At 35.7% G+C, this 144,179-nt stretch overlaps 2 protein-coding genes across 4 annotated transcripts; one reads left to right on the top strand and one right to left on the bottom strand.

Moving 5' to 3' along the window:
- Positions 1-54,881: 54,881 nt before the first annotated feature.
- LOC123552083 (peptidyl-prolyl cis-trans isomerase-like 4) lies at positions 54,882-81,176 on the bottom strand. 2 transcript variants are annotated; one of them, XM_053541632.1, is made up of 13 exons: positions 81,103-81,176; positions 69,314-69,381; positions 65,163-65,227; positions 64,660-64,777; positions 64,058-64,200; positions 62,769-62,865; positions 61,762-61,878; positions 60,084-60,208; positions 59,714-59,780; positions 58,164-58,275; positions 57,735-57,822; positions 56,356-56,470; positions 54,882-55,574 (listed from the first exon to the last, which is right to left on the bottom strand). In XM_053541632.1, exons 1-13 carry the CDS (start codon positions 81,143-81,145, stop codon positions 55,314-55,316), a joined length of 1,419 nt encoding a protein of 472 aa, XP_053397607.1. In that variant the 5' UTR covers positions 81,146-81,176; the 3' UTR covers positions 54,882-55,313. The 2 variants fall into 2 exon arrangements, with proteins under 2 accessions (XP_053397607.1, XP_053397606.1); XM_053541631.1 differs by lacking the exon at positions 81,103-81,176 and adding an exon at positions 79,277-79,428.
- Positions 81,177-83,684: 2,508 nt separating this feature from the next.
- Positions 83,685-107,849, top strand: LOC123552059 (baculoviral IAP repeat-containing protein 3-like). Of its 2 annotated transcripts, XM_053541629.1 has the most exons (12): positions 84,243-84,390; positions 85,073-85,292; positions 88,367-89,328; positions 89,509-89,611; positions 90,109-90,420; positions 91,270-91,335; positions 97,436-97,545; positions 97,827-97,875; positions 101,824-101,919; positions 102,250-102,327; positions 102,602-102,697; positions 103,299-107,849. In XM_053541629.1, the coding sequence occupies exons 3-12, from the start codon at positions 88,426-88,428 to the stop codon at positions 103,496-103,498; spliced, it is 2,013 nt and encodes a 670-aa protein (XP_053397604.1). In that variant the 5' UTR covers positions 84,243-84,390; positions 85,073-85,292; positions 88,367-88,425; the 3' UTR covers positions 103,499-107,849. The 2 variants fall into 2 exon arrangements, with proteins under 2 accessions (XP_053397605.1, XP_053397604.1); XM_053541630.1 differs by lacking the exons at positions 84,243-84,390; positions 85,073-85,292 and adding an exon at positions 83,685-83,790.
- Positions 107,850-144,179: the final 36,330 nt, after the last annotated feature.

The following is a 144,179-nucleotide window of genomic DNA, read 5'->3' on the forward strand; positions in this document are numbered from 1 at the left end:
CCTGGTTAAGTTTTAATGTTTAAGTCAGCTTTTCTCCTAAACTATCAAAGATATTGCTTTGAAACTTGGAACACTTGTTCACCATCAATAGCTGACCCTGTACAGCAAGAAACATAACTCCATCCTGCTTTTTGCAAGAATTATGGCCCCTTTTGGACTTAGAAAATCAGTTTTCTTGGTTGAGTAATGTGTTTATGTCAGCTTTTCTCATAAACTATTAAAGCTTTTGCTTTAAAACCTAGCAACAGTTTTTCACCATCATAAGCGGACGCTGTACATCAAGAAACATAACTCTGTCCTGCTTTTTGTAAGAATTATGGCCCCTTTTTAGCCTTATAAAATAATGGGTAGGACAATATTTCTATTATACAATAAAAATCAGATGAGCGTCAGCACCCACAAGGCAGTGCTCTTGTCTATGGATATGATTATCATTTACCTGCATACTTCCTATATGAAGTTCAAGGTCTTTTTGTATCGGCCTTATATAGCATAGGGCTTGACCCAAGTTACTTTCGTTTGCCAAATAAATCGAAGTAAATCCTGTGGAAGGCATTTTTAGCTCATCTGATTTTTTGAAAAAAAATGATGAGTTATTGTCATCACTTGATCGGTGTCGGCGTCGGTGTCGGCGTTGCCTGGTTAAGTTTTAATGTTTAAGTCAGCTTTTCTCCTAAACTATCAAAGATATTGCTTTGAAACTTGGAACACTTGTTCACCATCAATAGCTGACCCTGTACAGCAAGAAACATAACTCCATCCTGCTTTTTGCAAGAATTATGGCCCCTTTTGGACTTAGAAAATCAGTTTTCTTGGTTGAGTGTTGTGTTTATGTCAGCTTTTCTCATAAACTATTAAAGCTTTTGCTTTAAAACCTAGCAACAGTTTTTCACCATCATAAGCGGACGCTGTACATCAAGAAACATAACTCTGTCCTGCTTTTTGCAAGAATGATGGCCCTTTATAGCCTTATAAAATAATGGGTAGGACAATATTTCTATTATACAATAAAAATCAGATGAGCGTCAGCACCCACAAGGCGGTGCTCTTGTCTATGGATATGATTATCATTTACCTGCATACTTCCTATATGAAGTTCAAGGTCTTTTTGTATCGGCCTTATATAGCATAGGGCTTGACCCAAGTTACTTTCATTTGCCAAATAAATCGAAGTAAATCCTGTGGAAGGCATTTTTAGCTCATCTGATTTTTTGAAAAAAAATGACGAGTTATTGTCATCACTTGATCGTTGTCGGCGTCGGTGTCGGCGTTGCCTGGTTAAGTTTTATGTTTAAGTCAGTTTTACTCCTAAACTATCAAAGCTATTGCTTTGAAACTTGGAACACTTGTTCACCATCAATAGCTGACCCTGTACAGCAAGAAACATAACTCCATCCTGCTTTTTGCAAGAATTATGGCCCCTTTTGGACTTAGAAAATATCAGATTTCTTGGTTAAGTTTTATGTTTAGGTCAACTTTTCTCCTAAACTATCAAAGGTATTGCTTTGAAACTTGCAACACTTGTTAACCATCATAAGCTGACCCTGTACATCAAGAAACATAACTCCATCCTGCTTTTTGCAAGAATTATTGCCCCTTTTGGACTTAGAAAATCAGTTTTCTTGGTTGAGTAATATGTTTATGTCAGCTTTTCTCATAAACTATCAAAGCTATTGCTTTAAAACTTGCAACACTTGTTCACCATCATAAGCTGACCCTGTACAGCAAGAAACATAACTCCATCTTGCTTTTTGCAAGATTTATGGCCCCTTTTGGACTTAGAAAATATCAGATTTCTTAGTTAAGTTTTATGTTTAGGTCAACATTTTCTCTTAAACTATCAAAGCTATTGCTTTGAAACTTGCAACACTTGCTCACCATCATAAGCTGACTCAGTGCATCAAGGAACATAACTCCATCTTGCTTTTTAGCTCACATGTCACAAAGTGACAGTGTGAGCTTTTGTGATCGTGCAGCGTCCGTCGTCCGTGCGTGCGTCCGTGCGTAAACTTTTGCTTGTGACCACTCTAGAGGTCACATTTTTCATGGGATCTTTATGAAAGTTGGTCAGAATGTTCATCTTGATGATATCTAGGTCAAGTTCGAAACTGGGTCAACTGCGGTCAAAAACTAGGTCAGTAGGTCTAAAAATAGAAAAACCTTGTGACCTCTCTAGAGGCCATATTTTTCAAAAGATCTTCATGAAAGTTGGTCAGAATGTTCACCTTGATGATATCTAGGTCAAGTTTGAAACTGGGTCACATGCATTGAAAAACTAGGTCAGTAGGTCAAATAATAGAAAAACTTTGTGACCTCTCTAGAGGCCATATTTTTCATGGGATCTGTATGAAAGTTGGTCTGAATGTTCATCTTGATGATATCTAGGTCAAGTTCGAAACTGGGTCAGCTGCGGTTAAAAACTAGGTCAGTAGGTCTAAAAATAGAAAAACCTTGTGACCTCTCTAGAGGCCATACTTTTGAATGGATCTTCATGAAAATTAGTCTGAATGTTCACCTTGATGATATCTAGGTCAAGTACGAAACTGGGTCACGTGCCATCAAAAACTAGGTCAGTAGGTCAAATAATAGAAAAACCTTCTGACCTCTCTAGAGGCCATATTTTTCATGGGATCTGTATGAAAGTTGGTCTGAATGTTCATCTTGATGATATCTAGGTCATGTTCGAAACTTGGTTAGCTGCGGTCAAAAACTAGGTCATTAGGTCTAAAAATAGAAAAACCTTGTGACCTCTCTGGAGGCTATACTTTTGAATGGATCTTCATGAAAATTGGTCAGAATGTTCATCTTGATGATATCTAGGTCAGGTTTGAAACTGGGTCACGTGCCATCAATAACTAGGTCAGTAGGTCAAATAATGAAAAAACCTTGTGACCTCTCTAGAGACCATATTTTTCATGGGATCTGTATGAAAGTTGGTCAGAATGTTCATCTTGATGATATCTAGGTCAGATTCAAAACTGGGTCACATGAGATCAAAAACTGGGTCACTATGTCAAATAATAGAAAAAAATGACGTCATACTCAGTTCAAAACTGGGTCATGTTGGGACAGGTGAGCGATTCAGGACCATCATGGTCCTCTTGTTTCAAGAATTATTGCCCCTTTTGGACTTAGAAAATCAGTTTTCTTGGTTGAGTAATATGTTTAAGTCAGCTTTTCTCATAAACTATCAAAGCTATTGCTTTAAAACTTCCAACACTTGTTCACCATCATAAGTTGACCATGTACAGCAAGAAACATAACTCTGTCCTGCTTTTTGCAAGACTTATGGCCCCTTTTGGACTTAGAAAATACCAGATTTATTGGTTAAGTTTTATGTTTAGGTTGGCTTTTGTCCTAAACTATTAAAGCTATTGCTTTGAAACTTGCAACACTTGTTCACCATCATAAGCTGACTATGTACATCAAGAAACATAACTCCATCCTGCTTTTTGCAAGAATTATGGCCCTTTTTGGACTTAGAAAATCATGGGTAGGACAATTTTTCTATTATACAAAATAAATCAGATGAGCGTCAGCACCCGCAAGGCAGTGCTCTTGTTTCATAGCTGTATCCTGATTTTAAAATGGTCACGTGTAAGAACCTATGATTTGAATGGTCATGTACAAACAGTAGTTCAGGTTTATCAAAGTGACGGGTTAACTAACACTTATTGCATGGTGCGGCAACTTTCCTATGATCTTTCTGTTATGATAAATCCAGTAATTTACAGTTGAATGTCAACCTGTTGTGATAAGTGTGGCGGTATATATCACAACAGTTGTAAGTGTGGCGATATATATCACCACAGTTTTCAACCTCTAATAGATTTAAAGGAAGTGGTAGCCATGGTAACATGTGTAGTTCACTTTATTTTGGGGAAATCAGCTCGACCCAAAGCTTAATTGGCATTCTCGAATCCTAGAGGCAGAACTGCATGTAACTAGCATGGCAGGTTCTCAGTCCAGAGCTAAATGGGCAACAATCATTCCTACTCTGTAACGACTGGCATACAATCTTTGCAATGAATTCGACCTTAAAATCAAGATATTTTTGCGAGACTGAAATTTTGAAAATTTGAAATTTCCCGTTGATTGGCAATGATAAATCTTTGCTAAAATCATGTAATCCACAGTAAAATATATATGTATAAAGATCTAAGTTTGCGAGGATAAAATTAAACATACCTAGCAAAAATTTCTGATTTTACCGTGAAGCATTGGCAAAGTATCAGCTAGTTAAAATCCGGACGAAATACCAGAAACTTGGACTGTGTACAGTTAACACTTCTATTAATAATTAAGAAACAAGGTGGAAGTTAAATGTATTTAATGTGGCATATTGTGCCAGACTGCAAGTGTAGACATTTCCATGAACTATGAAGTAATTAATCAAATATTACCAGTTCAATTTAAACAGCAAATTTTGGATTTTGTGTAAACTTTTAAAAGATTCAGTCTCTTTAAATTATTGAATCTTACAAACAAGATTTAAATGTATAATAATGAAACAGTTCTCATATTTCAGTGTATAATTAAACAGTTATTCAAAGTGCAGTAAGCAACATTAAACAGCATATATACATTAACTGGTCTCTATACCGTCTCAATACTCAGTAAATGAACAAGTGTCCAAACAATGGATTTGATAAACAACCTTTTCTTAGAAATTGAATGTACACCTGCTGAATGAATTATTTCCAGCAAGCAGTTTCTTGATTGCTGACAAGTTAGACTGAACTTTAGCTTCAGTAGTCTTAATTTCCTTGTCCTCATTGTTAACACTGCACGACAGAGTGGACTGAGCTGGGGTGTTGGTCTTCTCAAGCTTTCGGTCTTCACTTTTGACGCTGCTTGGGGGATTTAGCTTATTGGATATATCTTTCAGCATTTGTCCTGATGGTTTCTGATATTTTCTTACTCCTGCTATTGAACGGTGTCCCATTCTTTTCATTATTTCTTCTTCTGGTACACCTTTTTGGTTTAGCGTTGTAGCACAAGGTTTTTTGCCACTGTGGTTCCGACTGGTTCGTATATCGGCCTTCTAAACCAGTGTATAATATATAACAATTACAGCTGACAAAAAATGGCATTATCCGTGAATCTGTGACAAATAAAAATTTTCAAGATTATGTATGTGTAGGTACCATTAATTGCTTAAATTTCAACTGTAAATTGTAGAGAAATAAATCTAGCTGCCATGAAAATATACGTATTTTAACAGCCTGCTAGCTAGCATTCAGCTCTGCAACCACTGCAGCTCGAATGTTGTTTTACAACTTTGTTGACCTCTGTACGAGAGATGGACCTTATCACTACTTAGAACCTCTGTCAAAGCCTCGTCCAACCAGGAACCTTTGGGTACCAGTACCCAGTAATGCACTCACTGGTCACAGGGCACAATTCTTGATCCTAGATGCCAGAAGAGCATTTGTTTTGTAAACTCATTAAACCAAGGAATGTCCACAACATGACAACAATGTTGTCTGTTCACCGTCTGTATAATATTGGGAACACGATGACTGAATGTACAGACTGCATGACAATAACTTTCTTAATGTTGGCATATTTCCATTTAGGCTTTCTCCTCCACATCCAGATAACAACTATAATGATTACGAGGATAACAAAAATTGCACAGATTGTTCCATCCAAAATGAGAGTCTGTTGTAGAACCTCATCATACTGGTAGTGGTCTATTGCCAATGTGACATTAGAGTTTCTACAAAGGCTTGGTATTCTGTTGCGTTTATTACAGAGTGTCATGCACTCTTGTAGTTCCTGCCAATGGTGTTATGACCAAGCAATACCATCTTCGACATTTATATCTTTTATAAAAAGTTGTTGTGTGAAATCAGCTGTACCGTTTATCTCAGAATTCTGGAGTGTCTCCTAGTAAGGTTGTCGTTTTTATCCCCAGCCAAAGGCAGAGAGATATAGTTTTGGCGTCGTCGGTCCGGAGCTATATCTAGGAAGTGGTATGGAATATTTATATAAAATTTCATAATTATTATACATGTTCACCACTATTATAGTGAAATGTGGCCCGTCAAGTTTCAGTCAGAATGCCCAAGTAACACCAGAGTTATGGTGGCCCTTAGTAGTTTTTAGTGTTAACTATATAGAGCACAATAGATATGGCAATTTCTGTTTCATAACTTGTGACATATTTGACCAAGAAAATATGAAACTTTAGTTGAATTTAGATCACCATAGTTTGGTAGTGCACATTCAATTTCGTCAGGATTTCTTTAGTAAATTAATGCACCAACTCTCTGCATTCCCTTGACACAATTTAATGAAACTTCACACAAGTGATCAGTAACAACAGTAGTTGTGCATGGGGCATATTAGGTTTTTTCAGAAAAAAATGCTGCAGAGTTATGCCACTTTGTTTTTTGTTACTATACTATGTACATAGACACAATCTTGTGCACACCATCTCTCCTCATCCCCTTGACACATTTTAATGAAACTTCACACAAGTGACCAGTAACAACAGTAGTTGTGCATGGGCATGTTAGGTTCTTTCAGAAAGAAAAATTGCAGAGTTACGGGACTTTGTTTTTTGTTACTGTACTATATACATAGACACAATCTTGTGCACACCATCTCTCCTCATCCCCTTGACACTGTTTAATGAAACTTCACACAACTGAACAGTAACAACAGTAGTTGTGCATGGGGCATGTTAGGTTCTTTCAGGGATAAAAAAAGTTGTGGGTCAAGGTCAAGGTCACAGAGGTGTGAGCCTTCCATTTTGTGTCCACTCTGTATCTCCTAAACCCCTTGAAGGATTTTCGTTAAACTTGGGTCAAATGATCACCACATCAAGAACTCATGATTCAGCTATGTCAACTCAAGGTCAAGGTCACAACTCAAGGTCAAAGGTTTGAGCTCTGTATCTCCTAAACCCCTTGAAGGATTTTCATGAAACTTGGGTCAAATGATCACCTCATCAAGATGATGTGCAGAATTCATGAGTCAGTCATGTCAGTTCAAGGACAAGGTCACAGCTCAAGGTCAAAAGTTTACCCTTTCACTATCCATAACAGTGACATGGGATTTAGCTGTCTTTCAGACTGCCTTGTCTCCTTTAATACTCCAATGAAGTTGAAACTGGGTCATGTGATTTCAAAAACAGGGTCGCTAGGTCAAACATGTTTACACTGTTATGGTGTGTTACTCTGGTGAGGAACTTGTATAAAATAATGATGTAGGAAAGTGATAAATTAAACAGTTTGATAAATAATTAGTATCCATTACTTATTTACAAAACTTGATTATCAAGAATTTAGAATTAGCACCCACAATGTAACTTAGATTGAAGTCTCTTTCAGCACTGTAACCTTTACCCTCATGTAAATGTTACAAACATGGAGACTGCACTTTAACATAAACATTAATCACTTATAATGATAATAATAATAAAGACTTTATTTATAGAGGCGACACAGTTAGGTCTAGCCCAATCTTCCCTGTGAGCCTCAGTAAATGTCTGTTATTCCAAGTCGATAATTTCTGATGATCCAGCATGCAGTTTTATTACTTTATCTTTAAATTCATTGTCCATGGCTGTTTTCAACCTAGTTAGTAGACCTAGAATAAAAGAAATAGAAATATATCATTGATTTCTATGTAAAAAATGTTAAATGTTAAAATTTAAAAAAAAGAAATCTCTCTATTTTGCTCTCCCATGTAAACATGTTGAAAGGTAGATGCAAAATACTGAAAAAGTGCCATCATTAATTGAAATGAAATATTCAGTCATATAGTTAAAAAGAGAAATCAAACATTCAAAATACTTATACTCTGACCTGTACTGTTATATAAAGCAACTTAATACACTTTTAATACAAAAAAATATGTATCGAGGGTTCAACGCAATAAGGGCGTAACTACATTTTTGAAAACTTTACAAGAGAAGAAAAAAACTGTATTGTTTTCTTCTGTGTTCAGTCACATACAAATTTACCAAAGTTTTTCATTTAAAATTAGACATGTTATATGAAACAGTAAACAACATGAATGAAATTTGACAAAGTAACAGTATATTTTAAAACATTTGACTTAAGCCCTTATTGCATGATTTTTCATGTAAATCTGGAGTAATTTTATATGCAAGATGGGCGTAAGTGGACTTACGCCTTTATTGCAGGAAATTTTCTGTTGAAGTTGGTAAAATTGTGTCATGCAACAAGGTAGTATGTACAAAAAAGTAAATACAACTAAAGCATACTAGCACTTTTATACTCATTTTAAATGAAACATGTAAGAACATAATTGAAATTGAAGAATGTAATAGCCTATTTTGAAGTATCAGACTTACAGCAAGATTTTTTCTTGTAAATCCAGAGAGATTGTATTTGCAAAATGGGCAAAAGCGTTCTTTTGCAGTAAAATTTCAATTAAGTTTCTGATGAATTTAATATTTTTTCACGTAAAATGGTATTATTATACAACAGAATACAACTATAAATAACTAATTTATGTCTGCATTTTCTTTAATTAAACTGAATATTACACATTTCAATTTTTTTCCTCCAGACTTGAATAAATATCTTTTTATTTGACACAGTATAATAATGGGAAAACAACAAAAAAAAAAGACTTTAAAATTGCAAAATGGTATATAGGGATCGAGTCTATATCAAATAGGACAAATGAAATCTGTCAGTCACTCTGTTTCTTAAATTTCAGTCTTACAAGCTTTATCAAGGACAAATGACATTAATTGTATATCTGTACAAAATGAAAACACCACAAAATACAGGACAAAACACAGTACAGGAGATGGCATCAGTTACCGCATCTTTGCTACATGTTATAACATGGCAATTCTCTTTGCCTATTTAATTAATAAACTGAAACGGGGAGCGGTGGTCTAGTGGATAAGGTGTCGGCTGCTCAATCATGGGGTCGTGGGTTTGAGCCCCACTGGGGTCACAGCCATGACCTCTCATATGACACCAGTATTGGATTTTCCAGAAGCAGACGTAAGAGTGGTTCCAATAAGCTTGAAGCTTTCATCACAATCGAGCTAAAACAAATTAGTATAAAAACTAATAAACTGAAAACTAGATGTGTGTATATAGGACGCAGGTGCCCCCACCTCCTGTCACTGTACATCATGGTTTCATGACTCTGGGTGAAATGTCTTGGATACATGCAATACAATTTAATGTTTCATCATTTCAATGTGTATTTTTCTCTAAGTCAAAGACCATAACTCCTGACTGGCTGAATGAAATCTCAAACAGAACACCCAAATGTACAAGTTCACATGCTATAACAATACCCTGAAGTTTTCTGACTCTATTTCAAATACTTCTTGAGATACAGGCAACGCAAACTTGTTCGCCCTTTATGCAATTTTTTGACAAGGCCCATAACACTAGTATGATCAAAAGAAATCCTGAATGAAACCTTAGGTGCACAAATTTACATGCTGAATAATATTCCTATTATGTTTCATCCTCTTTGACTCGTGGTCATACATTTTAAGATAACTGTAACACAAACTTTTATATTCATTTTATGCATATTTTTTATTAAGTGAAGAGCCATAACTCTGGTCTGGCTGAATAAAATCACAAACAAACTACCAGGCACAGAACTTCAAGTGCTGAATAATAATCCTGTAATGTTTCATAATCTCTAAGGTCAAATACTTTATGAGTTACTGTGACGTGACACAGACTTAAAATAAATTGTTGGTCGGCTGTGAGAGATCCAAATTAAAATACAAGCTAGGTGCACAATTTCACTTAATGGAGCTTGATGACACTTTGTGAAATACTTTCTTTTAGATATGCACAACATAAATTTGGACGAAAATACAAGGGCAACTCAAAGTGCCCCCACCCCACCCTTGCTGGCGAAATTTTGGATGGCTCAAAAATCTGAACACAGTGACTGCAGCAATGTTAATACCAAAAAAATCTGTATAGTTGCAGATTTAGCATGCCTATCATTTGACATATTCCACCTGAGCGCAATGCAAAAACCACAAATTGGTTTATAAGTAAATATAAGAAGATAAAAACGCCCAGAAATGGCATAGAAAATATGTGGTAAGTACCGGTATGCAAAACAAGAGCACAGCCTTGCGGGTGCGGACGCTCATCTGATTTTATTGTCTCTGTATAGTAGAAATATTGTCTACCCATGATTTTCTAAGTCCAAAAGGGGCCATAATTCTTGCAAAAACAATTTAATATTATGGTACTTGCTGTGCAGAGTCTGAGCTTTAATAGCGAATGCCTTCACCAAGATTTAAAGCAATAGCTTTGACCTTTAAGGAGAAAAGTTGACCTAAATGCAAAATTTAACTAAAAAATCTGATATTTTCCTATTCCAAAAGGGGTCATAATTCTTGCAAAAAGAAGGATGGAGTTATGTTTCTTGATGTACATACCGGTACTGATGTTGAACAAGTGTTGCAAGTTTTAAAGCAATAGTTTTGATAGTTGACTTAAACATAAAACTTAACCAGGCAATGCAGACACCGACGCAGACGTTGACGCCTATCAAGTGATGACAATAATTTTTTTCTTCAAAAAAATCAGATAAGCTAAAAAGCTTCGAATATTACCAAACTGGCTTCATGTATTTATTATGTTACTGAATAATACAGTCATACTTACATTTTCCAAGACTGTATGCTGTATGTCTTAGGCTGTGGCTGTTCACTGTAAACTATAGCCTGATGTCACACTGGCTTTTGATGTATGACACCTTTTTTATTTTCATTTTATTATTAAAGAAACTAAATTTGAAATTAAATTGCACATTTCTACCTCATTTTGAATGTTTTGTTTCTTTTGGTGCCATACAACATTAAAATTTTTGTACAGATTACTGAGGAGTTTTTCCTAGGCCAGACACCTTTCATGTATTATCACATTTCATTGCTGGACTTCCATTTTTAAGTATATGGAGTTTCACCTACAGTTTTCGTGGACTATAATCCTTTTGCAATACTGTACCGAGTTAGCAGGCACAAGTGTAAAAATCTTCAAGTAATTGGTACCACAATTTATTTGTTTTCAAGAAAATAATTTTTTTAACTCCCTTACATTTTTCAAGGGCATAAAACTATTCTTAAACCATGATACATCTTAAAAAGCCTGCAAGGATAATATAGAACATGGACTTACTTTAACCATGGAACGACTTCACAAAATTCAAAGAAATACAAATATTTCCTACCATGATACATCTTTAAATATCTTTAAGAATACAGAATATAGACTTACTGGTACTTCAATCATGATACACCCTCTGAAGTCTTCAAGACTACAGAATATAGCCTTTTTATAACCTTGTCCAATTAATATTTTGAAACTGTTAATTTTGGATAAAATGTTAATATATTCATTTTATTTTACGAGTATAAAAATCTTTCTATTTGGCAATAATTATTGTGGGGCAAGTATGGCTTTCACTTTGAAGTATTTGGCTATTAGTACATTAAGTAGCAGTAAGATGAATGGGGGTCTATCATTTAACTGTAGCCAAATTTGATATTAACATATCCATGCACACAGGATGAATAGTACCATTTGTAAGTACTGACTCTAGCTCATAAGCATAAAAAAAGCTTTTCTTGACTTCAATGTCATAAAATGTGACAATACTACATTTACTTTAAGGGTCCTGCATCAGGATAATGCCCTTGATATTTTATGATGTCATCATTATGACATCACAGAAATTATCTGTTTACACAAGCCTGTATTGCAGGCTAGATATTATGACTACTGGATACTTTTTTGCATGCAATAAGGTCGTAAGTCAACTTACTTCCATATTGCGCATAAAAATTAATGCAATCTGAGATACGCCCTTATTGCAATATCAAAATAATGATATAAATAACTGAAACATCTTGTTTAAATTTTCACAGTATATAAATTAGGTCAAAATAAAGTGAAAAATCACAAAAAGTGATTTTTGGTAAAATATGTAGATACGCCCCTATTGCGTTGAACCCTCGGTATATCATTTCAAAATGGAATTCCTGAAATATTCAAGCTTTTTACGACATAATTGAGCCGCGCCATGTGAAAACCAACATAGCGGCTTTGCGACCAGCATGGATCCAGACCAGCCTGCGCATCAGCGCAGTCTGGTCAGGATCCATGCTGTTCGCTTTCAAAGCCTATTGCAATTAGAGAAACTGTTAGCGAACAGCATGGATCCTGACCAGACTGCATGGATGCGCAGGCTGGTCTGGATCCATGCTGGTCGCAAAGCCAATATGTTGGTTTTCTCATGGCGCAGCTCATATATTGAAATCTGTCTTTGCTTTTGTTAACAGACAAAAATGCAAATACAATTTACTTATCCCATTAATCCTAATATACACCAGTTTAAACCGTATTAGATTAATTTCTTAATTCTGTGCTTTGTCCATACACTGCAGATCCAAAATGGCTACTGATGCAATCACGCTATCAGTGCCCAATTACGCTCCTATTACTAATTAAGCAATGTTAAGCTCATGACTCATACTAGTCATGAGGGTAGACTGAATTGTTTGACCGTCCAACAGGTCAACCAAACCACTTTTTCTTCAAAGAAAATACCATAATTATTATAGCAGTATGAACAAGAATAGCTTTTATTAGCCCACCATCATCAGATGGTGGGCTATTCAAATCACTCTGCGTCCGTGGTCCGTCGTCCTTCCGTCCGTCCGTCCGTCATTCCGTCCGTCCGTCCTTCCGTTAACAATTTCTCGTTATCGCATCTCCTCAGAAACTACTAGGGGGATTTTGACCAAACTTTGTCAGAATGATGTATTGGTACCCTAGTTGTGTCCCCCTGAAAATCAGACTGGTTCAACAATTTTTGAATGAGTTGTGGCCCTTTGTTTATTTCTATAATTTACATAGATTTATATAGGGAAAAACTTTGAAAATCTTCTTGTCCAAAACCACAGAGCCTAGGGCTTTGATATTTGATATGAAGCATCATCTAGTGGTCCTCTACTAAGATGATTCAAATTATTTCCCTGGGGTCTAATATGGCCCCGCCCCGAGGGTCACATGGTTTATATAGACTTGTAGAGGGAAAAACTTTGAAAAACCTCTTGTTCAAAACCACAGGGCCTAGGGCTTTGATATTTTGTATGTGACATCATCTAGTGGTAAATAAATTGTAGAGAAATAAATCTAGCTGCCATGAAAATATACGTATTTTAACAGCCTGCTAGCTAGCATTCAGCTCTGCAACCACTGCAGCTCGAATGTTGTTTTACAACTTTGTTGACCTCTGTACGAGAGATGGACCTTATCACTACTTAGAACCTCTGTCAAAGCCTCGTCCAACCAGGAACCTTTGGGTACCAGTACCCAGTAATGCACTCACTGGTCACAGGGCACAATTCTTGATCCTAGATGCCAGAAGAGCATTTGTTTTGTAAACTCATTAAACCAAGGAATGTCCACAACATGACAACAATGTTGTCTGTTCACCGTCTGTATAATATTGGGAACACGATGACTGAATGTACAGACTGCATGACAATAACTTTCTTAATGTTGGCATATTTCCATTTAGGCTTTCTCCTCCACATCCAGATAACAACTATAATGATTACGAGGATAACAAAAATTGCACAGATTGTTCCATCCAAAATGAGAGTCTGTTGTAGAACCTCATCATACTGGTAGTGGTCTATTGCCAATGTGACATTAGAGTTTCTACAAAGGCTTGGTATTCTGTTGCGTTTATTACAGAGTGTCATGCACTCTTGTAGTTCCTGCCAATGGTGTTACTGACCAAGCAATACCATCTTCGACATTTATATCTTTTATAAAAAGTTGTTGTGTGAAATCAGCTGTACCGTTTATCTCAGAATTCTGGAGTGTCTCCTAGTAAGGTTGTCGTTTTTATCCCCAGCCAAAGGCAGAGAGATATAGTTTTGGCGTCGTCGGTCCGGAGCTATATCTAGGAAGTGGTATGGAATATTTATATAAAATTTCATAATTATTATACATGTTCACCACTATTATAGTGAAATGTGGCCCGTCAAGTTTCAGTCAGAATGCCCAAGTAACACCAGAGTTATGGTGGCCCTTAGTAGTTTTTAGTGTTAACTATATAGAGCACAATAGATATGGCAATTTCTGTTTCATAACTTGTGACATATTTGACCAAGAACTATGAAACTTTAGTTGAATTTAGATCACCATAGTTTGGTAGTGCACATTCAATTTCGTCAGGATTTCTTTAGTAAATTAATGCACCAACTCTCTGCATTCCCTTGACACAATTTAATGAAACTTCACACAAGTGATCAGTAACAACAGTAGTTGTGCATGGGGCATATTAGGTTTTTTCAGAAAAAAATGCTGCAGAGTTATGCCACTTTGTTTTTTGTTACTATACTATGTACATAGACACAATCTTGTGCACACCATCTCTCCTCATCCCCTTGACACATTTTAATGAAACTTCACACAAGTGACCAGTAACAACAGTAGTTGTGCATGGGCATGTTAGGTTCTTTCAGAAAGAAAAATTGCAGAGTTACGGGACTTTGTTTTTTGTTACTGTACTATATACATAGACACAATCTTGTGCACACCATCTCTCCTCATCCCCTTGACACTGTTTAATGAAACTTCACACAACTGAACAGTAACAACAGTAGTTGTGCATGGGGCATGTTAGGTTCTTTCAGGGATAAAAAAAGTTGTGGGTCAAGGTCAAGGTCACAAAGGTGTGAGCCTTCCATTTTGTGTCCACTCTGTATCTCCTAAACCCCTTGAAGGATTTTCGTTAAACTTGGGTCAAATGATCACCACATCAAGAACTCATGATTCAGCTATGTCAACTCAAGGTCAAGGTCACAACTCAAGGTCAAAGGTTTGAGCTCTGTATCTCCTAAACCCCTTGAAGGATTTTCATGAAACTTGGGTCAAATGATCACCTCATCAAGATGATGTGCAGAATTCATGAGTCAGTCATGTCAGTTCAAGGACAAGGTCACAGCTCAAGGTCAAAGTTTACCCTTTCACTATCCATAACAGTGACATGGGATTTAGCTGTCTTTCAGACTGCCTTGTCTCCTTTAATACTCCAATGAAGTTGAAACTGGGTCATGTGATTTCAAAAACAGGGTCGCTAGGTCAAACATGTTTACACTGTTATGGTGTGTTACTCTGGTGAGGAACTTGTATAAAATAATGATGTAGGAAAGTGATAAATTAAACAGTTTGATAAATAATTAGTATCCATTACTTATTTACAAAACTTGATTATCAAGAATTTAGAATTAGCACCCACAATGTAACTTAGATTGAAGTCTCTTTCAGCACTGTAACCTTTACCCTCATGTAAATGTTACAAACATGGAGACTGCACTTTAACATAAACATTAATCACTTATAATGATAATAATAATAAAGACTTTATTTATAGAGGCGACACAGTTAGGTCTAGCCCAATCTTCCCTGTGAGCCTCAGTAAATGTCTGTTATTCCAAGTCGATAATTTCTGATGATCCAGCATGCAGTTTTATTACTTTATCTTTAAATTCATTGTCCATGGCTGTTTTCAACCTAGTTAGTAGACCTAGAATAAAAGAAATAGAAATATATCATTGATTTCTATGTAAAAAATGTTAAATGTTAAAATTTAAAAAAAAGAAATCTCTCTATTTTGCTCTCCCATGTAAACATGTTGAAAGGTAGATGCAAAATACTGAAAAAGTGCCATCATTAATTGAAATGAAATATTCAGTCATATAGTTAAAAAGAGAAATCAAACATTCAAAATACTTATACTCTGACCTGTACTGTTATATAAAGCAACTTAATACACTTTTAATACAAAAAAATATGTATATCATTTCAAAATGGAATTCCTGAAATATTCAAGCTTTTTACGACATAATTGAGCCGCGCCATGTGAAAACCAACATAGCGGCTTTGCGACCAGCATGGATCCAGACCAGCCTGCGCATCAGCGCAGTCTGGTCAGGATCCATGCTGTTCGCTTTCAAAGCCTATTGCAATTAGAGAAACTGTTAGCGAACAGCATGGATCCTGACCAGACTGCATGGATGCGCAGGCTGGTCTGGATCCATGCTGGTCGCAAAGCCAATATGTTGGTTTTCTCATGGCGCAGCTCATATATTGAAATCTGTCTTTGCTTTTGTTAACAGACAAAAATGCAAATACAATTTACTTATCCCATTAATCCTAATATACACCAGTTTAAACCGTATTAGATTAATTTCTTAATTCTGTGCTTTGTCCATACACTGCAGATCCAAAATGGCTACTGATGCAATCACGCTATCAGTGCCCAATTACGCTCCTATTACTAATTAAGCAATGTTAAGCTCATGACTCATACTAGTCATGAGGGTAGACTGAATTGTTTGACCGTCCAACAGGTCAACCAAACCACTTTTTCTTCAAAGAAAATACCATAATTATTATAGCAGTATGAACAAGAATAGCTTTTATTAGCCCACCATCATCAGATGGTGGGCTATTCAAATCACTCTGCGTCCGTGGTCCGTCGTCCTTCCGTCCGTCCGTCCGTCATTCCGTCCGTCCGTCCTTCCGTTAACAATTTCTCGTTATCGCATCTCCTCAGAAACTACTAGGGGGATTTTGACCAAACTTTGTCAGAATGATGTATTGGTACCCTAGTTGTGTCCCCCTGAAAATCAGACTGGTTCAACAATTTTTGAATGAGTTGTGGCCCTTTGTTTATTTCTATAATTTACATAGATTTATATAGGGAAAAACTTTGAAAATCTTCTTGTCCAAAACCACAGAGCCTAGGGCTTTGATATTTGATATGAAGCATCATCTAGTGGTCCTCTACTAAGATGATTCAAATTATTTCCCTGGGGTCTAATATGGCCCCGCCCCGAGGGTCACATGGTTTATATAGACTTGTATAGGGAAAAACTTTGAAAAACCTCTTGTTCAAAACCACAGGGCCTAGGGCTTTGATATTTTGTATGTGACATCATCTAGTGGTCTTCTACTAAGATTGTTCAAATTATCCCCCTAGGGTCAAATATGGCACCGCCCCGGGGGTCACATGGCTTACATAGACTTATATAGGGAAAAAACTTTGAAAATCTTCTTGTCAATAACCTACAACATTCAGATTTGGACCACATGTATGGTTTTGAGTGGCAAGATGAACCTTGACATGAGTTGACCTTGATTTTGACTTAGTGACCTACTTCCACATTTATGTAGCTACAGCCTTCAAATTTGGACCACATGCATAGTTTTGTGCACTGAAAAAACTTTGACCTTGACATTGACCTAGTGACCTACTTTCACATTTTTGAAGGTACAGGCTTCAAATTTGGACCACATGCATAGTTTTGTGTTCTGAAATGAAATTTGACCTTGATTTTGACCTAGTGACCTACTTTCACATTTTTGAAGGTACAGGCTTCAAATTTGGACCACATGCATAGTTCTGTGTTCCGAAATAAAATTTGACCTTGATTTTGAACTACTTTCACATTTCTCGAGCTACAGCCTTCAAATTTGGACCACTTGCATAGTTTTGTGTACCGAAATGAACTTTGACCTTAAGATTGACCTAATAACCCACTTTCACATTTCTTTAGCTACGGGCTTCAAATTTAGACCACATGCATAGGATTGTGTACCGAAACAAACTTTGACCTTGACATTGACCTAGTGACCTAATTTCACATATTTGAAGGTACAAGCTTTAAATTTGGACCACATGCATAGATTTGTGTTCTGAAGTGTAATTTGACCTTGATTTTGACCTAGTGACCTACTTTCACATTTCTCAAGCTACAGCCTTCAAATTTGGACCACTTGCATAGTTTTGTGTACCGAAATAAACTTTGACCTTAAGATTGACCTAGTGACCTACTTTCAAATTTCTCAAACTACAGCCTTCAAACTTGATGCACATGCATAGTTTTGTGTACAAAGAACTTTGTCCTTGAAATTGATCTAGTGACCTACTTTCACTTTTCTCAAGCTACAGCTTGCGAATTTGGACCACATGCACAGTGTTTTGTACGGAAATGAAATTTGACCTTGAGCTAGTCATTAAGTCTTGAAATTTGAACACTCAAAAATGGCACATTGGTGGGCGCCAAGATCGCTCTGTGATCTCTTGTTTACATTATTTACATCTAATTACCAACAGTCTAAATAAACTGGCTTGGCATAAATCATGTATACTGTCCAGTGGTGCCAGGGCACTTGCCTTTGATTCGCCAAACACAACAGCTCGGAAAAAGCCTCAGTACCAAGTCTTCCAAATTGACATATATTTCTGTAGCCAGCTGGTCATCTAGTCTCTTGTTGTCCCATCCAAGCATTTCCTTGTAGTAGGGCTGGCCAAGCACCAAAAGCTCAGGGTCAAGGACTAAACGCTCCTGATGTTGAAAAAAAAAAATCAAATTAAGGCATTTAATTTGGGTTGCCTGACAAAAACTTGTAAATCACTTGTAATGTTCTATTTCTGTAATGTTAAGGTTTCATAAAGATTTCATAGAAAATGACTCCATTTGAGAACCCTTTGTCATTTGGGTATAATTGTGTTTACCTGAACCACAGAATGCATTAAAATGCATAGTGACAGGTAAAACATGGCCATACATTTTTCAGAAGTGCCAGTAGAACTTTTTTTCTTCCTTTTTCATAAAGTTGATAATGCCATGTCGGATATGGTGGTATTTACTAACTGGTATCGTTGAAAACAAAGTCAGTAAAGTTTTGCTATTGTTATAGTACTATTAAGATCACTTTCATTATTATACTACTACTTTCAGTACACACTGGCATTTGAATGTACATGTACTGAATTATTAGACCAAGTTCATATGTTGGTCAGTACATTCACAATTTAAATAGATACGTATGTTGCTGATCTATGCATGCATAATTTTGTGAAAAACAAAGGTGTTTAAATTTTTTTTGTTTTTAGCTCCACTTTTCCAAGAATAGGGGAGCTATCCTACTCGCCCCGGCGTCAGTGTGAGCGTGTGCGTGAGCGTGAGCGTCACACAAATGTTAAAATTTGCGAACCACCTGAAATATTTTCAAAGTCCATTGAGATATTGCTTTGATATTTTGCATACTTGTTAACCATCATGATCCCAGTCTGTAAAAAGGAAGAGGCAACTCTATCAAGCATTTTGACTGAATTATGGCCCCTTTCGACTTTGAAAAAGTTTGCTTACCACCCCAAATATTTTCAAACTCCATTGAGATATTGCTTTGATATTTTGCATACTTGTTTACCATCATGACCCCGGTCTGTACAAAAGAGGAGGCAACTCTATCAAGCATTTTGACTGAATTATGGCCCCTTTTTGACTTAGAATATGCTTACTGTAATGTTATAGTTTTACTTATAGCTTATATTATACTTTCAAGCACTGAGAATAGTCGAGCGCGCTGTCCACTGACAGCTTTTGTTTAGCTCACATGAGCATGAAGTGCTCAAGTAGAGCTATTGTGATCACCCTCTGTCCATTTTCCCTTGTCCATCTTTGTGCGTTGTGACAGGATGGACGTACCGGGGACAATAACTACCAGAACAAATTAACACCCATTACAATATTTACAAGTTTATTTACAGAAAATGATTATTTACACCGAATAAATGAAAGTGGAAAAAATCTTATTATAAGAAAGAATAAACTGGAAAAAATATATCTGAGCTCAGTATCTCTTTCTAACAGATATCAAGTCCTATAACTAACAGTTCCTTTCTAACGTGACGTAACACAGGTGTTTCCGTTAACTTCGAATTTTAAGTAGCACAAAAATAAACAACATATCTTCAAGTAAAGTCCCTCTAAACTATGAAAACGTTGACTCCTTTTTAGCTCCCTATGATGGTAGGTGTTTGCATCCCTGAGCTGTCTCAGTGGTCTACAAAAATCATCAGCTTTGCGGTTAAGGCACAACCATGGGACGAAAGCTCTGCACTGGGAAATCACATCCAGGCGAGTGAAGATATATTAACCTCGGGTATTGTACTTCCGGGTCGTGACATCATCACCAGGTAAAAGTCGTCTGGTGGAAGAAGCTTGATCGAGCAAAATTTCTACTAAGAAAAATCAAAATGACATAATGCCATCTAATGTCGAAAATGGTGTGCCTAGGCATATCTAGTCCAGTCTATTTGTAGGGTTATGTCCTGCCAAATGTTGGATTTCACGGAACTCACGGCTTATGTGTGAACTCAGACTTTTTACATTTTCATGGGAATCATGATATAGCCGGGAAATCTGACTACTTTGGAGCGGAATTGAATTGGACAATTTAAGGCCTTGTATAGTGGTTTTTGGGATAAAAACATAAATTACTGAAGTTTGAAAAATATCAACTTTCTTATTTCTGAACCAAATTTAATAAAATTTACATGGAAATTTAAGTTATGAAATACAGAAAAACATGAGAGGTATTTTATGCGTAAAATCTTAAATTTACCTCAATAACTCAAAAATTTACAAAAAGATGCAATACCTGCATTTAAACTACAAATACATTGAGGCCTGTATGTCAGTTTGTGACATGTGATGTCAACAATTTGACTGTTCACACTCTAAAAGTCGCAATTTTGGCTCAATCTTATTGATACTTGGTCAGAATATTACCTTAAATAAAATCTTGGAAATGCTTTTTACTGGGGCATCTAGGGTCCAAAAACTAGGTTACTGTGTCAGTTAATAGCAAAAACTTGATAACACTGGAAACCACATTTTCTACCTAGTCTTATTAAACTTTGTCAAAATGTTTGTCTCTATGAAATCTAGGTCAGGTCTGAAACCGCATTACCTGTGGTCTTAAACTAGGTCACTAGGTCAAATAATTAGAAAAAGAACAGTACACATTTTCTATTTGATTATCATAAATATTTGTCAGAATGTTTGTCTGGATGAAATATGGGACAAGTACAAAATGTGAATACCTGAGGTCAAAAACTAGGCCACTGTGTCAGATCATAGAAATACCTTGTTAACACTGTAGAAGCCATATTTTATCTTCCTATAAAATTGTCAGAATGTTTGTCTTTGTGAAATCTAGATAACAGTTTAAAACTGGATTACCTGAGGTCATAAACTAGGTCACTAGGTCAAATAATAGAAAATCATAATGGCTGTATAGAGGCCACATTTTTTACTTCATCATCATAAATCTTTGTTAGAGTATTTGTCTCTGTGAAGTTTTGGTTAAGTTTAAAACTAGGTTATCTGATGTCTTTAAGTCATCTAAGGTCCAGTCATAGAAAAATCTTGTTTGCACTCTAGAGGTCCCATTTTCTTTTCAATCATCAGAAATATTTGTCAGATTGTTTGTCTCTATGAAATCTTTTAACAGGGTATTATTTAATTCTAGACTTATTATTTATTCTGGACTTCATTTCATTTTTAAACACTTTAGAGGCAACATTTTCTTCTTGAACTTCTTGATACTTGGTCAAAATATTTGTCTGTTTAAAATCTAGGATTAATTTGTAGCTTTGTCTCTTGGGTACAAAACTATGTTATTAGGTCAAATCATTGGGAAAAAAACTTGGTTACTGATCTGCCTTATTTACATAAAATATGGTCATGTTTGTCTCAATGAAATCTACTGTAAACAGTATCATAGAATTGTTTCTTTTGTTAGCCATATCAAGTTTGTTCAGATTATTCCAGTTTGTTGAAAACAAGGCCACCAGAGGTGGTAGACACTTTTTATATGTATTTTGTGAACACCCGTGGCAGTGGGCGGTCGGCGTCCAAAGCATTGTCCACTCTCTTAAGTCGAACAGTTTTCATCCGATCTGAACCAAACTTGCTGACAATATTTGTGGGCATAATATCTCGACCAAGTTCGATAACCACCCAATCGCCCCAGGCACTCTTGGATTATTAGGTCAAGTTGGATATTTTGTGACAGTCTGGCACTCTTGTTCATATATGCTCATAGACCCTAAGTGTAAGTACATAAAATTTACACATGTATTCACAATATAACTAGAAGTGCTTTTCTTGATGCCAAAACATACCTGTAGAGTCTTTTCAAACAGCCCTACTCTAAGCCAACATAGCACAAGAAAAAACTGATCTCTGGGTGACATAGTAGTAGTATTACATCACTTACGACCACCAGACTTTCCAGTTGTGTGCAACCCCATCACTTTGTTTCATTATAATGTTTTCTCCATTCCACCCAAGATTAACATTTCCAACACAATGTTAGAACACTTTTAATTGGGGAAACCCTGTGTAGTATTGCACATCCTCTTCAGACAAAATTGTCAACACAAAACTTCATGCTCTCACTTTGATCTCTCATTGAATGCAATTGTTCTTCCTTAAAACTTAACATTTGTTCAAGTTCATTAATTTGCGTGTGCAACACTAGCGATTCAAGCTGGATACGTGCATATGTCAACATTAATTCAGTGTTTTGTTCCTTTAAAACTGCTGGTGAATCACAGCCTGATGACAGATCACTTTTGTACAGCACTGTGGACTGTAATGAAAAGTTACTTGGAGAACCGACACTCGGTGTAGCAGAATCGTCAGTGTTACACAGAACAATTGTTGAAGTTGCTGTATACTTAATACTGTTTTCTTCCCTAACATTGGTCTTTTTAACAGCCGCTCTCTGCATTTTCTGTAGGTTTTTGTCTGCCTTGTTTTCGACTTTGGTTTTAGATGAGGAATGTCATCCCAACAATGAAACAGACTTGGAACAGAACCTGTTTTCAGCTTTGGTCTGTAGTACCCTGTTCTGATGTAGTCTTCTGATTTGAAATGAAGCGAGCACACTTCCCATCTGTCAACTGCAAATGTTAAAGACTATTGTTAAAACCCTGACTCATACATCATGACAGGATCCCCACATTCAGAAACTTGTTGCAGAATCATCACACCTTTTAGCTTTATGTTGTTACTTGACACTACTTAGGTAGTATGTTCAGATCAAATTTTTTAGAGATTGATTTTATTACATTATTTAGTTTCTTCATTTGTCTTTTTTTCTATCTGTTTTAATCTAAGAAACAACTTGAATGTCAAGTTGCATAACCACAAAAGAAATTATTGTATGTCCATCTAAAACAGATTTATCAGTAACAAGCAAGGGACTGTCTGGATAAGGGAAAGGAATCCAGTCTCTAATGTCCCTCCATTTATAAAGCAGGTTTGCAGCAGACTCCTGTACTTGATGGTATGTGGGAAAGACTGTTTGTCTATATGTATAAAAGCTGAGATCTGAAATAACACACTCTAACCATACTTGGTTGTGCTAGCGTCAGTTTATAGGAGGAAAGTTTTAACAAAATGAAGATATAACGTGTTTGCCAGTACATGTGACACAGATACTGTCGATGTGTATTTGAGAACAGAAGTATGATTGCAGCTGAATTAACATCACTGGAGCCAGCAAATGAAACAGAGTGTTTTGTTGTTGTGTGTTGTCTTGTTGATGTATTTAAGCTAGCATACGTCTTTGCTTACAATTTTAACAACAGAAACAGTTGCAACATTTTGGACTTTCCTTAGATTCACCTAAACACCCGAAAATATAGGCGAAGATTAGTGAGTGCCAGGTCAGTTCTTACGGACAATACCTGTACAAAAACATACATGTGACTGCAGCTGAATTAACATTGCTGGAGCCAGCAAATGAAACGGAGTGTTTGTTGTATGTTGTCTTGTTAATGTATTTAAGCTAGCATACGTCTTTGCTTACAATTTTAACAACAAAAACAGTTGCAAAATTTTGGACTTTCCTTAGATTCACCTAAACACCCCAAAATATTGGCGAAGATAGTGAGTGCCAGGTCAGTTCTTACGGACAATACCTGTACAAAAACATACATGTATTCAACTATGTGGATATGTAGCTGCACCTACTTTGAATTATACCTCTCATTGAATGGACAAAGAATGTAAAAAAAATACACTGACAATATTCTGTTATGAAGAAAAGTAGCTGCAACTATTTAAAGGTATACTGTACCTTTCATAAAGTGAACACTACATGCAATATCTTAACATCTCAGAAAATATTCTTAAATTAAACTTTAAAAGATACCATTAAATACGTAACATTTTAATGATATCATAAATTATTTATCAATATTAAAAAATAAAATTAAGACATCACAAGAGTGAAAGAAATGGTTAAAAGACCCAAATTTTGGCCATGCAGTTATTTCAGAGAGTCTTGCTAGCATATAAAACTTCTGTCAAGTGAAGGTAAAGTTTCTTGTTTAACGTGGGTAGTCGGCGAATGTCCCCACCTGGAATGGATGGTACAACTTATTTCCAGCCGAGCCTACCTCCCCAGCGCATACAACTGTGGCATTCGTAATTGGGCCTACTAAATTCAGGGGCATTTGTCACCAATAGTGACAGCTCTTGTTTTCATCTGTTTAAATCTAAGAAACAATTTGAATGTCAAGTTGCATAACCACAAAAGAAATGTATGTCCATCTAAAACAGATTTATCAGTAACAAGCAAAGGACTGTCTGGATAATGGAAAGGAATCCAGTCTCTAATGTCCCTCCATTTATAAAGCAGGTTTGCAGCAGACTCCTGTACTTGATGGTATGTGGGAAAGACTGTTTGTCTATATGTATAAAAGCTGAGATCCGAAATAACACACTCTAACCATACTTGGTTGTGCTAGCGTCAGTTTATAGGAGAAAAATTTTAACAAAATGAAGATATAACGTGTTTGCCAGTACATGTGACACAGATACTGTTGATGTGTATTTTAGAACAGAAGTATCTGCAGCTGAATTAACATCACTGGAGCCAGCATATGAAACAGAGTGTTTTGTTGTTGTGTGTTGTCTTGTTGATGTATTTAAGCTAGCATACGTTGTTGCTTACAATTTTAACAACAGAAACAGTTGCAACATTTTGGACTTTCCTTACATTCACCTAAACACCCGAAAATATTGGCAAAGATTAGTGAGTGCCAGGTCAGTCCTTACGGACAATACCTGTACAAAAACATACATGTATTCAACTATGCGGATAACTAGCTGCACCTACTTTGAATATGTACCTCTCATTGAATGCACAAAGAATGTAATAAAATACACTGACAATATTCTCTTATGAAGAAAAGTAGCTGCAACTATTTAAAGGTATACTGTACCTTTCATAAAGTGAACACTACATGCAGTATCTTAACATCTCAGAAAATACATCTTAAATTCTAATTGATGATACCATTAAATACGTAACATTTTAATGATATCATAAATTATTTATTAGACTAGCCACTAGACTGATAATAACTATATTTCTATATTTTTCCCTTTTTTGACGAATTCAATTTCATAGAGACAAAAGCCAGTCTATTTTAGAGATTTTCACACAGGACTGATGTTGAAATTATCAATGATATTGGACATAGGATATAGACTGGCTCAGTTCACTACATTCAATCATAAAAAATTTAAAAAGACATATCATAGTCTAGGAGCTAGTCTAATTATTTATCAATATTAAAAAATGGAATTAAGACATCACAAGAGTGAAAGAAATGGTAAAAAGACCCAAATTTTGGCCATGCAGTAATTTCAGAGAATCTTGCTAGCATGTAAAACTTCTGTCAAGTGAAGGTAAAGGTAAAGTTTCTTGTTTATTGTGGGTAGTCGGCGGAAGTCCCCACCTGGAATGGATGGTACAACTAATTTCCAGCTGAGCCTACCTCCCCAGCGCATACAACTGTGGCATTCTTGGGCCTACTTCAGGGGCATTTGTCACCAATAGTGACAGCTCTTGTTTTCATCTGTTTAAATCTAAGAAACAACTTGAATGTCAAGTTGCATAACCACAAAAGAAATGTATGTCCATCTAAAACAGATTTATCAGTAACAAGCAAAGGACTGTCTGGATAAGGGAAAGGAATCCAGTCTCTAATGTCCCTCCATTTATAAAGCAGGTTTGCAGCAGACTCCTGTACTTGATGGTATGTGGGAAAGACTGTTTGTCTATATGTATAAAAGCTGAGATCCGAAATAACACACTCTAACCATACTTGGTTGTGCTAGCGTCAGTTTATAGGAGGAAAGTTTTAACAAAATGAAGATATAACGTGTTTGCCAGTACATGTGACACAATTACTGTCGATGTGTATTTGAGAACAGAAGTATCTGCAGCTGAATTAACATTTCTGGAGCCAGCAAATGAAACAGAGTGTTTTGTTGTTGTGTGTTGTCTTGTTGATGTATTTAAGCTAGCATACGTCTTTGCTTACAATTTTAACAACAGAAACAGTTGCAACATTTTGGACTTTCCTTAGATTCACCTAAACACCCGAAAATATTGGTGAAGATTCGTGAGTGCCAGGTCAGTTCTTACGGACAATACCTGTACAAAAACATACATGTGATTGCAGCTGAATTAACATTTCTGGAGCCAGCAAATGAAACAGAGTGTTTTGTTGTTGTGTGTTGTCTTGTTGATGTATTTAAGCTAGCATATGTCTTTGCTTACAATTTTAACAACTGAAACAGTTGCAACATTTTGGACTTTCCTTAGATTCACCTAAACACCCGAAAATATTGGTGAAGATTCGTGAGTGCCAGGTCAGTTCTTACGGACAATACCTGTACAAAAACATACATGTGATTGCAGCTGAATTAACATTTCTGGAGCCAGCAAATGAAACAAAGTGTTTTGTTGTTGTGTGTTGTCTTGTTGATGTATTTAAGCTAGCATACGTCTTTGCTTACAATTTTAACAACTGAAACAGTTGCAACATTTTGGACTTTCCTTAGATTCACCTAAACACCCCAAAATATTGGCGAAGATAGTGAGTGCCAGGTCAATTCTTATGGACAATACCTGTACAAAAACATACATGTATTCAACTATGTGGATAAGTAGCTGCACCTACTTTGAATATATACATGTACCACTCATTGAATGGACAAAGAATGTAAAAAAATATACAGACAATATTCTGTTTTGAAGTAAAGCTAGTAGCTGCAACTATTTAAAGGTATACTGTACCTTTCATAAAGTGAACACTACATGCAATATCTTAACATCTCAGGAAATATATCTTAAATTCTAATTGATGATACCATTAAATACGTAACATTTTAATGATCTCATAAATTATTTATCAATATTAAGAAATGAAATTAAGACATCACAAGAGTGAAAGAAATGGTAAAAAGACCCAAATTTTGGCCATGCAGTTATTTCAGGGAATCTTGCTAGCATGTAAAACTTCTGTCAAGTGAAGGTAAAGGTAAAGTTTCTTGTTTATTGTGGGTAGTCAGCAAAGTCGCCACCTGGAATGGATGGTACAACTTATTTCCAGCCGAGCCTACCTCCCCAGCATACAGTCTAGGCTGATACTGCTGGAAACAGTACCAATTTAAGTAAATCACTCAGCACTGAACACTTGTCGGGATATCAGCCGCGACAGAGAATTGAACCACCCAGGCATTGCAGTCCAACCTGCTAACCACTGCGCCACTAATTCCCTTTCAGAGTCAAGCACTGAGAATAGTCGAGTCTGCTGTCTAAGACGGACAGCTCATGTTAAAATTGGACCACTATTGAAAAAAATATAACAGTTTGAAATTTAAGAAAATGGCTGATCATGGAGGCAGCCATTTAAGTGTGTTTATGACGTCATTTACACACTGCTGAAATTCTTTATTTAGCAAGTATTGTTTTAATTAAATAGATTAATTTCATGTTTCTTGAGTGTATGTAAAAAATGTTAATTTATTCTATTGTAGTTGGAAAAAGTAGTGAAATTATTTTACAGAAATAAGTAAATAATATAGTTCAAATATGTATCTAGAAATTTAATAAATCCGCCATGTTTTTTGTTGCCAGCTAGGAAACAAAATGGCCACCATTTTGATTAAATATCTAAAGGCTAATAGCTTTCTCATCTTAAAGCCGACTGAAAATTTATTCATTCCTTTAAAATTATTTAAGAAATCCTACCAGACACAATTAACATAAGAACATTTACATTGCCCTTCCCTTTAATGAAAAAGAAACATTGGAACAATTCCACTAAAATAATCTATCGGTTGAGATCATGCCACTAAAGCATCAGAAATCAAACATAAAATATATGTACAGCAGCACCAAAAATCAGTCAAATGTTTACTTGATGGCCAAAACTTATGCAAAAAAATGAAGTGTAAGGGCCATATCTCACTAACATTGTGGGTATATCTTGATCTGCAATAAACTCGAATTACAAACACACTGTAAATCAAGTTATCAGATAGGTATAATTTGGCAAGCAATACAAAACATGCATATACATATTATATATGAATATTTACACTTAACAATCTTTTTTTAATACCACATCTAGTGTTCTTATTTTCTACCAGGTAACCTCTTACAGATATCAATTGAAAGAAATGAAAATTTGACACACATTTTAATGACTAAGGTAAACTTATTGTGAGTTGGACACATGATTGAGTCTCGGCTCGTTCTTGTGATACCTGTTGAAGCCATGCTCCCGCGCATATTGCTGGTACCCTTTACAGTGTCTCCCCATAAGATACAGTCCAATAAGGTCAAACTTAGCATGCAAAGAATCAAAACTAATAAAATTATCACTAAAATCTGAAAGACTTGACTATCCATCTTTTTTCAAGATGGCTGCCACAAGCATTTTTGTAAAGTTGCTTCTGTGACTCAATATATTGAGTTATTGTACATAAATTTATTTTTACTGTCAAATCGCCGAATAGTGAAGCGCGCTGTTAAGCCATAATGTTAATAGAGACACACAGTAATACAGATTTTTCTTAACAATACACTTACTTCAGCATATAGTTTGTAATACCATTCGAAATACCTGGGCATCAAGAAGCGCCATAGAGAGGTTTGTCATAACGAACCACGACCCACCGAGACATGTATGTCAATGTTTGACAGAAGTTACATAATGTGTGGAGTTAGAAAGTTGTTGAGTATATATACTTTATAATATGAAGGTATCAAAAATATTAATACAGTAATTATTTACAATGGATACATAATAACATGTTCTATGATAACAAGACAAAACCTGGTAATACCGTTTAAAAAACACATTGAAGGTACTCATCACATTTACGCAACATTTTAGTAGTCAATTTCACATCTTGTCAATGCTTACAACATCACTGCCTTGGTGTGTGAGCTTTAATGCTATTGATCCATCAGCAGTACAGCATTCTACAGGGTTCCCACACTTTTTCGTCAATGAAATTTAAGGACTTTCCAGGACCTTGTTGCAATTTTCAAGGACCTCTGTACAACATATCGGGTTGTATGTTCCGGTCAATTTTTCTAGATTCAGTGTAAAAATATAAGAAAAGAGGGCCATGATGGCCCGATATTGCTTAAAATTTGCTTAATAAATACAGGCTCTGCAAATTTTCTTTTTATGCCCCCGAAGGGAGGCATATAGTTTTTGAACCGTCTGTCAGTCTGTCTGTCCGCAATTTTCGTGTCCGGACAATAGCTTTGTCATCGATGGATGGATTTTCAAATAACTTGGCGTGAATGTGTAGCACAGTAAGATGGCGTGTCACGCGCAAGACCCAGGTCCGTAGCTCAAAGGTCAAGGTCACACTTAGACGTTAAAGGATAGTGCATTGGTGGCGTATACGGTCCATATCTTTGTCATCGATAGATATATTTTCAAATCACTTGGCATGAATGTGTACCACAGTGTTTTTAAATTGTGATGGTTAAACTGTAACTACAATGCCTGCAAATGTCAGAAATTTAAATTAAAAGGCAGCCACTCCGGCGCCATAAGTTTGCCCAGGTAGACAATGTGAAATACCAGAATGCAAAATCTGTCTACCCGAGACGTCATTTATATGAACACTACTGTGCAGTGACAATAATACTGATCCATATATCATGTAAATCACACATAAACTAACTTACTCTGGCACATTCCCTCTTTCTGAATGCACTCCTCAACACAGGCGCTTTCTGTTTATAATTGTCTATGTTTTGTCCAAATAAAGTTGGAATGGCGGTGACCTCGAGTTTAGCCTTGTAACTCAAACCTTCCTTCCAATGCAATCGCGTGGTAAGTGTGAAACACTCAGTTTCAAAGTGTTTGCTACAAACAAGCTGTGCGTTGTCCGATTTTGATTTCGGTCCACTCCATCCAGCCCGCAAGAAGCAAGTTCCCGTAGCTTGTAGAGCCTTTATCCATTGTTCTCGAATTGAAGAGTCTTTTGGAAATTGGTGCAAGCTAATGTTATTACCACGTTTATTCGTGCACCCAACTACACAACACTGCACCTGGCATCGCGAAAAATATCCGATATTTGTTACAATTTATAGTTATTTGTGAATGTAAACAAGCTTTCTAAATGGTGAAGACGCGGCCGGGAATCGAACTGGGATACGATGCATTTGCTACATTTTCTGGATTTTTCTCTTTTCTGCGCCAAGTATTCCATTCACATGGTTTAGAAGTACATGTAGCTGGTTCCAGTCTGTACTTATGTATATAATCCTGTAGTGCGTATAATAGACCAGTTACATGTGAACACCTGTTCGATGCACTTGTCTTGCAGTCACATGAGGCATCCTTCACAAAACCACTCTCTCTACTGATCTGTGCCATCTGTTTCAACCATTTCTGAACCGAATTCCACATCATATGCCTGCATTACTGCCTGCTGTCTCTCAATCACTAGCTTAGCTTCTGCGTTTTTAACTCTAAATCAGCCTGCCCACTTAGCTCAGTAGGTAAAGCGTTGGTCTACGAATCGCGGGGTCATGAGTTCGATCCTCAGGGGGTGGGTAGGGGGCGTATGATCTTCGTGAGTATTTGATAAACGACATTGTGTCTGAAATCATTAGTCCTCCACCTCTGATTCATGTGGGGAGTTACTTGGTGAGAACAGGCTTGTACTGGTACAGAATTCAGGAACACTGGTTAGTTTAACTGCCCACCGTTATATGACTGAAATTCTGTTGAAAAACAGCATTAAACCCAAAACAAACAAACAAACAAAACTCTAAATCGTGTGTCTACAGGCAAAAATGCTGCTGTACTTAGTTTTGTTGTGTACAAGTGGGCAGTCTCATTACTGTCATCACATTATATATGTTGTGACTACAGTGTAAGATGCCACCACTTCTGCTTTAATAAAATATAACACATTTTTAAAGCAGTCTTTCATGTCCAAGATATGGCTACTGGTAAAATAATTCATGCCCCATAGCAATGGCTTAGCTGTACTGGAATCATTTATATGAGCTTGGCTGTGTTCACTCACAACATTCTGACTGTCCTGCAAATTGCACAGACTCAACAATATGATGATGAATATGGCCACAATTAAAGTGTTTAGGTAATGTCACTGAAGGGAAGTGGGCCCATCTGGTAAAAGTGACAGTGCTGCCTTAGGAATGTCATCTGTCTGTTTTTTTCTCATGCACGAGCTGGATGTCGTACCATTTGCCATTGTCAGTAGAGACTGGAATATGTTTATTGTTGCCCGAGTCAATGCAAGTGTCCTTGTATGTACCTGTCTCTGTTTAGTTCAGATGGTTCCTCTTACAAGAGCTAAAATTTAAAAAAAAATCTTTAAACAACTTTTCATTAAATGCTTGAAAGATCTTCACTAAACTTGTTCTCATTATTGGATGAACCTTTCTCAGTTTTATTTAATTTTTTGCTTGACTGCAGGTTGGGTCTGCCAGAGCTGAAAACTTCTTTTCATTCACTTTATGGACCAAACTTGATATTTTGCACTCTTGGTTTGTCCTCTTTCAAGTTTTGCTCTGATGGTCACATGTTAGCAAAACTAGAAAAAGCATCAAATAGCTAGATGCTTAAAGGATGTTCACCAAAATCTGTCAGAAACAAAGTGAGAAGAATAAAATCCTCTTTTGGTGAAAGATGTAAAAGATTTTAGCTTCTTGTTTCAGTTTCAGCATCGACACCAATGACAATAGAAAGTGCCAGTGCACCAAGGCCATGACATCATTACCCTCCGGTCTTAATTTCATGTCCCTGGGAACCAACACCCCCAAAGTCACACCTAAATCAACCATTGCCTGCACTGTGGAGGCATCTGGCTGCTCAACCGAGGATAGTGGACTCAGCGATTCAAGATAGACCAGCAAATCACTGAGCTCCTGATGTGCTCCTAAAAGCAACCTGCAGCACAGCTTCAGGACGCTTAATCTGCCTTGAGATATTTCTACTCCTGAAGGAGCAAGATTAAACACACCGGGTAAATGACAGAGAAGCGCTTGTTTGCAACTAACACCTGCCCCACATCCTCCTACCGGACACCTAGGGCCATACCCTGGTTGCCCTGTTTCTCCCAAAGACAGCTTTGGCTTCTTTGCAAGGGATTTTCGGCTCAGTGGATGCTGAACCGAATGGCCTTTGACATGGGACCCTTTCCCCGGACCAGCAGCTGCTTCCCCTTACCCGGCACAGTAATGACTAGCTGAGGCTTGCCTTGTCCAACAGAAGGTCTTGGTGCCCTCTCTGCCAGACTGAGCGTTCTAGAAACAGGGCCTTGAGGAACCTGCCCTGTTCCAGAAGCACTGTGCTGGGTCTTACTCTCGTCTCTCGGATGAGGCTTAACCGGACTAACCGGCTTCCCACTGCCTGAGGGTTGTGTTGGGCTGTTACCTCCCAACAACTTTTTGGCAGTTCCAGAGGAAACCGATTCTGACTCGCTGTCGACCTCTCCCCCAACAAGCAATTATTGCTGTACCGAAGGAACCAACTCGAGATGTTCACCAGTCCGTTCAATAGCCTGATCTGTCCCTAATCGGTTGTCCCTACTCTTTCCATGTGGGGCATCCTGCCACTTGGATTTACGAATGGGCCCCAAACGGCTCACATTCTGGGAAATCCACTCACGGGAGTGACACTGTAGAACGTCTAACTCCCTGGCCAGATCTCTTAACCAGCTATACCTATGCCTGCTTTTGGCTTCACGGACCTGGTACAACAAGACTTCAAACCTGTTCGGTCGCCTACTAGAGGTGATTTTTGCTGCCAATTTTTTTGGGTTTGCTAGGTTGCCCATCTTTAGCACCATAATCACACCCTGCCCAGACTGTCTTTGTACTCTTCAGCCATATTCTGAAAACATACCCAAAAAATGATCAATTTTGAGTCCTCACTCTTCTTTAACAGTCCGGACACTTACACTGATTTATGTCTAGTGCATCAGAAGCGGACCCATGGAACCACTCCATATTTTTCAGTGGATCTTCATGAAAATTGGTCAGAATTTTAATCTCGATGATATCTAGGTCAAGTTCAAAACTGAGTCACATGAGCTCAAAAACTAGGTCACTATGTCAAATAATAGAAAAAACGACGTCATACTCAGTTCAAAACTGGGTCATGTGGGGACAGGTGAGCGATTCAGGACCATCATGGTCCTCTTGTTTTGGACGGTGTCTGGTGTCAGCTTCCAGCATTTGTATTGTGGATGATTGCTGAAGCATGTCTTGCATTTGTGTTGGTAGATGCAGCCTGTGCATCTTTCTCCTCGATTGAATCTATTACACGTTCTTCTAGATTGGCTGGTTTGTTGGCCATTTGACCAAAAGGGCTGTTTTTGACTGAGGGCTTTGATATACAGCTCTTGATGAATGGAGTCCCAAGAAAATGGGTGGCTCTGATGAGGCTGTCTGCATTGCACATCATAAGAATGCCAGTTACCCCTAGCTTTGGCAATGGCCCGCACTGTGTGTGTTACTGTGTTGGGCTTGCTGTTCAGCAGTGTATGGATATTTTTGCCTATATACAGGTGCAAGGACTGCAAATATATATCGTCCATTGCTCAATTGTAATAAATTTCCGTGGATGTGAAGGCGAAAATGAGGAAAAGCCTGTTGTGACTTACGGAAGGAAGTAGAAAAATCTATAAATTCATCGGCCCAGATTTTTTCTTTTATTTTGAAATTTACTGATGCATGAAGTGGAATGGATGGGGAGGATTGTAATGAAGCCGAAGTAAGACAACCAGACTTACCAGTAACTTGACTTTGTGCCTTGACATCCAGTGATTCTGTGTTGTTGTTGTAGCTGCTGTGTTTCTGGAGTCTGTATCTATTGTGGGTCTGCAGCACTTGTCCACCTTGTCCCAAAACTTGATGGATTTTATTTTCAACTATGGACACTAGTTTATTGGTTAAAGTGTCAATATGCTGTGTTTGTATGGAAACACTTTCCACAGCAGAAACTGGTGTTGGTACAGAGTGCTTCGTTCTTCTTGAGTTTCTGTACCTAGTGTGCCCACTATGTGCAATAATGGCCTCGTCATTTGTGGCCGATGTGCTAGTGACTGTGTGTCAGGCTGCCCTTTTTTTTCTTGGCCCCTTCATTCTTGCTTAAGTAACACTCCTCTTTCCAGAAGGCATTTCGCTGGTTATCAATGTAATAATCCCAGTTCTTCTTGTATTGTTATTTGTAATAGAAACGATATTTGTATACTTTTCCAGTGAAAACTGTTTAAAAAAGTAATAAAATCTGTAAAATTTGCTGAGTAAACTCAGAACATTCCTTTGTTTGTGCAACCAACAACTTAAGATAACTGGGTTAAACCGGTTTCTGGATTGTATAATTTTTTTGATGCAGTACCTCCCACTGCCCGTCAGAAATTTTGCTGATGCTACGTGACCATAGCTTGTATTAAATCTAAATTTTTAGCTCCACTATTTGGAGAATAGGGGTGCTATTTTACTCGCCCCGGCGTCGGCGTGTCACTCAATTTCTTGGTTAAAGTTTTTCGGCAACCTTTCTTTTTCTGTCATATCTTTGTTAGCTGGTGGCATCTGATGATGGTGGGCTATTCAAATCACTCTGCGTCCGTGGTCCGTCATCTGCCCGTCCGTCCATTAACAATATCCCGTTATTGCATCTCCTCAGAAACTACTGGGGGGAATTTGACCAAACATTGTCAGAATGATGTATTGGTACCCTAGTTGTGTCCTCCTGAAAATCAGACTGGTTCAACAATTTTTGAGTGAGTTATGGCGCTTTGTTTATTTTCATAATTTACATAGATTGATATAGGGAAAAACTTTGAAACACTTATTGTTCAAAACCACAGGGCCTAGTGGTCCTCTATTAGGATTGTTCAAATTATTCCCCTAGGGTCAAATATGACCCCGCCCTGGGGGTCACATGATTTACATAGACTTATATAGGGAAAAAGTTTGAAAAACCTCCTGTCCAAACCACAAAGCCTAGAGCTTTGATATTTGTAATGTAGCATCATCTAGTGGTTCTCTACCAAGTTTGTTCAAATCATCCCCCTAGGGTCAAATATGGCCCCACTCCGGGGGTCACATGGTTCATATAGACTTATATAGGGAAAAACTTTTAAAATCTTCTTATCCATAACCTACAACATTCAAGTTTGGACCACATGTATAGTTTTGAGTGGTAAGATGAACCTTGACATGAGTTGACCTAATCTTGACCTAGTGACCTACTTCCACATTTCAGTAGCTACAGCCTTCAAATTTTGATCACTTGCATAGTTTTGTGTACCGAAATGAACTTTGACCTTGACATTGACCTAGTGACCTACTTTCACATTTCTGAAGCTACATGATTCAATTTGGACCACTTGGATAGTTTTGTGTTCTGAATTGAAATTTGACCTTTATTTTTACCTAGTACCTACTTTCACATTCCCAAGCTACAGTCTTCAAATTTGAAGCACTTGCATAGTCTTGTGTACCAAAATGAACTTTGACCTTGACATTGATCTAGTGACCTGCTTTCACTTTTCTCAAGCTACAGCTTTCAAATTTGGACCACATGCACAGTTTTGTGTACTGAAATGAACTTGGCCTTGATTTTGACCTTGAACTAGTCTTGAAATTTGGAACATTCAAAAATGGCTCAGTGGTGGGCGCCAAGATCACTCTGTGATCTCTTGTTACTATTGCTTAAATAAACTTAACATACACATACAAGCATACAAATAAAGTAAGTGCAGGGGCTGGGCCCATTACACCCAAGGTCAAGGTCACCAAGGTGTTATTACTTAGGTTATTTTTAAGGTTAAAGTTTTTCGGCAAACCTTTGTTTTTCCATCAGTTCTTTGTTACTATTGCTTATATCTTACTTTAGCTTCACATAAACATTGTCCAGCATACAAACAAAGTATGTGCAGGGGCTGGGCCCATTATACCCAAGGTCAAGGTCACCAAGTTGTTATACTTGGAATTGTTTTCATGTTAATTGTTTTTGAAAGCTTCGTTTATAGACATATCTTTGGTACTTTAAAAGATAATGACTTGAAATTAAAATTATTTCTTTATAATCATCATTTGCATGTGTGGTTACAATCCCCATAACTCTAATTGTATTTTTGACAGAATATGCCCCTTTCATACTTAAAGTTTTTTGGCAATCTTCACTTTCTGGATATAACTTTAGTACAGTATAAGATAATAACTTGAAACTTAAAATGTATGTTTATCATCATCTGCATGTGTGGTAGCAATCCCCATAACTCTGATTTGTATTTTTGACCAAATTATGTCCCTTTCATACTTATTTTTTTTTTTTTTTTTATTGAGACATAAATTCATTTTACTTTCATATCGCCAAAATAGTGGAGCACGCTGTCTTTCGGACAGCTCTTGTTCTCTTTTAAATTAATTTGAGCAAAATTCAAAGCTCTGGGAAAAGAAACACATTTAACCTATTATGCAACATTTTGCTGAAAATAGTACACGCAGCATTTGATTCCATGTGTATTGTGATTACCATATTTTGGTGTGTATTGGTCGCGGTAATGTATAGTACGCACCTAATTTCTGCTCTGGAAATGGTCAGAGAATTTAAGTTCCAGCGTATAAGTCACTGTTAAATTTCGGATTTTTCCGAGCAATATTTAATTTTACCGGCAATTATGGCGGCGGCCATGTTGATGCATATTTTGCGGAATTTCATCCACAAGACGGATTAAGTTCATTGCAGAACATGCCGCTCGACTAAGTAAATTCGTTTGGTCTTTGCCTGCAAGAGCAAATACTCTAAGGAGAAATTTTCTATTATTTCTAAATGTTTCGGCAATGAAGTAGCCTTTGACATTAACTTTGCCACCCGGGGATCTCAATACAGATTTTGGTTTCTTTAAAATTGGAAGAGGATTTAGCTTTACAAATGAAGCTTCGGACATGGTTGTGACGTCAACCCCTGTATCAATTTTAAATTGAATATTTGACTTACAGATGTTCACATTAATCATCCATGGTGATTCACTTTTATTTTCACAATTGACAGAATCAATAATTCCACAGTTTTCATGGTTGTTACTATCACTATTTTGTGTGTCATTCAATTCTTGCACGGATTTTGTTTTACAACATGTTGCAAAGTGATTTATTTTTCCGCAATTTCTATAGGTCTTTCCGTAGGCAGGACAGCTCGCTTACCCGTGGTTCCAGTTACATCTAGTACATCTTGTTTCCTGTTTTTTCGGTTTCTGATCAAAGTGTTTCCTAGGGTTTCTTGTGTCTCTCTGTGATTGACGCCCAAACGGTTGTGAATTTCTTCGAGGTGTTTTAACTTCTTCGATATTTTCAGGACTTTTTGATTGTTCTTTGATTTGATTTTTCACCATTTCAGTTTGTCGAACTAATGCCATGGCCTCATCTAGGTTCAAGACATCTTTCATCTGCAATTTTTGTAATAATTCTTTGTCTAAAATTCCAATAACGATTGCATCTCTTATTTGGTCTTGTTTATTTTTTAGCTCACCTGTCACGAAGTGACAAGGTGAGCTATTGTGTCAGCTTGGTGTCCGTTGTGCGTAGTGCGTCGTCCGTCGTCCATCAACAATTTCTAAAAAAATCTTCATCTTGAAAACCACTGGGCAGAATTACATCAAACTTCACAGGAATGATCCTTGGGTGATTCCCTTTCAAAATTTTTCAAAGAATTGAATTCCATGCAGAACTGTGGTTGCCATGGCAACCGAAAGGAAAAACTTTAAAAATCTTCTTCTCAAAAACCAGAAGCCCTAGAGCTTAGATATTTGGTGTGAAGCATTGCCTAGTGGACCTCTACCAATTTTTTTCAAATCATGACCCCGGGGTCAAAATTGACCCCGCCCCAGGGGTCACTTGATTTTACATAGGAAAATTTTAAAACATCTTCTTCTCAAAAACCCGAAGCCCTAGTGCTTAGATATTTGACTTGTAGCATTGCCTAGTGGACCTCTACTAAAGTTGTTGAAGTCATGACCCCGGGGTCAAAATTGACCCCGCCCCAAGGGTCACTTGATTTTACATAGGAAAATCTTCAAAAAAAATCTAAAAATAAACCAGAAGGCCTAGAGCTTAGATATTTCACATGAAGCATTGCCTAGTGGACCTCTACAAAATTTGTTCAAATCATGACCCCGCCCCAGGGGGTCACTTGATTTTACATAGAAAAATCTTCAAAAATTTTCTAAAAATGAACCAGAAGGGCTAGATCTTAGATATTTGACGTGTAGCATTTCCTAATAGACTTTTACAAAATTTGTTCAAATCATGACCCCGGGGTCAAATTGACCCGCCCCACGGGGTCACTTGATTGTACATAGGGAAATCTTCATAAATTTCCTGAAAATAAACCAGAAGGCCTAGATCTTAGATAATTGATCTGTAACATTGCCTAGTAGACTTCTACAAACTTTGTTCAAATCATGACCCTCGGGGTAAAATTGGCCCTGCCCCAGGGGTTACTTGATTGTACATCGGAAAATCTTCCAAAAAATTTCTAAAAATCATCAGTTTGACATTTGAAACATGTAGCTCATATTACTCAGGTGAGCGATCCAGGGTCATAATGACCCTCTTGTTTTAAAGTCTCATCCTTCCGCAATTTTGTGTAAACTTCTGGTGAATTGTTCTGCTTGCTCTCCCATTCGTTGTTTTCTTTGATGGAATTTTGCTCTTTCATGTATAATGTTTCTTTTTGGCACAAAATATTCATTAAATTTGTCTAAAGTTGTATCAAATTTTTTTTAATCTGCATCACTTAGATTGAATGACTTGAAGATATTTTCTGCTTCGATTCCCATGGTGTATATTAAGCTGGAAACTTGAACTTCGCCCTGTTCCTTTGTTAATTTGGAGGCTAAACGGAATCTAAGGAATCTGTCCCGCCAGTCCTCCCACTTATGTGAAGCACAAAAGTCAGACTCTGTCGGCGGCGAAAATTTTGATGCCATTTTTTTTTTTATTTAGCGCAGTTTTTTATTTCTTAAGTCCACAGATCGTCCTGAAATTCCTTTGAATTTCTATATCACTGATTTCCTTTGAAATTCCAGTATTTGTGTACAGTTATTATTATTTCCTTTGAAATAATTCCATTTTATATTATCCTTTGATAATTCTCTTTATTATATAAATTCCTTTTCTTCTGACACCATGTTTTATTATGGGTCAAAGGTCTGAACATGGGCATCTTTTATATATTTCTTTACAGCATATCTCGGCTGTAAAAATTCCATGTAAAAATGTCCGTGGAGTATTCGGACAGATTTTCCGCATTTTGCACGGAAACCAAGGGGAAAAAAAGACAGCTTTCCAGGGTACAGAATTCACGGAAAGCCCAGAAAATTTTCCAGCATAGGCTGAAAACCCTGGAACTTTCATCATGGAAAATTTTCCGGCATTTCCTGGAAACTCTGGAATATTTTTCCAGTTTTCCGGGCTAGGCTGGAAGTTTTTCTAGAGAAAAGTTTCCAGTGTAACCTGGAATATTTTCTAGTATTGGCTGGAAAGAAATTTAGAAAGTGTACCCGAAACACACCAAATATGGAGATGACTCTATGATGACTTTCTAATCTTTTATTTGCCTTCTCTTAACATTAAACCGAGGTTACATATCAGTGGGTTTGACTGACCCAGCATGTCTGCATGGCTTCAAGACTTCTCTTAACTTGTCATGGACCTGCACTGGCTCCATGTTATATTTTTCCTTCATGATTTCTGCAACAACAAAAATATATGGATAATAAAGAAACAAGATGGATGTATTTTTAAATCTTCTTAAGGCAGTCTTTTTTTAGTTTTTAGAATGTTTAAGTAAATGTCAATGTATTCATAGAAAGGCATACTGAAACCAGAGCTGCTTTTTTGAAAAGCACATGTCTCCCACAACTTTCTAATAATCTAAATAGCAAGACAGTCTTTATATACTATTTACTTACTACAAATATATCTTTGAAGAGTAAAAAGGCTGATTTTGGGTAATTCAAGGGCCATTATTCTGAAGTGCCTCAGCCAATTTGGCTAGTTATCAAACTTGTCCGAAGAGTAATGGTAAAGAAGATTTGGTTCAAGTTTGGTAAAGATCAGATAAGAAATGTTCAAGAGTAAAAAGGCCAGTTTTCAGTAATTCAAGGGCCATAATTCCAAAGTACCTATTTGGCTAATTATCGAACTGGCCGAGGACTCTTATGGTCAGTCACATTTTTTTAAAGTTTGGTGACAGTAGGATGAGAAATGTTCCGCTTAGACAGCAGACAAGAGTAAAAAGGCCAATTTTCGGTAATTCAAGGGCCTTAACTTTGAAGTGTCTGGACCAATTTGACTAGTTGTCGAACTTGGCCGAGGTCTTATGGTCAAACATTTTGTTCAAGTTTTGTGAAAATTGGATGAGAAATGATTTACTTAAAATGCGGACAAGACTTGTGACAGACAGACACACAGAGACTGGAGTCAATCAATATGTCTCCCACACCACTGTGTGTAGGGAGACAAAATTATGTATGGGGCTTTGTAGAATTGTGTATAAATTCAAAAGCAGAACTAAATGAAAATTCAGTCTACCCTACAACCTTATGCGTGTACAAATAGTATGCTACTGATCTACCAGCATTCCTGTGAGATTTCATTTATATCACAATTGCTAATGTAGATGTAATCCTGACGCAATAAATTCTTGTCAGACATCTTCACCATTTGCACACCTAAACTAAACAACCACTATTCCTGTGAGGTTTCATTTAAATCCTGCAAGCTATTTGGGATATAAAGTCAACGAAGACATTCAGACTATCTGTTATTCATGCCCTAATATGCATATCATGGTCAGCTTGCTTTGCTCTTCCAGTTCATATAGTGAAAAAGAACTCTCATAACATCTCAACATTACCTACCATAAATCACTTTAAGCTTGGAAGGGTCTTCCAGCTGGGGTCTTTCTTTGTAAAGTTTTGTTAGCCCGAGCTCCAGTGAGAGTCCTACCCCTGTACTCCTCCTCTCTGTACAGTCTCTGAAAAAGTTTCTTAGCGGCCTTCGAATAATCCTTAATACCTTCAATGTCTGATGTCAGCTGCTCCTAAAAATATATCAAACACAAACATTCTCAGACCTTTTAGGATTTAATCATTTCTAACCCCTTTTGCTTTCCACTGGCATTTTACCAATACTACTGTACTTTACATAAAAACTTAGAAGTCAAGTAATGGATATATCAATGTATGTACATTATTTCAATGAAAGTAATAAAACCTCTGCAGAAAAAAAAATTAGTAAGTGTACATGTTATAAAATACCTTGGTGAATCCACCGAACATTTCAATGTTAGCAGCGCCAAGTATTGGTGAAGGACTAGCCACTGGTGTGGTTGATGTTGAACTTATTGGGGTGCTAGTTATATTCCGGGCAGGTTGAGCATCCTGAAAATTATAAAGTTCCATACAATAATATTATCAGTCAATATTTTCATCAAGAATTTAAAGTATCTATAAACTGCATCATAAAATAAGTTATGTGCATATATAGGTGTTACTTATTTTGTCCTGTATGTTACAATAATATGTATAGGAGTCATTGTGGCTGTGTGATTATGGTCTCTGACTACAAATAATTTGCTCCTCAGCAATGTTAGTTCAAGTCTGGCTCAGCCTTGAATTCTTTATGTGAGGAAGCCATTTAGCTAGCTTATGGAAGGTCGGTGGTTCTAGCATGATGCCCACATTTGATGAAATAATGCACGGAGGGGCACCTTGGGTCTTCCTCTTCCATAAAAAGCTAGAAAGTCGCAATATTACCTATAATTGTGTTGGTATAAGGTTAAACCAAACAATAAAAACATAAAGTGTAAAAGAAGACAAAATTGTGTCATTAAAAAAGTACACCTGCAGAATCCAGAAATTAATGAAAATAATTGGTTGGACCAAATGTCTGGCTCAGTTTTTCCCAAACATTCCGGAAGTCTGACATTGTCAAATGTTGAATATTCCCCTTAAAATAAAATCTGTAAGATCTTTTAGTTAGATTCTTGCCTTTAACCAACCTTACTCACATTTTGATTTAACAAAGCTGTACCCTTACAGAAGAAAAAGGCCTGCTGCGTACTCTTGCTGTGTACATACAGCGTATATGATGCGTACATGATGTGTACTGAAATCAATAGTACGCAGGATATACACCGCACATACACCGATAGTACGTTTGTAGTACACTTTTGACATGCAAATGAGCTCTGCCGCGTACTACTTGCTGCGTACATGCTGTGGACTACATAGTACACAGGATGTACGCTGGAGGAATTTAGTATGCGAGAAATAGTACGCAGCATGTACGCGGCACATACACTTTTCACATGCAAATGAGCCTGCGGTGTACTACCCCTGCGGCATACATGCTGTGTACTCCTGCGGCGTACATGCTGTGTACTCCTGGCCCGAGTCCTGCGGCGTACATGCTGTGTACTTCTGCTGCATACATGCTGTGTACTCTTGTGGCGAAACTGCTGTGATAATGTAAATTCCTTACCCCACCAACTTTCGTATGCAAATGCTGATCATTTGGACAGAAAAAAACAGAACAAAGATAAGTGACATGCATCAATAAGTATTTACCCTTACCAAAATAATGTAGATTGATGTTATCAAATAAATTAGTATGCTTTTCTCCATCCACTTATCAATGAAATAAATCAATTTTTGTAGCATGTAATTTGGTAAACATTTGAAGAAAATGGCGTAACTGCATCAAGGGGAAACAACTTTAATGCAACTAAATATAAGTGTTATGATTAATTATAGACGATGTGTGCGTAGTATGTATTTATTTTGATTAAAATCCATCTGAGAACAATCTAGGACTGGAATTATATAAGCATTTATACACTTTTACGTTCGTAAAAAGTAGCGCACCAATAAATTTTGGATTGATTTTTTCCAATGGGGCAAGCGCAATTAGCCAAAAACGTTCTGAAAATATACGAGCGGCAAATCCGATGAACAACTTTTTAATTTGGTGAGGCCTTAATGAGTTAACATAATGAGCATTAAAGCCTTTATAAAACATGATAGAGTGGTGTTTTGCTTAAGAGTATTCAAATAACAGTGAGAGCTATTAATTCTTCTCATTCGGGCGCTGTTGAGGCATTATTTTGGTAATTATTTCATGTATTACAAAATGTAATGCAACGAAGTTCAAATAAGGCTTTTCAATTATCCAAGTTAGAAAGCTCCAGGATTAATTCAAAATGAAAAAGAATATATTTTTACACTGCATGCAAGGTGCAGCTCAGAAATCACTAAGATGTAAGCTTCACAAATGAACATTGCAAATAGGTTGGCAAATTTTTATTGTTCAGAATACCGGTTATCTGAACTATTCTATGCTATTAAGATAAAAGTTACTCGGAAATCAAGTTCTTGCTTCCAAAAAAAAAAAAATGTACAAATCCTTCCTGCATGAAGTCCCTCCCGCGTATATGAAGTTTACTTCAGACTTTAACTTATAAAAAAAAAACTAAGTATAAATTCCAAAAGAAATTGTACAAGTCTTTCCCGCGTATATGAAGTGTACTGCACAAATTTCAAAGTATCTGCGGTGTACATGCAGTGTACTATTTTCTTGTACAAGTCCCTCCTGCGTACATGCAGTGTACTCCTTAAATTTTCAGAGTCTGTGCTGCGTACTTGAAGTGTACTAGTGACCTCCTGCGTACATGCTGTGTACTCGTCGAAATAGTACGCAGCATGTACGCGGCATGCGGTGTATGTAAAATGTACTCCTCTGGCGTACTACTGTGTTCGCGGCATATACACAGCAAATACGCAGCATGTACGCCACAGAGGCTTGCTTCTGTAAGGATAAAACTCTCATTATGCTGAGGAACACTATTGCTCTGCTGCCTTCAATGGTTCAGCTGTAAATATGATTAAGAACAACCAGTATATATATGCTGCTTACACATCCACAAAAATTACACAATATCACCAAATTATTTACAATTTCTGTCTACTGATAGGGCACAACTGAATATGATACATGGTATTTCAATGGACATTATCAATGGTAGGTGAGTTTGATGACACATCACTATGTAACTTACCATATAAGTAACAAGAGGGTCATTGACCCTAAAGCACTCACCTGTATACAAGGTTTCTAGTGTGTTTGAATAAGTACAGAGTTAGATTTCTTCTATGTTGAAGCCTATATTATATACATGTCACACACACTTTTGATCCTAGGGCAATAATTTGAACAATTATGGTAGAAATTACAAACTTTACATCACAACCCAAATATCAAGACTCAAGCTATTATTGATTCAGAGAAGTAAAGTGACCATGCCCTCTGGCGACCATGTTTTTTTGACGATTCAAAATAATTTGCACAATCTTGGTAGAGGGTCACACAAGGACTATTTGTGTAAAATTATTCTAAAATTGGGCAAGCAGTTTCATACAAGAAGATTCAACTATATACATAGAGGGAAAAGTGACCACACCCTCCAGCTGCCATGTTTTTTGATGAATTGGTATAATTTGAACAATCTTAGTAGAGGGCGACACAAGGACCATTTGTGTGAAATTATATCGAAATTGGACTATCTGTTTAGGAGCACATGTCGTTTGAAGTTTTTTCTCTTTTTAGCTCTGGCAGCCCCTGCGTGCAACCAAGCGGAACCATCTGACCAACTTTGGTAGACGACCACCTAAGGAACATCATGCCCAAGTTTTATCAAAATCCATTTATTGGTTTTGGAGGAGATGTTGTTTAAACACAAATGTTGACGCAGACAGACAACTTGATGGACGACTGACACAGCTTGATCACAATAGCTACCTGTACTATATTATTTAGAGGAGATATTTACTGTTAAGTATTCGAAAGTGACAACTTTTTATCACCATCATCTTCAGATGGTATTTCTTAAATACTCCTTGACATATTTTGAAACACAACATTATCTTAAAATGTTCAGTGCTTACCAAATTAATCCACGCCCACAAAGATCTAAATTCTCCAGCCATATTGTAATACGAATTCCTCAAAGATTCATTTTCTTTCTGCAGTGCTTCCACAGCTTCCTGGCATCCACACTTCTTCCCTAAATGAAAATTATCTCTAACACTGTGCAAATGAGGTAACAATATTATTGTTATATGGTGACTTGATTTGAAGTTTTATGTTTCCTATATGTAACATTTTGATTCAATTATTCAACTTCTTCTTTTGAAATTCCTCCTTTTTCAGGCATTAAATCAATTATAGTTTTCAAACAACTTTTAAATGTCTTATGTCTGACTGGATCAGGATGCACATAATTTTTAACATATAACAGGCTTCATGCTTAAGGAAAGTATCCCCATTGTTAAACAAATGTTACACTCAAATGAAATCCTGTTTTGAGATACAAACTGAGTTGCATGTAAACCGTATGTTGTACCTCTTATTGGTGACATCTCATGGTCTGTAATGTCGACAGTTGTCTGGTCTAGTGCCAGAAGACCTCCCCGTACCACTGATCCAACGCAATTCCTAAAACTGTCATAAATAATGCAATACAGTGTAACTTCCGAAAACCGGACCTTCTGAAAACCGGAAACCTTTGAAAATCGCACGAAACTCAAGGTCCTGATTTTTCTGTTCTTATTTCTATATACTTTTAACTTCTGAAAACCGGAACATCCGAATTCTGAAAACCGGACGATTTTTGAAGCACCGTTTATATTTTAACACTAAAATTAACTTCCGAAAACTGAACAGCAAAATATTTGCTGGATTGAAAGTGTCACCTGATAATCCGAAAACGCTGTGAATATGTTCTTTTGTTTACTATTAGCGGCGCGCATTTATTTTGACACGCTATATAATCACAATGATCATTTGATGCAAAAGTAAGAAAGTAATTAGCGACTATTTTCATTAGTATTCAATTTATGAAAACGTGTTGAATTAAATATCTTACGTGTTAAAAGCTTTCTTAATGCTTGAACGAAGAAAAATAGATGTTTTAAACGATTTAGTTACATTGACTATGCATCATCAACATAAATTAAAATTTAATGTTGACGAACTCGGGACTCCAAAGAGGGTATGATGTAAGTAGAAAATGTTTGCGTTAATGCTGTTATTAAAGTTATGTTGTTTCTTTTCATATTTGTTATTTATGTATTTATTATCCTTAATGTTTGTAATTAATTTATTTATTAATTTCTTTATATGTAATTGTAGAATTAAAAAGGATAATAATCTCCTTCATCCTATGTGAAAGAAAATATAATTCTTGTGCACCACGTCCACTTTGCCTACAAACTTTCAAACTTCTGAATTCCGGAATCTTCCAAAAACCGAACTTTTACGCTGGTCCGGAGGTCGTTCGGTTTTCGGAAGTTACACTGTACTTGAAATATTACTCTAAAAAAAACCAACAACAATTTTCTGCATAGCCAAAATACCTATAGATATTAGAGCTCATTGCTCTTTACGTTATGAATTTTTAAGTTTGAACAGGCTGAATGTATGAATGCTCTATAAGATATTCAAACTTGTCACTGTTATGGTGATAGTAAAAATGACAAGAGGTCAGGATGACCCTATACTACTCACCTGTTAAACTTGGCCTTGGAATCATCAAGATAAACATTCTGACCAAGTTTCATGGAGAAAGGGGCATAAATGTGGTATCTAGGGTCTTAATAAACTGATAACTGATTTGACTGTTGACCTAGTTTTTGGTCCCAGTTTCGAACTTAGCCTACATGTCATGAAGATAACATTCTGTGCAAGTTTGTATCAAATCAAAGTATAAATGAAACCTCTATATCGACTGAAAAGGCCAAAATAGAAAATTTTGTCAATTTCAGGGACTGAAACTCTAGAACCCATAATGGAATCTAGCTGTTTTTCGAAAGGAAGCAATATCTTTTCACTATTTGACAGATAAGTAATAAAGCTAACTTACCTTTTTATACGCCCGTTTGAAAATCGGGACGTATTATGGGAAGATTTACTTCCCTTTGTTGTTACTATAAATAACTTATAATGTAACTTTTTGCAGTCATTTTTTATTTGGCATAAATGTTTGCCTCAATGACACAGGGTGTCTTGTGCAACTCCTAGTCCTTTTGACAGCTGGCAGGCTTGACATGTTGCCCGTTGGCATCTAGTTTTATACAAAAAGCTGATTTTCAGCAGCCTAAATATAACAGTTACTGAACTTAACTGAAGCGATATTTGATACTTTTTTTTATAATGTGTGCAGAAGCGAAATGGTCAAGAACCTTCCCTGGAAAGGCAACAGAACACACTTGAAAACTTCAGAAACTTTGGTGGCTTTAAATTCTCTGGTAAGACCAGAAACTACAAAAATCCTAAGGTCAGATGAAGGTAAGGGAACGTCAAAAAAGTTTGAAGCTTCTCCAAATTCCTCATATATTAGGAGTTTTTTCTTCGTCAGTGTTTTCACACAGTATGTTTCTTATAAGACCAACTTTATCTCCAACTAATATACAGTTGTCACCAGTTTTTACAGAAAAGAAAACAATTTTTAACTGCAGTTCTTTGTACTGCTTTTGAAGCCTTAACTGTGGTAAGACTGGTCCATTTGTGTGATTTTATTTTACTACACCAGATGATTGAATATTATAACTTTTATCTAGCAGCTGATGATTATTTTTAGACAGCCTTCGTATTACTTGTTGTAGAGATAACTTGGTTTTCTAACAAGCCATTTCAACTTCCCTAGAAAACTTCCAAATATGAAAGCTGAGAAGTTGTGCACAAACAAGCGTAGAAGGTCATTAGAATCAGTATGTTTTGCAAGATTTCAGCCTGCAGCCTATCATGTAAAGCTTCTGTATCATCACCTCCGCAGTCCCATCTGAAATGGTGTCAGATTCAAAACTCTCACTACAATCATTTGGGTTATTTTCATTTTCTTCACTGTAAACAAAATCCATATGCTCTCTAACATTGGACCTTATTTCTCGGTAAACTCTCCAGTATGACATAATTTATTTTGTGAACAAACTTCAAAGAGGCCTTCAAAGATGGATGTGTCAATCAATCAGTCTGTGAAACTCTAATTGGTTTATCTGAACTCTGTAAAATAAAAAAAATGAACAAAACAAATTTTTCTAAATAAAAATTAATGGCAAATCAGTTAACTGTACGTATATCAAATAATCACGCCCCTGTATTTTGCAAACAAACCCCCAAATCGCACAGACACTTGAGGGTCAATATATTTTCGTTTTTTAAAACAAACTGAGCACATGTCTCGATCATACAACAACTTCTGTTACTATTTCAACATGTTTAAAAAAATGGAAGTGTCTAGCCCTCCGGTAAAGGTAACTGGACGCCTAGCCTACCAGACGGCTTGCAGATACTCAGGGGATTTCCTAGCCATCCGGTAATTGATTTCTTAATGAATAAGTAATGATTTTATATAGTTTTAAATGTTGCCACCAGATGAACAGATCTTAATGAGTGACGTCATGGCGATCTCGCCATTATTGATTTCGGCAAACTTTTGTTTTATCGGCGGAATAATGCAGTGATTTATTGTAAACCTTTAGTATGTATTCACACAAAATTTTGTTTGCAGATAAGTATCGATATCTCAAATAAATAACACTTAAAACTATATAAAATCATTACTTATTCATTAGGAAATCTATTACCGGATGGCTAGAAAATCCCCTGAGGATTTGCTAGCCGTCTGGTAACCGGACGTCTAGAACGCAGGCTAGGCGTCCGGTTACTGGATGGCTAGACACTTTCTTAAAAAATTTCCATATTCTGTCAATGCTCAGAAAAACCCAAGACAACTTACTTCAGTTTTTACCAAATTTTACTTATTTTGTTAATTTGTTTGTGAAAAAAATGTATTTGATATTTTTCAGTTTGAAATTTCTCTCTAAATAATTCACTGAAAAACATGTAATAAAAATCATATTGCAATTTTTGAAAATCTGTGTTTATGAAAACAAAACATTATTCTTGTGATAATAAAACACAAGACTTAGTTATACATGACATAGTGCTGCCAAGGTGAAAAGATAATTTACTTAAATGCTCAATTTTGCAATACTGAGTTTTGAAGCTGATTTGAGTAATAAAAATACTGCATGTGAATATTTTCTTTGTAATTTATGTAAAACCCATGACATGTATCAACTGTATCTTTTAATTACATATATGTATTGTTAGAAATACTTTTACAATGTTGTATTATTAAAATTTAGTGTGTATCTATTGTATGAACAAATTCTTATTTTTTCTATAAATAAAAATAGGAAATAAAATTTGAAATATTTATGTGGTTCATTATTGTAGCTCCCTTATTATATGGTGTTCAGTTATTATGCTTCTCTTCAAAGAGTGCATAATTATATTGTTGTGCTCATGTCTGTACATCAGTCCATCAGTCAGAACATAATGGTTTCCTATCAATAACTACGAACGCTTTAGCCTATAGTTGATAATTAATGGGATGATTGCCTGTAGCTAAAGTGGGTCCTGTTGTTTTTTGCGGTCAAAAGGAAAATGTGACCTTGAGACAGTCTAAGAAACAGTTTTCATTAAATAACTGGATACAGATTGAGTCTTCAGTGGTCAATCTTCATGACTCCAGGGTCCACTATTCATATATGTCATTGAATCTTTTTGACAATGTCCTCAAAGTTCATGATCACAGTGACCTTGAGATTAAAATAATGGTTTAAGATGAACAAGCATGAAATATTTGTGCTCGTTCCCAACTTCATTTGTGGAGTAGATTTACAGTATATATTTTTTACTAGAGACTGAGTAAGATACCTCCATTATTCCCCTTTGTTCTTTGGTATATATTTATCGATTCAAAAAGAGTAATTTTAATTGCAGATGATAAAACAGGCTTGCTTTCGTTATTGTTATGTCGGGACGTATTTTTAGTTCACCTGTGAATGCTCAATATCCGGTGTCCGTCGTCAACTGTCAGTCTTCCGTTGTGTGTCCGTCAACATTTTCTAAAAAAAAATTTTCCTTGAGAACCACTGGGCAGAATTTCACCAAACTTCACAGGAATGATCCTTGGATGGTCCCCTTTCAAAATTATTCAAAGAATTTAATTCCATGCAGAACTCTGGTTGCCATGGCAACCAAAAGGAAAAACTTTAAAAATCTTATTGTCCAAAACCGCAAGACATAGAGCCTTGATATTTGGCATGTGACATCATCTTATGGTCCTCTATCAAGATTGTTCAAATTGTGCCCCTGGGATGAAAAAAGGCCCCGCCCAGGGGATCACAAGTTTTATATAGACTTACATACAAAAAAACTTTAAAATCTTCTTGTCTAAAACCACAAGACCTAGACCTTTGATATTTGGTATGTAGCATTGCCTTGTGGTCCTCACCAAAACTGTTCAAATTATTACCCTGGGGTGAAAAGAGGCCCCGCCCCAGGGGTCACAAGTTTTACATAGACTTGTAACGGAAAAAAATTAAAAACATTTCTTGTCTAAAACCACAAGGCCTAGACCTTTGATATTTGGTATGTAGCATTGCCTTGTGGTCCTCTACCAAAATTGTTCAAATTATTACCCTGGGGTGAAAAGAGGCCCTGCAACGGGGGCCTCAAGTTTAACATAGACTTAAATAGGAAAAAACTTTAAAAAATTTCTTGTCTGAAACTACAAGACCTAGGCCTTTGATATTTTATATGTAGCATTGCCTTGTAGTCCTCTATGAAGATTATTCAAATTGTGCCCCTGGGGTGAAAAGAGGCCCCACCTTGGGGGTCCCAAGTTTTACATAGACTTAAATAGGAGAAACTTTAAAAATCTTCTTGTCTGAAACTGCAAGGCCTAGGCTTTTGATATTTGGTTTGTTGCTTTGGCTAGTGGACCTCTAACAGGATTGTTAAAATTATGCCCATGGGGTGAAAAGAGGCCCCGCCCTGGTGGTCACTTCTTATAATTATGAGTTATACAGGAAAAAATACTTCAGAAATTATCAGATCACATTTCCTAGTCTGTTTAATTATATTTACCTGTTGTACCCAAGTGATTAAGTGTCACCTTATTGTAACCTTGACCTACTTTCTTGTTTTTTGAGATACAGCTTTGAAATTTTGATGACATGTACAGTTTTGCATACCAATTTTAAAACTGACTTTCATTTACTATGGATGTGACCTACTGACCTATTTTCTAATATTATAGCATCCGTTTGCCATTTGATACATGTGGCTCATATCAGGTGAGCAATTTAGGGTCATCATGACCCTCTTGTCTGTTTATTGACGTTAAGCTCCAGAGCTTTAATATGCTACTGTAAGGAAAGTCGTTTTTACTATTTGTTGAATATGGCATGCAGGAAAAGGATTCTACCACTTGTTGTAGGTGCAGATGGTAATATCCAGCTCTTGGGAATATCCAGCTCTCAGATAACTGTATTGGCAGCAGTAACTCGGCACAGCCTCTTTACCCACCTAACAGTTCCCTCAAGCCAAATATTCGCATCTACACTTAAAGCGGGTGAAAGAACATTATATTCCCACATGTAGAGTATGTGATGTCAAACTTTAATTTTGTCGAGGGGCCTCCATGGCCGAATGGTTCAAGTAGGTACAAGCCTCACATGGGGCATAGAATTCTTCATATGAGGAAGCCCATCCAGCTAGCTAACCAAAGGTCGGTGGTTCTACTTAGGTGCCCACCTGTGATGAAATAATGCCCGGATGTGCACCTGGGGTCTTCCTTCACTATCAAATGCACTGAAGTGATGTTTAACCCAACAAAAAACAAAATAAACTTTGAAAGCAGTGATATATAGAATACTTTGAGACAAGTACAATGACAGCAGTGATATATAGAATACTTTGAGTACAATGATGTATATCTCCTTCTTTCTGAAAATGGTGCATAGAACACTATAAGAGCAAGGTCTCGGTCATCTGAAGAATTTGATTGGTCACCATTTTCACTTTGAAGGTCACTGACTTTGATATTAAACCTACAGACAACAATATTAATACGGCTCATCTTCTGATCATAGGCACACTTAAGGTGTCTATTTGGAGATAATACTTGCATGACCACGATATTGAACTTTCAGACTACTGACAAAAGTCGTCAACTTACAACAGGTAATAATCCTATGAGGCAAGATACATTCTACTTCCATGGTTAAGCCACTAAGGGCACTAACTCTTAATCCCTTACACCTTTTCTTGCTCAAAACTTTGCTTGGGATGTAGAATCTTTCATGTGAGGAAAATAAGTCGGCTTACGAAGGTGGATGGTTCTACCAGGTGTCCTTTGCGAAATGCTTGGAAGCACCTCAAAATCTTTCCACCACCAAAGCTGGATGTCACCAATACCTTATTTTATTTATTTATTTATTTGTTGGGTTTAACGTCGCACCGACACAATTTTAGGTCATATGGGATTTCCAGCTTTAATGGTGGAGGAAGACCCCAGGTGCCCCTCCGTGCATACTTTCATCACGAGCGGGCACCTGGTCCATATAACCTTAATTATGTTGGAAAACAATTACTGACAGAAAAGCATTTTGGACCAGATCATTCCACATAAGCAAAACAGTAACACACTCATCTTGAGATGGGAGAATGACAACATTAGATTTATCAAGTGAACAACACTAAACAATGTATAACCTTAGAATCTAATTCATGGTGCAGCTAAAAGCCTAAGATGTAACAATGGAAATATTCATGGTACAGGTATAAGCCTTAGATTAATAAGTGACCGAGTATTGCAGTGGCAATACAGAAGTCCCATTCAGAGGAAAACTTTTGTTAGTGTTTGTCCCTTGTGGTTGTTGGCAGCAGTGTTAGTCAACCACACTGGAATCATATGCAGGGAAACTGGAGCAGTTTTGGACGGACCTATCAAGTCTGCACTGAAAGTGTACTGCTTTAAAAGTCCACCAGGAGTAGAGTAGGGCCATAAACTAGGTCAGTAGGTCATGTTTTGGAAATGTATTGTTTATGCTGGAGGTTCTGTGTAGCAATAAAAAATCTTTCTATTTAATTAAAAGTTACGGAGCAGAAAGCTTTATACTTGACCTTCAATGTAACTTTGACTGCTGTCTGATAGGCATGGGCCATGCAAGCAACACATCATCTGGTTATGGTGTGTGAGTGTATATAAAAATGCTTCAAGGCAGTAAGAAGCTAAGGAACAAAAACTATTTTTATTTTAATTTCAATAGAGACCTTGATCTTTGACCACCAAGCATGGGTCATTTATGTGAAATGTTGTTTGGTCACAAGGAACATTTGCTTGTAGTGGTAAGAAAATCCTTCAACACTTATGCAAGGTTATGGAGTGGAAACAAATTTTTACTTGACCTTTAACCAACAAGCAAAGATCATGTGTTGACACATTGTCTCATCATGGGGGAATGTTTGTGTGTAGCACAAAGATAATCCATCAATGGATATAAAGTTACGGAGTGGAAACAATTAATACCGTACTTGACCTTCAATAGTGACCATGACCTATAAGCATGTCATGTACATGCATAATCTACATATTGCCCTCTATTTACATACCAAGTTTTATGAACCTAGCTTGAATACATGAAACTATGAGAATATTCATTGTACATGTATTTAATTTCTTACAAACATGAACATGGTGCCAAGAAAATGTCGATGGCTAGACAGCTAAATACAATTAAAAGCTTTTTCTATTTTTAAATTGTTTTAAGAAGTTTGTAACAATGATTGAAAACAAGGAGCTGCGTTCAATAAACGCTTGATGCCCCTGGTGGCATCCTTGTCGATACAAAGCAACCTAAGTCCAAAACGAGGTCAAGGTCAAGGTCAAACTGAGGTCAGGTGATGTTTGATGATGAGGAATGGCCACAGGTTACATCTGTATTAGTATCAATTCATTCTTTTAAGCGGTATTGATGCTAGACGAAACGGTCCCATTTGGTTAACCAAGAGATGGCCCATATAAAGCAACCTAAGTCCAAAATGAGGTCAGGTCAAGGTTAAACTGAGGTCAGGTGATGTCTGAAGATGAGGAATGGTAACAGGTTACATCTGCATTAGTATCAAGTCATTCAAGTAAGGGGTATTGATGCTAGACGAAATGGTCCCATATGGTTAACCTCGTACAGACGGATGAACGAACGGACGGGACAATCACTATATGCCTCCCGCATCAGTAGATGCCGGGGGCATAAAAAAAGTCCAAAACGAGGTCAAGGTCAAGGTCAAACTGAGGTCAGGTGATGTTTGATGATGAGGAATGGCCACAGGTTACATCTGTATTAGTATCAATTCAGTCTTTTAAGCGGTATTGATGCTAGACGAAACGGTCCCATTTGGTTAACCAAGAGATGGCCCATATAAAGCAACCTAAGTCCAAAATGAGGTCAGGTCAAGGTTAAACTGAGGTCAGGTGATGTCTGAAGATGAGGAATGGTCACAGGTTACATCTGCATTAGTATCAAGTCATTCTAGTAAGGGGTATTGATGCTAGACGAAATGGTCCCATTTGGTTAACCTCGTACAGACAGACGAACGAACGGACGGGACAATCACTATATGCCTCCCGCATCAGTAGATGCCGGGGGCATAAAAAAACAAAGATTTACTGCATTTAATAACGTGTATTTGACATTCTATACCCTGCATATAAAATGTACATATGATGTAATTATAATAGCAATCATGCTTAGCTTTTTCTAGGTGCTATAAATGAAGGTAATCCGTCATCTGAAACAGTCCCATTTATAAGAACATAAGGACTTAAAATGTGGTCTTTGTCCATTATTCTTTCACTATTTTCTGTACTTTTGAATTCACACTTGACAAGTCAGCTCTGAGATCTTTGGTATACTCCTTTTATAATCGAAGGAAAAATGGTATTGTATCGTGACTTTAATTCATATACCTATATATGGCAAAGCCATGCAAGTTTCTAGGTCAGTAAAAGTTATCACCACCATGACTGAACATCAGTTTTTCCAGCCAACCTGAGATCACAAATTGTAACTTGTTTAGTCAAATTTTACTCCTGATTCACCTATACTTCCTATCTCTGTCTCTATATTTATCTTTGGAATATCTTTCCCGCGATCTAGATCTCCGTACTGGTGACCTTGACCTTCTTTTTTCTCGTGACCTTGACCTCTGTTTTCTCCTCACAGGTGACCTTGACCTTGAATCTCTTCTAGAATATTTTCTATTAGGTCTGTCTTCACTTGGACTTGGCGACCTGCGATGTCTTTCATCTGGACTACTGGAGTTCCTATGTCTGTGTTTCTTCTTCAGTTTCATAGGCTGTAAAGTAAGATATCCAAAACTTACAGAGAACAGACTGGAACTAAATCTGTAAGAGTGCAGTTAAAATTCTCAAAATGCTGAAAGAGACATGCATCCAGATGATCATCACAATTTTTCAAAACAAAAAGCAACTTCTGTAAAATATCATAAATCAATACATTTTGACTTTATATTTTATGAACACACATCAGAAATCAAATTTTCTCTGCATATCTTACAGACGACGCTAATGTTTTATGCATAATTCTAACACAACCCAATTTGTTTTCTTATTAAACAAAGACGGCTGACATCTGTGTGTTATTTTTCAACAATTCATTTTTCTGACGTCATAATTATTACATCAAAGCCTCAGACGGCATAGCGGCACGCTAGAAAAGAAATCAACAGAAATTGCACAAATATTTGATGGATATCGTCAAGGACGAACATAATAATCCTTGATAACTTGCTAGAATCGAAATAATGTATCTCAAACAGTGATTTGCTCATGAATAAAATCATTGTCGTTTAGATGCGTATTATTATATCATTCGGGCTGCGCCCTCGTGACATAATTCCTTCACATCTAAACTCCAAACAATGATTTTATTGAATGAAAAATCACTGTTATATTATTTCTTAAATACTCTTGAATCAAACTGAATCATTTTGTTTTTACATACATACTATTTCATATAATCTGACAAATCTAGCAGCATGCCCTTTTTGATGGAATGAAATTTCTGTAATTTAGATTAGAAATGAAAATGATCATTTGAAATTTGCTTGTATTTACCCTTATATCTTCTTCACTATCACTTTCCTTCTTATGTTTATGTTTCTTTTTCTTCTTCTTTTTCTTCTGTCTATCCGTATGATCATCGTCTTCTTCAAATACCAAATCATATTTACTGTCACATGTCAAGGAAAAGAAATATATGCGACAAATAGCACTTTGTCTGACAAGGGTTAACCGCCACTTTTCAACATTTGATTTATTCCAGATTGGTTAATTATCCACTGATCTTGGATTCTTACCAGTATCAAGTTGTTCCAAGTAAGTAATGAAGGGTGAATTGCTTCAGATATACTGTCTTCTGTTAAACAGTCAGAAGAACACAACACTTTGCCTTTGAATCCAACTCAGTACCTCTACTGTTGGAATCAGTTTTTCTGTAACAAGGGTTTTCCCCAATTTCTCATTTTAAGTATAAGGTAATTCCATTGCTAATATACATCATTCTAAGGCAATCTGAGTGTGGTGATAGGAACTTTATAAAAAGTTTAAATATCTTGGTAAGTTATGAGCTTTACCATCAAAAAAGAATTTGATAGGTTTTTTTTTTTTTTAAATTCAATTTTGTGAATGGACTGTTACAAATCTTACAGGATATTTTAGTGAGCATAAAAACATCATTTTCCATGTAAAATTTTGTGAACTTTCTAAAAGGACTTTTTTTCCAAAATTGAGTTTCTGTCAATTTTTTACAATGGGAAAATTACATTTTTGGCCACAAATTGAACATTATTAAAGATATCTTATAAATTCAAAAAGATCCTACAACCACCCTTTAGGGACATTTAAAATGGTGTATAGTTTATATCTGAATCTTGCAAAATAAAAGCTGCAATTAAAGAGAGAGAAAAACTGTTACAGAATAGTTGAATCAAACAATAGATTGATAATCTTGTGTTTTCACTAGACCTTACCATGGAAGAAATACCTTACCTATCAGTAAAGTAGTCCTAGAACACTACAAAATCATAGTAAACCTCAAGAGAAACTTGCCTGCTAGCATAATATATTCTTACTGCTCTAAGTTGTTTTTCAATGAAAATATCTATCACGCACACTAATGTAGACAAAGAGATTTTAAAGTTAAATGAATCACAGGTTTAACAAAACAACTGAAGACTCAACGAATTTTTCCCATACCTGACCTGTTGACTCCAAATAAAACAATGTGAAGAATTTTTATTTACAGTTGTAATGATGTAGTGTGTCCTAATATTAGGAATTCAAAGACTTGAATCATTTAACATTTAAATGGCCATTACTACCAGAATAAGGCACTGTATTAATAAACTAAGTAATTTCAAATAATGTTAACAGGGCAAAATGAAAGGTAAACACATCTAACGTTAAAAAAAATTAAAACTAGTTTCCAAGGATACGTGTCTTTCCTGGTGTTATCTTTCACCCTGAACTTTGATGCGAAGCTATCTTCTTCTTTCTGGAAGTCCTTGGCATACTCAACTCTTCCTAAAATTAGTTGTTATTAGACATTTTAGTGACAAAAAGATATCAACTGATTTTATTTCAAGCAGGAATGGGGTTTCTGCCATGTTAAAATTTTAGAGCATTACTGATTATTTCAGCATAGAAGTAAGCTTTTTCAACCACATGCACCATTATTTTTTTTAACTCTAAGTATTAGTTAATCTTCCAATCATAGGCAATCAACAAAAATAATATGACTCTTTCTAGAGGCATTTTCAAGATTTTGTACTATTTTTTCCTGGTGAAGATTTATTACCCAAACAACATCATAGATATTGTAAACAGAACCGGGATATCTCTGACATTCAACAGCCTGTACAAACCTTTTCCTTTCCATTTTATTTTGGACACTGACTGGCTGAAGTCTACATGTATTCGCCGATCATCTATTAACACATTATCCATCTTGAAATAGGCATTTTCACATGACTGTGGCTGAAATGTTTTAATTCCAACATTAAAGGAAACAAGATCCAATTTCATATTTTAAAACAGGAACTATCACTTCCTACAGTTTATGTTAACATAAAATTAACATGAATGAATTTAACAGTACTATACACAAGGTTTAAAACAGTAAACATATAATACATGTAGTATCTATACTATACACACGGTATATTTCTAATACTACTAAAATCTGGGGGTTTTTTTTAACTTCGCTGTCAAAGGCACGAGTCCAGCGTATATTTTTTGTTTCATATAAAAAATTCCTTTTTTCACACAAATATACCGGTTAGTCAAATGAAAAAAATATTGTTGACCAAAAACCCGGTCATAGCATCATATACATTGAAAAGGTGAACTATGCGAGCATAACGCTATGGGAAGCTAATCGGCAAACTTGTAGAACATTCCAAAATCGGAGTTTATACACTTGCAGCCGCTACCTGCATGATCACACCTTCGAAACATTTAAAGCCTTCCATAAATACTAAACTGACCCCATAAATTGCTTTGAAATACACATTACAAGTTTCTACGAGCGAAATATTTCATTTATCCTCGGCGATTTCATTCCGGATAGCGGACGTGTTCCTGGTTTTTATCACTTCGTTTGGCAGCTGAAATCGCAGAGGATAACTGAAATATTTCGCTCGTAGAGACTTGTACTGTGTATTTCAAAGCAATTTATGGGGTCAGTTTAGTATTTATGGAAGGCTTTAAATGTTTCGAAGGTGCGATCATGCAACCGCTGCAAGTGTATAAACTCCGATTTTGGAATGTTCTACAAGTTTGCCGAGTAGCTTCCTATAGCGTTACGCTCACATAGTTCACCTTTTCAATGTATATGATACTGTGACCGGATTTTTTGTCATCATTTGTTTTTTTCATTTGACTAACATATAAAAAGTATATTTGTGTAAAAAAAGGGGATTTTTTTTATATTAAATAAAAAATATACACTGGTCCTGTGCCTGTGTTCGCTGTTACTGCATAACATTTAATTACAAACATAGCTCTACAAATACAATCTGCTTATTTAATAAACTTATATACATCTAATGATGATTTTTACCTTTGAAGTAAATATCTAAAGACAAAATATTTTAGAGATGAGCATTGAAAATCTTCAAGGTACATCCATTCAAATTTACAATATTGTGAAAATATAAGTATTTCAACATTTGAGTTGCACCACGAGAAAACCAACATAGTGCATTTGCGACCAGCATGGATCCAGACCAGCCTGCGCATCCACGCAGTCTGGTCAGGATCCGTGCTGTTTGCTTTCAAACCCTATTGCAATTAAAGTAACCGTTAGTGAACAGCATGCGCAGGCTGGTCTGGATCCATGCTGGTCACAAATGCACTATGTTGGTTTTCTCATGGTGCAGCTCAATTTTCATTCAATAATTCAGAGGTAACTTACATTATCAAATTCAATGAAGGCATACTGTAATGACTCCTGCGTCTTGTGATCTCTGATAACTTCACAGCTGAAATTACAACAACAACACTGAGAAAACTACTAGTCACAGGTAAGGTCAAGGATGATGCCTTCCATTTAAATGATATCTTGCAGATGAAATAAGTGATAATTTTAAGAAATTTTAAATATTTATGAAAATGATAAAAAAAAAAGCAACAATGTCAAATCATTAAATTAAATAATCAATTGAGACTAATTTGCATCATTCTAAAACTGAATCCAGACGAATAAGCAAACTTACCTGTTAAATTTAGAAGCTGTGGAAAACAGTCCAACTAAATTATTAGATACTACAACAAAATTCCAATACCTTTTTATTTCACCAAATCTTGAGAAGATGACTTCTAGATCCTCATCTGTAGTAACAGGATTTAGTTTACATACAAACAGTACATTTTCTGGTGGAGCAACATCTTCATCTGGTAAATCACCTACCTAAATAACGTAAGCACGAAATTATAATTACTCACAACAACATGTAAAACTTAGTTCACAATATCTATATAGGTATTTTCTGGTGAAGATACTGTGCATTTATGAGCCTCCAACAGTTTGCCCTTACATTTAAATCTAAGCTCAAGTGAGAATATAAATCCACAGATAGAAATTTTAAAGCTAAACCAAATAGATATTACATTTGCTGGTTAAGATTTAATACCTTGGAATGTAACATATATGAAACCCATAAAATTTGTCCCTGCCAAATATAACAAAAGCACCACCTGCGGGTGCCACTGCTTGTCTGCAACAGCTGGGCAATATGCAAGAAAACAGTTATAGTTCTTGGCCTTCTAACTTGTCTTAATTGATGACAAAAAAAAAATGTATGAAGTTTCAAAGCTATAGTAAGTATTCAAGAAAGGTGAACTTAAACAAAACACAACCAAAAACACTGATTTCCTATTAAAGTTAAAAAGGTCAATAGTTCTGACAAAAAGTAAGAGACATAATGGTCTTGAACTACTTACTAATCTAATGATAATAAACAAGTGTACAAAGTTTCAAAGCTATAGCTCTTATAGACTTCAAGACAAGAGGCCCAGATGGGCCTAAGTTGCTCACATCTGACTTTGCTTCTAACTAGGTTTGGTGAAAATCCTTTAAGCAGTTCATTAAAACAGAAGTTATTTAATTTTTGTTTCTATATTTTGCTGTCATGCACCAAGAATGCATAACCATCTGACAGAAGAAATCATTTAAAGGTATTTCTATTTTAACTCTAGTGACCCCTATAAGGGGCCAAGTGTCTCATTATTAAAGGACCTTATAAGGATGGTACTAATCAAGTTTGATGAAGATCCATAACATGACTCATGAGAAGGAGTCATTTAAAGGCATTTCTAATTTTAGCTCTGGTAGCCCCTAAAAGGGGCCAATCGTCTCCATCTGAAGTTGAACAAAAGTGAGAGAGGACCTTATAATGAGGCTACAATCCATGTTTGATGAAGATCCATCCAGCAATGAATTCGAGAAGAAGTCGTTTTAAGGTATTTCTAACTTTAGCTCTAGTGGCCCCTAAAAGGGACCAAATGTCCCCATACGTATAAAATGCAAGAGGACCTTATAACAATGTTACAGACCAAGTCTGATGAAGATCCATTGCGCAGTTCCTGAGAAAAAGTCTTTTAAAAGTTATAAAACATATTTAAAAATCAGACAAGCTAAAAATGACTGCATCTGCTCCTACACAAGCTGAAAATGTTTCACTTCAATACAAAATAACAGACTTTATATTCTGCAGAGTAAAACATTCTTCATACAAAAAAAGCAAAATGCGAAAATGAGATGTTGCTCATTTGATCTATCAGATTTCTAACTTATTGTCTAGAGCTGAGAACTTCTACATGTGAAACTGAGGGTAGGTAAACATGTCATTGGTAAATTGCCCCAAACAGCATTTATCTCATACTGGAATCAAACCAGCAAAATTTCAGCATTGATAATCATGGCTTCTCAGAAATAAACTAAAAACATTTATTGAAAGTTACCATGGCGAGTATCTGAGCATTGGCTTTTGCCTCTCTCTCCTCCATCAGTTCTTGTACTTCTTGTTCTGTCATTCCCTTAAACTCGTCAATCTCTTCCTCAGCTCCAATACGGCCACTCTGGAAACAGAAAACAGACTGTAATTTAGCTTAGTAAAGAGATTGATGGAACCTACAATAATCACTTTAAAAAGCAAATTTACATCAATGCAACACAACAGGTAGCTTTCACAAATAAAAGTGACTTTCAAAATGCTTTCATCTGAACCAAAATTATTTTAACATCCAAGTAGCTGTTCCTGATTCTGCTACAAGAATGATTAAACATGTCAAGTGAAAATCTATCCACTGGTTTTTATGAAGTTATTAACTGAAGCTGGAATATTTTTAAGGCTCCACGTTTCCATAAAACATTTCCAAGTTATAAATTGTTTCAAAAATATATTTTGTAGTAGTGAAATATGACATTACTTTCCATAACATAGGTTTTTACTTGACTTCTCTTCAGATATAAGAGAATACTATTGGTATTATGTATATCTGCGGGTGCTAAAACGAACTTTTCAAATTTAGATTAGATTTGAATTCATCTTCAAACAACGATTCTGATGGAGGTATTTCCATTTTTAATACCAATTTTTTCTTGGAATTTCAATTTTGACTGTATTTTGCAAATGGGTTGTTACAGAACTTTCAGCATATCTTATTTAGCATTTAAGAGATATTTCCATCAAATTTTATGTAAAATTTCTAAAACAAATTTCTTTCTGTAACTGTGACCTGTCCCATTGTCAAAATGGGATTAACTTTTGGAAGTAAAATTGACATTTTTTAATTTTTCAAAGACACTTTAAAAATTTAAATACATTTAAATACCATGCTCTAAGACCATTAGAATGATGTATATCTAATATCTGAATCTTGCAAAATAAAGCCAAAATTTATGAAAAACATTCTTAAAGATAAGCTTGTTCAAACAGTAAGTAAAAGAAGCAGACAAACCGACTTACATCCAGCTGCTCTTTAGTTGGTTCCGGAGATCTGTCCGGTATTTCCAGACCAGCTGGATCATCATACGGATCATCTAATATAATTGTATGGTAGATTCTGCAAGAAAGGGAGGTAATCTGTGGTAAGTTTCTTATTAATTCTCTATCACTCAACTGCATGACTTTCTCTACAATGAAACTCAGTAATACTGTTAGTATAAATTTGTGCTATGACCAAAACAACCATCATAAGCAGACCCTGTACATCAAGAAACATAACTCCATCTTGCTTTTTGCAAGATTTATTGCCCCTTTTGGACTTAGAAAATCAGTTTTCTTGGTTAAGTTTTATGTTTAGGTCAGCTTTTATCCTAAACTATCAAAGCTATTGCTTTAAAACTTGCAACACTTGTTCACCATCATAAGTTGACCCTGTACATGCTATTTTATTATGACTGCACATCTGGATACACAATCAATTTGTACATTTATCAAAATCAAATAATTTAATGTGGATTTTCTCTAGATGAAGTAATTATCTAATAATAAAATATTTAAATGAAAGCTTGGCATTGGCTATCTTTAACCTCATATACTATCAAGCTTTTTGGCAAATATGTCCCAGCTAATTTAACTCAAAGACAAAATATAGGATATATATTTGATGAAAGTTCCCTTTAAGTTTCTTTAATGAATTCTTGATTAACTGCTTAGGTTAGGTTAAATTTTGTTCAAATTTTATTCTTATCTCCACTCGATTCCATCATAATTATGCTATATCAACTTGCTATCATTACCTCAGTTAAAACAAGATTATCGGCAGACAGTGCTATATTTAGAAGACTTAACATCAAAATAAATTAACCAACATATCACAAATTCTGCTTTTTGTGGCAGACAGAGATGCCTACAGACTGGTACTTTCCTTTTTTTAATCTCTCCTGTTCTTTTAGTCATGTTACAGAAAAGGTTCGCTAGGTGAAAGAAAGGAATGATGTTAGCTGTTTGTATGAGCACACAACAGCCTTTTATTTTTTAAAGGTCTCTTCCCGTCAGAAAATTTCTTATAAATCATGCAGTTTCCATGTAAAATTGACTTTATTCCCCTTTGCCAACATACTGACCTATTTTTCCTAAACAGCAGACCCAGGCCCTGTTCTATCTCAGTAAAATTAAACTCTGCAGATATACATACCTGGTAAAACTGTCTCATACACAGGTAGTAGACAAATAAGCCATATTTAACAAAACTGCTACAATGCAAGGTCTATATAACTACCTGGACAAATAGAAGTAACAGACTGTCCTACCTGATATCCTTGTAAGGTCTATGTTCCTTGTCACAGAAAGCCTCGTTCAGTTTCTTGAGAACATCAAACCCTTCAGCTACCTCACCAAACACAGTATGTGTATTATCCAGGTAGTCCAAATTCTCTCCAAGTGTGATGAAAAACTGAAATACATCAGACAGGTAAGTTACTGAAGCTTTCTGGTAGTTACTTATTCTTTGAAATTCAAAGCAAAAAAAAACCAGATCACACAAAATAAGACATAGAAAATTTTAAGCTTCTGTAAGTTTATTTTTTAAGCTTCAATTCAACATGTTAATACTTTTTAAAGTGTTTACTGAAGAATTATCTTACAGCTACTGAATACATTCTCCATGTTTCTGCTTTTTGTACTAGCTATTATGAATACAAAATGTAACTTTATTCTTTTGATTCAGCTATTTTTTCTGAACGGTAGAAACTTTGTGTTTTCGTAATGAAAAGTGTCTATCTCAGACTCACAAGAACTGAACGTAACTATAATATGATCTACCATTCTAAATTAAGAGTTTATTGATGACATAGTACATCATGGGACAGTTTAGTGAGACAACACAGACAGTCTGTCTACAAGATTTTATTACCTGTGAGCCATGCATGCTGTTTCCATTGTTCACCATGGATACCGTACCAACTTTCCTATGTTTCAGACGAGGTGACACCTCCATGTCAAAATATTTTGCCTGCTCCCCATACAGAATTCTGAAACAGAGAAACAGAAAATGTTGAAAATATAAATAACTTAACATTGAAATAACTATATCTAAAAGCCATTTTTCTTCTGTATTTAAAGTGTTACTTGAATAAATGCTGCTCCATCACTTTCTTTATATGGTAAAACGATGCACATTCTTGTTGCAAACTAGCTTGATCTGAGCCATAATTTAGATCAGTGGCTGACCCTAAAACAAATGCATGTATGAAGAGTCATACTGTTTTATCCTGCTTAAATCTGCAAAGATACAAACAATCCAAAACTGACCAATTTATTTTGAAATACCATGTAAAGTTTTACCATATTTTATTAGGTCTTTTTTAAACAATATGAACTACTAGAACTGCTTGTTCTTGCAAGCAATTAACCTACCCATACACCGACTCTCCCTCCCGTCCTGTGCCTGTAGGGTCTCCAGTCTGGGCTACAAGATTCCTCTGTAAGATAAAACAATTAACTGACTATAAACTGCATGGTACAGAAATGTACACAATTCTAATGTTTTAACTGCTTAAAGATTTAACTTCTTTTATGATCTGACTCTTGATGACAAAGTGCATGTTTTGTTAGCTGATGATATAAACTTCCTGTTAGCAGAACTGAATCTGTAAGTAAAATACAGTCGACAAAACCAGTACATTCCATAATAAGTACACAAGTACTAGAAAATTGTGGAAGTCAAGCTTTAGAGAGCCGTCTATTTTTCATTACTAATGTAGGCTACTTGTTTAAATTAATATGTTATATTAAAACGAAATATGAGAAATGTATGTCTGTAAAAAGAATGGTGTCATGTTTCAATGGCTATTACTGTGAAATCAGTAATATTCGTAGGGAACTTATTTTCGTGCATTTTGTGGTCAAGTCAATCAATGAAATTTAATCCCAAAGAACAAGTAAAATTCCCATTCATTCTTAATTGTATATTCAGAAGTTGAAATCCTCGAATTCATATCCCCAAGAAATTGCCATCTTGACTAAAACCATGAAATTTCATGCCCATGAAATTAAATGATTTTACAGTATTAATAAAATACCAAGTCAAGTGGTGACTTTCCAGCACTTAAAGCTAGATGAAGTCCCCAGGTGTCCCTCCCAGCATTATTTCAGACACAGGCAAGCACAGGAGAAGAACCTCTGACTTTTTGCATAATGTACCAGCTTGATGACTTCCTCCCATGACAACCCAAGCCGAGGAAAGTGAATTAAAGTTAACAATCCTTTAACCACTCAGCCACAAAGGCTCCTAGACAACAAAGAGTTCTGGGTAGAATTTTCTTTAATGTAACATTGTGTATTTTTTAATACTATCTCTGTTCGGGTCTTTAAATATAATTCTAATATACAATATGCTTCAGAATATTTAAAATGCAACTGTAATGACCTATTAAAGCTTAAAAAGTATTACTTTTGCAACAGTAGATTAATGCTGTAAAAGTTTACCTGATAAGTGTTCATTGGCAAAGGTCATATATATTAACTAAAGCAACAAGGTACAGTCTCTGCAGCCAAGTGGTTAAGGTTGCTGATTTCAAATCACTTGCTCCTTACCTCTATGGGTTCAAAACCTTGCTTGGGGTGTAGAATTATTGCAAGTGGGGAAGCCATCCAGCTGGCTTATGGAAGGTCAGTGATTCTACCAAGGTGCCCACTGGTGATGAAAAAATGCTTCCACCATTAAAAGCTGGAAAGTCACCATACTTTATTATGACCTACTGTTGTGTCTGTGTGATGTTAAACACAACCAAAAAAAAAACAAGAGGACCATGATGGTCCTGAATCGCTCACCTCTTCCCACATGATCCAGTTTTGAGTATGACGTCGTTTTTTCTATTATTTGACATAGTGACCTAGTTTTTGAGCTCATGTGACCCAGTTTTGAACTTGACCTACATATTATCAAGATAAAAATTCTGACCAATTTTCATGAAGATCCATTGAAAAATATGGTCTCTAGAGAGGTCACAAGGTTTTTCTATTATTTGACCTATTGACCTAGTTTTCGAAGGTACGTGACCCTGTTTTGAACTTTACCTAGATATCATCAAGGTGAACATTCTCACTAATTTTCATGAAGATCTCATGAAAAATATGGCCTCTAGAGGGGTCACAAGGTTTTTCTATTTTTATACCTACTGGCCTAGTTTTTGACCGCACGTGACCCAGTTTCGAAACTGACCTAGATATCATCAAGGTGAACATTCAGATCAATTTTCATGAAGATCCATTGAAAAATATGGCCTCTAGAGAGGTCAAAAGATTTTTCTAATTTTAGACCTACTGACCTAGTTTTTGACCGCAGTTGACCCAGTTTCAAACCTGACCTAGATATCATCAAGATGAACATTCAGACCAACTTTCATACAGATCCCATGAAAAGTATGGCCTCTAGAGAGGTCACAAGGTTTTTTTATTTGACCTACTGACCTAGTTTTTTAAGGCACGTGACCCAGTTTCAAACTTGACCTAGATATCATCAAGGTGAACATTCTGACCAATTTTCATGAAGATCCATTTAAGAGTATGGCCTCTAGAGAGGTCACAAGGTTTTTCTATTTTAAGACCTACTGACCTAGTTTTTGATTGCAGTTGACCCAGTTTCAAACTTGACCTATATATCATCAAGATAAACATTCAGACCAACTTTCATACAGATCCCATGAAAAATATGGCCTCTAGAGAGGTCACAACGTTTTTTCATTATTTGACCTACTGACCTACTTTTTGACGGCACATGACCCACTTTCGAACTTGACCTAGGTATCATCAAGATGAACATTCTGACCAATTTTTATGGAGATCCATTCACAAGTATGGCCTCTAGAGAGGTCACAAGGTTTTTCTATTTTTAGACCTACTGACCTAGTTTTTGACCACACGTGACCCACTTTCGAACTCGACCTAGATATCATCAAGATGAACATTCAGACCAACTTTCATACAGATCCCATGAAAAATACGGCCTCTAGAGAGGTCACAAGGTTTTTCTATTATTTGACCTACTGACCTAGTTTTTGATGGCACGTGACCCACTTTCGAACTTGACCTAGATATCATCAAGATGAACATTCAGACCAACTTTCATGCAGATCCCATGTAAAATATGGCCTCTAGAGAGGTCACAACGTTTTTCTATTATTTGACCTACTGACCTAGTTTTTGAAGGCACGTGACCCACTTTCGAACTTGACCTACATATCATCAAGGTGAACATTCTGACCAATTTTCATGAAGATCTCATGAAATATATGGCCTCTAGCGAGGTCACAAGGTTTTTCTATTTTTAGACCTACTGACCTAGTTTTTGACTGCACGTGACCCACTTTCGAACTTTACCTAGATATCATCAAGATGAACATTCAGACCAACTTTCATACAGATCCCATGAAAAATATGGCCTTTAGAGAGGTCACAAGGTTTTTCTATTATTTGACCTACTGACCTAGTTTTTGATGGCACGTGACCCACTTTTGAACTTGACCTAGATATCATCAAGGTGAACATTCTGACCAATTTTCATGAAGATCTCATGAAATATATGGCCTCTAGAGAGGTCACAACGTTTTTCTATTATTTGACCTACTGACCTAGTTTTTGACTGCACGTGACCCAGTTTCGAACTTGACCTAGATATCATCAAGGGGAACATTATGACCAATTTTCATAAAGATCCCATGAAAAATGTGACCTCTAGAGTGGTCACAAGCAAAAGTTTACGCACGCACGCACGGACGGACTGACGGACGCACGGACGGACGACGGACGACGGACGCTGCGCGATCACAAAAGCTCACCTTGTCACTTTGTGACAGGTGAGCTAAAAAAAAAAATGACGCATATCCATAGGACACTGTTGCCCCCATTCCTGTCACTGTATGAATATTTTTAACTAAGTCAAGGGCCATAACTCTGGTCTGGCTGTGGAATCCCAATAAAAATAACAGGTGCACAACTTCACATGCTGAATAACAATCCTGTGTATGGTATGCAATGTGCATGTACGTCAAGTTTGTAATTCAGCATTTTGCAATTTGATAAATATTAAGTTTAAATCATGTTTGGCTGTTGGGGTTCAAATCACACAATTCTGGTCACTCAGTGACTTTCAAGCTTCAGTGGGGAAGAAAGGTCGCTCAAGTCCATGGTGAAGAAAAGTCCCTCAAGTCCAAGGTGAAGAAAGTTCCCTCAAGTCCATGGTGAAGAAAGTTCCCTCAATCCAAGGTGAAGAAAGGTCCCTCAAGTCCAAGGTGAAGAAAGGTCCTTGAAGTCCAAGAGCATTATTTCCGGCAAGGGTGGGTACCGGTACGTGGTGTGGTATGACTACTGACCTTGCACGGCAATTAGACATCTTCCCCAAATGAAACAATTTTTTTACTACAGTCAACTGGTTTTGAACCTACAGAGGTGAAGGCATTTGATTCAAAAACGACATCTTAACGTACATGTTTAAATATACATATTCCTGGAAAATTTCGTATCATCATATAATCATGTCTACAACAGAATTTAAATAAATTATTTACCTGCACAGAATGGAAAAGGCAAAAGTTGTAGTATTTTATTTTGCACAGCTTCAAAAAGTTCTTGCTGCCTGAAAATAGAAACAACACAGTATAAATATATAAATAATGTAATTAAAACTCCTTGGAAAAATAACATGTAACAAATAGCAATCTTCATGTTAGGCCTAAAAAAAAAGTTCTTTGTTTCCGGTAACATGCTCAAAAAAATTAGGGTACCGGTAGGTAGGTCAGATTTTTTTTTTTTTTTTAATTTTTTTTTTTTTATTAAGGGAGACTTTTCGGAAATTATTTTTGTGTCAAAAAATGAATACAAATATTTAAGTGGGTTATGCCTTTAGAGCATCAGTAAGTTGATCACTGGCCATGTTTAAAGCATAAAAAGTGCAACTTTTTGTTAAAAAGTTGAAAAAAATATTCTCCAAGGCCATAAAAACATTTAGGGTCGGGCCAAATATTTAGGGTAGGTCGGGATACCAGAAACAAACAAATTTTTTTTTATGCCTTATTGTATAAAAACTTTATCAGCATGAAAACAGAAATTCTGGTGATATTTTTGTGCTTTTAAACTTTCTATGGTACTCTTTATGTAAAATTTGTGGAAACCTCTTAATTTATTCAACTTTATTAATTTAAGTATCAAAATGTTGATCTTGACCAAGTTGACATTCAAAATTTTAATGCTTACAAAGCTGGTATCATATGATTCATTTTTTAGTGCGAATCAGTGCAACGTCTAAGTTAAATTCTGGTTAGATAAACACTTTAGGTTATGTCGTAACCTGATGGATACAACAGCCACAAAATAAAATACGCAGTCAATAAGATAATGGTGGCCAGAACTAACAAATGTCAAGTTCTTACTTCCTATTGATCCGAATGTACAGAACCACTATAAAGTTAAACAAGTTAACATATTTTTGTACTTCCTTGAAGTAGGGTGAGGTGGGGTTACATGTTGGGGAAACGATGTGATATGACAATATCAAACATGAAGATTTTCAAAGTTTCCACTCATAAATAAGGGGTAAAGTGACCACACCCCCTGGTTGCAATGCTTTCTGATGAAACAGAATAATTTCTTATCTTTGTAAAGGGTCACCCAAGAAACATTTGTGTAATATTATTTTAAAATTGGGCCTGTTGTTTCTGACAAGAATATTTTCAAAGTTTCCAATATAAACACACAGGGAAAAAGTGGCCACAACCCTTGAAGGCCATGTTTAGGATGAAACAAAATAATTTGAACCATCTAATTTTTCTTGATAGAGGGTCAGGCAAGCACCAATTGTGTGAAACTATTTTAAAATGATGAAAATTGGACCAGCAGTTTCATACAAGAAGATTTTTAAAATTTCCACTATATACAGATATGGAAAAGTGACCAAGCCCCTTGGCGACCAAGTTTTTTGACGAATCGTTATAATTCATAAAATCTTGACAGTGGGTTACATAATGACAACTTGTGTGAAATTATTTTAAAAAGGGACCAGCAGTTTAAGCAGACATGTTGTTAGAAAATTTTTCTATTTTTAGGTCTGGTGGCCCCCTCCATGTGCAATCAAGCTGAACCATTTGAAAAACTTTGGAAGAGAACCACCCAAGGAACATCCAAATCAAGTCTCATCAACTTCCACCAAGATGTTGTTTGAAGAAAAGTGTGGACAAACGGACATTTAGTGATCACAATAGCTCACCCAGAGCACTCTGTACTCAGATACATGTAAGCTACTAATAACAATTTGTTTTGTATTTGGACTATACATGTAGCATGAGAGCAAAAAGACCGACAAGGGTACAGGGGTAGCCTAAATAACTTTTAACTGGACACATTCATGCATAAAGAAGCAACTCATGATTGTATGTGGAAATAAGTCATCACCTATCAAATAAATTTCTATCACACGACTAAGCATTTTCCTTGACACACATTTTTGTGCAATTATAGAATACCATATACCCAAATGACCCCCAAAACACTTCTGAACATGCCATTGATCTGTTGATAATGCAAATTAATTCACAACCAAATTTTTGGTGATATTTTAGTACCCAATCTAGCTAAGTAAGCACTGGTTCGCACATCAGTACAAAACAGATATGACTTACTAACCTAGACTGTGACCAAAATTTAGTTATCAAATACACATCAAGTTCTCTCTATCTGCTCTATATTAAAGACACTGCTCTCCAGATTTTGGCTAAAAATGATCTTTTATGGCCATATAATGAACATTAGAACAAAAGCGTTTGTTTCTAAACTAATTTTAAAAAATGTGAAATCAAGAAAATAAAAAGATGTCCGAGTCAGGATTGAACCCTGGTTGCCTCAGCAAGAAAAACTTTTCTAACTTTTGACCAACTGACCTTGGAGAAATTCATACTGAATGACTGTCAAATACATGTATATAAAGCTTTATAATTAAACCTTACCTTGCTAAATTTCTATAATGCACTTATCCATCTTTCAATTTGGACAGTACCATTAACTGTTAAAAGGGGTGCTTCCCCAAAATATACTGACTGAATAGGGAACAGTGCAAATCTTGATGCTTTTCAATTTTGAATGGAAAAGATAGTAGAACAACTAATTCTCAACAGTTTTTTCATAACTTATAATCTGTCAGTAAATAAGTTTAAAAGCCTCCTTGAGAAATAACAATAATTTCCTGATATTTAAAATTTTCTCCTTTCTTTTGTTCAATGTTGTGCGATCTGTAGGTCAGTGCCTTTAAAAGCTGTTGTATATCACTTTCATAAACAAATCAGCTGCATATTAAGGTACTGGGCCCCTAATAGTAATTTTAAACAAGAGCTGTCCGTAAGACAGCCAAGCTCGACTATTCGAAATATTGTCACAGAAGCAGGAAATTATTACCCAAAATGTTAAATATCAAAAGAGTTTTAAGTTCGAAAGGGGACATAATTTGACTAAAATACATATCAGAGTTATGGGACTTGATGTTATCAACTAGTTTTATAACCCGAAGAAACATGTTAAGTTTCAATTCAATATCTGCATTAGTTTTGGGGATAGTAACTTGCATGTTAAACTTTAACCAGAATTTTCTAAGTCCAAAAGGGGGCATAATTTGCTCAAAATACATGTTAAGAGTTATGGAACTTGACCCAGTGAGGTTGGTAATTGACCTTGAAAAAGAATAAATAAGTTTCAAAGCTATATGCCTTTTGGTAATAGCTGTATGTACTTGCACGCAAAACTTTAACCAGGATTTTCTAAGTCCAAAAGGGGGCATAATTTGCCCAAAATACATGTCAGAGTTATGGGACTTGGTGCTATCAACTAGTTTTATAACCCGAAGACATATGTGAAGTTTCAATTTAATATCTGTAGTAGTTTTGGAGATAGTTACTTGCATGTAAAACTTTAACCAGAATTTTCTAAGTCCAAAAGGGGGTATAATTTGCCCAAAATACGTGTCAGAGTTATGGGACTTGCCCCAGTGAGGTAGGTAATTGATCTAGAAAAAGAAAAAATAAGTTTCAAATCTATATGCCTTTTAGTAATAGCTGTATGTACTTGCACGCAAAACTTTAACCAGAATTTTCTAAGTCCAAAAGGGGGCATAATTTGCTCAAAATACATGTCAGAGTTATGGGACTTGACCCAGTGAGGTAGGTAATTGATCTAGAAAAAGAAAAAATAAGTTTCAAATCTATATGCCTTTTAGTAATAGCTGTATGTACTTGCACGCAAAACTTTAACCAGAATTTTCTAAGTCCAAAAGGGGGCATAATTTGGCCAAAATGAAGGTCAGAGTTATGGGACTTGGTGCTATCAACTAGTTTTATAACCCGAAGACACATGTGAAGTTTCAATTCAATATCTGCATTAGTTTTGGAGATAGTAACTTGCATGTAAAACTTTAACCAAAATTTTCTAAGTCCAAAAGGGGGCATAATTTGCTCAAAATACATGTCAGAGTTATGGGACTTGACCCAGAGAGGTAGGTAATTGACCTAGAAAAAGAATAAATAAGTTTCAAAGCTATATGCCTTTAAATGATAGCTGTATGTACTTGCATGCAAAAACTTAACCAAGGTGTGACGCCGACGCCGACGCCGACGCCGACGCCGACGCCGACGCCAGGGTGAGTAGAATAGCTAGACTATTCTTCGAATAGTCGAGCTAAAAAATGGCAATTGCTTAGTTTATTCTTAAAGTTAACAGTGTTTCGCACTGTGTTGCAAATTTTAAACAACTTTTATCATGCCATTTTTTGTAAATTTTGTATAATTTATGGAATTTCCTCAAGCTCAAGTAGGGACAAATTTCAACATGATGACCACTATCTAAAACATTTGCAGAGAATTCATTATAGCATTAGTTTTGATAAAAGAAACATCAAACTATTGGTAAACAATCATAAAACACAAAATATAAATGGCAATATCATTTTTTTCGAGGGTGTCTCAAGTAAACGGATTTAATGAGACAGAATTCTAACTCCAACATTGAAAAATTAAGGTTGCATCCTGTGAGTCTGTTTTCGATTTTGCTCACTTCATGCAAAAATAACCTTGGGGCAGAAGTAAAATCTACCTACATTTCTTCCACAATATTGTAATCTAAAGAATGAAGGCAAAATAGAGAACTTTTACCGCATGTAACTCATTATTTTTAAAGATTTCTAACTTACCCCTTCTGTTTCAGAGGTAAATTCACTTTGAACAGCAAGAAATCGCTTATTAAATGAAAAAAAGTTTCCACTTTTGTAAAATACATCAATAATAAGTCTTGAAAAAAGTAAAAACTGCTAGAAAAAAATGAAAATTAGAAGAAAAAAAGCTCTGCATAGTCTTTAGTAGCAGGCTGCATGCACTGAGGGTCCTACTTGAAGTCTTGCTTTAACACTCAACATGACAGCATTTTCTTGACAGCATTAACTGACTTAAAGCTGTCCGTATGACAGCCAATGCTTGACTATTCCAATTGTTGTCCCAGAAGCAGGAATATTACCCCAAATGTTAAAATATCTATAGAGTTTCAATCCAGTATCTGCATTAGATTTGGAGAGAGTAACTTGCATGTAAAACTTTAACAAGGAATTCCAAAAGGGGGCATAATTTGCCAAAAATAAATGTCAGAGATATGAGACTTGACCCAGTGATGTTTGTGTTGTGAGGAAACTGCTGATCAGTTCCTGCCAAATTTGATTTGGGGAGATAATTAATCATTCTTTTATATGTTTTTTAATGATCGCCCTCTTGTGCTCCTTTTGACTCTCAGATCTTATCTCTTTTTATGGAAGGTTTTAGACCTAGGTCAGATCAGCAGCTTTCACACAGTTTTAATTTATGCTTTTTATGTTGCTTATCTCTTATGCTCTTAGAAGCTATTTCTTTCATTGGACAGATACAGTCGAATACCATTACCTCGATATTCAACGGACTGTAAAAATTGCATCGACGTATCCAAAGTTTAACGTAACGATATCGACTATCTGGGACTTCTTTGTACTTGTGTTGGACGTCTATATTGTCATTATATCCAATGCTTTTTTTTCAGAGGGTTTGAAAGGGGAAAGAAATAATATAAAACGTAAATACGATTTTAATTTTATTTACAAATAAAACATCTTAATTAAATACATACATACAACTTTTTAATTTTTCAAAATATGCATTTAAACATTAGCATTTTTATTCCTTCCCTAAACAAGTCTGAATGCAGCAGTAAGGTTCCTAATTGAGTAGTCATTTTGACTGTGCTTCAATAACAAAAATTTGCTAGTTAAATACGCATATTGTTATTCAATCTTAAATGGCAGATTTTTACTCCATCAAACAGAAAATATTTCATCTAAATTAGTTCTTATACTTGAAAACAGCTTTCCTGCTTGCACAGTGTTTTATAACACTAATTATTGGGAATTAAATGCAAACTTCCTGACACTTAAATTGGATTAAAGATTAAATAACAAACAAAACAAACACACAAACTAACTTGAATATGATTAATACATCGCCGGACAACAGTAGGTTGATTTTCACACCTTACAAATAACATGGATATTTTTTGACAAGCTGTAATATCGACGAAACGAGCTGTAAAAACAGTACAGGTAAGTTGACGGGACTGAAAAATCTCATCGAGCTAAACAAAATATCGAGGTAATGATAAATAATTACATTAAGATAAACAGGGAAAAATTGGGATCGACTCAAACACATCGTGCTAACCGGAGTATCATGCTAACCGATATCGAGGTAACGATATTCAACTGTAATTGTGATATAGTAACATGTTTTTGTGTATGTATACTGATATTATTATAGTAACTATTAATTTTCCATATTCCTACCTAAGTATTATCTAACCTTTTAACTGTCCTACATGCTACATAATATGCTGATGCAATGCCTTTATGTTTATTCATTAATTTTGCAAGTTGGCTTTGAAAGCTCTTCAGAGCTTGTGTTTTCTGTGTACTATGTACCAGTGTTATTTATCCCCGACTTTTATAAATAAATATTACTTGACTTGACTTGACTTGACATACACTAAGTCTACAAAATACTAAATTAGTAACAGAAGGGCGTATATAAATACCAGAAGACACCAAAAAACAGAAAGATACTGAAAGACACCAAAAACCACTATAAAAACATATAAATAGACTTTTAAAAATAAGATGTATTAGACATATATTATGGTGATATATTATATTTAAATTACATTTGATGACAAATAGATTGTGCAAATAAAATTTGAATGATCATAAAAGTGTCTTTCAGCATTGCGTTATGTAGCTCAATACCGAAAGACACCGTGAATCACTTTAAATACATATAAAAAGATTGAAATTAGATGTTTGATACACAGATGTGGTGTTATAATATATTAAAATCATATTTGATGATGAAATTGATTGTGCAATTAAGATTTTATTGATCAAAAAAGTGTCTTTCGGTAATGCGTTATGTAGCTTATGTATCACCGAAAGTCACCGTGAATCACTTTAAATTCATATGAAAATATTGAAATTAATGTTTTATACACAGATTATGGTGTTATAAAATATTAAAATTATATCTGATGATGAAATAGATTGTGCAAATAACATATAATATTAACATTGATTATTATTAAATGGAAAAACTGAGGTGGGGTGAAATGAGAATGTTTTAAGTAAAATGGATATGTGAATGAAAAGGAGTTATTTCAGAAAATATTTTTTTTACAAATTGACGGCGATCTCAATTAATGCATATTAACTGAAGATATTAATCTAATCAACGCTGATTAATGGCGTTGCTGACACAAGCCATCAAAGATGTGAATAACTGACAGATTAGGAGAAAAGAATTTAGCTTGGACTTTACTAATTTCTATTACTTGTTGAGAAAATAGATCGATTTTTGCTGTTAAAAGAGATTTGAATTACCAATAGACAAAACTGTAAGCATTAATACAACATCATCAAATATATTGTTTAATACTATACTTCAATCTTTTTACATTGTATATGTATTCAACATCTAATTTCAATCTTTTCATATGAACTTAAAGTGATTCACGGTGTCTTTCGGTGATACATGAGCTACGTGTACATAACGCATTACTGAAAGACACTTTTATGATCAATAAAATCTTAATTGCACGATCAATTTCGTCATCAAATATAATTTTAATATTTTATAACAACATAATCTGTGTATAAAACATCTAATTTCAATATTTTTATATGTATTTAAAGTGATTCGCGGTGTCTTCGGTGCACGACATTACGTCGAAAGATATATGATAGAATAAGACAATTGGTAGAATAGACATATATTTGATCGAATACGACAAGTGATAGAATGGATATTTCATAGTAATGGTATTAGTGTCGAATTTCGTCGAAAAGTTTTCAAAAACTTGTCGAAATTACCTGTTCAAAACAACAAAAGCAAAGAATGAGTTAAGAACGAAAAGAGGAACAAAATAGACTGTATCTGATTTATTATCAATATAAATACATAAGTCAATCGAACTTATCAAAAGAGGTTAGACACCAGTATATTCCATCTTTACACCGTGGAATGTCTATCAGCGCACAATTGATAGTGCTATCACTAATAACGGTAGTTGTAAGCTACACCTCACAGAAAGTCCAAATGGGGCCTTGAATGAAACTCCTACACGATCGTCGACAATTTCTCGTTGGTTTTCTTCTCCTGAAAAAGCATTATTCATGTTATTTAAAATAATGAAATAAACTCCATAATTTTGGACATAAATTATTTAGAAATGATTAATGGCTATCAAAAGTTTGTAATTTAAAATAAAATGTCTATGTTATATAAAGTTATATTTTACCTTCTTCCTGGGTTCTTTTGGGTTTTCACCAGTGATTAAACGTATTAAACATTTTTCTCCATTTTTTACTTTCAAATTATAGCCATGTATACTATATCAAAAGAGAAATGATTTTAAAAACCTTGCAAAATCGACAATTATTTACAATATGTATTATAACTGTACAATATAGCTCGCAGAGTAATACTGATTTTCGCTCACCTAGTTACAGGGCTCCAGATAATTTTTTTGGCCAATGAGTATTTACTCAACATATTTTTTGTGAATGAGTAAAAAAATCAACACCACTTTAAAATACACTACCTTAACATCAATATTAAATCGCAACTATTTGATATACGCAGACATTGAGTGTAAAAAATAGTTTAACCTAGGTTTATAGAGTACCATTCAATGCGTGTGTATGTTCAATGTGGGAGAATTAATGCCGACTGTGCTCTGTTACATAAAGCATCCGGACGATTCAGATTTTGTTTACACCAGTAAAAAGTCATTGCGTGCGTTTCTGTTATTTCATATACATTTTTAAACGCTTAAAAATTATCAGACATGCGTACATGCATCATTTCAAAGCGTAATTTACGCTAATAAGCATCTTATCTGAAGCCCTGTAGTTAATTGGTCAAATCGCGCGTAACATATTCTTGAATGTATTCTAGGTAATCAAATAGACCAAAGATCACGGCGCAGTGCAACATAACGTCGAAAATATCACAAACAATTATTCGGCCAAGTGTTGTATGTTTAAATATGTTTCGACCATTTGTCGTATTCGACAATTCTGCCATTCTTTAGTTTGTCCATTTGACTAATTGTCTTATTCTATCATTTATCTTTCGACAAATGGGCGTAAACCCGAATTCTTTCGGTATTGAGCTACATAACGCATTACCGAAAGACACTTTTATGATCATTAAAATCTAAATTGCACAATCAATTTCGTTATCAAATATAATTTTAATATATTATAACACCATACCAGTAATCTATGTAAAAATTATCTAATTTCAATCTTTTTCGGTATAGAGCTACATAACGCATTACCGAATGACACTTTTATGATCATTATTACATTAAATTCTTATTTGCACAATCTTCTGCTTCTGCTTCTGCCGTTTCGCATCCACAAAGTCAATCAACATATTGATTATAGTAACACTGACGTTTTGGGAGTATGCACAGAAGAAGTTCAGAGTTAAAAGATATACTATATCTTTCTATAAGTCATCAAATGTAATTTAAATATAATATAACACCATAACATATGTCTAATACATCTTATTTATGTCTTTTTATATATGTTTTATAGTGGTTTTTGGTGTCTTTCGGTATCTTTCGGTGTCTTTCGGTATTTATATACACCGCTAAAAGAATATGTGCCCCTTACATTTATCATGCAAGGGCTTAGAAACAGTGTCTTCTGAACTTAATTTATTTCATTTTCCTCATTTAATAATTAAAACGTTATGAATATTTCAAAGTCTTTCTACAGACATGATAACTGGCAATTTTTAAGTTGTCACTATCCAAAAACAAATGTCCGAAACCGACATGTTCACCTCAGATGCGACCGACAGGAATTAAAAACATCCGATGATCACAAGATTTGCCACATGCAAAGCACAAACATAATCACTTACATTTTGGTCTTTCCTCTGTAAATAAATCGATTGTCAAGTCACCAATTGATGTTTCTAATAACACAGCCATAATGTTTAATTTGGTTATGTATAAGACATTACCCAACCCGCTAAAGTCAGCAACGATAAATCACACTGGCCATAGCTTTCGCAGAAGCGATGGTTCCAACGCCGCGGCGGTGGAGGATTCGTCGTAAATATGCTTTTGACTGAAAAAAAAGTGAGACAGGAGCCCACATGTGTACTCTTCCAGCCACAAACACTTGTTCAGTGCAATTCTTTGTCATTAATGTAAACAATTCTGTAGGCCCTACAGTTTGACGAGGGACTGCCATTTTATTGTAGAATTTCCATCAAAATTGGTAAAGATTTGTACAAAGCGATCCCTGAGCAAATTTGCATCAAATCGTAAGTAAGACACTGTCGGTGAATTTCTATTGCAGGCATATAAAATGGTCGACCAAAAATTATTCCAACGCAGTGTGCGGCGGGTACAATTGCAATTCATCAGAGGAAACCATTTTAAAGTTTAAGTATTTTTATCTCTGGTGATCCCTAGTTGTAATGAAGTACAATCATTTAAACACGTTTGACACCGGTGCTATAGACTAAGTTTGATAAAGCTAGGTCAATCAAATGATTCATGAGTAGAAGGTGTTTATAGCTCTAGTGGCCCCAATTGCAGACAAGCGGAACCCTTTGAACAAACGTGATAGAAATCTGAGCCAGGTTGCAAAAGAACTATAAAATCTGTGACAATATCCTTTGGAAGCATAGATAGCAGGCAAGCAACATAATGGCAAACTCGCTGTGACTGAGTCTGTCCATGAGAGGTAATTAAATGTGCAATACCTCCACCTACACGTACCCTATGTTCCCCATAATCTCAAAGGAACAGATAAGTCCAAGTACGGGCAGATTTTTACATCTCATATGGCGCTTAAAGACTATTATTGTGATAGATAATAAACCTTTAAAAGAATAGAACGCAACCAAGAGTCACAATGGCAGATTCGCTTAGATGAGTCTGTTCAGTAATGAAAAATGTTGAAGCTGGAACGACGGACCAGCCACCAATACTAAGAAATCGGCAGATAAATTAAGTATAAGGGGTATAAGGAATTAGTCTTGACATGAAAAAAAAGAAAAGAAAACAAATTAAGTCAGTACAAAACAGCTGAACAATATAAAAGCACGCCTGTCTGTATATATATATAATAATCTTATCATCACATTAAAAAGAATAAAATACTAATGTTGAACTTAGCTGATAAAACAGGAGTTACTAAGCATTGTTGATACAACAGAAAAGCGGCAGCTACCTGATTTATGTTTGGTACATCTATGAAATGCAGAGTTAAAGAGTCCCGAACTTGGCAGCACAGCGAGTAGATACCGCCGTATCGTGTTGTCCTTACCTCGGGCTATTCTACATGGTGTTTTTCGTACCTTAATCATTTTTCATAAGATATAATAAATTTAAGCTGGGCCAACCATAAAACTATCGTTGTTTCCCATTCCCGCGACCCATGATATTAAAACTGGAAAAGTGGACTGACTCCTACATATTTCTTTTCAGTCATATACATCTCTGTAAGTCGGTTATCTGTACCATCAGACAAACAAATGATATTGCTTTATTTTATTTTATTTTTTTGAATGGAACCAAACAATATTGAAATTTAGGCCCATGAATTGTCTTTATACGAGGGTTGATCAAAGTACCTAGACAATTGCCATAACTTCAAAAATATTTGACGAAGACGTATTGAAGAAGAATTCAATTATCTGCTAAAAAATTACGAAAATCTGATATTGTTAATTACCTTTCGGGTCAGTTGCAGGCAACCCGTTCAACGTCAGTGACATTTTGTTTACTATATATAAGAACTTTCTGCCAAACTAAGTGTGCAATAACAACGTACCGAATAAAAATAATATGTTTTCAGTCACACAGGAAAATAACGTTTACAATGCTCCCAATGACAAAAAGAAAAAGAGACAAAGTACAAAATTTTATTTATAGTCGGTAAGATACAAAAAGGTAAACACTAAAGCGTATATGACTATTTTCGTAATGATTTTACAAGTCATAATTTGTATTTGCCACGTCAACAGATATCGAACTAAACATGTTGTCTGATGTAATTATTTTCCGTGGGATCCCATATGTAGACTTTGTAACTTCAGATGTTTACCTTAACAACATACGATATAGAATTATTTTAACATAAGACCTCAGAAGTAGTTCATTAGAAGTACAAGCTGTATTATAGGCAGCTTTATAAAAAGTCTTCCTTTTGGTTCAGATTTTTAAATATCCCGGTATCCAGATATCTCTCAGTCAAACGTGTTACTCATGTTATTGTATTAAAGTCCGGATGGGTGTTAGGGGTGCGGGTTATGGCAAAAGTTTAGTTAAAATACAGCGTGTCCCTTTTTATTAGGGATTTAATTCATTCTTAAGTAATGGACCTTTTTCTGCAAATGTGGCTTCAGGTACAGACAATATAGATATTAAAATTATCAAAAAGTAGTAAAATAAAACCAGTAAAAAGCAACCAATCAAAAACAGCGGACTCTGGTTGACTGAATCTGCTTTTGAGAGGTAATGAAACAGGAGCTCCCAACAAGATAAGAAGTGATACAAAGTATTATGTATACGTCGGGGGCCAGAATATTTCATGCTTTGGGATAAAACCGAGTTGCAATGATCACCATTATCATTAACAACAAACCAAACACATCCATCACGTACTGTAGTCATTATCAACAACAATAACAACAACAAACCATTATCTTGGACGGATAGCTCAGTGGTTTGCACACTGGCCTTCCAATCCTGAGGTCGGGCGTTCGATCCCCGGCAGCTACTCGGGAATTTTCAGAAAAGCTTTTCAGTGTTTCCCACCCAACTAGAGGTGTACTGGTCAGGAACCCAGACAATCATCGCGTGTATCAGTGCTATACACTGGGCACGTTAAAGAACCAGGCTGTCTATTCGCAACGAGCTAGGCTAAGTTAGCCGGACAAGCCTGCATCTGATTTCTGATCTCTCTGTCGTGGGGCTTTGTCTCACTCTGTCCCTCTGGTCAGATCGCTCTGTGTCTGTACTAGTAGAGGATGAATTATGCGCCCTGTGTGGCTGCATTTGAACTATGTAAAGCGCCTTTGAACGTGAAACTGATCATGAAAAGGGCGCTATATAAATCTGGTATAATAATAATGATAATCTTCCGACAACAACTGTTTCTCGTCTTGGTCATCAGCAAAAACGTCAGTAAAGCTACGATGTTGCAATGACAGATGATGATGATGATGATGATGATGATGATGACAGTGGTGATTGTGATGATGCTGATGTTGATGTTTGTAATGAAGATTATGATAGTATAGTGATAACGATGAAGATGTGGTGTTGTCATAACATGGAAGCGGCATAACTATTTGTCATTATTTTTCCTCCTTTTCTCAATTCTCATCATCATCATTAATTAGTGCTATTAACATCATCAGCAGCATTTTCATAATCAGCAGTTTAAAACAGCACATTGACAAAGGCAATATCAGCATACTTTGAATTATCATCATCAAATAGCTCTAGCACAACAAAAAACTATCATCATCATCATTATCATTATCAGTAGCGTTTCCAACAACATCCTTGTTCCGCCACTTGCCTTGTTTATGACCTTCATCTATGAAAAAGCATTTTATTTTAACTCCAAAGTCTCACTCTAAGTTTCATTCCAAGGTCACTGCAACAGCTCATGATATTTTGTCATAGAGAGATAGAGAGAGAGATGGTGGGGGGGGGGGGGGGGGGGGGGGGGGGGTAGAGAGAGGAGGGGGAGGGAGGGGATGGAAGGAGACATGTCCGGCTACAATATAGCTTGCCCCGGGGTGGTTCTTAAATGCCCGGTGATACACAAAGAACACTCTTTGTTGGCAGTACTGGCCTCCCAGTTGAGGGGATTGGCAGTGTTGGCTTCTCAGTTGAGGAGAGATACTCAACAGCATCTCAGAAATTTGTAATGTTTGAGCCGGGATCCGAAGCTCGGATCTTTGGAATGGCAGTAAAGCGTGTTACTACTATTCTAGATCTATAGGTGGTTATGTTGTTTAAACGGTAACTGTCCCGTCATCGCAAAGCATAGACCTAATGTCTTTAAAGGTTAATAAGGACACAGAAATAATCGACCTAACCATTGTCCTATATGCAGTCCTTTTCCGGAATTCAATGCATATTTCAATATACTGACAAATATGCTGTTCAATATCCCTTTTCGCTCCCCCCACATGACGAATGATTTATTTTAGTTTGGTATTTCCAACTGTTAAAAATAGCTTGTCCGGGGGAAATACCAGAAATAAACCAAACGTTAATGTAGAGGTTTCTACGCATGCGCAATGATTAACTTGTACATTTTGTCTATTCATATGCAAATAGTATTAGGTCACATAGTAGATTTCTTTTCAATATGCAGTAGTCTGACTAGGAAATCGTTCGAAAGGTATGTAATTGTTATTTGTAAGGCGTATCCTGTTCATATTTGTTTGTTTTTGCAAACTGATGTGCAAGGCGGCGAATTCAGTAAACAAACTTTTGTATTAATATATATATATTGTACTTCTTCTGTTCGGACTCGGGAGTCTTGTAATAAGAGCATTGATGGTATTTTTAAAAGTCATGCTGAAATTGATACAAGTATAGGTTATAGATCATTTATTGAACTTCTAATGCAATTAAGTTTGCCGAAACGGAGTGTAGCGTAGTGAAGGCAAAACTTAATGCATTTAGAAGTTCAATAAGTGTATCTATAACCGGCTTGAGGTCAATACTGCAAAAAGCTCTCTCTCAAGTAAACTAACCACGCCTTCTGTTAATTCATTGGCTAGTATTATCTTCACTCAAGAAGGAGAAGTACATGTTTACTACAACTTTATACAAGGTCATTTTAGTGTTAACCTTTAGCAAAACAGCGGTTGATGATCCAGTGCTTGAAGATTTTAATTTAGTTTATATCATAAATACATAGTAGACGACTAAGTCTTATCGAGTAGTTTGTGGAACACAATTTTATATTCTTATTCAATGGAAATATAATATGCAGGTTTAACTCGTATTGACTAACAGTACAATTTAAGCAACTAAATGTATAAATAAAACAAGACAAAATAGAATCTAAGTGCACCCTGGTTTATTTTTAGACCAGCAGAGGTAGTGAAAGGTGCAGAAAGGTCAAACTTGAACTATGAAAGTACAGCTTGTATTAAAATGAAACTAAAAACATAATTTGATATTTGAGCCGCGCCAGACGTCTGGTCAGGATCCATGCTGTTCGCTTTCAAAGCCTATCGTAATTAGAGAAACCGTTAGCAAACAGCATGGATCCTGACCAGACTATGCGGATGCGCAGGCTGGTCTGGATCCATGCTGGTCGCAAACCCACTATGTTGGTTTTCTCATGGCACGGCTCATTTATCCATTTGGTCCGTTTATTACGTAGACACATTATTTCTTGTATGCAGTCCCTGCTTTGGTAATTGCTCCTCCTAGAATGTGGGAAATCCATAGTAGGCGGAACAATGAATACTCGTTAATTTTGAACTACTTCATGATTAAGTGGATCAGATTCTTCAGTTATGAAACAATATGAAAATAAGTTGGTTACGTTTTTGAAAATCCCTCGCTTGTCATTGGATAAAAACGATGTTTGAACTATAAAATGCGTTTTATGATCGTCACCTATGCACAATCAAAGAAGTGTAATTTATTTTTATATCTCTGTTAAGGAGACGTCACAGCTGAGATAGTTTAGCATTATTACAATACACAGTCGGTATTGAAATTGTGTTTCTGATACATGTGCTCATTAGATAAATCCTCGATATCTATGTGAAAATAAGGGATGTGTTTTGTATGATTGCAACACTGTGAGTTGCTCTAATTACTGACAAATGACTGAAACAATAGGAATTCGTACGAGAGATGGATAGACAAAACAACAGTGAGGTAACAATATATTCTTTTATTGTTTGAATGTATGAGTTGTAAGCTACAATAAAGAATACCCATTTTATGAAAATCAAATTGGAAGTCAGAAATAACAGAAAAAAATTAATTAGGTCATGAGTCATCATATACCTGTCAAAATTTGTCATTAGTTTTCACGAGCTGTCAAAATTATTTTTATCTCTCTATTCTGCAAATGCATTGTTTTTGAAAGTATCTTGGACGGATATTGTAATGTGTAACTTACTTTACATTCCACATTAATATTTGTGCTTGAAATTGCTTTGTTGAGCTCACCGACGTCACATATGAATGTCTATTGTTTTAGTTTATTGTCTGTTATAAAGGTATCAAATCTCAATATTAAGATATAAGAATTGTTCCTTTCTGGTAGACAAAGGAAACTATTCGGTTGAATCATGATATAACGGTTTTTGGAAAGAACTGAATATTCTTTGTTTTTTTTGTTATTCACCGCAAATTCAAAAAGTGACATCACCTTAAAATGCTAAAAAATATTCGCTAAACTTAACCAGGGGCGGAGGAGAGTGGGGTAGATGGGTTTCCCGATCCAAAGTGGATAAAGTTCTACCAGCTGTAATTTAAGAGATACAATCACCAAATAATCCACAGCTTTTGATTTAAATGCTTCTTTAAAATGTTGCCTTAAAAGGGTAACATTTGCATCTCTTTGAATAAGTGGTTTTGATTCAAAAGTGTCAAAATCACGGATGCATAATGAAAAGGACGAATATTTAGATATCCATTGCACTACTCTCTGGTGTAAAATAATTTGCTCAAGTTATTTCAAACACGACTGAGAAACTTGTTACGAAACAAAAGACATAGTAACATTGGGAAAGTGATGCACGGATATCGTTGGAGGTGCGCGCACGTGCAGGAGGAATGCTCTGAATCGGAATGCCAATACTAAAAGTACGAAATGATGGTTGTTGGTTAAAAAACATGAAGCAAAATTGTGGAAAAACGTGATTAGTACCAGTGTCAGAGGTCAGTAGGTCAAAAGTCTAGGCCACATTGACTCAGAACACTAGAACTTTTTTGCCAAAAGAGCATTTCGTGTTCTACGAGCTCTTGTTTAGTATTAAACAAATATTGATTTTCATAAAACGACGGGGATATCTCCGGAGAGTAAACATTTTCCGAATCTGTGACAAAATGTGCACGGAACCCTCCACTTATTCAGGGGTTAGTATGATAATTTTACAGACCATTCAATTTTAGCCTAACTGGGCCTGACTAGCCTAAGGGAACCAGCGTGGGAACCATGTGATGTAGTCACGTAATGGCGGACAGGTTTTTGAATACTATTTTTTCACCAGCTATTGCCACAGAGGTCTAAAGTAAAGCTGTTTTTTTTTGTTTAATGGATATATTTTTGACATTTTGGTAGAAAAAATGGGAGAGGATGTTGTATTTGGTAAAGTGAAAGTCAATGTACTACCAGGTTACAGCAGTATGATTTTGATATGATTTTACAGTAAGCAAATGAGACAAGAGAAATCTCCCTTAGAAGATACACGTCCCCTACTTTTCTCTTCATTTTATGTCAGTTTTGGTTTATTCTCTGAAATGGGTCTAGGTATGTTTGGCAGCTCTTTAAAATGTCAGTTGTATACAGAATATACAGGAATGCTATTTTCGCATTCATTAGTGACCACTACTGTCCCTTCACAGAAATATAGGGGTTAGCATGTTACCACCGTTTAGCCAGTAAAAATGCTAGAATGTTGTGTAGCATCGCGTGACTGACAAAGCACGCTTTCCGAGTCGGCAGCACTGTATCTCACTCTTCTCATCTTGTTAAAGTTTTGGTAATATCTTGAGAAAAATGGAGAAGCACACGAATGTGTAGGATACTTAGAATTCATAGAAAAGTAAATTGGGAAACGACAGATAGAAGTAAGCAAATAGTTTGATCTTACTATAACATTTTTTAGTTTCCGCCACATACTACTAAGACAAAAGTCTATATGCTGCAATATGGAAGGCCACAGCTTTCTTATATCGGGACATTTCATGTGATCATGTCAGAGAGTGATGTTTACTTGTGTCTAATTATGTTAAAAGAACTATGTTATTATGTCAAAGTGTTGTGTTAACTTGTCAAAACAGGGTGTTTTGTTATGTTAAAAAAGCTATGTTATCTTGTCAAGGTATGGTGTTAACTTCTCAAAACAGTGGCTTATTATGTTATAAAAGATATATTATCATCTCAAGTTACCGTGTGATCTTGTCTACCGAGCATGCTATTATGTTAAAAAAACTGTTTTCTTGCGAAAATGTGGTGTTAACCTGTCAAAACACTGTCTTATTACGTTGACATGCTATGTTATCATGTCAAAGTGTGATGTTAACCTGTCCAATGGTGTCTTATTTTTATGTTAACTAGGCATTTTATCATGTCAAAGTGTGGTGTTGAAACAGTGTCTTATTATGTGAAAAGGCTGTTTTATCTTGCTAACGTATCATTTGATTTAGTCTAGCTTTTTAACATAATAACACGCTCAGAAGAGATCACGAAGATCACTCGGTACATTGACATGATAACAGAGCTTTTTGACATAATAATATATTTGGACAAGTTAACATCACACTTTGAGATGATGACGTAGCTTTTTAACATAATAAGACTGTTTGACAACTTAACACCGCACTTTAAGAAAATAGTATGACTAATTAACATACTAAGACACTGTTTTTACAACTCAATATCACACTCTGACACGATAACATAGTTTTCTAACATATTAAGACACTGTTTTGACAAGTTAACATTGCACTTTGATAAGATAGCATGGAATGTCCCGACATAAAACAGCTGCGGCGTTCCATACTGCAAGGTTTACACATGAATAGGGTGGTGTTGGTACGTGACACAGTAAGTTATTTTATCTAGGTTGCACTTCATCATGTTTGTAAGAAATAGAAAGGACACACTGACAAGAAGGCGGAGCAAGCCAATGCCTCAGTGAGTATAGTTAAGGATAGATAATTAGGTATGGCACATGTTGTAAATTCTTGTTGAAAATAATATTTTATTTAATTTGCAGATTGAATTGACAGCAAGCACACCACCATTATCTGTCTAACCAAGCTTTACAATTAAGGCATGGCAAGTTTTCATCACTTTAAATTTGAAAATTATGGGAAGAGAAGTAATATTGACGTAAAATTTAGTTTTGATAAAGATGATACTAGTTCAAGTTGTGGCGTGTCGGAAGTAAGAAGATATAACAGAACGCGAGAAAACTCTAATCAACAAAGGCAGTTACCATCTGGTGGATATGAACAAGGAAGATTTAGGAATTCTCCAACACATGAAGATAGTGAATCGGACTGTGAGACAGATATAGACAGTTCATATGTAGAAAATAAAACGGATTTCAACGGTTTGCATGCATTCAAAGCAGAAACAACCAAATTTATGAACAGATTCTTGTCATCCAGTATTGGAAAGAGAAACTACAAATATATGCACAAAAAGCGTGACAGATATGAAAGAAATTATCAAAAAGAAATAACAAAATTTTTCAAGAAAAATAAGTTTACAAAAACAGTTTCTAAATCAACACTGAAAGGTCCAGACCATTTCTTTCTGTATGGCTTAGGGTCCTACTTTGATGGAGAACAATTTAATTCTCAAGAGCAACTGAGCAGCGAACGTAACCGGTTTAGTACGTTCTTTAACTACACGGGGTATGGAAACCATGCATCATTGGCAAGGAATGGTTTTTATCACGACCATAATGAGGGCACAACGTCAACAAAGTGCTTTAGGTGTGCAGTAAGGCATTCTGCATGGACACAAAACGATGACGTACCATCTATCCATAGACGCCTTTCACCAAACTGTACGCTTCTCAACAGGTACAGCCCCGATGCCGAACATGATGCGAGGGAATCTGTACGATACAGGACCCACACACCAGAAAGACCAACTGAGCGTAGTTCTACCGCATCGGGTGTATCTGAAGCACAGAGATACATAAATCTCGCCAATAAAAAACACACAGTGAGTAAACTCATCTCATTCGTATAGTACTAGTTTTCTAAATATCATATTGCAAGAAATTACCATCAAAATTTTCATTATGTTTTTGTCGCACTGGTGGTTTATTCACGACTGGCAGACAGACGAAGACGTCGCTAACTTTTATAGATACATGTAGAATTAGATTTTTTGTCTTTACAGATGAAATACGGGAACCAAGAACAACAGCCAGTAAATCTACAAGAAAGCAACCAAGCTTTTGAAAGATCTGGCCAAAGTAGTGCAATGACGCATCTTAACCAAGGTAGTTTTATTTGCAAGTATACTACAGGTAATTTGACATTCAGTCTGATTGCTGATACATTGCAGACTTTGAAAACAACATCCTTCATATCTTCCCTGTTTTAATTTATTGAACGAAACTGTACATAGTAATTAAAATAAAACATTCGAAATCAACCTTGACATTTGAAGATCTGTTGAAAGTATAATGTCTGGTGTAATTCTGCTTTCATCGGGTTTTTGAAATTTTGAATACTATCTTTTACCATAATACTGAATAGGTTTAAGATGAATCCCTTTATCTTGAGATTAAGTTTTAGTTAAAAAAGTTACTATTTAACATTGTTCAAGATATACCAAAATGATACACAGCGGAAACGATTGTGTTTGGAGGCTGTAGATCGTTACCACATTATCATTTGTTTCATACTACTTCGTCCGTCTGTAAACTGAGTAAGATTTATTTGAAATCTATATGATTTGACAAAGTAATGTACCATTTATTTAATTTATTTTCAGTGTCAAATCAAACTTGTATCACAGAAGAATCAGGATACAATATGAACTCCGAGTTACCTGTAGCACCGCTCGGATTAAATCCGCGGGAATCTAACACACAATCATCTCAAGACAGGCAACTTCAGACAAGAAATCTTCCAATCGCAAGTACAAGCGCAGTGCAAGTTAGGTCACCATTCGACGAGACAGTGAATAATCCTAAGCATCCCGACCAGAGCAGCTTAGATGCTAGGATACGTTCGTATCAAGACTGGCAAGAATATCGCACGAAGACGCCAAAGGAGCTTGCAGAGGCTGGATTCTTCTTTACTGGTACTTAACTTCTTTATTTGCCATTTTCGGAATTTCCAAGCGCATGCATTAGTAAATGTACAAAGAATAAGAAAATAAGGCAGTCGAGTGAGTTATTGTTTGTAAATCACGTAAAACACAGACTAATGCGCAAGTCGCTAGGTAAAAATAGTGTACATTAGCCACCAACTTTATATTAATGATGAATGAAGTTTGACATTTATCAGACTTAAAATATTGATAGCATGATGTTCAAATGGATGCATGTTTCTTAGCAGTCCTATTGTTCTCCATAGCAGTTTATTTTAAGAGGGGGAATATAACCCTTATTTAAATTTTAATCGCAGATATCTTCAAAAGTTTGCAGCTTTTTCATTATGTTAAAAAACTTGTATAAAAGTCTTTTAAGACACTAAACTGATAAAACAAAATTAAATGAAGTTGTCATGACTACAAAGAGACACAGGAATAAAAATTGCGTACTCATCATCAGTGTTGCAGCTAGACAAAAAAAAACAGCACACCTGGTGAAGTGCTTGAGACATAAACTCCCTTAACTTTAAAAACAGGTCATAAAATGTTAACAAGTCTTATTTTTCAAAAGCTTAGACACGTTTTTCTCAAATCTACCTGGGAATCGTGTATAAATTGCAAACAACCTGTTATCCCCAGCTGTAAGCTTTGTCTAAACATAGGAGATTGGAAAGACATTTTGCACTCTTTAGTAAACTGTATATAGAAAGACCTTTCCAAAAAGGTGTATATTTATATACTTTCTAACTGTTCTTAAAACAATGAAAACTATTTAACGTTACATGCTGCTTAAAACGTGTAGCGTTTGATGAACTTTGTTCATTTACATATTTACAGGTAGCGCAGACTTCGTACGTTGCTTCTGTTGCGGTGTTGGTCTAAGTCTAAGAAACTGGGCAGCAGGTAAGGATTTTGATTAAAATAGACAATGTACATGAAATATGATTAGACATGATCGTTTGTATAAACTGTTGTGAATGGTTTTACCTTCCTTTCATCGGTCCCGTTCTTGTTTTTAGCAGCAAGATGCCTTTTAATTAAAAGTACAATGTTACATTAAAATAATGATTCAGTTTTAATGTGATTATGATTACCCATAAGTTGGTTTGCATATTCTTACTGCATAGAATAAAGGCCACTGAAAAGTCAGTTAAATTACGGTGTCTACATCTGTAGTATTCTTTGATGGGGTGCTATAGTAAAATGTATTGATTTTTAAGTAATAATACAACTGCAGATGTGGACATATATCGAGCTATGATGTTTGTACATATGCTGTTGTAAATTGTCCATCTTGTGAACAGTTTGTAAATATCTTGTTATACTGTCATAATTACCCATAACTTAACAATAATAAAGTTCAGCTTCTAACTATAAATCTTGTTTTTTCTCTAAATTTATCTTTTGAAAATATACAAACATGAGAAGCTTGTAGTCTTTCCTCATCGTAAGTTTATATTATTAACTGCAATTTTAATTTGCTCTATGAAATTAATTAAAACACCAGCTTTAACGGTGGAAAGCAAGACATCTTGTTACTGAAATCAAACTTGAGTATGGTATGCCGACCGTCGAGACTTGCAAGTAACGTATGAAATAAATGAACAGTTGCAAGATTTGTTTTGTGTAAACTATGGTTGCAACATTCCTGCCTTGTGGCCATTTCGTTTGTTGTGCTGCGAGACGTGAGATGCCCTGCAGTGAAAGGATAAAGGGCATCATGGCAGTGAAAGGATAACGGGCATCATGAAGCGCATGAAACCAGTAGCGACCAATGAATACACAATTTCTTCCTTGTTGTCATCTTTACGCTGTCGGACATGTGCCAAACTATATTGATGTCTTACATTTAGCCAGTCGATAACGGGAAACCTGACAATAAGTCTTGCGATGTCCTATTTACAGAGAAAGGATAAAACAGACATGCTACTTTGAGAAACCGGTAGCGAGCATTTGCTTTGTTTCCACACCGTATGCTATGAGACGCGTGCAGTACAAATGCGTCAGTTTACTTCTTTCTGGGAAAGGGTAACGGGCATCATGAAAGATTTTATGCTTCTTCGCGAAGCTATATTAATATCGGGCGATGAATATTCACTTTCCCAGCTTTTTTACATGTTTTATGTTGTATGACGTGTGCTGTACAAATACACCGATGTCCTTTTTGTGGGGAAACGATAACCGGCATCGTGTAAACATTCATGCTTCATCAGTCAATGTACTCTTTCTGCCTCGTTGCCGTAGGTTAATAATGAGATTTGTATGGTACAAATACAGCGATTTTCTGTATGCAGGGAAAGGATAACGGACATTGTCAAGACATTCACGCTTCTCTGAGAAACCACTAGCGACCTGTGAATATACTCTTTCTGTCTTGTTGCCGCATGTTGTACTTAGAGACTTAAACGGTACAAATATAGCGATTTCCTGTTTGCAGGGAAAGGATGACGGACATTGTAAAGTACAGTTATGCTGCGTTGAAAAATAGATAGCGACCTGTGAATATACTCTTTCTGTCTTGTTGCCGTATGTTGTACTTAGAGACTTAAACGGTACAAATATAGCGATTTCCTGTATGCAGGGAAAGGATGACGGACATTGTAAAGTACAGTCATGCAGCGTTGAAAAATAGATAGCGACCTGTGAATATACTCTTTCTGTCTTGTTGCCGTATGTTGGACTTCGAGACTTGTACGGTACAAAAACATTAATTTCCTATATGTAGGGAAAGGATAACGGACATTGTAAAAATATTGCATGCCGCTCTGAGGAACCAAGTGGCTTAGTGGTTAAGGCCACTGACTTTAAATCACTTGCCCCTCATCGATGTGGGTTCGAGCCTCGCTCGGGGCGTTGAATATTTCATGTGAGGAAGCCATCCAGCTGGCTTGCGGAAGGTCGGTGGTTCTACCCAGGTACCCGCTCATGATGAAATAATGCACAGAGGGGCACCTAGGGTCTTCCTCCACCGTTAAAGCTGGAATGTCGCCAAATGACCTATAATTGTGTCGGTGCGACGTTAAACCCAACAAAATAAATAAATAAATAAATTGTTGCCATATGAATCAGTTATTAAAAGAGCGACACCTTCATGCCACTTAAGGATGGAGGATCATTAATTTCTAAGACAAATAAGAGCAGAAAAAGCACAGGTAACCGCATTCATTTTTTAGCTCACCTGTCACATAGTGACAAGGTGAGCTTTTGTGATCACGCAGCGTCCGTCGTCCGTCGTCCGTGCGTCCGTCCGTCCGTAAACTTTTGCTTGTGACCACTCTAGAGGTCACATTTTTTGTGGGATCTTTATGAAAATTGGTCAGAATGTTCATCTTGATGATATCTAGGTCAAGTTCGAAACTGGGTCACGTGCCATCAAAAACTAGGTCAGTAGTTCTAAAAATAGAAAAATCTTGTGACCTCTCTAGAGGCCATATATTTCACAAGATCTTCATGAAAATTGGTCAGAATGTTAACCTTGATGATATCTAGGTCAAGTTCGAAACTGAGTCACGTGCCATTAAAAACTAGGTCAGTAGGTCTAAAAATAGAAAAACCTTGTGACCTCTCTAGAGGCCAAATATTTCAATGGATCTTCATGAAAATTGGTCAGAACGTTCATCTTGATGATATCTAGGTCAAGTTCGAAACTGGGTCACGTGCCATCAAAAACTAGGTCAGTAGGTCAAATAATAGAAAAACCTTGTGACCTCTCTAAAGGCCATATTTTTCATGGGATCTGTATGAAAGTTGGTCTGAATGTTCATCTTGATGATATCTAGATCAAGTTCGAAACTGGGTCACGTGCGGTCAAAAACTAAGTCAGTAGGTCTAAAAATAGAAAAACCTTGTGACCTCTCTATAGGCCATATATTTCATGAGATCTTCATGAAAATTGGTCAGAATGTTCACCTTGATGATATCTAGGTCAAGTTCGAAACTGGGTCACGTGCCGTCAAAAACTAGGTCAGTAGGTCAAATAATAGAAAAACCTTGTGACCTCTCTAGAGGCCATATTTTTCATGGGATCTGTATGAAAGTTGGTCTGAATGTTCATCTTGATGATATCTAGGTCAAGTTCGAAAGTGGGTCACGTGCCATCAAAAACTAGGTCAGTAGGTCAAATAATAGAAAAACCTTGTGACCTCTCTAAAGGCCATATTTTTCATGGGATCTGTATGAAAGATGGTCTGAATGTTCATCTTGATGATATCTAGGTCAAATTGGAAACAGGGTCATGTGCGGTCAAAAACTAGGTCAGTAGGTCTAAAAATAGAAAAACCTTGTGACCTCTCTAGAGGCCATACTTATGAATGGATCTCCATACAAATTGGTCAGATTGTTCATCTTGATGATATCTAGGTCAAGTTCGAAACTGGGTCACGTGCCTTAAAAAACTAGGTCAGTAGGTCAAATAATAAAAAAACCTTGTGACCTCTCTAGAGACCATATTTTTCAAGGGATCTGTATGAAAGTTGGTCTGAATGTTCATCTTAATGATATCTAGGTCAAGTTTGAAACTGAGTCAACTGCGGTCAAAAACTAGGTCAGTAGGTCTAAAATTATTAAAATCTTTTGACCTCTCTAGAGGCCATATTTTTCAATGGATCTTCATGAAAGTTGATCTGAATGTTCACCTTGATGATATCTAGGTCAGTTTCGAAACTGGGTCACGTGCGGTCAAAAACTAGGCCAGTAAGTATAAAAATAGAAAAACCTTGTGACCTCTCTAGAGGCCATATTTTTTCATGAGATCTTCATGAAAATTAGTGAGAATGTTTATCTTGATGATATCTAGGTAAAGTTCAAAACAGGGTCACGTACCTTCGAAAACTAGGTCAATAGGTCAAATAATAGAAAAACCGTGTGACCTCTCTAGAGACCATATTTTTCAATGGATCTTCATGAAAATTGGTCAGAATTTTTATCTTGATAATATCTAGGTCAAGTTCAAAACTGGGTCACATGAGCTCAAAAACTAGGTCACTATGTCAAATAATAGAAAAAACGACGTCATACTCAAAACTGGGTCATGTGGGAAGAGGTGAGCGATTCAGGACCATCATGGTCCTCTTGTATTTTTAAGGACATTTTCTTTACCCACTGTTCAAACATTTCTGAAATTAATTAAAACTGGAAAAAAAACGGGGATACTTTATAAAACATACAATATTCTACTCAATGTTATAGGGATTTCAGGTCTTACAGATCACCATGCATACATGATGATATTGGTATTATATAAGCATAAATGTCATTAACAAAACTGTTTCATTTTTACACGTTGACATATTACCCCATCCACTTTTTTTCAATGGAAAAATTTTAAATCTACAAATATATTCTGTTGTTAAGATTTTAAGCTCACCTGTCACGTAGTGACAAGGTGAGCTTTTGTGATTGCCCTTCGTCCGTTGTCCATCCACAATTTCTTGTGAACACGATAGAGACCACATTTCGCAATCGATTTTAATCAAACTTGCACACAACTTGTATTGGCATAATATCTCGATACCTGTCGAAAACTTGCCAGATCCCTCATGGGTTCCTGACTTATGGCCCCTTAAAGGGCCATAATTTGCTATTTTGGCTTGTGAACGATAGAGACCACCTTTTGCAATCGATTTTAATCAGACTTGCACACAACTTGTATTGGCAAAATATCTCAGGTCTTTTAAAATACTAGCTAGATCCCATCATGAGTTCCAGAGTTATGGAGTTAAAGGGCCAACATTTGCTATTTTGGCTTTTGCAGCCATGTAGAGACTTCATTTTTGGTTTGATTTTATACAAACTTGCAAAATATCATTAACGACAATTGATCTTGGATTCCATGATGAATTCGTCAGATCCAATCATAGATTCCGGAGTTACGGCCTTTGATTGACCCCTGAAAGAGCCAAAATTTGTTAATTTTTACCTTGTGAACACGATAGAAGTGACATTTTACATTCGGTTTTAACCACACTTTCACAATAAGGTCTCGATTTCTTTCGAAAACCGGCGATATTTCATCATGGGCTCTAAGAGTTAATACCCCTGAAAGGGGCACAACTTTCTATTTTGGCACTTTCAGCCATATGGAGGTTTCATTTATGCTTTTATATAATACAAGCTTACATAGAATGTTTATCTTGATGATCTCTAGGCCAAGTTCGAAACTGGGTCATGTGGGGTCAAAAACTAGGTCACCAGGTCAAATCAAAGGAAAAGCTTGTTAACACTCTTGAGGCCACATTTATGACCCTATCTTCATGTAACTTGGTCCGACTGTTTATCTAATACGTGATGATTCCTATGCCAAATTCGAAACTGGGTAATTTGGGGTAAAAGAGGTTATCCGCTCAAATCAAAGGAAAAGCTTGTTAACACTCTAGAGGTCATATTTATGATCCTATCTTCATGAAATGTCAGACGTCAGATAATACCGAGCCAACGGACGGAGCAACTACTTACGGCCGCCATTCGACACTGCTGCTGTGAGAGTTAAAGATCTTTTGGAAGTGGAGCAGGAAAAAATAGCAGACTGGTTGATTTAGTCTGCTCATGAGAGTTAATGAAGAGTACCGCACATCACACCCCTAATACCGAATTATACTGAAATCTGTCATAAAACAAGCTTTATAATAAAAAATGGCCAGAAATTGCAAATATTGGGTGTAGAGGACACAGCTTTGTAATATGATTTATGACAATTTGGTTTCTTTCTTTATAGTGCTCCTCGATTCAAAATCACATATACTTAATGAATCTTAATTTAAAGTAATAATTGACGTTTTGAAATAGTGCCATATTGCTCTTTCTTCTGATGTATATGCAACTTTGAAAAACAAATTTTGAAGTATACTTCTTTTTTGCCTTGAGTATTGTAACATATGTAAAACAGCAATATTGCCTTTCATACTTTCCTGTCAGAAAACATTCAGACTAAATGCAATAGCACAGCGAATTATTGTGCCACATTGTATGACGGCAGAAGTACATGTACCAAGTTTATTTTTTACAGAAGATGACCCAGTGGAAGAACATGAAAGATGGTTTCCACACTGTGAATATATAAGAGCAGTAAAGGAAAAAAGATATATCGCCGAAGCACAAAGACGTACTTCCGAAAATGTGAGCAATTAATATACATTTAAAAACGACATGACTGTTTATTTTGTATTTGGTTCACAGTGTCGTAGAACACTGTTCTTTTCTTACATCATTGTTCGTGCAGTGTTCCGAATTCACGATGGGATACGCAAATTGAATAAGACATACTTGTTATGGAGCATCCAGTGTTTCACGGCAATAATTTTTGTTTCGCAACTAATTTTTGCGAGCTTTTTGTTTGAGTTTTATTTACTGTTGATTCAAGCTTGCCACTATCAACATCATCTTTTGTTTTGTTGCAGATGGCAGGACAACAAGAGCAATTTGGTGGAAGAGCTGAAATGATAACAGGTTTGTAAATATGTGGAAAGCCCTTATGATCCGCGAGACACAGGGTGCTGCGCGATATGTTAACTGTCCCCGCCTTTTCGAAGAAATAAAGGGACACAGAAATGAGAAGGTTCTGTTTCGTGTCCGGTTCAAAACTGCAATCCAGCAAGGGTTTTTGAAGTTACTTGGCTCAGGAGGTCAAGGTCACAATTGGAGGTTATATGCTAAGAGGGTCTGTTTCATGTCCGGTTCATGTCTCAACCATTCATCAAGGGATTTAGAATCTCTTGTCACAAATGTTCGCTAGAATGAGACGACACGACGCATGCATGACCCATGTCCCTATGTCCGAAGTCAAAGTCACACTTAAGAGGTCAAAAATAATAGGTCATTTTTGCTAAGAGGATCTGTTTCATGTCCGGTCCATAACTCGACCATTCATCAAAGAATTCAAAATCTCTTAACACAAATGTTTGCCATAATGAGACGACGCAACGCATGCAAGACCAGGGTCCCTATGTCCGAAGTTAAATTTAAGTCACACTTAAAGAGGTCAAAGATAATAGGTCATTTTTGGTCTAGGCAATTACTTTACTTTGCGTGTTTAGATATTCTAGAAACTTGACTCAAACATTCGCCATAACAAAATAAAATGTCGCACGTAAGACCCAGACCTCTAGCTCAAGGTCAATGTCACACTTAAAAAAGATAAACAATACTTGGTATTTTTTGTCTGGTCTGTAACTTTTGTATGCGTGGATGTACATTCAAATAACTTTGCATAAATATTCACCATTACAAGACAATGTGATTTGAGCAATACCCAGACTCCTCTTTCAAATGTTAAGGTCACAGGCACCCAATATAACTTTCTTACAAATCATGACTTTCTTTTAATAGTATATAATACAGTATCTGTGTTTTTTCATCAGTTTTCCCACATTTTTTTATGTTTAAAGTAAGTTGATTGGTATCGATAAAAATAAAATCTATTAAAGACCCACCATATTCTAGTGAGCTCACATGACCTCTAATAATACTTGTATAATACAGCTATTCTACAAGATGACAGGTGGACAATTCATGCCCTCCCTGAATCAATGTGTGAACTTATTCAGTCAATCTCTTTTCAGCATAGTATTAAAAACATAGAATAATAACTATTTTACACAGTAGGAACAAAGTGTGGCCTAAACCCGCCTTAATACACCAAGTACTATACATACTGCTACATTTATATAATAATTTATTTAGACATTAAACACATTGTCTTGGCCGTATTAATGTCCCTGTCAGTTTGTAACTAGATACTTTTATTTCTCTATTTTTTCGTGCAAATCATGTATAATTACCATCATGGAAATACAAAAGAATACAGTTATTTTGTGGCGAGTCTTTAACAATTGTAGATTTCCAGAATGAGATATTTCTTTATTGTGTATAAAGGGGTACATAATATTATTGTGATTGCAATACAACAGGTTGATATGCAGCTCTATATATACATTGAACAACACTGATATCAATTTTGATAAGCCGGTTATATTACTAGAAATAATATCAGAACCTTAAACTAATTTCAGCATAAGTAAATGTTCTCGAAAGAAATCCAAGCCAAACACTGAAAATATGGTGATATTTAAAGGCACAGCTTCCTTTTGATTTTCATCAAATAAAGTATCGTAGATTTATCTAAAACAAAGTCAGTCTAACGAAATGTTTGTACCATTTCTTTATTCATATGCATGCATTGCATAAAAAAGAAGTTAAAGAAGCATTTTGTAAATAATTGCCGTTTACTGTTTATAAATTTCAAGCATATTGATGTTATCAAGTACCCCAAGCATCTGCAGTAACATTGTGAATACAGTTTTGTTTTACGATTCTCTTATGAATGTTTCTTTGTTGTTTCTTACTTTTAGGTACACATGTTTAGTGTTAAACCCCATTTAACTTCAGTGCCGACGAGTTTGAAATATGTATGTATAAATTTGTTTAGAAATTCGTTTTTTTCTGAATTTTGACACCTATGTTCTGAATTTGGGCACCCCAACGCTTTTTGACAAAGATGGTAAAACACTAAATGTGGCCTACCAGTACTTGAATATCTTTTTTTCTGATATTCAAAGCAAACATTTATGCTATAGTATACCAGTAGTAGAACAATACAGCATAATAATGGTCAACAATAACGGCTACAACACGTATTAGACGTCAACACGTATTAGAAGTTACTTCAGAATTCCAGATGCAGTATCTCAAAAATGTGCCATGATATGTTTGAGTATTTGTTTGCTATATTTCATTTCCTTACATACTACTTAAACCACACGAAAAAGTTTATGTTGGAACAAGTTTTCAACCCCAAAAGTTAAAATGACCAGCCTATCAGGGAAAACAAGTTTCTCTAGTTGTGTCCGTAAGTATTGACCCTTGCATTCATTAACATTCGCCGATAATTTCAGGCACTTCGATATTTCACGCGAGTCGTCCTGAAATATCTGTATATTAACTAAAATAAAATGTGTAGGTAACCAATGACAAGGTGGTGTAATGGTGAACTCTGACTTCCACGCACGTTGCCAGCCGTTGATAGTTTCAAAGATCAGATTAGATTAGCTGAATGTTAAGGTGGTATCACATTTGAATTTCCGGTGAATGACAAATAACAAAGACATAGTCAGTTGTTTTTACACCCCCCTCCCCACCCCCCACACACACACTACACACACACAAAAACATTGTTATACCTTAAGAAGGAGTGCCCTCATTACCAACAATAGAAATTTTTATGTGACAAGTGAGTTTAACAAAACCATTTTTAGCAAAACTGTTGTTAAGAATACTTTTATTATGTAACACATTACAATGTACTACCAAGATACTTGCAAAACCAGTGTATATTAGGAATCCAGAGATAAAACTAATTTTGCAATATCGTGAAAACCAATGACAAAATACGACAGGTGGTAAATGACTCATGACCTGTTTAAAAGTTTACCGTTATTTCTACCTTCCAGTTCGACTTTCTTAAAAAGGCTCTTCTATTTTCTGGTTTACAACTCGTAGTTAAATCAACAAAAGAACTGGCTGTTAACTTACTGTTGTTTTCTCTATTCAAATCCAATAAAAAATCCTATTGTTTCAATCAATTGGCACTACTTAGAGCCATTCACAATATTGTAAATAGTCAAAACAAATCCCTTATTTACACAAATATATTGCGTTTTACAATAGTGATAAAACATCTTATCCTTGACGTGTTCTTAATGAGATTTAAAAAAACTAAAGTTTCAATAACGATCGAATACTCATCATGTACAAGCTGAGAGTGCCAGCTTATAGTTTCTCAGGTTGTTGTAAGACCAAACATTCACAGAAACTATAGTCAGATTCTCGTCTTTTCATGTATTTCCGTTGTTATATGTGTATGTGCTACATTGTAGCCAAATGTCACTTGCAGCCCGCCCTCTTAGCTCAATAGAATGATCTACGGATCATAGGGTCGTGAGTTCAATTCCCGGGCGAGGCGTATGTTCTCCGTGACGATTTTATAAAAGACAATTTGTCTTCCTACCTCTGATTATGAGGGGAAGTTAGCAGTTACTTGCTGAGAACAGGTTTGTACTGGTACATAATCTAGGAACACTAGCTGGTTAGGTTAACTGCCCGCCGGTACATAACTGAAATACTGTTAAAAAAAACGGCGTTAAACCCAGAACAAACAAACAAAACAAATACGTCTCTTGCAACCTGGCATCTTTACTTCGTTAATTTGTTAAAATGTTTTTCAGCAGAAATTATACAGCCTAAAATTAAAATGACCCCCTGTCATGAAAAGTGTCAAAATGGTCTGCAACAATAAATAGAATATTATAATCATTTAACTTCTCCTTCAGATAGCGATATTCACGGGTATTAACTTACACAAATGATTTACTTTGAGCTTACCTCTCTTTGTTTATACAGATACTAGAACCCTTGAAGTTGTAGATGTAATGCAGGGAATGGACATTTCAGCTGATCATGCCTGGGAGGCTTTGTTGGCAGTTAGACAACAAACAGGTTAGTTTTTAAATTAAATTTCCTTTGCCAGACAACACGCTGTGAAATGTATTACGCAAAACTCACAAATTTTGTGTACACTATGCATGCATGTAAATGGAATTTAACTATATTATTAGCAATTTTATTCAGCAAACGTTCGCCAAGGATCCATCCGATCTGTGTCACCACTATGCTGTCGTAATTCGCTATTAATATACCATTTTACAGTTTATTCTACTAATTGTTTGATATTCGTTTGTTATTCAGATCATATGGCCATTATTAATTTTAAATATTTTTGTAGATCTGTGTAGATGCATGTACATAACGCCTGAAATTCAATTGTAGGTGAATATCAGGTGACACTAGATCAAGCACTAAACTGGTTTTTGGATAATGAAAGAAGTCTAGGACGTGCCAGCACAGGTACTAAATATTGAACACATGTACATGAGGAAATAGTTGTGTCCAGATATAATATACCAACAAGTCAAGACACACACACACGCTCTCATATGCCTTGAAGTAGCTGCATTAATTGCCAAGGTGTCTTGTTGCTTTTTTAAAAATGAAATCTAGAATAACTCTCCAAAACAAACTTAACGATGGCTATATTTAATATTGATTGACATGTATATGTTGGATCTATGTCTTCGGTTTGTAGTTAACTTATTTGTCAAAAATATCCTTTAATTTACAGCAGAAGAAATCCCATCGCAAGCAGTTGCAACAACATGTTCTCAATCTTCACTTTCGTCTACAGCTAAAAATAAAGCAGCCGCTGGTAAAAACCAAGGTATAAGCTTTGCAGCTTTGCATGTTTACATAATACACAACTGAAAATTGAAAACAAAGATGTGAAAATATGCAATCAACGTTTTAAGTCTGAAATCTAGGCTTTGTGAGGTTAAATATTCCTTAAACTACTTCCTATTATAAAATAGCATAGCACATTATATAATGAAATTTTTAAAACGTTTGTATATGGCGTCTGTACATTTGATTAAATATTGGTTATATAAATTCATTATAAACTGAACATTTGGCGTTTTTAAATAGAAGTCTAAATTTCAGACATAAAGGTTTCACGTGGCGTTCTTTTGCAGTCGAAAAGCAGGTCATGCATTAAGATTATAAAGCCAGACGCAATTATACATCCAACATATGAAAATGAAAAATCTTTCAAAACAAAACTCAGCGTTGCCCGTGCCAATGCCTGTTCTATTTGTGATTAGTTTTCTAATACAATGCTGCGAATGTTTGATGCAGAAGTGTACTATTCCTGAAGTATAATTCTCAAATGATTTTAAAAGGTTCAATTTTGGTTGAAAAAATAGTTTTTATAACGTCATGACGATACTTCGCCTTTGATTTCCTAAGTTGATTTGCTGTTTCAGAAGCAGTTTCTGCGGAGGCGGAGAATCAGAAGTTAAAAGAGTTGACCAGTTGCAAGATTTGTATGGAGCAAACTATGTGTATTACCTTTTTACCTTGTGGTCATTTGCTGTGCTGTGAGAGGTGTGCGGTACAGGTAAAACGGTGTCCCACGTGCAGAGAAAAGATAACGGGCACCGTGAAAACATTTATGCCACTGTGAGGAATAAAGTCTTTGCTTTGCAAAGGAAGCTCAGCTGTGAAGGAGAAGAGCGCCAGACTCCTTCCCAAGAGATTGTCGGTTCGGAAGCCATCAGGGATGGACTTAGAACTCCAACTCTTAAGTCCTGCTTTTGTCCAGGTAGCAACTATCGATCAGTTCATACCCAATGATATGTGATCGGTGTAAAGCAAACCAGATGTCTAGTGAGAGTCGGCAGCCGGCAGATCTGTACTGCAAGCTACGTGCGTGGAGTGGGCGCAGATAAAATAGTGTATGTGTGTGTATGTATCGGAACACTGTGATTGGTTATTACGATATATCATATATATTTTAGAGAATTCGGGATTTCATACTGGAACGAGACCATGTACCTTTCTGTTTTGTTTTTATGTTAACTAATATCTGATATGTAAGGGTCAGCGTTATGTATGGTTCTGCTTGGTCTCTTTTTAGGGGTTGCTAGTGTTAGAAAAAAAGTTAGAAAAATACATGTGCATGTGTAAACGACTTCTTCTCACGATGCATCTTCACAAAACGTAGTCTGTAGCATTCTTCTGCAGACCTCTCTCAATCTTTTATCGCTTGGTCACATAGCATGTCCGATTTTATTTGCATGTAAACATCTGTGCAGGAGTAAATGGTTCAACCCTGGCACTGCATTTTAAATTATAAAAGACATGTTACAGTAGATAAACAGCGTGAGCATTGCTTTCAATGCAACAACAGGCATATGATTTGGAAAGGCTATAGTGAGACTAGCACGAGCTGTTTAGTTCAAAATTATTGCTATATTTTTATAACCACGTCAAAGGCCATAACTCCACTAGATGTGTAGTAGGAACCTTGCAATGACTTCTCTCGGGGTTGTTAAAATGGTTCTGCTTGGCACCTTATAAGGAAAGCCAGGATTAAAAATAGATAAAAACCTTTGAACCACCACTTCTTCTCATAACTTCATAACCTGCTTGTGGATCTTCACCGGGCTTGGTCTTTAACAAGCATACTTGCATGAACCTCTGTCGAGGTTGCTCAGGTGTTTAATCTTTGACCTCTTTAAAGGGGTCACCAGTGCATAAAATAGAAAAAAAATGTTCTTGTCATGATTCGCTTAATAAATCTTCAATAAACTTGGTCTGTAGCAACCAGGGATGAACCATTCTCAATTGTTTGTCAAGTGGTTTTGCTTAACTGCGCCAAAGGGCCATTGAAGCTTCAAAAGGAAAACCTTTTCTTCTCATGAGCGGCTTGGTGGGTGTTCGCTTATCTTATTTCAAAGCATCTTCCTCCCAAGTTTTTGAAATGGTTCCACTGTCAATCATATTTCTAGTTGAGTGTTTTTTTTATCGGTGTGTAATGATATATATTTAAATTCAGTGTCAATCTGAATATATCAGTAAGAGTGTCCTGTCGCTTCTGGCTATTGACAATAAATAACAAATGCTGATTGAATGGGATAAGGCCGTGACTTTCATTAGCCCACCATCATCAGATTGTGGGCAATTCAGATCACTGCGTCCGTGGTCCGTCCGTCCGTCAGTACGTCCGTTAACAATTTCTCGTTATCGCAACTCCTCAGAAACTACTGGGGGATTTTGACCAAACTTTGTCAGAATGATGTATTGGTACCCTAGTTGTGTCTCCTTGAAAATCAGACTGGTTCAACAATTTTTGAGTAAGTTATGGCCCTTTGTTTATTTTTATAATTTACATCTATTTATATAGGGGAAAACTTTGAAAAATCTTCTTCTCCAAAACCACAGGGCCTAGGGCTTTGATATTTGGTATGTAGCATCATCTAGTAGTCCTCTACCAAGACTGTTCAAATTATTTCCCTGGGATCAAATAGATAGTTTAAACATATTTTATTGCCAATATATAAATATATAAACAGATAACTACTTCAATTGTACATATAATAGGCAAAAGGGTCGACCCACAAGTTCTCGCAACATTAGTAACGGGTCTTCCCTAATGCAAATATTTACATATTTAATTTACAATTTTGGGATCAAATATGGACCCCGTCCTGGGGGTCAAATGGTTTATATAGACTTATATAGGAAAACACTTTGAAAAACCTCTTGTCCAAAACCACAGGGCCTAGGGCTTTGATGTTTTGTATATGATATCATCTAGTGGTCCTCTACTAAGATTGTTCAAATTATTCCCCTAGGGTCAAATATGGCGCCGCCCTGGGGGTCACATTGTTTACATCGACTTATATAGGGAAAAACTTTGAAAATCTTCTTGTCCAACCAAAAAACCTAGGGCTTTGATATTTGTAATGTAGCATCATCTAGTGGTTCTCTACAAAGTTTGTTCAAATTATCCCCCTAGGGTCAAATATTGCCCCGCCCCGGGGTCACATGGTTCATATAGACTTATATAGGGAAAAACTTCTAGAATCTTCATGTCCATAACCTACATCATTCAAATTTGGACCACATGTATAGTTTTGAGTGGCAAGATGAACCTTGACATGAGTTGACCTTGATCTTGACCTAGTGACCTACTTTCACTTTTCTGTAGCTACAACCTTCAGATTTGGACCACATGCATAGGTTTGTGTACCGAAACAAACTTTGACATTGACCTAGTGACCTACTTTCACATTTTTGAAGGTACAGGCTTCAAATTTGGACCACATGCATAGTTTTGTGTTCCGAATTGAAATTTGACCTTGATTTTGACCTAGTGACCTATTTCACATTTCTCAAGCTATAGCCTTCAAATTTGGACCACATGCATAGTTTGTGTACCGAAATGAACTTTGATCTTGAGATTTACCTAGTGACCTACTTTCACATTTCTGAAGCTCTTTCACATTTCTGTAGCTACAGCCTTCAAATTTGGACCACATGCATAGGTTTGTGTACCGAAACAAACTTCGACCTTGACATTGACCTAGTGACCTACTTTCACATTTTTGAAGGTACAGGCTTCAAATTTGGACCACATGCATAGTTTTGTGTTCCGAAATGAAATTTGACTTTGATTTTGACCTAGTGACCTATTTCACATTTCTGAAGCTATAGCCTTCAAATTTGGACCACATGCATAGTTTTGTGTACAGAAATGAACTTTGATCTTGAGATTGACCTAGTGACCTACTTTCACATTTCTGAAGCTACAAGCTTCAAATTTTGACCACATGCATATTTTTGTGTTCTGAATTGAAATATGTCATTAATTTTTACTTAGTAACTGCTGTCACATTTTTCAAGCTACAGCCTCCAGATTTGAAGCACATGCATAGTTCTGTCTACCAAAATCGAACTTTGACCTTGAAATTGATCTAATGACCTACTTTCACATTTCTCAAGCCACAGCTTTCAAATTTGGACCACATGCATAGTTTTGTGTTCCGGAATAAAATGTGCCGTTGATTTTGACCTAGTGACCTACTTTAATATTTCCCAAGCTACAGCCTTCCAATTTGGACCACATACATAGTTTTGTGTACCGAAATGAACTTTGATCTTGAGACTGACCTAGTGACCTACTTTCACATTTCTGAAGCTACAGGCTTCAAATTTGGACGACATGCATATTTTTGTGTTCTGAATTGTAATTTGACATTGATATTTACCTAGTACCTACTTTCACATTTCTCAAGCTGCAGCCTCCAAATTTGAAGCACATGCATAGTTCTGTCTACCGAAATGAACTTTGACCTTGAAATTGATCTAATGACCTACTTTCACATTTTTCAAGCCACGGCTTTCAAATTTGGACTACATGCACAGTGTTGTGTACCGAAATGAAATTTGACCTTGATTTTGACCTTGAACTGGTCTTGAAAGTTTGAACATTAAAAAATGGCTCAATGGTAGGCACCAAGATCACTCTGTGATCTCTTGTTATTATAATGCCATTACAGAAAATTAAATAAATATCTTGGCATATTGTATGAAATAGAAGTATCATGAAATGAAGCATGAAAGGATAGATTTCTAGCCAAAATGCATAGAAACGAAGTAGACAACGCTATGATGCTGAAGATCTAAATATGATAAGCACAGATGCACTAGACAATGCAAGGAGAATGCATTGTGCTAGGCAAGTCCAGCTACCGAAAATCCGAGGCCGAGATGCTCAACGAATTCTCTACATAATGATAATATATTCAAAGGAAACAAAAATATGAATCCAACGCCAGTCCAAGAGAATACATTATTATAACACTGAAATTGTGTCTGCAAAATTAACATTTGTATTTGATGCATTAATACATTTTTTATCTTTCATTGTATTATTTGTATAATGGACTCGGCGTTTAAGTTTGGATCGGGCAACTTGTGACACGCAATGATTAACCATCCAAGCAAATAACTGCACTAACATGCACACTCGACAAAAGAAACATGGGGTGGGGGGCGGGGGCGGGGGTCATGTCTGTTTCAACAGACCCAGGTGTAAGAGGTTTGTAGCAAAGTGATCCACAAATATTTTATATACATATAGCATAAGTACTGACCTACAAGTACAATGCATTTTATCGACTTTCGACGGATCACTGATCAATTGGCCGAAGAGTTGTTAACCCTGCTCTAAATAAGTTACATTCACTTCGAGGAACACTCTTGAACGGCTACCATTAATAGGTCAATGCCCCTTCTAACGCAAGACTAGATTTTTTCCTAATTTCCAGTAATTTATACACAGACTTGAGTAATGCGTCAATTTTACCAGGCTATAGAACAGAGTATTCAATGATTTTATTAAGTTTTGAATTCGGAAAGTTTAAGAAAGGTACCTCCTACTGGAAATTTAACAACTCTTTGTTATGGGATATTCAATTTGTTGAACAAACTAAGCAACTTATAATGCAGATTAAAAGACAATACGCTTCAGAAGAACAATCTTCACAAGAACCAGCAGAAAATATAAGTAATGAAGAATTAATATTGACCATAAACGATATAAAATTTTTTTGAGGTTCTTTTAATGGAGATTAGGGGGAAAAGTATAGCTTTCTCCTCCTTTAAGAAAAAGCAAGAAAATAATAAACAAGAGAAATTTATGAGATTAGTACCCTTGAAATAACAAAATAATATTAACTTTGATTTATTACAGAGTAAAAATCAGAATTGGTAGATCTGAGATAAAAAAAAAATGCAGGGTGCCTATATAAGGTCTAGAGCTAAATGGATCGCTGAGGGCGAAAACCCCACAAAATACTTTTGCGGTCTAGAAAAAGGAATTTTGTTTCTAAGTTAATGAACTCTTTGTACTCGACATCAGGAGCCCTCCTGCAAAAGCAAGAGGAAATTATGAATGAGGTTGTTAACCATTATAAAAACTTATATTCTGTAAGACACTGAAACAGTAGAATTAGACCATATATTACAAAATGGTAGTATCCCAAAATTAAGTGAAAATGAGAAACAAGGTTTAGAAGGACATCTTACATACAGTGAGATGCTGAACAGTCTAAAAAAATGTCAAATGACACAGCGCCCGGCAGTAGTGGGTTTACCACTGCCTTTTTTAATTTTTCTGGTCGGATATTGGCCATTTCTTAGTAAGATCAATTAACTTTGCCTTTGATTCGGGGGATCTGTCAGTTTCTCTTAAACAAGGGGTTATAACCTGTATCCCAAAGGGAGATAAGGATAAACGTTACATTAAAAATTGGCGTCCCATTTCTCTTTTGAATGTTTCGTACAAAATCGCTTCTGCTAGCATTGCTCAAAGATTAAAAAACTGGTTTTCTTCCTGGAAGATTTATTGCAGATAATATAAGACTAGTGTATGATGTAATGTTCCACACAGAAGAACAACAAATACCAGGAATGTTATTGTTAGTGGATTTTGCAACAGCTTTTGATTCCCTTTCATGGTCTTTTATGTACAAGGTGTTACAGTATTGTAATATTGGTGAAAACTTTATAAACTGGGTTAAATTGTTTTATAATGATATACAATCTTGTGTCAATATAATGGTCACCTGTCAGACTGGTTTAGGGTCCAACGAGGTTGCCGTCAGGGGGACCCCTGTCCCCTTATATCTTTATTCTGTGTGCGGAAGTATTAGCGGCAATATTAAAACAAAACAAAAATATTAAAGGGATAAGAATAAATAATATAGAATTTCTCCTGTCACAGTATGCGGATGACACAACTGTATTATTAGACGGAACTGAAAAGTCCTTAAAAACACAATACAAACATTAGACTTCTTTGCAAGAATATCAGGATTACAAATAAACATAGATAAAACAAAAGCCGTTCTGATTGGATCTTTAAAAAATAGCAGGTTTTTACCTTGTCCAGAACTAGGACTTCAGTGGGAGTCCCATAGTTTTAAATTACTATGAGTAACTTTCACAAATGACCTAAAAAATATGGCAAATACTAACTATTTACCAAAAATTGAAGAAATTAAAAGGGTTATCAGTCCAATAGGTAGAAATATAGTCATAAAAACACTAGCTTTACCAAAAATCAATCACCTTATTATGAGTAATGATATCATAAAAACTTTGCAAAATTCTTTTTATACATTTTTATGGAATGGCCAGGATAAGGTAAAAAGAAGTATTATTATTCAGTCCTACGAAAATGGAGGTATAAAAATGATAAAATTAGATACTTTCATTACCGCTTTAAAACTGACTTGGCTTCGCAGATATATGAGATATAATACTACATATTTTGAACTTATTACAGATATCTACCCTTTTCTTCAAACCTATAGTAAATATGGAATGAATTTTATGAATAAACTGAACACTGTTGGAAATTACTTTTGGAATGATGTCTTTAAAGGAATCATACGAATAAATGATCAATACCTTAAAAGCTGGAGTGATTTTTGTGCACTGCCAGTATGGCACAGCAGTAATTTTAAAATTGGTGGTGTTAGTTTTCACTATCCCATGTTTATAAGGAAAGGAGTTTTAAGTCAACGATTTTCTAGATAGAAATGGAAATTTTCTGTTGTAGGCCTATAATGATTTTATTGATAAATATGAAGTCAGAACAATTTTTTTACAATACCAAAGTATTATCGCATCAATAGGAGATTTCATTGACAAAGTTAGATTTCCATATTATGCAAGATGGGAAACCTCACCTTTACAACCATTTGCAGTAAAAATAATTAATAGTCAAATAAAAGGATGTAGAAAAATCTATGCTTCCCTACTTGCCAGGCCAAAAATAATCCTCTCTTCAAGGAGAAAATGGACAGATAAATTAAATTTAAATGCGCTTTTTAACTGGAAATATATATATAAATTCCCTTTCATTGTAACTAAAGATACAAAGTTGCAATGGTTTCAATTCAGACTGAATCATTGCAACAAATTACTCTCTCCAAAAATGGGTTTAAGAAATGATTCGTTATGTTCTTTCTGTAATACAGAAACTGAAACTTTACAACATTTATTTTATGATTGCCGTTACAGTAACTTATACTGGACTGAGGTCAAAAGATGGATAAACGAAACTTGTCCGAATATTTCCACTGAATGGTCAAAGACAGATATTCTAGTTAACGAAAAAATTAGCATTGCATTAATGAACATATTACTAAATGCGAAATTTATTATATATCAATGTCGAACTAGAAACATATGTCCAAGCTTTCAGTTATTCAAAACACAAATGGAAATGCTATTGAAACTTGAACATTTTAACGCTAAGAAAGAAAACAGATTAAGCAAATTCAATGTAAAATGGAGTGATTGTCTATCTCTGCTTTCACTAGACAACTAATCTTTCTCATTTCGAAATCTCCCCAGTGCTGCACCACCAACCCCTACTTTGTTTCTGTCCCTTCTTCCCCCCCCCCCCCCTTTTTTTTCTCTCATGCTTTTTTGCATAGCCTCTCATGCCGATCTGGTATCTTTTATTTTTGTTCTTTATTAAGGTTATAAGAAGCAGGTATTACAAACAAGAAAGATGAATAACTGTGTTTTGATTAGCTTATTATGCTTGTAGGAATTATTTCCCTTTAAGTAGCTCAAAATAGTATTTATTATACTATGGTATTGCTTTGACCCTTGTTTTGTTTAACACAATTGGTTTCTGCCATTGAGACAGGTGTAGTCTGATCAAGATCTGCGCTGTTTTTACGCCTATTGGTCAGTATTTTTCGGTAAACATCTTTTAATCTCTCCATAGTACTGTTCGAATTGAAGGACAGACAATTTCTTTAAAGAAATCTAACATGGCAAGGGTCAGGGCTTTATACAAGTGTTAGACAATACAAACTTTTTCAAATAACTCAGTATGTAGAATATTTCTTATACTATATGCTATATGCTGTAACCTACTTTTGACAAATAAAAAAAAAAAAAAAAAAAAAAGAAATATGCCACCATAATTCTAGGGCCTTTAATCCGTTTCTAATTAACGGCATTGTACTTACTCGGAAGTCGGTAACTAACTATGGTTAAAGTACTCGTAAACGGCAGTAATAGATGTTCCGTGTTTTCCCAAATATTTTGAGAATGAGTGTGGACAGCTGTGGACGCACCTCAAAGTCAGAAATGTATATATTTAAACCTGTATAAAAAGGAATATACATTATACGTTACACTGTAGAATTCGATCTTCATTAGGTCACTACTAAAGAGAACTACACACTATATAGACTTGGCGGACCTCAGAGTCCAGTAATAAATTAGGGAATATATGGCGTAAATTCAAGCCGCGGACGCACTTCAGAGTCAGCTTATTTGTTAAGTCATTATTAAAGAAGATATTGCACATTAAAAACTGTGGACGCATCTTTCAATAAGGTTACACATTAAGCCTCCATTGAACATGACTGCATACTATAAAACCTTAACATTTTAAAGCATGTATTAAAGAGGAATATTCATTGTAGAAATGGAAGACGCATCCCTCAGTCTTTATACATAAGGCCTCCTTTAAAGAAGACTACATACTATATAACAGCTGCGGACGTACCTCACATTCAGTTTATACAGTATAGAAATCGAGGGCGCATCTCAGAGTAAGTTCATACATTAAGCCGCCATTGAAGAAGACTCATACTATACTATTCTTCATACTATTGAAAAGCTGCGGACGCACCCTAGAGTCAGCTTATATTTTAAGCATGTATTAAAGAGGAATATTCACTGTAGAAATGGAAGACGTATCCCTCAGTCTCTTATACATAGGCACCCCTTATAAACGACTGTACTCTCCCTCTTCCTGTTGCGTCCGATCAAAACAAACAACAGGCAGGCCGAAGGTAAGAAATCGTCTTCAAATTAATTATTTTGCTTTACACGGTGTTTAAGTTTTATGATAAGTTTAACATAAATATGTGTAAGTGGTGAGATAGCAAATGAAACAGACAAGTAATTACAAAATGCTGACAAAATGTTGACTGATCACACTCGTTGCATGGAAATTCACTCGCCCAAGACATGAAACTGGTGAATAACATGTCAAATTGATTTGCAATCAATGTTGTTTTCTGAAATAAGCATGCATACTTCATAAATATATGAAAATGAGGTGTTGCATAGCTGTTGCGAATTTGAAAGAAATTTATTTTTATCTAGACGGCAAAAAACATTCACTGTATGCCGACTTGCCAATTTTGATATTGGATCTGAACTCTTATTAATAATTTGCGACTGACACTTTATTCCATTTTGCGACTAAAGTATGCGATTTATGTCCTTTAAGGGCGTAAATGAAATAAAAAATACATACCAAAATGTCTTTATCGATCAGTCTTCAAGTATATAAATGTCATTTAATGCCGAACCCCTCGTGCTATGCATGTACTAATCCATAGGGGGTGGGGGTCTGTGACTCGCTATCCTACCTAATTATGTAATGCAATTGAATGCTTCAGAATCGTTTACATGCAAGTATTCCGTGTTGGGTGTTCGTTTTACAGACATAGACTCTCACAAAATATAGAATTAGAAACCGAAAGTATACACAAGGTCCCTGGTATATCAAGCAAGAAATTACTTTCTGTCGATCGATTCCCTATGGCAATCAAGCGAAGAAACGTTTCCTGACGACTTCGAAAAGTCGATGAGGTGAGAAAGGAGGGCACTATAGGTTTACCCCTGGCCGTTTGTCAGTCTGTCTGTCTGTCTGTCTGTCCATCCGCAAAAAATGTTCCTCCGATTTCTTAAAAACTATTGCACCTACATTGAAACTTCACACACACACACATACAGTCCAATATGTAGTTAATGCCCGTATAATATTTTTTCGGATCCGATCCAAGATGGCCGACTGGCGGCCATTTTGGATTAAAAAATGTTCCTGTGATTTCTTGAAAACTATTGCACCTACCTCTCTTAAACCTCAAACACACATAGAGGGTAGTATGTTGTTAATGTCCGTGTAATTCTTTTCTGGATCGGATCCAAGATGGCCGACTGGTTAAGCATTTTTCCACTAACAAGCATACACTTCGGGCCTATATATCAACCTATGCGGTAATCATATACATATTCAATATAGATACTAAATAAACAGAAGCAAATGAAGCCAAAGTGTAATGGTATAATTTTCTTACAATATACATAACAATAAATCAAATTACTTATATGGAGCATATATTCATACTTTTTGCCACTGCAATATAGGACAAGTTCCCGCTCAACTTTTACCGAATGCATTCCTTTTTAATAGTGACCTAATGTATCGATCACCTTACTCTTCGATTTATAGAGTATATATTCCTCATTAATACCAGCTTAATGTATTACCTGACTCTGAAGTGCACCCAGAGCTGTTATAGCATAATGCCGTCTTTAATAATGCCTTAGTATATTACCTTCCTCTAGCATCATATTATGTTGCCCTCTTTGAAACGGCCTGATACTGAGATGCGTCCGCAGTTTTTGTGGGCAGCGAAGCGTGACCACAGATTTACCATACCAAAAATTTACGGTCAAAAAGCTTATTCGAAACCGAAGAACAAATAGTTCCAAGTCCTCAATAGATTTTACGTAATTCAAGTCTGTTTAACTTTCAGAAAGCTTCTGAGATTCAACTTTATCAAAAAATGCATTGCTTACGTACATATTTGCCGTAATCTATACTTTATAACAAGAACAACGCGTATGAAAATGAGCATGCTTGCTTTGATCACATGATCAAACAATTCTTCATCACGTGACCAAAATTAACTATAAATGACCTGTAAAAATCGTATGTGAACTTCAGAACCATCCGCGTAGATCTATAATTAAACCAAGTTGCCTCTTTTGTAAACGTTTTAAAAATTAAAACTCAGTTCCTGCTAGAAAAGTTAATCGAAATTTTATTATTATAACAGCACCAAAGAGCTTGTTTTGATCAGAAAACATCTTACTTAGCAAGGCGTGCGTTCTAGTTCGGATATCCCGCAACCGTGTATCCATCGAACGTTGTAGCATAGAAATGGGTTTATGGAAAGATGTATTGCATGAAATCAACAAAAGAGATGTTATCTTACTTATTTATAAAGATACGATCCTTTCATAATATTTACGTAAATGATTTTTATTTGCACGACTTAGGAAAATAATTGCAGCCGTAACGGAGGGGGCGAACAATTCGTACCAGTTTCCCGAAAATATGAACGTATGCACTTCAATTTGATTTAATATTACATTCCAGCTGGTGTTTGTGATTGAAATATCATTAAAGGGTATAATTAATTCGAAGGAAACATTATTTTTTAACAAGTTCGCCTTTTAATCGCCGGTAGATTTGCGGTGTTTTCGTCCACCAATATTCACGTACTGGCGTACGATTTCTTCTCGGATAATTATACAATAGCGGGATTCGGAAGACTGCAATGAAATCATCTGAGACAACTCAAACTAAGTTAGAAAAATGTCAGTTTCCAATATTTGCATTTTTAACAATAAAATTTGTAAAAAAAGATCCTTCGGAAGCATAGAATGCATCCAAGAAGAATAATAGCAGACTCAGTTTGACTGAGTTTGTTCATGAGAGGTAATGTAATGTGCAACACCTCTTACGCCCCCTAGCATCGGCGTAAGCGGAACTCTACATATGTTGAATGCACTCCATGATCCCAAAGGAACAGAAAATATAACAACACTAAAGCAGGCATGTTGTCATGATTATGAGGCATATTATATTAATCTACAGCTGAAAAATGACCGAGTGCAACCCTAAGATCATGATGTGTGCTGATATTGGACACAGTAGTAGTTGTTTTGGTTGTTTTAAAATTGAATGAAACATCTAATTTCATTGTAAATATTTTTGTTTGATTTTAGTTTAGGAACTATTCTGTGTCTTTTATCTATGTAATTTATGTATAATATGTTCCTAGCCTGCTTTTACCAAGATGAGATCTCATTTGAAAAATAAGTTCACCTGTCAATGTCACAGGGGCCTGAATATGGAAACCCGTTTCTGATAAGTAACTTGGGAACCACTTGACCAAGAATGTTGAAACTTCATAGGATGATTGGACATGTAGATTAGATGACCCCTATTGATTTTTAAATCACTTGATCAAAAGTTATGGTCACAGGAACCAGAACTTTGAAAACAGTTTCCAACCAACCACTCTAGAATCATTTGACCCAGAACCTTCAAACACGATGATAGGAATTACAAAGTCAATAACCCTTAATGTCTCTGGGATCACTTGACTTAAGGGTAAGGTCAGAGAGGGATGAAGATGGAAAAACTCTTTCTGGATCAATAACTTGAGAATCACTTGACCCAGAATATTGAAACTTAATAGGATGATTGGACATGCAGAATAGATGACCCCTGTTGATTTTGGGTTCACTAGATCAAAGATCAAGGTCACAGGGGCCTGAACTTGGAAAACGGTTTACTTGAGAACCACTTGACCCAGAATTTGGCAACTTCATAGGGTGATTGGACATGCCAAGTAGAAGTTCTCTATTGCAGCCAATCATTAGTGTCTCTTTGTCTTTCGCTCCTATTCCTCTATTGACTTCTTGCCTATTACGTCCATGCATTGGGGGAATAGGAATACAGGAGGGGTATATTGTAAATTTTAATGTTTGATGATGGATGTCGGTCGGTCGGTAGACAAATCAGTTTCCGGATGATAACTGGAGAACGCTTGGCCCTAGGATCATGAGATCAGGAGATTTGTGATGACCAGCAAATGACCCTATTGATTTTGAGTAGGTCAAAGGTCAATATCACATAGACAATAGAACTTTTTTTGCCAGAGAATCACTAAACGTAAGTTAAGTGTTCATGCCCATTACCAGAAGCTGTCAACCGCTGCCCACATCAGTTCTCTCAGTGCTTTGATGATATAATCTATTCCCTTTTAACAGTAACCTAATATATAACAGGATTCTGAGGTCCAGTTTTATTTACTTTTTTTAATTTTATGTGACCTAATACATACCCTAACTCTGAGATGCCTCCTCCATTGCTATAGTGTATATTCCTCTATAATACAGAATTGATGTTCAACCTTACTCTGAAACCTTTTCCAGTGTATTATAAGTCTTCTTAAATAAAGATAAACTGACTCATTTCGACCAATCAAATTAGCGCATTTGAGAAGGGTAGGCTTAATGTGTAATCTGACTCCGAGGTGCGTCCGCAGCATTTAAAATACATACTCCTGTTTAAAGTTATAGTCCAGGTCAGATTAGATTCTGTAGTGAATGTAATAGGAAGGTAATTTTTTCTACAGCAACGCATAAAACTTCCGTTAACGAAGACATTGGCTGGATAAATTTACTTGTAAATTGATATTCCGCCGATGGAGACGGATATTAAAATGTTAACTTTCGTTTTCGGTGACACAACCGCCATCATTCGGATACGTCCGTAACATTTCCGTAAGGAGTCGGAAACTACGCTAAAGGAAGTGGCTAATCGTACGGTCCCGTATGAATAGTGAAATAACCCACAGGTAGCTATTAGTACGGCAGTTTTGTATTACATTGTACTGAAGTCATTCAACTGATATTCTTTACTTTTTCAATTAACCCGCCAGGCTTCGCCGATTTCTGTAAATCAACGAAGACAGTGTCACGTGACGAAAATTTAAATACGTCGAAAACAACAATGGCTGATTGACCGTGATAGGATTTTGGTAAAGTCGGCGGATAAATGTAGAATTTACAAATATTTTGTTTTTCTCTGGCATTTCTGGCCATTTCAGTTTTGGATAAAGGCCATCACTTTGAAATTTGTCTCTACTTGAGCATGAGGAAATACCATATATTACACAAAATTTATAAAAGACGGCACGGTAAAAGTTGTTTAAAAATTGCAACACAGTGCGAAGCACGGTCAACTGTAAGAATATACCAAGCAAATGCCTTTTTTTTTTAAACATTACTACTAGGGGTCTAATAGCTTAATAGAGGCTTAATGTATTACCTGACTCCGAGAGCGTCCATAGCTTCTCCAGTATGTAGTCTTCTTATATAGAGGCCTAATGTACAAGCAGACTCTGGGGCGTGTCCTCGATTTCTATAGTATATTGTGGCGACCTTGTAAGTATTGTAAAATTTGTTAGTTTTGGTAGCGTAATTTGGAGGTTTTCATTATTTGAAATTCTTATAAAACCGACATCAAAACAACCCAAGTTTCTATTTCAATCTCATTTTACTCTTTTGAATGATTTAATCATGTATAAATCACATTCATCATTTCATTATCCTCAAATATATCAACTTTATAATGCAAATTCTAACATATTTCAAGTCTATAACTGTATATAATACTAGATATCAGTTGATTACTATAAGTGTTATTGAGGTAAATCCTCCTTAAATATTTATTGATTCAGTCTTTTCAGTTCTAAAAATAGCCAAAATAAGCTAAAAATATTTATTAGATATATCAAGTAATCTGAATATAAGTTTCTGTTTTCGTGACTGTTCTGCTAGCTTCTGCTGAAAGCTGAGCTTATATACCCTTCGCCCCCTCCCTGGCAGCTAGAATCCAGCGAGTGGCGTAAAAATCGCAGAAAAGCTCAGAATCCCGCAGGACCGCAGAATCTTTGGCAGAATTCCGCTGGTAAATAAATCATAATTTTAAAGAAATCGTGTATGAAACATAATAAGATTTTACCCCAAATCAATGCACAAATAAATTATTAATCAGATTTGATTTGTTGGGTTTAACGTCGCATCGACACAATTTTAGGTCATATGGCGACTTTCCAGCTTTTTAATGGTGGAGGAAGACCCCAGGTGCCCCTCCGTGCACAATTTCATCACGAGCGGGCACCTGGGTAGAACCACCGACCTTCCGTAAGCCAGCTGGATGGCTTCCTCACGTAAAGAATTCTACTCCCCAAATGAGGTTTCGAACCCACATCGATGAGGGGCAAATGGTTTGAAGTCAACGACTCTAACCACTCGACCACGGAGGCCCCAAATTATTAATCAGTACCTAAACTATCATAAAGATCAGAATCTTATAAGTGGTTAAATCTTCACATGTTTTTGATCAATAGTAAATAGACCCTCTTAGTGACGTAATTTACCGATCGAGCGCCACCTACATCAGCCTTTAAATAAATGGATTTATACGATATTAGGTAGGTTAACATTGAGATTTATCATTCAGCTTTACAAGAATACAGACTATCACCATGACTTTAAAATCTTAAAACATGCTATGTTTACATATACATCATCCATGTTCAAAACAAAGCGGGAATTTCAACTTGCAAACATTTATACAGATTAATCATAGACATGATAGAGGATTAAATATATTCCAATATAGTGGAGCGGGATATTGCAAAAATATTTCAGTTGATGATAAAAGCATCAGATTTACAGGATAGTAACTATAATATTATATCTGGCCACTGGCACCAGAACAGAAAGAAAATGCCTCTGTACATGTTATACCTTACCCCTAGGTATTCTATAAGGTAGCAGATGCCGGTTTTTTCTAGTACTTCGGACTTCCGAGCGATATGGCCAAGTCAGACGGCTTCTGATATCTTACGAGATGCAGACCTGAAAATAAAAAGATACCTGTTTACATCTTACTTGAAGAAGAAATAAATTACATAGTAAACTTCATACAAAGCATAGATTGTTAAATCCACAAGCCACCTGAAAGATAATTTCAGCCCGCGAAAATACATGACATTTCAGCCCAAATTAGCCATTTTTCCAAGTGGCCTGAAAATGTTAGGGGAAATGATAGAGCCAAATGGCCACATGCATTCAGTACTCAGTTTCAAGTATTACTTGCAGAGCCGGACAAAAATACCTGTCAACCGATTACTTTTTTCACTATTTTCAACTGTGTGAGGCCTATATGTTATTTGACAGTTCACGAGAAGCTGAACGTTGATAGTGATATAAACACATTTCAAGCAGTTATATGAAAATGATGCTATCAAGCTTACATTCGCATCTGCCAGAATTTCTGCAACATACCATTCTTAAACTTGTTAATCAAAAACTCACATCAACAAATATTTCAAACATCAAAACAGCCTTCACTTCAAGGTTTTATCTCTAATGACAGATTTTGACCCTGGCCAATTCGAATCTGTGGCTGGAAACTACCAACTGCTACCTAAAAACTATGGTCATGAACGGGAAAATATACTAACCCGTTTCAATCGTACATTTCTCAACTTAAACGCGCAGTTCGGTGAATGGGCACTTAGTAAATTGAACAAGCGATAATTTATCTTCCAACGTGCACCAGTCACATTGTCTCAATATTATATACTGCTGAGATTATCCACATATTTTATTACAGAAAAAACTTGCGTGACCTTCCCTACTGAACGTCCGGTCTAGAGGTCACGGAAGTGTGCACATGTTAGGCGAAACGTAAAAAAAAAAAAAAAAAAAAAAGAATTAAAATCAAAGTACTGGGAGGACTGATGGGGGCAATGCTATGCAGTTTCAAGACTTCATGTAACCCATTCATGTCAGGGAAGTACATGCAGGCATTATGTAATGCACTTGTGTGTGGCAAGAAATGGAGTGGTCACAACTTTAACAGTGCACAACAATAAAATTTATTAACTTTATGTTCAATACACTTCTATATTTTGTTCAAAAGGTAAAGATAAAAGATCTAGCCTTGTTCAATAGCAGTTGTTCATCGACAAACAAAAACCTTTCATTGCCAGATTTGATAAAATGAAAAAGATAAAGCTATACAATGTATTTCAATTTCTTCAATACTTCTGTTTGCACTCTATGTCCTGACATCATGTGTTCTTGACAGTGTAACAGAAACAGGCAAACTTTGTAACACTTTATGAAAGTTTGGAAAGAAAGTCAAAATATTCCAATATGTGAAAGTTTAAAGGAACAGGATTTCTTTGAACTGACATTGAAAAAATCTAGGCTATGTTTTCTAATGTGTACAATACTTATCAAATAAAAAGGTCAGGAAAGTTTTTTATTACAAATAAGCATCATTTTAATAAGGAGTCGTCATTAATTAACACACAAACACCCGTAAAAAATATTTTTATAGATCTACCTTTTTTCCATTCCAACTATTGCTAAAATTCAGTAACTGTTTTCTTAAAAACATACATGATATATGATGAAATTATTATTCATATTGTTTGTTATGTTTGTTGATCAAAATAACATTGTCTGATTCAATTTTAAGTTACTTAATATACACCTGTATTTCAAACTATCAATATCATAATATAAGAAATACATCAAACACTATGAAAACCATGATTCGTCATATCAATGAACCTACCGAACTGGCGTATACAGTTAGGTTCGAGTAAATTAGGATACGAAACGCCCGTGGAAAAAAGAACAAGATTTCTGATGGTTCTGTCTTCGAATATCACCATCAAAAACCATTTGCACCCCCAGATAGATGAAATACATTAAACTGGTAACATAAATGTACATCTGCAGGGATAATTACCAAGAAAATGAGGCTGAAATATAACGGGCACCTGCGGCAAGTTATCATCGCGGAATGGTGGATTACCTCCCATAGCAAAAGTTATGAAAAATGATGAAATACGTATATGTATGTACGCAAATATAACAGTATTTAGCGCACTTTTTACGTTATCTCCCTGGGGCCGAAATGCGACTATAGGCGTTATATTTTCTACCCTAGTAGCGTCGATATCCGACTATACGCGCGTTATCAGGACTCCCCAGGACGGCGATTGACGAGTATAGTCGCGGCACCGAGATCATGCTGATTGTGACATGTACCTGTTAATTTTTGATAATCTTGGCAAAAGCAAAATTATTTTGCATACCGGGTATTATTTCTTAGATGTTATAATTAGTGCTAATTAGTTCCCTTGTTAAAATAAGTGTTTGCCATTATGCGGCCATGTAAAGACGAAATCCACTGTGTTTCGTTCATACTGTACGTATTTCAAAGGAGTAAAATAATGTCGTCTGCCAAAAATCTTTCTTAAAATAAAGAAAATATTCATTATCATACAGCTTCTGACATATCAGTTCCGTCCGATGATGATTCAGACGATGAAATTCCATTATCAGTTAAATAAATGGTCGGAAAATGTTAAGTTTTAGAAGGCTGAAATATTCGTACACTTACATCGAATACGATACAAACTGAAAAACATGAACACAACAAAACATATTTTATAAAATACAAAAACAACGTGACTACATAAACATATGATTGTAAATTTAATAATCTTTCAAAGGTAAATGTATATATTACAACTTAACTGTCTCATCGCGTGTCACAAAACGTTTGTGTACATGTATACATCAAAATTAAACAAAGGCATGATCGATATTCACACAAAAACGGGTGTCAATTTTCAGTATGCTTTTGTAAATAGTCTTTGTAAATATTGTATTTCTATTCAAAGGAGTTCCATGATTTTACATGTGAAAAAGTAAGCGAACCAGAAACGTTCAAATATTTTCAACGCAGTAGGTTCGTTAAAATTGTGAATACTTCGAAGTGAAAATATTGAAATAGGATATAAAAATATTTTTTGAAACTTCGAAGATTTTGTAAGTTTATTTTAATTTATTTTAATCACCAATGATTCCCTGCATGTGATAAGATCAGAAAATGTTCTTCGACGTTAGGTGGTAATTCTTATCTCGCCGCAGCAGATATATTACGATATCGGCCTCAGGGAGTTAAACGATAATTTTCCTGCAGATAAATACCAGTTTGATCAGCGTATATGGCGTTTTTTTTTAATATAAAAATCTGGGAATTAATTTTTTCATCGGTCCTTTTTCAAGGATTTCCCAAACATTATATATTAAATACGTCATATACATAATGTTCTGATCTTTAGACTAAAGAATCGGGCACATGTTCAGTTTGGGAAATGCTGTATTTTTCCAGAATAAGCGCGTTTCTATTGGCCCTATAAAGGTCGGATTTCAGGAAAAAGTAAAAAAATTTCTCCCCTGATTTGCGGTGGCGTGGTGCTTGCTATTGAAATTACTGCATGCCCGCAAGATTCTGATGCCATAACTTTTGACAACATCTCCATGGATTCAAACCTTCCCTAGATGGCATGTATATTCAGGATGCTCTCTCCAATTCACAGTACGTATCCATATCGACGCACTCTTTGCGAAATCTGCTACATCGGCGATTTCTTTGCGTCGGCACCGGTAATATTTTGCTATAAACAGTGCCCAGGTTGGTATGGGAGGCGAAAAATCGAGCTGCCATCCATGATAATAGGTATGCTGCTCAAAAATAAGTAGAGCACGGAACATAAGATTGTCTTTTCTATGTTTTATGGTGTTTACTTTTTAATTATCAGCGATTTTGCTCGCAACTCGATGAAATTCGTTGATGGTGTACTGACATGGAACACTAGCCCGACTTTTTCAACAGTCTTTAACCAGTTTTTGCTTTGATATCATACATATCAAGCGCACTATTTGTGTTCATTTATCAATATTCTTCCAAATAATAAAGATAAATAGGCCGAAATATAAATGGAATTTTTCAAAACCATTTACTTTCGGTTTTGTCGTGGCACCGACGGTCTTCTCTGCATATTAGTTGTTTTTTTTAGGTTTATAGCAAAAAATCGCCGGTGCTGACGCAAGAAACCGCCGATAAAGCATATTTCGCAAAGAGTCCGCCGATATGGACAATTGTGTATTAAATTTTAGTAACTGTTTGAAATTCAATTCATTTTTATGCAACTTCTGTGGACAAGACATTTTGATTAATGATTTACAGCTGATTTCGAGATCAAAATATATAATTATACATAATATATAATCACGAATAAGAACGTTCCGACCAAGTACATAAATATGCCTTTAAGCTTTAAAAGGTTCTTAATAGTTGGTGTAAAACAGAAGTAATCTGTTCATAATTGATTTTACGAATTCGAACAATGAGAGAAAAAAAAATCTACTGACGATTATTAGATTAGATAATAATTACAAAAAATCAAACTGTCAAATTAATTCCCCCCACCTCCCCACCCACCCCGAACCAAATAAGTCATAAATTCAAACTGACGAATAAGTAATGATTTTTTTCTACCTATGCTATTTCAAGTAAAACACTGTTTTTCATTTTGTTTTTCATTATTATTATTTTTGTATAGTATTGATTTTTATAAATAACATATCTCTTGAAAATATTTTCTTAGACATGAGAAAAGTATTTCATTTCAGCACTGTATTTTCTGAAATAATATTTTAGAAATAACACCTGCACAGAAAAGATACTTTAACAGATTGCGAATCGAGATCTATAGGATATTGCCGCATATTTATAGATTCGCCTACTGATAAACGGTACTGATCGCCGCAAACTGATAAAGTTTCTCCTAATACACATCCACAACAGTGTCGAGGCACGGCGATGAAAAAATCAATAATCTATCGGCTTATCAGTGGCGTTGCAATTCCTTAGTAGTTAGTATTTTCACGCAGAATCATGAACACATTTTTTTTTGAGCGTATTGAAATTTCAGAATAGGTCACATGATCAAAACAAGTGTCGGTTTCAGAATCGATCACGTGATCACGTGATCAAATCAAGCGTCTTTATTATTCCTACGCTTAAGAAGATATTATAATTTATATTTATAATGCAGTTTAGTTTTCTTCACATACTGTATTAAATAAAATGTGTAGATCTGTTTAATCATATCTGGATTAAAAATATTATTGCAAAATGCAATATGAAAGTTATGTTTGGTAAATACTTTGGAACTTGTTTTCTGTGTGCTGTCAGTTTGGTCATAAGCTCGACAAGAAAATTGAAAGACGGTTTGTTAAATCTGGGGGCAATAATCTGGGGGCATTGCCCCCCAAAAAATCACAATTTTACACTAAAACTCGAAATGAAATTCATCTTGTATATGATTTTTAATTTGAAATCATACATTGGTGTACATCTTTTCTGTTTATTTTATTCATTTTGCTCATTTATGCTGCATTTCCACATATTAGCGAACACGTGTAGTAAAATGACGACTGACATACATTTTCACAACAGCCAATCAGAATGGTTTTGTAATCTAGAACGGAACTTCACCAGGGAAGGTCAAGCAAGTTCTTTTTTGTGTAACGTTGAAAAAACTATAAACTACGCGTTGTTTTTGTAAGATAAAAAGTATTGAAGAAATGTGACCGGTACACAATGGAAGATAAGTTACCACATTTTTGATATCCATAGTACACATTTACGGAACTGCGTGCTTTAGGTATGAAATGCGCGATTGAAACGGGTTATTATATTTTCCCCTTCATGACCATGGTTCTTATAGAATACCTAGGGGTAGAGTATAACATGTACAGAGGCATTTTCTTTCTGGTCTGGCGCCAGATCTGGCATGCACTTTAACATAAGATCAAGGGCCACTTGAAATTATGTCATTTTCAAGATGGCCGCCACAAAAACAAAATGGCCGCCATTTATACGTATTTTTCAATACTTTAATTCAGGTAAGCATGTATTACATTAAAACGATAGCATTTTTTATTTATACACGTTCGCTTCACTTAAGAATAGAATACCAATCTGTAGTTTGCATATTCTTTTAATTTGTAATCAATTTTGTATGACTTCGCTCATGTATGTAGACATCCCAACACTTTTTATAACTTACAATTTTTTCAACAATGGTTAAATCTGAAGCACACAAACCAATATGTTTTATATACATTACATTCAGATTACATTCAATGCAATAAATCATCATCGTTAGAAAATGCGTCTTATAAACCCTGAGGGGACAAAAAAATAGGGCAGCGCGAGCACTTGCATAGTCAAGAGCAATATTTTCCTATCATGCAAATCTTAAGAAACTACCACTGTTGATTTACTATATATACCCATGAAACTATACACATTGGAAATCGTGTTCTAACAGAAGCAAAAAATATGCATATGCTGCATTTAGTCATTTTGTTGACAGTTGCAAGAACAAATTGCTGTGCATAACATACCTGAGCGATGGCACTTGCAATTACCAGTACAGGAAGTCCGTTTGCAGCCGCACTTTTGAAGCTCTTGGCAGCATTCAGCTATAGTAGAAAACTACGTTCAATTAGGGACCCACACATTGTTCTGCTTCAGTCATCCACAGTTTGACGGAGATGGCAGTTGCTGCATGGTAACATTTGCTTGACTCCAGGCATGACCTGCCTGAAAAATAGCTCATTTGACGTGCTAGAGCACATTTTGTAGGTGGAACCGCATTATACACTCTTTGTTTCCGGGTAAACAAATCAAGTTGAGCTTCATCCACCTTGCATGTCGTGCCTAATCGACCATACAATATAACTACATTTTTTTCTAATGTATCCATTTCCGACTCAGTTATTGTGTCTTTGGCAGCACTGATACTACGAAATACTTCAGTAGCTGTTTCAAACACATTCCATACCTGCCATGCAGATTTCTTGCCCTTGCCGACAAATGCAGAAACTGTCAAAACCGGTAAAAGCATCAAAAAAATGGCAATACCTTTTAACGAGGACCAAGCGATCTACAAACATCATGAATCGGAATAAATATAAAATTCTTATCTTTTACAAAAGTTAGCCACAAAGCATCAATATTCAAATCAGGGCACACTGATATAGCAAGAACTTACTACCAATTGTAATTGTTCGGTGCCATGTCAATGAGGTATGCTTTGCATGAACAAACATACGACTGTCGACTTCTTCGTGATTACAGGGAGCAAGCGCATTTCTGTTTATATCTAAATTGCAAACAATATAGACACATTTTGTTGCTTTGATCAATTTATTGGTTTGCGCAGTTACCATTATACCCCCAGATACTGTAGACGGAATTTGTCTGTGCTATTTCTCAGCAATTATTTGCCAGATTCCAATCTAACCTTGTAATTATTATCAGTACAAGCCTAGTTGTCCATGTGCGAAGCGGGTTCCATTTGGATGATTTTTCAATTAGTTATGGCCCTTTATTAATTCTTTCTTTGTATACTAGTGTGTCCTGGAGGTGTTTGTAGTTCATTCTATAGAATCATTACACATATCATTTAATTATAAATGATTAAAGATTTTGTTTCAGCTGATTAGCAATGGTATTGCTATGATTTTGAGACTGTTTCTCAGTGAAACAAAGCAAGAAATGAAGGATAGAACAGACAAGAGACTGAAAAGAAGAAAAGTTCATATAAACCATATTAGTGTCTTTCAGGCCAAAATCAAACTAAATGCTATCAGGTTTATCTGGCACCAAGATCCAATCAATCGTCGATGGTGATCAAACTTGGTCGTGATAAGAACGCTATTCAAAAGTCTGGCGGCCATTTTAAAGATGACGACCATCTTAAATGGGTAGATATTTGAAAAAAAGCAGCATTAAACATAAAACTAACAGCATATGAGGACACATTTATGGGGAAAAACACGTTATATCCAAACAAATATGACACTTTAGAACCTTATAGATCCTGATTATATGAAAAAATGCCTCAATTCTGGTAGCCATTTTGAAATTTGACGGCCATGTTGAAAATGGATGATTTTTAGGTGGCCCTCGATAATTTTGAATCTGGGCCATGAGATGAACATTTAGTGAAAATTTTTTGCTTGTATCATCAAGTGAAGTATTTTCTCACTTAGCTGCTCCATTAATATCATTAGATTTGGTAACAGTGAGACTAGAATATACTGACAATACCTAGGGGTTACAGTATTCCTCTTTCATACAGGCTTAACGTATACCCTTACTCTGAGGTATGTCCACAGCTTTTATAGTATTTATAAAGTCCTCTTTAAAAGTGACTTTACATATAATGTTACTGTAAGGTGCGTCATAAACGTTCAAAGAATATTGTCCTCTTTAATAGAGGTTTAAGTACAACATAAATCTGAGGAGCGCCCTCAACTTCCGTTTTAATATTGACGTGGTGTATAATCTTACTTTGGAGTGCGACCTCAACTTTATAGGATAAAGTACCCTTTTGTGGAGGCTTAATGTATCATATTTCTCTGAGGTGCGTGCTCAATTTATATATACTGGTAGTATATATTCATCTGTAGTGCAGGCTTAATTATATATAGAGCCCGCCCGCTTAGCTCAATAGGTAAGAGCGTTGGTCTACGGATCTCGGGGTCGCGAGTTCGATCCTCGGGCGGGGCGTATATTCTCCGTGACTATTTGATAAACGACATTGTGTCTGATATCATCAGTCCTCCACCTCTGATTTATGTGGGGAAGTTGGCAGTTACTTGCGGAGAACAGGTCTGTACTGGTACAGAATCCAGGAACACTGGTTAGGTTAACTGCCCGCCGTTACATGACTGAAATACTGTTGAAAAACGGCGTTAAACCCAAATAAAACAATAATTTTATATAACTTTACCCTGAATCAAATGCGTCCATAACCTTCAGTGACCACCTCGTCAAAGAAAATAGAAAAATATTAAAAATATAAAACAAAAAAGAAAAATAATAGAAAAATATCTTCTTCCACTTACTGATCAATATCTCCAATTGGCTTTTTTCCCCTTTATCTACTGAGAAAATCATTTTTCCTCAAAAGTTGGGGTGGTTGGGTACTGCATATGCTTTCCTCCGCACTTCCATTGTTTGAGAGGGAGAAACCCCTCGTTCTCTGCCCCCATCCCTGCTCTTACGCCTATGTTAGATAGATTTATTATTAATTGTACTATAATTATATGTACCTCCAAAGTATCTTTATCTGCCTGCATTTTATCTTTTAGCTAAAACGTTATATATATGATTTAGTTCAATTTGAATAGATCTAGATTTCAACTAGGTACGTGTTTTGTCACAAAAATACATAAGTCTCCCCCTATGTATACCTTTAGCTCTGGCGGACATTTTGTGCAGCGAAGCGTCCAACACGTCGGCGATATGCACAACTAGGCTTTGACCTGTGAAAACCGGACAATATTTTTCTGTTTTAAGTTCTGGTGGCCATTTTGTCGTGCCAGCGATGTTTCGTCGAAATCCAACCAGCAGTTTTACCTGTGAAAGCCGGACAAGATTTTTCTATCTTAAATTTAGATCTGGTGCCCATTTTGTGCAGCGAAGCCGAACATGTCGGCAATATGTACAACTAGGCTTAGCACTGATCACTCCTGTGAAGTTTCAGCAGTTTGACCCACAGACACTTGGGGGTCAGCACCCCTCCCCCTCCCAGGCCGCCCCTGACAACCCTCAGTCAATATATTTTCGTTTTTTAAAACAAACTGAGCGCATGTCTCGATCATCCAACGACTTCTGTTACCATACCAACATGTTTAAAAAAAATCGCATATTCTATCAATGCTCAATTCTGAGCATAGTCCGGATTACCTGCCCCTTAACTGCTACACAGTACTATTAGTACACGACGGGAACCAGGCTATTCTGAGCATTGATGGTATATGGGAGATTTTTTTGATGAGGCCGCGATCATATTGAATAGGACAAGTATATGCGCGCTGGGGAAAATATTTCATGATGGACCTGTGAATTCTTTACTTATGGGTGAAACAGGTCTCATAAGCGTAAATACGACTAGCGATTATAAAACATACCGTACGATTTGTTGTGAATTAACTGTTGTTGTACTTTTAGTAGTTCAACCGCCACCCTTGTTTAAGAGCAACATTTAAAAAACACGGTTTTTTTCATCCCCAAGTAATAAGTAAGTAGACTCGCCCAGTTTAATCAATCTAGACGCATAATCTAACTCTATACATAGAGCGCCTATTTCACCAGATTTACATTCGGAACATTTTCACGCGTTTCGGGCTTTATCGTATGTTTAACATGGGATTTTTGAACCGTCCAAAGATGTTGGAAATGTTTGTCTCATTGTTTATTGTTTTTTAATAAAACTGTTACTGCTTTCATTGTCTACCACTTTTTTCCACCCTTGCCTGAAAAAACAGTAATGAGTTTGTACACTGTTCAGACAATTGTTCTCTGTTGATTTAACCAAACACAAGTTTACCTGCATAAACAGAAAGCATGATATGTCACCATGCGCGGATCCAGGGGGAGGGGGGTGGGGTGGGGGTCCGGACCCCCTTTGGAAAATCTTTAAAAAAGGAAAGAAGACAAGAAGGAAAGAAAATGTTTTTCGAAAAAGGCAACATTAGGACTGCATGTAAAGTATATGCGGCTGCTGCTACATACGACCCCGACATAATTCATATTATTTATCTAAAAGAAACTAAGAATTTTACCTTCAAGAAAGCTTGATTTTATCATTTTCCCAAAGTGGGGGTCACACGGATGCACAGACAAGACCAAATCTATATGCCCCTACCACTCATAGAGGCATAATTAAGATAGTAGTAGATAATCTGAGGCCATTTTTTGAACTGCAAAATTATTATTCCTATGGTTGTGTTGCTTCGAATGTTTAGCTTCGCATGTTTATTTACCCCACCCACTTTTCCCTAGTTTGAGAGTGTACCACTCTTCCAATATTAATCAGAGTGTACTGATATATTGTCATTTTAATGTTTATTTAGCTTACAATATCTGCTGAAAATAACACCTAAATATCTCAACTAATAAAAAATGTTTTAGATTTTTGGTGAAATTCGTCCATTGAAAATCAGTAAATTTGATTAGGCCAATTTGTGGCTCTGTGTTGAAAAAAGTATTCAAGACAATTTAAAACGCAACATGTTGTCTAAATGTCCATTGCATAGTTATTTTATCACGAAAGTTCCAGGTAAAAAGTTTGAACCATTTTTAAAAACGCGGCGGAGATTGTGTTCCTGGCTGGTTACATGTCAAATTACCCCACCCACTTTAAATGTGAATTTCTATAAAAGTAAGCCAAAACTGATAACAGTAACACTTGTGAATGAAACTTAATACATGTAGGTGTATTGTCATAAAATGTAAAGAAAATCAAAAAACATTTTGCGCAGACACCTAACTGCGACCCCCCCCCCACCCCCCCCTTTAACAGGTTAGTCCATAAAACTGTCCCAGAATGCAAAAAATGAAGTGCTAAATTTCAAAATTTCCAGAGGGGGCGGGTGGGGGGGGGGGGGGGGTGGGGAAGCAGGGGATCGGACCCCCTCTGAGAAAATTGGCTGTGTCCGTGCATGGTCACTATACCTGTCCAGTACATTATGGTAAACGCTTCTTTCCTGCACAAATGACAATTTCGCAACTTCTGTCCGGTTTGTACAAATTTCTGGCCGCGATAAACCATTTGACTTGTAAACATATTGAAATGGTAACAGAAGTTGTTGTATGATCGAGACATGTGCTCAGTTCTGTACATGTTATACCTTACCCCTAGGTATTCTATAAGAACCATGGTCATGAACGGGAAAATATACTAACCCGTTTCAATCGTACATTTCTCAACTTAAACGCGCAGTTCGATGAATGGACACTTAGTATATTCACTCCGGGAGAACTACGTTCCAACGTAAGTCATGTCTCAACGATATCATGTATCTCCACGATGTCTGGTTACGGTATCGCTCAATATCACGCGGCTTATATAATTTTCATCTATAATAATTACTTTGATTGTATTTTCTTGTGTCTTTTCATGAACATGTATTAATGTTTTAATAGTCATCGCATAAATTGATTAAAACATTTAGATTTTAAAAACAGTCGTCTGTTACTTGAGAAAATAGAAGTGTTTTGCTATTTTCCAGAATAAAAAATATACTACATGTTTTCAAAAACAATACTTACAGACAGTCAATGGTCGATTGAAGGCAATGTCAGTTTTAATCTTAGAAATATATTTTTGCAACTGCTTTATCATAAACAGGCAATATTTATTTAATATCACGTTCCTCATTCTAACCGATGATGTTACTAACTCTAAACGCAACATATGCAAGCGTTACTGACACTCATCGAAGTCGCGCGGCTAAACACATTACTTATATTCGGGTAAAATATACCAGCAAGTCTAAATGTGACTTAAAATCAGATTTAGTTCAAAATGTGTAGTATTTTCTATCCGGTTTTCCATTTAACGGTTTCCCCAAATATATATTAGTTCAAATGAAAGCAAAATGTACGCGGTGGCAGAGAGTTGACTTATACTACTGCATGCGCACACCTTAATTATAATTAAGTCTGCAAACAGATCTTTTAGAAGCACATACGCAGCGAAGCAACATAAAGTGAGGATGTAATTGTAGGGTACATTTGTATTAGATTTGTATCGAGAAACATGCACGCTTTTACAGCAGAAATACTGCGCGACTTTAGGAAGAATGAATGTATATTTCTCGATGCAATTCTAATAATCTTTTTATAATAACCCTAGTTGAACTGAAAATGTCGGTCGTGGTTAAATAACTTAAAAACATGACGAAATTTATGAATCTATGAAAGTGACGTCACAATTGACGACACGCACCCGATATGAAACTGGAACGTCAATATGGAAAAATATTTCTTGCACACCGGACTGGCGTTTCCGTTGACTTTACCCATGCCGACAAAACCCATCTGACACCCCGTGCCAGATTGCGCTCGTTCTGTTAATGACAACTAGCGTTTTATGCATTGATTATATATGGTATTATTTATGTGAACTACGAAATATCAGGTACCTTGAGAGATTCTCTCCGTCCCTTTTACATGAAGTATAGACCTTTTTACACGTATTAGACCTTCCTGGTTTGAAGTAGGTCAATATTGAAGCGAGTCAAATAACCTACTTGCCTAATGGGTCAACCCAATGTTTTGGGAACTAGATATAAATAACTTTTATCTTCAGATTTACAGGAACATGCGTAGCTAATTCGACGCCGCCGGTGTCGAGTATATGGGATACTCTTTTATTTTGGACCCTGTAAAGATGGTAATGAATAGTTTCGGAATGATAAACTGAACACAGTGAATAGTTTGTAAAAGGACCCACGATATTGCACAACAGATTTTAGTGAATAAACAAAAAGAAATGGTAAAAACAACATAAGAAATGTATGTAATGTAACTTATTATGTGATATAAAACAATGTTATCTGTCTTTTCTCTCTTTATTTGTAGAGTAGAAAATATTTTTTTTATTTATAATTTCGTCAAAATGTTGATCCGATTTATTGATTAGGGAGGTTACTCTGTAAGTCAAGTTTTCTATTTCTGACCTTAGCATGACCTACTTACCTATCTTATTTTCTATAAATAGAACACACCGCACATATACCATACTGCAACGCGTGAGGTCTATTGCGGACAAGGGAGCGTTCATGTGTTTTACAATAAGTAAACTTCGAAGAGAATACAAGGAAATTGATTGATGCAAGCATCAAAGACGCCGCCAAGTGCTGTGTCTGAAGTAAATTTATTGCAAAATGAGAAATCACCTAATTATTAGTTTTGTTAGTCTGACTGGTTCAAAATTGTCAACATTAGCACATAATACAATATATTTTATAAACTGTTAAGAGCATGAAGAATAAGCATGATAAAAATGTATTACCATGCATTACAAATCCTCTACCTGCAATGAAATTGACATTGCGAGTAGGTGGTCCCTTTACAGGTTATAATGCAGTAATTCGGTCAAAAAATGTGCTTCCGTGGTGTAGTCGAAATAAGTCCCTAATAAATAGATCCTAATTTTTGCATTTTTCGCGCATTTGGGCGTAAATAGGGGGCCAAATGGGCATTATTTCACTCGTGGAATAAATTTTACATAATATAGAAAAATCATTAAAACATTTTCTACACTTTGGCAGTGGGTTATTATGCTTGCTAATTTCTTGTAATATTAGATTTGAATCTAGACACTGACATATTCCTAGTAACTTTACGGTTCAACGAGGACTTCAAGTTTCTTCAAGTTTACCGTTCATTCCTGTCTAACTTAAAAAAAGATTTTCATTAAAACATTTTCTACACTTTGGCAGTGGGTTATTATGCTTGCTAAATTTCTTGTAATATTAGATTTGAATCTAGACACTGACATATTCCTAGTAACCTTACGGTTCAACGAGTACTTCACGTTTACCGTTCGTCAAAAAAAAAAAAAAAAGAAAAGAAAAAAAAAGAATTCTATGATATTCCAAAAGTATATAAGAAAGATTCATGACATTTGCTTTGTGAATAGGGGCAATTTAGAGATTATTCATGTTATATCATTCTTTTCTCGGACAAAATTTTTGGTTGTTTTGGCAACGGAAACTGTATAATCTGCATTCTGAAATCTATAATGTAGGTGACTAAGGTCGATGAAACTTTATCAGTGAATAGAAAACACTCATTACATTATATGATAATAAAGATAATGTTTTCTGTGAACCACAACTTTGAAATAATTATCTTTCATCATTTCCTCATTTCCCAACAAAATGCGTTTCTGTGAAACTTCATACACATGCTCCTGCATATAAGAACTTTTCACAGGTGCTGACCTTAGTTGGTGAAATATTTACTCTAATTTTGTATGTAAAGGGACCCCCTACTCGCAATGTCAGTGTCATTGCAGGTAGAGGATTTTTATTGCATGGTAATGCTTTTCTAACATGCTTATTCTTCAAGTTTTTAATAGTTTATAACATATATTGTATTATGTGCTAATGTTGATAATTTGTAACCAGTCAGAATAAGCAAACTAATAATTAGGTGATTTCTCATATTGCAATAAATGTACTTTAGACACAACACTTGGCGGCGTCTTTGATGTTTGCATCAATGGATTTCCTTGTTACTAGCTGTAATGTGTGCAATACAGGGGTGCAGGGGATTACTCCTGATAATTGAGTGGAACAAATGTAGAATATCAGGCGCGTAGCTACCTATACGCCAGTACGCCCGTGAATCCACATAATTTTGCCATTTTTTATTTTTTTTTCTTTTTTTTACATCTTTATCCTAGATCTAGACTGGATGTGTTCCAATTAAGTAATTAGTGTACTATATATATAGGTGTTAGTTTTAGAACATGTCCATGTCCGTAGCGAGAGACTAAAGTTTACCGAGGCAACTGAGTACGCACATTTTTTCATGGTTGTTGGGTAAATTTGAGTGGTAAGGCAAAGCGACGACAGTCAGAGGGGTTAGTTAGGGAGGTTGTGTCCCACACTCTCTCCCATAGGATGGTTTGTGGGGGATCCCCCAAGAAAAGTAGGATATTTGATAAAAACACACTTTGTTGCGCTGTTGTTATAATTAAAAAAAAAAACATTACCCGTTTACTCCGCGATCTACCCCGAGTACTTATACCGATTTGTGGTTCGTTTGTAATGTGTCTCTCTTGCGATGGAGGTCACAAGACCTACTTTTTGGGAGGTGTATTATTATTTACCAGATTTTTATAGCGCTCTTTTCATCTATAAAATAAACGTTCAAAAGCGCTGGTGTATGAAGAATATTCTTCTTGATGACGCTTATTCGAATAAAATTAAATGTAAAAATGTTCAAACCATTTTCCCTATTAAGTTCTGTCTAATGTTGCTCTCATGCTGAAAAGGACATAAGTTTTCTCTAAAAAAAGTTCTTCTTTCATACAATGACAAGATGGATATCATTATAACTCACAACAGAGATAAGTGCAAAATGCGTATCAAATCATCAATACATTATTTGTGACGTTATCTTAGAATTAAACCTCATTAGGTTGAAAAAGAACATTCAAATAGATATTAATTGATGCTTACAGCATAAATGAAGTTCCATCAATTGATCATGAAACCACATAATCCCGCGGCATTACCTATCGTCTGCATATAACGCTTCAACAGCAACTTAGCGCTTCATATTCTTCAAAATTAGTGAAAATAAACCGCACCGTTGTCCCATCAATGATATTTTGATAAAATGAAATACATATGATATAAACTAAAATGATAAATAATTAAGTTTCAAGTGATTTTGCTTTTGGCACCAACAAATTCGTCGGTTTATTTTGAATCTAAACCATGCTTTAAAATCAGATTAGGGTTGGAAAAAAAATGAATTTATATTGTAGGATAGTAAACATAAAATCGCCAGAAAACGTAGGATGTAACCTTTTCTTGAAGGAATGGTAAGTATAAACGTGCAACAAGAAGTTTCTGTCTCTTATTAATATCATTAGAAAGCAGCTGTCAACAGCTTTTTTTCTCATTTTGTTTTACAAATGCAATGACGCTGCAGCTTATGTGCATATAATATAGTAATGTGATCCAAGCAACTGAAACGCAGAATACTTAGTTTGCAGCATTCATTTCGCTATTTACATTTAAAAGCAATTTATCAAAACATTGTTTTTTGCATTTAGCCGCAATATATCGATTATGATACAAATGTATCTGATATGATATACTGTCATTTTTACACAGTAAACATATTTTGACCGCCATTATATCTGATAAATCTTTTGAAGATTACTAAAATTTCTTCATTGACGTGTCTGAATGATGAAAGGATCATGAAAGGATATCAAATCATGTTTATCTGTCATCCACTTTTTGCAATAGTGGTAAAACTTATTTTGACATAAACCAGTATGGTATCATCTACATTTGAGCACGGTGAACATTTACAGTGAAATTAAAGTGCGCGACTACAATAGAAATTATTATATGAATCGCAATTGTGTAATATTTACTAAGCTATAGGATTAGGAGTACCAAAATCTGCATAAGGTAAATACAAGACGAATTTTTGATGCATGGCATCAAAGAATCCGCAATTTCTTTGTTCCTTAAAATGTCTTGGGCATGGAAATATGGAAGTTGCCTATGAAGTAAAATGTTTAGCAGAATAAATGATTATAAAATTGCACCACGTAAAATTATGATTGGTGCACGGTGATGTTAAGATTCCGTATCATTAATACTTCAGATGTATACGTCATTTATTTAGGTGAAATATCAGACAATTATCCTTCTGCATGCCATACAACATCTTAGGAATTGTTTTACACTGAAACTAGATGACACTGGACAACATGTCAAGCTCGACAGGTGTCAAAAGGACTAACAGCACCAAGTTTGACCTTTGACCACTAAGTATGACTTTGAGGTAGGGGTCTCTGAAAAGAAATTTAGTTCCATGTAACTATTTCTGTCTTAAAAATATGTTAACCCGAGTTATGTTTTGAACCCAAGTGCACACCGGGACAGCAGCTACTAGCAACAAAAAACATCATTTACCAAAATGTAAATTTATACCATTGCATCACTGAAAAGAAACAGTAACTGTTATAACTGTTATGTAAAAAAAATTTATTCAGTTAGCAGACGTCTTGGAATGTGAAATATAACTTGATTATAATTTTTACACGGGTCGAAAATCTTCTCGATTTAAGGTTTTGAATCATTAATACCAACTTCTGCTAATTTCGACCAAAAGCTTTAAGGCGGTCATTCAGGAGATTATTCGACGCCGCCTCCTTACACACAGAGTTAAAAATTGCCATTAAAATTTTTATAAATTGGTGCCTATTTTACAAGTCACACACATACTCCTTTCACTCCAACACAAAGAAAATTATTCTTCATTTAAATCAAAGTTATCACAATAACTTTGAATCCAAGTTTTGCAAAGTAAAGGTACTGATCTACAGATTTCGGCTTGGTCTTATTATGAACGTTAGACGATGAGTTTTCGTTTCTGAACTGTCTTAATATATATATATATATATATATATATATATATATATATATATATATATATATATATATATATATATATATATATATATATATATATATATATATATATATATATATAAAGAAAGAAAAAAGAAAAACATCATTTCCTTTTAATTATGCCTTAATTACGTCCTAACACTTTATATTGTAAAACATTTATCCCTTTTCTAAATCTGAATCCATTGTTAAAATATTCATTCTGCCTATGTCCAACTTCAACTCAACACCATTCAATATCTGTTTAATATTATTCTTAAATATCATTCTTTTATATAAAAACAAACATTTTTGCAATACTTGTAATACTTGCTGCTGAGGATACATTGTTGATATAATAATTATGTTATGTTCTTACACATGGATCAAAATGAACGGTAATTGAGTTCTTATCTTACTATTATGCACTGTGCTATTAGATAAGACTAGTAACATAATGCACCTCTAAATTGTTTATACATATTCATTAATCTAACCAGTAAGAAGACTAATATGTTTTCATTTAGGTATCATAGTTTTTTACATAATTATTGTAATTGAAGATTTAGGGCAATTCAGACCTTTATGATGATTTAAACTAGTGAGATTAGTAAAACAAAACTGAATCTCACTCAACTCATGAAGACGCGCTGACCACCTGTTAACTAAATGTTGATTAAGATTTCTATCCACAGGAGAAATTTATTGCAGGGTCTTGGTTCCCGGTAATAAATCTTCGTAACGTACTGGAGTAGACAAATTCGAAAACCAGTCTGTATAGTCTTGCATTCCTACAGGTATTTTTGTTAGAGAGAAAGAATTTCAATCGCTAATTTTGCGCGAAAAAGATCATTTCAAATACTCTATTACCTTATAAATATATTAACATTTTTCACTAAAGTTAGTGTATGATGTAAAAATATGCGAACTATCAAATAAATCAAATAAAGTAGCCTATTTAAGAAGAGGACCCTTGACAAGTCTACAAAAATGGGGAAAAGTTCTTTTACGATTGTTGCTGACAATTTAATGTTATAATTATGATTATATACCTGCATCAAAAATAAATTGAATGATTTAAAAAAATCAATTTGATTTTATACCTTCAAACTACTGGACTTGCCTACGGTTGCCGGTGTCCCGGACTGTGCGCTTGTATGCCACCATAGGTCCCTAACACATACACAAAAGAATGCTGGCCTAACTTTTAATGTTTATTTTGTAATGTTCTTAATTGTGTCCTTCAAAAAGTTATTTTGAGGCCATTTATATTAGTTCTATTTAGATTAAGGATTATACTGTTTTAAATTTGCTAAAATTGAGTAAAATTCGATAAAATTGGTAAATTTTGATAAAATCAGAATCGGTCTTTGCCGAAAAATGGAAACATAAAGACTCGGATTTCTGACTTTTATTTGTACCAAAATATCTTTAAAATTCTGTTCTAAAATTAAAGTTAAAAATAATTTAGTAAAAACCGATGACCATCTTTGCCGAAATGTAAAGTGGGTGCGAGCTTTTGCCTCCTAATTTTTAAAATCATGGTCTGAAATTGGGTTATATATGTATTGGTTTATAAGGTTTCTTCAATTAGAACTACCATAAATTGTAAAATTTTAATCGGTAATATCAACAATAAGAGCTTGAAATATTATATAATTTTCTGCAAACGATTTTTTTCGCCGGGGGCTCTGCCCTGGACCCGATGGGGACCTAAGCGGTTCCCATACCCCTCGCCTTTTTGGTGAATCCTCTTTTCTTTAGGCCTTCCTACGCGCCTGAATATGTGAACAATGTGATATCTAACAGTTGAAGTACTGCGCTCAACATTTTGAAGGTTAAATCAGAAAGTGAATTATCATTTATGGAGTAACTCTAGATTGTTTATAGAAAAAGCAGAAGATTTTTTTCTTTTCTTTATCTAAATGCTAAATGGAGTTATTTTTTTCATCTCCCGCCATCTGTCAGATAAAGTTGTTACTCATGTAAACTTCCCTATTCTGTTATTGGCTGAAAGGGAGGTCATAACCTTTATGTGGGCTGGCTTTAGCAAGTAGAAGTAAATTTGAATTTCTAGCTTTTTTTCAGAAGGGCAGTAATTACTTGATAAAAATTAACAAAATTTTACACACTGATTTCTGTCATAATAGAGAACATATGTTCAAAATTTAAAAAACAAAGTTCAATAAAAGTAGAGATATTTAGAAAAAATCTTTTTTCTGTTGTTCACAGCACTGTGTTCAACTGATAAGTAGACATTTTCCGAGCCTGTCTGCCTTTTATACTTTTACCCTGGTGTTTGTGGACGGACGGACGTACGGACGTACGAACGGACAGACGGCGAAGACGAAAACAATATGTCTCCTCCCCACATATGGGGGAGACATAAAATCTATAACAACTACAATAGGTATTACGATTCAAATAATTTATCGTCCGGGTTCGTCTTATTCTAAGTGTACAATAGTTAATGCCTTTAAATTAACATTATTTTCAATTTAAATATCACTGATGAGTGCTTTCAATGCACTTTAAAGATTTAAACGTCTTTTTCTTTTCTAGCCATTGGTTGCCAACGGTTAAACGCTGACAATTTAATCATAATATCAGCGCTCCACCTACATACAACCGTTAAGAAGAAATATAGATGGCATACATTGTGCCTATTCCGAATCACACATTTTCAGTTCTGTTCTGCTGCACGTTGTTTAAATATTGCAGAAAAAATATCGATTCAATGTGTCCAAAATATTAATTTATGTTATTGTTTTTACCCATGGCCAGATGTTAAAGAAAAAGGCGGAGGTATTATTATACAATGTGACTATTTAATTCACATAAAGGACAAGACCGCCCACATGACTGTTTTAAAACAGAATATTTCAATAATGCCAAATAAGGATGTCATGCCTATCGTTTTAGTCATTTAATTGGCCTTAAATGCGATTATTTCTATTCCTGACATAAAATAATTTCAGTTTTCGATTCAAGATGGTAGTTTTATGTTGTTGTGGATAGTAGTAAGAAAACCATTTCAGGTCATTTGTGGTGATTCGGAATAGGCGAGTATGACCCGGATTACGCACAGTACCAGTCTGATCAATTACAGAAATCTGTTACAAACAATGTTTTGTTTCGAATTTCTTTTCACATTATTTTAATCGTGACATATTTGTCCAGCATTTAAAATGAAATTTATATTTAAAATATAAACTTGACGAAGTAAAACGATAAAAAATTAAAAACTGGTTCGGTAAGGGCAAGTTCGCTGTAATTATTTAAAAAACTCCTCCTAGTAGCGCGCAAGCGCACTACGTCGCAATCATTATCATATGAAAATTACAAGTCGCTAGGTTGAGACCGAATTGAAAACAGGCATGTAAGTGAGTTTTTGATACTTTACATTCAAAGTTATTTATTTTTCCAGTGTAGTTATTACTGATATTTATTCTGTTTCGTAAAATTATAGAAAAAGATATTTGATATCTGTATACATTTTTTTTTAGATATTTTCCTTAATGTGCCTTCGGTATCAGATCACGGTTTGGTTTTCCAGTATTTATATTATTACTGGAAAACCAAAACGTGATCCGATTGAAGTCAAACTCCAACGCAGTGATCTCCCTTGCCGCTTCGATCAATGAGCGAAGCGGCAAGGGAGATCACTGCGTTGGAGTGAGATCACTGCGTTGGAGTTTGAATTGAAGTAAGTCGTATTTATATACTACAACTATAAATAGCATGTTACAGTCCATAAAATAAACAAACGAAAGGGGAAGAAGCATTTTATAGAAATATTTCGATGGCAAATTAATACATATACGTAGCCCTGACCAACCTATAAACCGGGCAAGTCTATTTTATAAGTGCAACAACACGGCTGACCCATTTACAGTTCGATTAATAGGTCATACGTGTTTACACATTTTCAAACCAAAATTTCTCTACTTACAAAATGACCTTTCTACTTTTTATGACTCCGAAGGGAGGCATATTAGTGTTCAGCTGCCCTTCCGTTCGTTAGTTAGTTCGTTTATCACAACGTTAACTTTTTGCATGAAGGAACTTTACTCGCGAACCACTGCACCCAGGACCTTCAAACTTCACATGCTGATAGTACTTATTGAGTATACCACCCCTACTGACTTTGGGGTCACCAGGTCAAAGGTCAAGTCACAGGGACCAGCGTTAACTTTTTGCATGAAGGCACTTTACTCGCGAACCACTTCACCCAAGACCTTCAAACTTCACAAGCTGATAGTACTTATTGAGTACACCACCCCTACTGACTTTGGGGTCACCAGGTCAAAGGTCAAGGTCACAAGGGACAACGTTAACTTTTTGCATGAAGGCATTTTACTCGCGAACCACTTCACCCAGGACCTTCAAACTTCACATGCTGATAGTACTTTATTGAGTACACCACCCCTACTGACTTTGGGGTCACCAGGTCAAAGGTCAAGGTCACAGGGGCCAACGTTAACTTTTTGCATGAAGGCACTTTACTCGCGAACCACTTCACCCAGGACCTTCAAACTTCACATGCTGATAGTACTTTATGAGTACACCACCCCTACTAACTTTTGGGTCACCAGGTCAAAGGTCAAGGTGCTGCGGGGACATTTGCCACCATTAGTGACAGCTCTTGTTAAATATTGTTTTGCTTTCGCTTCAGCTCACGTTTTTCTTATACAAGACACACTAAAATATGGAACCCTGAGTTAAGTTTACAAAACGCAATCTTTCATGTTTACAAACATGATGTTTACGAAAACGAACTGTAAACGAGCTGTACTAATAAACTTTGATAATGTGGCAGTTGACCTCAACCCAATCGACGCTGTTTATTTTCCAATACAGGTAAATCTAATATTTGCTTTACAATAGATCTATGACGGATTATCTTTGGAACCCCTGGACTTACTGGACTCAACTGCCACATTATCAAAGTTTATTAGTACTTGTTTATCTGTCGGTTTCGAGGTCAGCGATGTTTTTGTACTTTTAATAATGGAACGATCCGTTATTTAGGTATTGTCCGTAAGTATTGACCTGGCACTCATGAATATTCCGTATGTTTCCGTAAATTAATTTTCGGTGTACGAACCCAAACAATGATATAGCTATTGAAAAGCTAATTATATACCATCACGTAACATGTGCGGATATAGCTGTGCGGACAAAGCGTTTTGCCACTAATCTCAGGGTTGAGTGTTCGAGTCCTCTGTCTGACCAAATTATTTTTTTATGATTTTATCTGTAAAAGACGGAAACTTGTCACACTTATCATGTTTTATCAACGAAATAACTATCGGTTACCATTCTTCTACGTACAAAAAACCGTTCTACAAAATGTCGTTTAAAATCTTCAGGACCGGACAAGAATTCATTCATTCATTCATTCATTCATTCAAGGACAATTCAAAGAACTGTTGTTAGCGATACAAAATGCAATGTTTCATAAACATATATATACAAACACAAGGAATTATATTTTAAAAAATGGTTGGAAAAGAATTCGAACCCATGGTAATGTGTTTTCAAGTCGGAGAGCTTACCACTACACCACTGTGTCGTTGGTTCTCTAAGTTGATTATTTTGATAAATCTAGATATTTTCAGGACACGACTATCACGTGAAATAACGAAAACGCCCGAAAATATTGGCGAAGATTAATGAGTGCCAGGTCAATACTTACGGACAATATAGTAGTCGCAACTTGACCACGATGGTTGACCTTAGGCTGATTATTCATATCGATTATTTCATTAGTATGAAAAAAGGGTGCTTAGGGTATCCATGTATATTTATATGCAGTAAGTTTGTATACAATGCACTCCTTTTCAATAATAGGTTGTGCCTCATTATGTATTATAATACAAAGGTTAACCATCGGGGCCAAGTTGCGTCCAATATAGCTCTAGTATTATTCAGTACGATACAGATAAGGCAAGGTAAATCATGCCGATTTGACGAGCTCTCAAAACTTTACTTTAAAACTGTTTACAGTATTCACAAAAATATGCTAAATTGAATAAAAATCAAGATCGTGCCATTTGCAGATCACTAGTGAGATAAAATACCATACCTTCATCAACCTATAAAACACACTGTAAAACAAGATGCAACAGTATTTCAGTATTTCGATTTGATTACCAGAAGCAGTGTAAGCGTCATTAATGGATCATCAGCAATTTTAACGAAAGTCTTTTTGCTGATCGACTCTTGTAGCAAAACGTAAATATCGCACTTAGTTAAACATTGTTAGTGTTTGAAATTATTTTTTGTCCAATGGCATTGCAGTATTTTCAAAATATCGGGAAATATTATTTTGGTAAATCAACATTTACTTCCAGTCGTTTATTAACCCGATAAGTCACATACTGTAGGCGGAGCTTAAATTTGTAAACAAAAAAATAATTTCAAACACTAAACAGGTTAATGTTTTAATAAACTGAATACCCGCCCGCTTAGCTCAGTAGGGAGAGCGTTGGTCTACAGATCGCGGGGTTGCGAGTTCGATCCCCGGGGCGTATGTTCTCCGTGACGATTTGATAAAAGGCATTGTGTCTGAAATCATTCGTCCTCCACCTCTGATAATTCATATGGGGAACTTGGCAGTTACTTGCGGAGAACAGGTTAATTTGTACTGGTATAGACTGGTTAGGTTAACTGCCCGCCGTTACATGACTGAAATACTGTTGAAAAAC

The sequence above is a fragment of the Mercenaria mercenaria genome, chromosome 4 (assembly GCF_021730395.1).
Source record: "Mercenaria mercenaria strain notata chromosome 4, MADL_Memer_1, whole genome shotgun sequence".
Taxonomy (NCBI): domain Eukaryota; kingdom Metazoa; phylum Mollusca; class Bivalvia; order Venerida; family Veneridae; genus Mercenaria; species Mercenaria mercenaria.

Bases quoted from the DNA above. Each gene is read 5' to 3' on its own strand.
- LOC123552059 (XM_053541630.1), top strand. From the start codon at position 88,426: ATGGCAAGTTTTCATCACTTTAAATTTGAAAATTATGGGAAGAGAAGT. The intron at 89,329-89,508 runs GTGAGTAAACTC...TTGTCTTTACAG, and splicing joins TCGCCAATAAAAAACACACA to ATGAAATACGGGAACCAAGA. The intron at 90,421-91,269 runs GTACTTAACTTC...ACATATTTACAG, and splicing joins GGCTGGATTCTTCTTTACTG to GTAGCGCAGACTTCGTACGT.
- LOC123552083 (XM_053541631.1), bottom strand. From the start codon at position 79,346: ATGGCTGTGTTATTAGAAACATCAATTGGTGACTTGACAATCGATTTA. The intron at 64,778-65,162 runs GTAGGTTAATTG...TCTCTGTTTCAG, and splicing joins GAGGGAGAGTCGGTGTATGG to AATTCTGTATGGGGAGCAGG. The intron at 61,879-62,768 runs GTAAGTCGGTTT...TTCTGTTTCCAG, and splicing joins CAACTAAAGAGCAGCTGGAT to AGTGGCCGTATTGGAGCTGA.